This window comes from Buteo buteo, chromosome 8 (assembly GCF_964188355.1).
Source record: "Buteo buteo chromosome 8, bButBut1.hap1.1, whole genome shotgun sequence".
NCBI lineage: Eukaryota > Metazoa > Chordata > Aves > Accipitriformes > Accipitridae > Buteo > Buteo buteo.
This window is the reverse complement of record NC_134178.1, coordinates 14,528,522-14,662,594: the sequence shown is the minus strand read 5'-3', so window position 1 is coordinate 14,662,594 and position 134,073 is coordinate 14,528,522. Positions and strand designations below refer to the sequence as shown.

The following is a 134,073-nucleotide window of genomic DNA, read 5'->3' as shown; positions in this document are numbered from 1 at the left end:
CGACTGGGACAGCTGCTACCTACAAAGGCATATCACTGAGCAGAGGGAGAGGATTAGCTTAGAAAGCAAGAGAAGATAGAAAGAGCACATGGTGGAAGAAAGGCTACCTCCTTGTAGGAGAAGAGACCACCTCAGAATACTTCTCAAAAAAGAAGAGGAAAATCTCCATGAATTGTCCAAAACATTTTGTTTTTTCAGGTGGCTACTGCCATTGTGAGAAACAGAAAAGACAAGAGTGCAAATGTGGGAGGCAGTAATGAAAGAGGGAGCATGACTGTCAGATGAGAAGAAGAAAACGTAATTTCCTCCCTTTGCATTTGTATACTTCTCTCGTTTTAGATGTACGGTAGAACATGGCATAATACTTCAGTGCAGCCTGAATTAAAAACCTTTTTATTCATTTGCATAAAGGTAATCTGAAAACAGACTGTATCAAGGATGCTCGTCTTATCTCAGCTGTTTGCACATTCACCACATTATAATGCTTACTGCATTGAACTATATTAGCTAAGGTTGTAGTTGAGTATCCTTTCTAATCTCCCTTTTTCATCATTTAAAAAATCCTTTTGCACTGGAGCTTTGTGTGCTTTGTTTCAACTCAAGAGTTATTGGGAAGCTTAAACAAAATCAGTTATTTTTTACTTACATAGCATGAATAAAAATACATTTTCCATTAGTCACCAGTTGAAATGTCACATAATCATAATGCAAAAGATGAAATTTGGCTTGTGGGGCCATTAAGGAAAGGAAAACAATCTAAGTCTGAAGAAAATCAAATCATTATTTTGATGCTGCAAATATTTAAAACTGAAATACCTCTATTGATGCAGTAAGAAACACTACTCATTCTAGGTGATATATAGCTAAAATTGTTTATAGTGCTATATGAATATCAAGCTGCTGTAGCACTGATTATTCTTATCACAAAGTTACCTTACAACCTTAGTAATGGCCTTACAGGATTATTTGGTTCTAACTATTCATAACCTAGTCTTCTGCCATTGACATTTCTGTTGCAAAGGCTGTGCCATTTTGGGGGTGGTAGGTGCAGGCCCCCATGTCTCTCCTACACAAGCAGGGGACTGGAAAGGTGACAGTATTTAGAAGATTAGGCAGCTAGGAAGGTCTGATGGCTCCATCAGTAGTACATAAATTCTAGAACTTAAGTGGGATCTGTGTACCACAGGTATGTAAAATCTGTGTCAGACAACAAACCTTGACACTTGACTAGGATTATGATTAAATTATGAATAGCTTAATTTTATTTAAATAAATATGTTTATTCTTCCTATAACCATAAAATGAAACATGTAGGAGATGATGTACTTTGGGAGTCATATCAAAGCTATAAGGTGATTCTGGCAGCTCTGAAAAAGCAGTGACTTAACACCTTTTCTCTCAGAACTAACTGCAGCAAAGTCACTGTCAGAATTTTGTGATACAACTGGAATTGTTTTTGTAGTTTATGATACTCTGTTGGGAAGAAGAACAACAAATGCTTGGAAAACTTCCCTAATTCAGAAGTCAACTTTTAAGCAATTTTTTTTTCTTCTATGGAACACATACAGCAACACTTGTCTGTTGCCTGTAACAAAATTGTATATTGTTGTCTCTTTGGCTAAGAAGTAGATGATGCTTAGGGCCATCTGGGGTTTGGGTAAAAATTAATGACACAGTGTTGGGATATTTACCATAATTTATTATACACTGATTTCACTGCCCTCAAAAGCAACATGAAAAAGACAATGAAAAGTTCTTTCTTGTGAAAATCTAAGCTAGAAATATTTTTGCCGCTGTTTTCAGCTTTTTGAAATTGCATTTGGTTTGCAGTTCCTTATAAATTTCCCGAACTGAAATACTACCCTTTCCAAAATAAGCCCAAATTCTCCTTATTCCTTCCCCTTTAAAAAAAAAGGGGGGGTGGGGTGGGGTGTGGGGGGGAAATCAGCCTGAAGCAACACCCAGGACAGAAAAATTCTTCCAAGTAGTTAAAGCTTGGCAAATCTATAAACAATGGAAAACAAACAAACAGACAAACAAGGATTAGTTGGATGTTTGCCTCAGCCTGAATGTTCTGGACACACACACACAAAAACCCAAACCACCCCAAAAAACAAGGCCAGAAAGGTTTCAGCTCTTTCTCAGAAGGAAGTTAGGAGGAAATACGTTCTTTTACACAGACTTTTAACTGAAAACTCAGTCCTCTGGAACCAGGTTTTAGTAATCAATATAGGTGCTGCCATGGTGTCAGAGTTTTTCTGTTCCTTTCAGGTTTACCCCAAATCTCCTATTATGAGTGCTCAAGGCTCTGACCACCATGCACGCACATACAGCATGTCCAGGACACCCTATGTATTCCACATGTGTGGAATATAGCTCTGCATCACACAAACAAGAGAGTCTGGTCTCAGTAACTACATACCAAGTATGTAAATTGATTATACTCAATAAGCCAGGCTTATTGAACACTGGCTTTGGGATCTATCTAAAACTGGGACTTGGTTCTTGCCTCAGGGCTTAAGAAAACAATCCTTCTTATTATCGTCCCCAAGCAAAATTATGAATGTCTAAAGAACCACCGTTGCCCATGCACAGTAGGAACTTTGCTAAATTCCCCAAAGTTCCTGCTTCTCCAATTAATACAGCAGCAGGCTAATTGAAATTGCTTGCTCCAGCATGTGGTGGTATCTGAGTTCTGGGCACCGCATCTCCAGTGGGAAGAACGTCTCTTCTGTCTTTTCAGCATTGCTGCTGCTGAGGTTCAGAGGAGACAGGTATCTCGCCAAATGTGAGAGGACAAGGAGCAGGGTTACTGTGGGCGTGGGGATAGGTACAAATGGGGGAAAAAAGATTTCTGGGGTATAGGAGATGATAGGATCAGATGGTACAGACAGGAGTTTAAGCCTCAGCAAAAGAAGGGTCTGTAAGACAAGCCTTGGGTCTCAGGCTTCTCTCAATAAATACTGCTCTTGCTGTACTTTCTTGGGTTAGTACTATCAGCCCTTGCTTTTGATCTTTGATACATCCTATGATGTTTTGTAGTATTAGGACTCTGCCTAATCTAATAAAAAGTGAGTAACTTCCCATAGCACAACTCAAATATGACACCTTATTTCATCTAGTTGAGCATTTGATGAGGGTACCTGGCTTTTCAACATATTGGGGAGGTACGTGCTCTTTTCAGTGGCCACTGGCATTACCTAGCAATTAAGAGTAGTATTTAGAGTAGTTAAGTACCAGGAAGGGAGAGTTAGTAATTGTAAAACAGAAGAGCTAAGTAACACAGTGTTCTGTACAGTGTTTCATGTAGGAAAGAAAACTGTACACTCTGTTGACTCCAGATAAAAAGTACTTGTGTAAATTTGAGCACTGTCCTTTTATTAGTCTCCCATGTATATAATTGGCAGTGTAATTAGTATTTTATTAAATGAATATAGTCTAGTTCTTCAGAAAATGTAGTAATTCAGACTTCTAGGTGTCAAATATGATACTTACATTCAATACTGATAAACTTTAAAAGTCAGAGTAGGTATGTTACATTAATTATTCTATATACTTAGACGCATCTTGGCTACAGCAAAGATAGGGTTGTATTAAAAAAAACAGCTTAAAAATTTACATGTTTGGGATTTTCTCTGAAGTTAGTGGGATTTTGATATAAGTGTTCACAGTTTAGTTTTTAGGCACTTTGAATTTTCTATATGCTTTTCATTTAGCTTTCTTACAATTTTTAACTGGAAGTCTTCAAAATTATGTTCTGCCTGAACCTGGCTACAGTAGTGCAATTTCACATAACTGAGGCATTATCTTTAAAAAACTCCTCTGTCAATACATACAAAATTCAGTTGAGGCTTATTGTGAAAAGACCTGCTATGATGTATAGGTTGGAAGGGTGAAAAAAAATGGTTTGAAGTAATTTTTCAACTTTTGTTTTTCATAACTGAGTTTTATATACCAAGAGATAAACTTTATGTGCTGTGAGCATAACTGTTATGTGCTCTGCTTATAAACTCGATGATGTGTGCACTCATAAGCATGATAGTCTGTGCATTCATAAACTTGATAGGCTCTACACATAAAAATATTAGCTATCTGGAGTTATGTTAATTTTATTCTCCAGAAGGGAAAGAATTTATGGGCAATGCACTTAACAGAGAACAGAGAAGTGGTTTTGTGCAACCACTGGCATAGTGAGTTTCATGCGCAGCTGCTGCTGAATGTAATCTTTCACATCTCTACTGACTTGCCACCTTTACCCCGTCCATTCTACAATTTAAAGAATGACAGATTTCTTGTGAATGACAGATTTCTTGTGAAACAGTTTAAAATACTATTTATGAAATACCACCAATGCAAATGTACAAAACCCAGCAACAAATGAAACAGCAGAAGTCCTTTTTCTCCTCCACTCACAGTCAGGTTTCACAGCACTTATGCAAAACAACACACTTCATCTTCAATTATGCTATCAATGCTTGCCAATATTCCATCGTCCCAATATAAAACACTTTTTTCCATACATCATATAACTGTATCCACTTTCCACAATTAGTACTGGTGCAGATAAAGGTGAGCTGAAGGAGGTCTATACTATTTACATACACATAGCAGAAGTAATGCGATGGCCAGTAGTAGTGGATAAAATCAAACGTAGTTCAACATGCTTAGCATCTTGAAAGCCAAACCACCACCCTTTAAGAGCCAAAACACAGATTTAGACATTTATATTTAAACTGTACTTACATCTCACAGATGTAAGAGTTTATTCAGAAATGCACTCCAAACATACTGACACTGATAACACTTGACCACAAGTTTAGGCGATCTGTAGTTTTGACTTTTGGCGGTGTGTAAACATGTCCTAAACAAATCAGTGTGACTGCAGGAGTTTCAGACAGCTGTAGCACACTAGTGTACTTGCCGTACATCTTGTCTTGTCATGGATTTACTCAATGTACAAAGTCTGGAACTGACCTTAATAAAACAACATGTGACAGTACACACTCCTGCAGAGGGAAAACCACTAATGAAGAACAGTCCAACAACATATTCTGTAATGCTTATGGGCCAATTCTTGCCCAGCAAGTGTTGCCAAAGTGCAAGCATCTGGCCCTGCTCAGGATTTCCTGAACTGATTTGAAGATGGTTCAAGCCATTTTTGCTAAAGTCTTTTCACAAACATATCTGTGCTGAATAAATGAACCATCAGACTTCCTGACTGCAGCCAAGGAATAAAAAGGATGCATTACCCCAGATTCTTTTTTTGAGGGGCTGGATCCCTTGCAAGGTTTTCCAACTTCCTGAGACCTGAAAGTCATCACTTCTCCGACCTTTTTTTTTTTTAAACTCATCCTGACACTTCAGCAGGCAGGTAGTTTACTATTAGAGTCTCAGCACAAGGGACTTTGGGGTGGAAATCACTGACACCAGGAGATAGATAGCCCTGTAGCCTCTTTAAAAAGAATGGGGATGGAGAACTGTAAGGTCCAACACAGTCAAGCCAGGCTAACTCATTGCAAACCATCCAGTGACCTTGTGGACTCATCCCTGCCTATTACACCTCTAAGGGGAACTGGGACCTGACTTAACCACAGGAAGAGCAGGCTGGCCAATATGCTAGCACCAAATTGTTTGTATGACATTATTCTTCCCATGCTGGTTTCAGATTTGTGTCCACACGCGTGCTTCCCCCACAGGTGCTTGTGGCATTCTGCCCACCCCAGACTGTTACAGACAGCCTGGGGAATCTACAACAGGAATACTTAAGGGATATCCTCACAGTAGCAGAAAAACCCTGCCCAGCAGCCCATGAACTATTTTAGTAGCTCTGTTCTGGCAGGACTAGCCCTGTGGGACTTGACACCACAGGCCTGGCTGACCATACCGCTGGCATGCAGTAGTGATCGTGATGAGGTGGGCAGGGGCATTCACAGCGTAAGGTCAGCACCAACCTTGCCTGCCTTGCCAGTTCCCTGGAATAGCTCGTGGAGGTGAAAACTGCAGGCCCCTAAAAAGCATGCCCTACAAAAAAGGAGTGCTGGCCCACATAGCAATTAGCCTACATTAGTTATGCCACAGAATATGCTTGAGGGCCACAACAGTGTGGATAGCCAGGGAACGGAGTCTGAAATATACATTATAGGAAGGTAATATACACAGAGCTGATTTGTTTTACATGCATATTGGAAGGAGACAAACTCTTTTTTTCTGGTTTCATAAGGCTCCATGGACTGCCTCTTGATCAGACCCTCAGTCCATCTCTCGTAATAGTTTTTTAACTCCTAGTAATGATCGGTCACCTCATGATTTGACAGACCTGTCTTGGGCAGAGATCTTAAATAAAAGAGGTTCAAAGAAGTTCTGTGAAAATTGGTGGCTGTCAAGGATTGATCCTGGTTAATTAGTTAACCATTTCCCACTGTGGGAAAAGCTGAACTGTAAGCTGAACCGTTAATGCTTCAGTTTGGTCGGCTAACTGTCAAAGCTGCACATGTGTAACCCAAAATAAGTCACGGTTCATAGTCCTCTTTCCTCAACAGGTAGTGCAGGGTCACGTGCTGGAGCGTTGGGGTAGTTCAGTGTTTGAGGTACAAAGGGAAACTGAAAACCTGAAATAATATATTGGACTGGGAGGGGATAGAGGATCTGGGAGGAAAAAGGGATAGACAACCAAACATTTTTTCTTCTACTGCTTGAGGAACAATTTCTTAATATGGTGAAAAGCCATAAGTGGCAAGTTTAGAGAAATGTAATTTAAAACTCATCACAATTTGTTTTTCTTAGCTAGCAGGAGGTTTTATGGTCATGTAGGCACCTAGCAGAACATACTTTCTTGAACAGATTTGTGAAGTCAGGATACTGCAAATATCATGTGTTGGAACTTCATAGACAATACCCCTCCAGGCGGAGCACATACAGCTTTCTCCTGACATCAAGAACAAAGTTTTCATTTTAGCCAGCAAAGACATACATTCTGCTGCACAACTACAGAATAAGGAAATTGTATTTAGTATCACTGGATAAGCTTCAAAAGAAGCTGCCAATGAAAGACTTAATTGTAACAGGATTGAGGACAGTTTTTGACTTCCAGGAATTCCTACAGAGAAGCAAAAGCTTTACACTGAACAGGTGTAGGTAGACTCAGCTATGTTACAATTAGCAGAACCAAACACAAATTTTTAAAGAGACATGAATTGTGTTGTACTAGTCCTTTTGGATGTGAGTGAAACTTTAGGATTAAATTAACATAATCTCTTTTTCATCTTTTCAAACACAGGGAAACCAGATCCCTCTAGAAGTTGGAAATTGAGGATGTAGAGAAGTTCCCAGATGGGAAATAGTTGACATTGTAGCACTTGATTTGCAAAAGTTTTAAAGAATCATAATTCTTCAGTATGCCTGATTTTAACAGAACACTGTTCTGCACTTCTATAAATGTATTCATCATGGAAAGTGGTTTCAGGAGGACTTCTATGATACAACTTTAAAGTATAAGTTTCCCCTAAAATAAGTAACACAGCCTCTTTCCCAGAGGCTTCTTCCCCCCACCAAATCCATTGTTTTGGGGAAGGACTTTTAAACTGGAGTGACAAACTTGTCATACTTAGGAGTGTGATCTTCAACCTGCTTCTTTATAGAGTGAGAACACCAAGGAATACATGATTGCCATTCAAGAGAATATCAGAGAAAACTTAGGGAGCCACATTTTTTTTTTTCATAGCAAGCCTCATCCGGCAGCAACAGCAGCAATTCCAGGACCTTCTGGTCCAGAGGCGTGCCAACCTACACAATATGCAGTACTGGCTGTCAATCCAAACCCTGTACTATCAAAGCCGGGCTCTGATGATGACTCAAAAGCCTATCTATCTACATGCGAATAGGTTACCATGGCAACCTCTCTGGCCTAAAAAGAGATGGACCACATTAGTTACTTAGCAGCACCTTTTTGACAGGCGAAACACAAGCTGCTCACTCCAGATGATGGTTTGATTTAGAATTAAGTCTGTCTGAGAGCTGCCATGGCGTTCTCTGAAGTGTTAATGATGTAACCCAGAGAGAAGAACTTCTTTTGGGACTGAACTTCAGATTGTGGCCTAGTACCAAAGGGATTGAGCTATATGGTGGCTTTGCCTGAGAAACACAAGTTAACAGAACATTTGACATCATAATCTTTTTTCTATATTATGAGGAAATCCTTTCTGAAGATGTTCTATGCTGGGTCTGCTGGCCTAAGAAGGCCACTCTTGCAGAGGACATACAGGATACCAAGGATTATTTGAATTGCTACTGGCACAACACATCATCTGGATTGAAACACCTATTCAAAGTACAAATATTAAGCCCTGGAAAAGTCAGAGTGCCCGTGACTGGTGTGAAGGAAGCCTGGAGTTCAGACAAGAAATGCACATACTGCAAAAGAAAAACTGCATAGCTACAAGGGCTTTTTAGGGTTTGGATCACAGAATGAAGACTTCCAGAACACACGGTGAAGAGGCAAATGGACCCCTCTACTCAGTGTAGGAAGGAAGGCTGAAAAGGTAAAAACTGGGACCTATTACCCATAATCACACTCCACTAACAGGCAACTGTGTGGCTGAAACAACAAAATGAGTCTCTATAGTTTGAAGCAGGAAGAGATGGATACTGAGCAGCTTCCATAGACTTGGGAAGCACTTAGCCCTTGAATTAGGAAAACATCTTCATCCCCAAAATGATAGGGATGGTCTTACTGATATAATGTGTACTCAGAAGGCCACAAAAATTACTATTGACATAACTATACTGCTTTAATTCTATAGCAGAACTGTGGGTTGAATAAGTAAGAGGCTATTTTAAAATACTAGTTATGTGAGTAGACATTCCTAACTCAGAAGTTATGAAGTCCTGGTAATCTTCCACAGGAAGTGAGGAAGGTTCTGAAATTACCTATTGCTTCCAACATCTGGGAACCCAGGTAAGTAAATCTGGCATTATATGCAGACTTGTAGACTATGCCCATAATCAGAGGCAAACAAATAAAACAACAAATAAATGAGCACAACTGCCCACTGTGGATGTAAGAAATGCCATGTTAAGCACAGCAGTAGTCCATCCTTCCACTACTAGAAATTTTAAAAACAATTATAAAACAAGCAGACCTAACAAGTAATTCCTTTCTAATCTTTACTAGGTAGAAGCCTCAAAGGATGAAAGTAACGTTACATAATTTTCAGCTTTCCCCTCTGATTTATTGATCTCCTTAATCTATTTCTTTTATCAAAGAGAAATAGGAACACACAAATATTTATTTCTGACTTTATATTCATCTGTTGTGCTGTACCCTATTGTTCTTCACTTAGATGACAAAGTGTGTGGGTTTTTCCCCCTAATACAAATAATAATAATAATAGCCATCAGTCTGGGAAACATGTTGTTTCTACAGCATACTTTCTGTGGTAGTCCTGCACCTTACAAACACTTGAATTAAGTTCCAATTACAACCATTTCTGCACTGGTCCCAAGTCTACTTCATTAACAGCATAGATGTAAATGCACACCAAAAAATATAGGAAAACAGGAAGGATTATATTTCTCAGCATAATCATATCAAAAGACAGGAGAGGCAGAAGAGTCAACCAAGGTTGACTGTAAGGTAAATTTCTGCCCCATTAAGATACTGTAATTTCATGTTTTGAATGTTGTGCATCATGTCATCTTGTACCCACTGAACTAAGAAAACTTTTATACTGCTTTGTTGTTTCTTTTACATCTGTTCCATTTCTCTAGACTGTTGTATATTATTTTCTCTCTCAGCTCTTATTTCTCCATACTGTGTTCTTCCCTTCTCATTTTTATGTACATTTCCTCCCTTTGTTTTCTCAAGTTTTCTGCTTATTGTTGTTCTTTTTAGCCCCAAATATTCAGCTTTCTGAGGGGTTAGTCTCTTAGGAAAACCAAGTATTTCTTAGGAGCCTGTGCACTAATTCATAAAGAATGTATGCAAACTCCTATTTTCAAGTGTGATACTGAAATACCATCAACCTACTCTAGGTGGTTTTTGATGAAGAGTTAAAAAAAAAGAACTCTCAGTCTTTCCTGTCTTGACAGTCCCTTCCTTCCTAAAGAAAAAAAAAGTAAGATATGACAACTCATTATTATATTGAACAAAGTAGAAGAAATTAGCAAGTATTTGGATCCCCTTCTTCCAGATCAAAAACTATTTCGCATTGGTCCATCTTCAGCCTCTATTATCTCAGCTACTTCTCTCCAAAGCTGATCTCTTAGAAGGTATTGTCTCTTGCTGCCATATTTATTTTTGGCCTGTTGTATGGAGTTCACTAGCAAAACCAGTTAAAGTGTACCTTCATCTTCTACCCCTTACTCCCACCCCACATCTATGCAATACTGACTTCTTGGTTACTCCAGTACAACCATTTATGGGATGCGTTACACAATGGATCAGGAAGGTGACCTGTTTTTAAAATCAAGACGAAACATCTCTGGATGGAGCAAGATTCTGGCTGAGTCCCAACTTGGAAGACCCTCACTTCCCAAAAGCCAGATCCAACCTTTACCCTAGCCATATCTGCAGCACAGAAGAGGACTCCTAGCTCCCAGTGCTAAGACAAGGCTCTGTCCTGCTCCCACCTGGTGTGCTAGGTTTCCTGGTGAGGTGGGATTCTGGCAGAGTCCCAGCCTGCAAGACACTAAGACCCCTAACCCTAGCCCTAAACCTACTGGCAGCAGAGGACACAAGTCCTCCTCCCAACGCATACAGACAAGCAAGTCGATCCTGACATTAGCTCTAATCCCAGATTCTGTGGCTGGAGCAGGATTCTGGTAGAACTGCAGTTCGCAACGGCCTTGTTCCTTAATTTTAATGACTACCAACTTCAACACTTTAGCTGTCGAGGACCTAAACAGAAAATGTTGCGGACCATCTGTAGTGTGTATACATGCTTTTAATGAAATGGACATTTAAGAGAACACTGTTGTATAAGAGAAGAACTATACAGGTTATTCATTATCAAGGTAATATTAACAAGACAAAAATATTTAGTTGTTTGTGCTGGAAAGTAAAATTTGAAAAAAGGCCATCACCTTTTAAAGGACATTTTATCTCGGCCCAGGTTGCCATATACCATAAGCTTGGGTATAGCCAGCAAAATAAAAGTAGAGGACTACTGAGCAAGTGCAAAAACTCATGAAAACTCTGTAATATTTTTAAGTGTTAGCAACCCCCGCCCCAACTCCCCCACCCCAAGCCCCAACAAGTGACATGCTGTAACAGACTCTAATACAGTAAACGGTCTGACAACTTTCTATGAGCTTTGTAGTTACCTACATCGAACAGCAGAGAAGTTATTCCACCACAGCACGTCACCATTCACACAGAATGGCAAAGAGATTTTAGCAAGGTTTACAAAATCCTTATGGGGACGGACCCCACTGTCCCCAGGAAAAGAGCTGCCCTTCCTTACTGATGAATTGGGCAGAGCATATGCAAGACAGCCAATGCTTTTCTGTTTGTTCTGGATTTCCCGTACAATACACTCCGCGCGCAGGTACCTTAGGCCAAAATATGATGATACTAACTTGGGAGTCCCTGGGTAGAAGCAGGCAATCCTGTGGGCCTTCATTACGCTGCAGAACATGTGTGTTGGCTTTCCTTATCCTGGGATAAGAACTTTATTCTGGTCATACTTGAAGGCAAACAGAGAAGTGTCAAAAGCAGCTCAAAATGACCTCTCAATCTTTCTGGGGCTGAGGGGAATGAGAAATGACTACTTAAATCATGGTGCTCCCAGACACCTACCACCACTTCAAGGTGCAATTTCATGGACGATTTAATCTAACCTAACACCGTGCTGCTACTCAATGGGGTGGTCCCACAATTCCCCCTGCCACTTGTTCCTGCTGTCTCCTGTGCATCACTATTTCTCCTAGCCATACAGAGAACTTTTTCATTTGGATGGGTGTTTCGGTTAGTTTGATCGTGCTAGCATTCCTGCTGAAGTAGAAAAAAGAGGCAGAGGGACTGCATGGCTGAAGGCAGAGGGACTCAGGACTGCTATTTTCAGCTGCAACAAAATTTTAGCTTGGTTAAACTGCGTGTGATACTGCATTTGTAAAGCAATGCTTAGATGATTTAGGGGACCTACAGCTTTGGCTGTACCTGTCTCCCTCTCCTTGGCTGCTTATTTCCACCTTTTAAGCTGAGATAAAAAAAATACTAAACCAGGAAGAAAAAGCAAATGGAACAAGTGTTAGTAATATGTCCTAATTTCTTCAAGGAGGCTGGCTGTGAACTAAAATGACTAGATTAAAGTATCACATATTAGAATTAAAGTATTAGATAAAGGCCATACTCTACTTTTTGGTCTTTGTGGGTATTCCAGAAAAAAAAGATATTAAAAAAATCCCTGTCGCAGATTTAGGCTAGCTGCACCAACGCCGCAACTCCGCTCCGCAATTCCGGGTGGAAAGGAGCCTTTCCTCAGCAACCCGAGGCTCCCTTCACAGAGCACACCCACACCGCGCCTGCCAGACGAGGCAACTTCCTAGTCGGGTTTTCATCGGTTTTGGGGAATATATTTATTTATTTATTGGGGGTGGGGAGATGAGGAGGAGGACCACCGCCGCCGGCCTCCCCCCGGACACACCACACCGCTCCTCCCGCGTGGGAGGGCGGCCTCCAACAACCCCGCAGCCCTCCCGGGGCCTCTCCACACCGCGGGCGGCGCGGGAAGCCCGGCCTGCTCGGCCTCGCCTCGCCTCGGGCGGCCGCAGGGCCCCGCTCCCCCCCCCCCCGCCTCCAGCGCCGCCCGGCCCGGCCGCCGCGGTGCCGGCGCCCCCTGCGGGCCGGGGAAGGCGCCGCGGCAGCCCCGTGGGGCGGCGGTGAGGGCGGGCCGCCCCCTCCCGGGCGCCCACCGTGCGGCAGGGGCGAGGGCGGCCGCTCCCCTCCCCTCCCCCCCAGCGCCGTTACCGGCCTCGCGCCCCGCCCCGGCGTCTCCCCCTCCCCCACGCCCCGGCGCGCCGGGGCCACCCCGGCCCGCAGCGGCGCGGCCGCACCGATACCGTCACACGCCGGAGGGCGGGGGGGGGACAACGGGGGGGGGGGGGGCAGCGGTTACCCAGGCAACCAGGGCCCGCCCTTCACCCGTCGCTCTCTGCCCCGCCCTCCCCACGTCAGCGCCGTCTCCCGCCCGGCCGGGGTGGGGCAGCCGGGCTGCGTGATTGACAGTTGCCATAGAAACAGGCTCGCCCCGTCGCCATTTTGTCAGTTAGCTTTTTTTTTTTTTTTTAAAAAAAACCCCTCTTCCCGCCTGAATCGCGGCTTTTTTTTTTTTTTTTCCCTTCCTCCTCCTCCTTCCCACCTCCGCCCCGAAAGACATTATCGCAGGAGAAAACGAAAGAACACCCTCAAAAAAAAAAACAACCCAAACTGTCCCCCGAGGGTCCGGCGGGGACACGCGAGAAGTTCGTCCCGCGCGGGCGAGGACAGGCGTGAGGCGGCGGCGGCAGCAGCAGCAGCAGCAGCGGAGCGGCGCGGTGCGGGAGGGGAGCGGGGCGGCGCAGCGCCCTGCCGAAGCCGGTTCGTGAGGGAGGGGGAAGGAGGAGCGGGCGGGGAGGGAGGGAGGGGGAGGAGGTAGAGGCTGGCAGGCGGGGGAGGGAGGGAGGGAGCGAGGAGTTCCCGGGGGCTCGGTACGGCGCTGCGCTTCCCCCCCACCCCCTCCTCCTCCTCCTCCTCCTCCTCCTCCTCCTCCTCCTCCCCCCGCCCGCTCGCGCCCGCCCGCCGCTGTCCCCGCGCTGCCTGGCCGGGGCTCAGGCCGCCGCCACCGCCGCCGAGCCGAGCCGAGGTGAGGCCGGGCCCTGCCGTTGCCGCCGCCGGGCGCTGCGCAGGTTTGGAACGCGCGCCATTTTGTGAGCGATAGAAAATCCAGCCCGGCCAGGAAGCGCCGCGGATCCGCCCGCCGGGCCGGGCCGGGCCTCCCCCCCCCCCTCCTCTTCTCTTCGCCGCCCAGAGAGGAAGGCGCGCAGCGGACGGACCCCGCGGCCGGTGCCCCCCGCGCCCCGAGCGGCACCGGCACCGCCGCCAGCCGTGCGGGCCCGAGCGCGGCGGGGCGGCCGGACTGCGGAGCGCACAAGAGGGAGGCGCTGCCGCGCCGGGCCCCTGGCCGAGGCCGGGGGAAGCGCTCTCTCCTCGCCCTGCCTGCGCCCGCCGCCCGAGGGAGGAGGCCTCGACCGGGAGAAGCCGGGCCCGACCGGAGCGGACCGCAGGGCCCGCCGCCGCCCCCGGCACGGGTAAGTGAGACGCCTCGGCCGGTGGCGGGGAGCTGCGCAGCGGGACGAGCTGGTGCCACCTCCCGGCCCGGCGCGGTCGAGGGGGGCGCAGCGCAGGGGGCAGCTCCGCTGCCATCTTAGAGAGAGGAGGTGGGGAGAGCGCAGGGGCCCGCCGAGCCCCGCGCCGGCAGGACCGGGACCCGTACCGGGCTTTGGACCTGGCCTCCTTCCCCGCCCTCCCTACCGCCGCCCCCTTCTGGGGCAGGCCGGGCATGGCCGGGGGGCAGCGGCGGCCGCGGCCTCTGCGGCCCTTTTCCCCTCGGCGGCCGGGAGAGGCTGTCGCTGCCGGGTCGGGAAGCGGAGCGGCGAGGAGGGCCGCCGGACCGGCGATGGAGGAAGGGAGCTCGTCTGGATCCTCTCGCTCTTATGCGCAACGCCCTGCGGTGGGCGGGTGCGAGGTCTCGCCCCGGTCTGGGAGCGGGGAGAGGGAGGCGAGGAGGGCGTCAGGAGCGGAACCGTCAGCAGAGCGGGCACCTGTTGTGGTGGAGGCTTGAGGTGCCCCCACCTGCACCCGTGCGAGGGACTTGTGTGGTAGGTGGGGAAGTTGGAGGCCGATGTCGAAGGAGTACCAGTGCGAGATGACTGTCATCTGGGCGGGGGCTGGGGTGGGGAAGAGGAGAGAGGAGCAGTTGCGAATAGGCGCAGGGAGACACGGGCACCTCTATATTCTAATAACTGGCAGCAGTCTTTTAGGAATTTAGCTTTGTGTCGCTGGAGAAACTGGAGACCTCATCCGATACATAGGGCGCTCCTTCTCCGGAGCGGCATTCCCTTCTGCCGCCACAAAATCAGAAAACGCAATTAAAAGTACTGTAATTTGAAATTTCGAAATTGGTGCATTTTTGAATCTCAGTCAGCTTTGAAGTTTTCAGTTTAGTCTGTCCAAAGACTACGTAGGGGTTCTTTGATCATGTGTCTAGATTGGTGCTGTTACTTAGTTCTCCTATTACTCCACAGTCATCGGGGGAAATAAACATTCATTGTTCTTTAAAATTAACAAAGACAGAATATCTGACTACAAAATAAATCAACAAGCATGTTTTTGACAACCTACTGTTTTAATCTGAATGAGAGTGTGCTGTTAACTTTTGCCAGTAGGTATATGTAGTCACACTGACATGGATATAGTATCATAGGGGGGTCTAGATTAGTAGAAGTTGACTTGTTTTATTATCGTGTTGGTATTTCGTTCTCCTTTCCTTAAGAAAAGGTGTGCGAAGCTGAAGAATACATCGATGATAATCTGGTGATAAATAAGCAAACATTTTGTTTGTAGTAGTATTTAATTATCTGCCTGTAACCAAGCAGAATTTAACTTACCTCATTGGAATAGTCTGTAGCCCTAAAAAGTTTTGGTAAACTTGTTTCTCTTTTTCTCCCCCCCCCCCCCCCCAACCTCTCTAGGTTGGATATTTTTGGAAAATTAATTATACTTTATAGAATTAGAATAATAACACTGAAAATAACTCTGAGTATGAGCTAGTATTTGTTAACTATTATCTACATATATTTGGTGAACTTGGTGTATGTATATATATATAGACTACTTTTGTAGGGAACTCTTCATGTTTTTGGCTTATATGAATTATTTAGAACTAGACTTTTTATTTGCAGTCTGAAGTAGAATATGTGTGTGATGTGTTAAATTTACATTTTCTGCTGTGAATTTAAAATTCTGTCAAAGTTTATGAAGCTTATCGAGTTTAATTAATGGTTTTTGAATATTCTTTGAGTAAAGCAAGTATATTTTGTTCAAAAATGAATAAAGAGCATGGCCTTCTTAAATCAGGGAAAGAGGGCAATTCCTTCTGTTATATAATTGTGTATGCATTTACATATGACAATAGTTTAATATTGTTTCCAGGCAAATAGGTAAGAAAGACAGTTTGTTACATGAGCAGCAATGTTACAGTTCCTGAATCAATACTTGGGTAGATTTAGAACTTGTCATTGGAATCCCCTCCCCCATGTTGGACAGTGACTGCGAAGCCGCAACAAGGATAATTTTACCTAATAGCAGCCAAGAGTTCTCTATTTCAGTGTCAATTTATGGGTAGTATTCTCTTACTTGTGTAAAATAATGAGGTACTCATCAGGAATTTATCAATTTTTCAAGTATGTGGGTTTTGCGTAGACTGGGAATTAACACGTGATGACCATAAATGACTTCTAACAAACTGATTGATAGTTTAAACAAAGTTGAAAAACGTGACTGGTATCTAGTAAAAACTGTATGCCTTGTCTAAGCTTTTAAAGTTACATTTAATTAGGATGTATTTGCGAACATGTATACCACATTTTAAAATCTTATTCTGATAGGGCCTTGTGAAGGAACGTGTCTGGGTTAACTGTGTTATTAGGCTTTGCCTTAAAGGACTTACTGTGATATTTTTGTCATTTTAGTTCAAATTAGTTGGTCAACAACATAAAAAGTCCCTTTTAGTCTATGCTAACATGTTTGAAACTGCACCACCAGGTCCTATGGTAGTATGCGAAAAGACTAGTTAAACGCATGAAAAACTACCTTTATTTGCTATGATAGCATTTTACAGTTTCATCTGAACCGATATGGGTGGTGATTTGAAGACTAAATGTACTCTTACCCAAGAAGCAATTTTGCTGCTATATTTAGATTCTCTTTTCAGCATTCCTCTTAAAACCTCTTTATTTCAGGTGTCTTTAACCCTGGCTGCGGGACTGTAGATTGAAAGTTGTTACAGCTTATGTTTTTGAGTAAGAATTGAAGACCGGTATACGCTTAGTCTTTCCATGGTACTTTTTAATGCCATTTGGAGAACTATTCTCCAAAGTGAAGTAAAAAACTTTCTGATATCTTTGTTTTATGGGAGCATGGGAGACTTGTATAACTTCTGAAATCCTTTTGTAAATAGATCTGTTGTTGTAGAGTAGGATTATTTACAGAGAACTGCTGCTTTTGTCTTTATAACAGAATACAATAGATTGGTTGTTAAGTTTACAGTTTTATCTCTTTTATTTTTAGTATGAGTTTGGTAAGAAACATCCTTTTTTTAAATTTATGTAATAACTTTTTTGCTAATCAGACTTCAAGAAGTCTAAAAGACTTGATATGTTTATGCAGTGAGACTTCTTTTTTGCTCTAAGACTATTTGAAATAATATAAAAAACCCTTCTGAGCAAATGTGCCTTTCTTGTAAGCTTAAGAATGGAGGAAAAAAAGTAAACATTCTGAGAAGGGGAATACTCTCCTTTTCCTTCCACACCTCCATGGGTCCTTCAAGATGAGACTTATGGGAACTGTAGTCTATTGATGGTTTAAAAACACTGGAGAAACTTTTGATAATTAGAAGCAATTGTAACTTCGAGAAAAACATATTCTGTATGTACAGTTATCTAGTACTCTCTCTTTGAGGTGACATAATATACCAATAGAATTGCGGTGATCTAATCGTTCGTTGCGTGGAACAATTAATATAAAAGTTTGTAATTGATATCCACTGGTTATCTTTTTCCTTTATGGGGAGGGAAGGTAAAATTCTGTGTTTGATTCTGTTTTATCCAAGTGTGACTGCAAAAATAACTCAACTGCTTTTGCTAATACAAATGTATTTCATTACCTTAGAATAGGTCTCAAGTTCACACTTACGCCAGCTTTATCTGCAGTTTAGCTCCATTTCCCCTAATACATACATGAGTCTTGTCCAGTGTCTGTGGGTGCTTAATTATGGTTTACTTGTCTGAGAGCACAGATAAAAAAGGGGCTTCTCTCTGACTAGAAAGCACATAGTGATGAGACAGGCTAAATCCCATTGTCTTCATAAAGTTTCCTTTCCCCTCTCTCGCTTCCCCCCCCTTTTTTTCCCCTTCCCCTCCCCAATCTCTAAAGGATAGGTGAGTTTTTCCACAGTTGAAAAGGTTGGAGATAGGGTGGCTTCACATGAAGGGTAGTGACGTTATCATATCCTCATTCATTCCAAAATGTCCTGTCCATAGGATTTGCAAGGAGCATACCCACTGAAGGGGTAGGGAAATGTGGAAGATAGTTCCCACTCAGCTCTGCTTACATCCCTACAGTGTGAATTCTCTGGAGCCTCTGAAGTCTAGATGGTTGCTATTTCAGTTACCCTGTATGAAGACATAATCAGTTTAATTTCAGCTCTGAATATAGCATTGCTTAAAAGCAGTGAAAATGTTTCTGTAATTAAAATGCCATAAGCTAGCACTTATTTGTAAACATACTCCTTGCAAAGTTTCCAGGGTCTTAGTAGCACTAAATACCTGAAAGTGAAACTGCGTAAATGAAAGTGAAATTAACTCCATTAAGTGTCAGTTTTGTTCCAGCTGTGAGAAACCAAGCTTTCAATTTATGTGTTACGTAAAGCTCCAAACCCTCCTATTCCCCCCCCTCCCCTTTTTCTTTTCCTCCAGAGGCAAATAAAAATGTGTTTTGAGTCAGTTAAAGGAATAGTTAATAACATACTAATACATCTATGTGTTGAAAAGTTTCCTCTTTCTTTTTAATAACAGTTTGGATGGTGAAATGAGAGGAGTGGAAGTGTACAGGTTGATTTCTGATGGCAGAGTTATTCTTTCAAAACATGATTGAAAAAATTTGGAGTGAATTTCAATGAGTTACTGAAAAAAATCAGACTAGTAGAATGAGTAGTTGGCACAGTCGTAGTTAAATACATTTTAATGTTTCACTGACAAGTTCAATTTAATCTTTTAAACCCTAGTGTCCTGAAAACCTTTTGTTCATTGGGTTTTGGCTTCCTGGCTTCAAACGCAGGTAGTTAATGTTTTTGTTCATTCAAAATCCTGTTTACCTATATGTGGTCAAATCTTAATTTGTGTTCCTGTGAACTATGTAAATTGCTAGTAACTTCTCATTTACTTTGCCAGTGGACCTGTCGCTGAGGAGCCAATTGGAGCATAGCGCATCGCCTTCCTTTGTAGAGGAAATAGTTTTGTGTCCATGCTATCGGTTTAGTGTTTAAACTGAAGGAAGGGGTAAAAAGAGGAAAAAAATATTGTCAGGTAGGGAAGTTAATGTGTTAGTACTTACTAAGTTCTGTATTTTCCTGAACGCTATGAATTTCCTTACGATGATCTCTGGTCTGTCCAGTTGTAACTACAGCTTTTTTTCCTACTTACAGATGTATAACCATATATATTCTTGGTTTTTAAACACAGTTTTAACAGGACTTATATGTGAAATACATACAGGGTGTGGGTGTGATTACAGACAAATCAGTTTCTAATACACTCTTTCAAAATCTGACTGATAGTGGAAGCTCGGTAACTTTCCTGGATCGTGTCTGATTCTGGCTTCTTTGTCGTTATTCTTTCTAACTTGTGCCTAAGTAGGCATTAATTTAATGGTATGCCAAAAATTGCAAGTTAGTGTTTGAAATATATTGATGTCTTTGTTCATGTTACAAGAAGTGATTGTTGCATGAAGATCTTGGCAGTTTCTCTTTCTGTAGAAGTTACTCATAAATACTAAAAATACTGGGTCATAGTTGTGAAATAACACAGCTGAATGTATATTTTTCACCACAATCTGATGTTCATAAACTTAGAATTCTGTGTTCTTGTATTTAGGGTGACTTTCCTGTCAGTGTCATAGTATGCCTTCAGAAGTTAAGATTTTTATGGCAGGCCCTGTGTAGGAAAATGAGCATTACTGCAAATGCTGAACGTGTACATGATTGCACATATCTGTCTATGTCTTCCCACTGAAATCAGATTTTTGCTGAAGTCAAGTTCTATATATGCTATGGCTACAAACTTATATTACACTTTCCTCCCAAATCAGAAGCACTAGTAGGTGCAGTTCTGGGGAGAGGTCAGTTAACTATGCAGTTACTACAGCTTCATTTTGAATGTCGCTTGTATCTTCTCAAACTTTTCCTGATGGTTTATTATTTTTAATACACACAGTGTTTTACAAACTTAGTTTCTAAGTGAATTAATGTCTTCTGTGAACTATGTCTACTAGAGACAGCATCATAAATGATTCATTTATGTTGAAGGCTGAGTGGAAAGAGTATATATGATACTGTGTTATAAACCATAGTTGAAGTTTGCATTATAAGGGCATAGTTAAAAATTGCTTGGTTTTGCATTGCTATACTACTTGGAGACCTTAGCTGGGATCTAATTTCCATTTTGTTTTGTACTGTACAACATGAAGTATTATTTCTTTCTCTGTTTAATCAGGATTTCATGACTTTGAGATGCATACTCATTCATTCCTAATGTTCTTCTATGTAGCATTTTTGTTACAGCATTGTGTAAACGCATATGTGTGCTTTGTTTTTTCTTCTGGTAAATAAAAAGGGTTGTAAGTTACTGTAATTTGATAGTCTGTTGTACAAAAGCTTAATGGTAGAAGGTCTAAAAACTAATAATCTGGAGGTGTGAGTGGAAATCATTAATGATATCTGATGTGGTCCTTACAAGAGGGTTTATCTTCTGTATTTGTAAGATTTGTTTGGGGATATTTTCACCTGTGTATACTACACAGGGTGCAATCATGATTTGCAATTCAGAGTGTCCATATGAGTCTAGTTTTAGTCTTTTTACCCATCAAAACATTCATTTACGTATCTCTATGGAGTTAAATTAACCAGAGTCATGTTCACAGCATGGACATTTTAAAACTTTATGAGCTTAGTTTTGAAACCTTCAGAAACCCAGTTGCACATGTGGAAACAGATTGTTGGAATACAAGTACTTGGCTACCTTACCTTAGTGGTTAAGGATAACACTGACAACTTTTGTTGTCATTGTTAAATTGGGGTTGGCTTTGCTTCATGTGATGGGGACTAGAAACTTACATAATACTTTTCTCATGTAAGGAACCATTAGAATTGGAGACAGTTTCTAAATGTGGATTTGAAGGTAATACCTAGTGCCCCTTTACTTAATTTGCATACTGCCACACAATTGCAGTAAACCAAAATACAAGTTTTTGCTCAAATATTTCTGTCTCCTTTCTTACAGAAGTTAATAAAGGAAGGAAAACATGTTGGCCAAGTCATTTGTTGTATCTCGAGTTCTCTGTTTGAAAGTATAGTTTAAAAAAAAATAGGTTTTTTTTCCTCTTCTTATAATGCAAAGAAATGTTTCTATACCTGCATAAAGCAGGTATATCATCCTGGTTTTCTGCTAGATGTTCTTAACCAGCATCCAGTTATTTCAAGAAATGAGAAAACAAGTTCTGCCTATAGTTCACAAGGTTCAAGTATCACCTTTTGAAATCATTCTCTCTTCTGCACAATTTATAAAAATGCTGCTTCTCTAATTGAACGGAGATATTTTAAAACATGTTTGTTTCAGTTTAGCTACTGTTCTAATGAAAGTGAAATAGTAAAATATATACAGTGATACACAGGGACCTTCAGCTCAGTGTTTTGCATGTGAAAGAAAAGAATGTACGTATGTGACAAACTGACATTTTTAAGAGGTCTTCTGAAGCTCTGCTGGTGTATGCATGTGGTGCTTTGAATTTGGAAACATTACAGATGATGAGTGACCTATGATCAGTCTGTACCCATGATTTGTGTGCCTATAGACTACCAATATTTCTAAATGTTTATTAAACAACTTTCTAAAAGTTTATTAAAAAACATTTTGAGATAAAGGAAACACCAAATTGGAGTAGTTCATGTCATTAAATATTTTCCTAGTTCTGAGAAGTTCATGGCAGACTTACATTCTGAAGCATAGGAGTTTGTGTTCTGTTTGTTTGTTTTTTCTCTTTCCTCTCACCCTTTCCCCCCCTTCTGTCCAATGTAATAATTTCTAGCTCCTAATAAAAATTTTTTTCTCCCCCCCCCCCCCCCCCCCATCAGGGACATGTTGTGATTGAGATCAGTAAATAATTTTTTGTGTGTGTGAGAAAGATTTCCTTGGCCTTAGTTTAAATTTGTTGCCCTTTAGTGTTTATTTCCAAAGTCTGTTAAGAGAGAAGGGGGACTTAATTGACCTTCCTGATCTCATTGATCATTTTGTATGTCTTTATCACTAATTTTTTTTTTTTTTTACTTCAAAACTGTCATCTTAGGCCTACATAGCTAAAACAGTATTTTGTCATACTATTGGCATCACTCTTTTGTAAAGATTTTGAGTCTTGTAGTTCCTATCTAATTTTATTGAAATGTGAGAATATACAATTATTGCTATACAAGAGTTTGAATATGGGATGAAGAGTTTAATTTTTAGACTTCCATATTTGAAAAATTTTCCTTTGGTATTTTCTGATCTAGGATTCTTTATATGCTTTGCTTTCATTGTCTTTCTCTGGACTACTGCTACTTTAAAAAAAAAAATCTTAATTTTAATCTCTGTATGTAAAAGCAAAGTTTTGTTTGCATAAAACAAAACAATCTGAGATCTGTGGTTTGAGGTGAGGTGGAAGCTCAAGATACATTTTTAGCAAGGCTACAGTGGGCCCGGAATACTATCGAAGTTATGTGTTAGTCATTATGTATATTCTGAAACCTGTGAGCTCCGAACTTGACAGTGCAAGTTTATTTATGTATTTGAGGAAACAGGTATGCATTATATTCCATATGTTGTAAGCATGGTCTGTTGCCTTTTATTTTAATCTTGAGAACCTTTGTAGAGTTGCATTTGACTTCATTAGTTAGTTCCATAAAAATTCCCAAACTAAGTCAAACACTGACAAAATGGGAAAATTATCTCTCATTTTTTTGGTGGTCTGAACTATCTTTCATCATGCAGTAAATATTTTTATTTTTTTTTTTAGATACAGGTTCTTAATAATTGCACACTGTCTAGACCTTGCACTTGGTCTCGGGTTTGTGACTTTCTCATAGGCTCATGCACAGATGTACCACTTTAGTTTCTTAATCTAGCAAAAGCTAACATCCTCTTCCAGCATCTTGTGGAAGAGAAATGTTTTTCAGTGATTAGGATCTAATGTACAGAAAAAACCCTCCACCAAACCTAGAAATGTTTATGTATCTTGCTTATTAGCAGCCTAACCTAAGGCACTAAGTTCCTGGTTTTTTGGGGTGGGGAGAGGAGTTTCAGAGATTTTAGGCATTTTGTATAGCACTTAACTTCATGTTGCTTTCCATACAGCAGTTTTTGCTTTGCTAACAACAGAAAAATACGTGTTACTAAGCTGCTTTTTAGCAAGAGGAATGAAAGCAAAAAGGTAAAGTGACTTGCTCAAAGTTACACAGTGATGAAATGGGTGGAGCTGAGGTTAAGGGGTTTTGTGTCTTATGTCTTCATAGCAGGATGCTATGTATTTGCAGTTGCATTTGACTTGAGTTTATTTTCCTTGTGCTTTGTAACTCAGAGAAGCAGTCTCTTAAGGTTGGAGAGTGACTCAGCATATCCAGATAGAGGTCTGCTCAAGGATTTTAGGATTTGGTTAGAAATTTGGGGGAATTAGGGTTTGAACTCATTTTTCCCAAAGGGAATTTGCTTGCCTTTAAAAAAAATGAATTTGTTTTTTACTTGCAGTCTCTTTCTCCATTTGATACGCATACCTCAATTTTGGGAAGAACTGATGGAGTATTTCAGTAAAAAGTATCATTTATGGTATAGTTGGTATTTACTGTATAGCTTTGTTTTCTATGTGCTATCCTTCTGATGTATGTGATAAGCATCTGTTCAATGAATAAAATAACATTTGACTGTGTAAGTAAAGATTGTGTTGCAAAATACATAAAAGAGACAGAATTGCGTATCAGGCTTGCCTTAAACATTTCTTAACTTAGTCTGTGATTTTATGACATTTATAAAAGTTTTTTTCACATGGAAGGAGAAGGAGTCATGTGTGGTATTTGCCCAGTTCGTATGATTGAAACATCTCCATCTTATTAGTACAGAAGCTCCCAGCTCTCCTACCTGATCTGGCAGGGCCGAGTTCTCAATCTTATGGGTCAGCCACTTGAGAGTGAACAGGTCAGGGAACAATGGGTTACCTGTGCAAGTGTAGACTGGGTGCGTAAACCACACTTTGTATGCTTGGGTTTGGTTGGCTTTCATGAGGGAAAATTGTCTAAAGGTCTTAAACGTGACTCTTCTACAATAATAATCTGTGTTCTGGTTTCAGCTGATCGAACTTGTCACAGAGTGTTTAGACACTGGTGGGTAGTAGTGGCAGCGAAGGCAAGCAAAGGGACAGAAGCTGATGAGTAAAGACTGAAACTATTGGTCTTCTACTACTATACCTTCTTAAATTTGGGGGAAATTTGAGAAGACTTCATTACCTTTTTTTCATCCAGATCAATTCCATCTTCTAGCATGAGATAAGACCGTAGGCTGGTACATAGTTTCAGTCCTGAAAGAATGCTGAAGGGTGGCACAGCAAAGAACAGTATATTCAGAGAAAAACAGAAGCAAGTTTGATTTTCTACCCGCTTTTCTTCTACCGTAAACCATTTTCTCCTTCCACACACCCAAATCTGTATATGTTTTCCTGGGGCCAGTGAAAATTACCTTGCTCTCCCCAAAACTGTACCTATGCCAAATTTGAAATGATCAATAAAAATGAAGCAAAAAGATGCAAAGCAACAACTCTTTGTTTTCACGTCTCATCTACCAGGGGTGTGGGACATGCACAGTATTTAATCTGATGATGTTATATGTGTTTGTTTTACAGCGCAAGTATTAGCAAACTGATGTGAAGTTCATGCTGCAAGATGTAGAGGCACTGAAGCACTTTGAGGGAAATTGTTGAAAGAGTTGTTTTAAGGCAAAATGTGCAACAAGGAGTTCTTTGAAGGCAATTACCGCTTAAGCAGCTCCCCTTCTCTCCAGATTCTGGCTGCTTGTTCCCACCTGCTTTGTGTTGGCACAGCTGTTTGTAAGACCAACCAGTGAATCAGACTTGGAAACTGAGTTGGCTGAAATATATAATTTTATATATATAACATTTGGGTGTGTGGGGGGGTGGAGAATCGGGTTACTTTTCGGTCAGATCGGTTCCCAGACCCGGTACACTGTGTTGCTGCTCTGACATTTGACAAGATAATGGAATGGTTTGTGTGGGTGGACAGGAGCAGGGTGCCTAGAAGAGGCAGGGGTTGGTTAACTGGCTCTGATAGCACTGTTACTTAATGGAGAACATAATTCTGAGGAATTTTTGCCACCCCTCCTGTAGTAAATCACTCTCCTGTCAGTCTCTCTCTTTCTGTATGCCCCCCCCCCCCGCCTCTGTCAGACATCTGCTTGCTATCTCAAACTTCCATGCTTATTCCCTCTCTAATGTTCCCACTCTGATGCTGTCCTGCTTGTGTGCACTCTTAACACGTGCTACCATAGTCTTACGTGATAGTAAGTTCTCTCTCTAACTCTCGTGCTTGCTGTCTAACTCTTCTAATTCTGATGCATCTGTTTTCTTGCACTCTTTTCACTTCTGGTCTTCCTCTAGTTATTCCTCACTCTCGCTCACTCCTTTTTACAATTTTCTAACTTCTGCTCATGCCCTTTTTCTCCCATGTCCTTTCTAGTCTAGTGCTCAGTCTCTCAAGTGCCTCTTTTTTGTCATTTGCTGTCTCTTGCTTGCTCAGTGTTTTGTCCTGCTTGTTTTTTCTCACTTGTTCTTGCTTTCTCTTCCCCCCATAAGAACAGGGCTTTTGAGGAGAAAAAAAAGTAAATCCATGTTTTAAAGACTAAAACCTCTTAAGAAACCCAGAGTTTTTAATTTTCTGTTTTTTTTCCCCAAACATTACCACAAAAGAATACAATATATAGATTTCGTTAATCTCATGTACTTCTGAAACTTTTACTTGAATTCTGTATTGCCTTAAGATAGATATGCGCACACAAAATATATATTGTTCCAGTTTTGACAAACTGCAAGGTGAAGTTTCTAAAGTTAATGTTCTAATGAAAGGTATTTTTCAGCTGTCTTTATATATAAGATGTGAGCATAGGTTATTGATACTAGAAGCTAAATTGCAGAGTAAAGATGCTTAGTTTTCTTCTTCCTGCTATACAAAGGAGACATGAAAAAATGTTTCTCTTGATAGCCTTGTTTTAACATAACCACCAGCTGGCCTGGTTATGTTAAAAAACAAACAACTCTTTTGGAAATTCCATGCTTGCTCGTCCTCTTAAATAAGTGACCAGAGCTGCTGGGATTATGCTGTTGTTTCACTTCCACGTATTCAGATACCTAATATTTTTGTTCAAGTTACTTAAATTTGGTTGATAATTATTTAACTGTTAGTTGGAAAAGTAGACAGGAGTGCTTATTCTTTAATATCTGAATCCCTCCATGTTTTAATATCCATCCACATTTTAATAATCCAAAATGACTTGAAATAAAAATGTGGAAGATTGGACAATATACTTGCTCTTTGTAGCAGGAGAAAAGCAACGGAATTTTTCTGCCCATCTCCTTTGCTTATCTGAGCCTTTGGATAGACTGTGGGCAGGAGCACCTTAAGTACCTTGCAAGGCTTGCTTTCTCCATGCAAAATGTGATGGACAACATCTTACTTTTGCATTTTTATATGAGAGTGCACTTAAATATATCACTCTCTGAGCCTGCAGGTTTGTTTTTTTTTTTTTTTTAGGCCAGCTGTTCTAGGTCATGTTATGAAGCAGCCTGCTATCAGGATGTACATGCTAGTAGGGCAAACACTATTCTAAATTACAACAGTTGTCTTTGGAGGTGTTCAGTTGGTTCCTTCTTGGTTAGTAAATAAAAGTATTAACTCATAAATGCTGTATCCCTTCAGTGGCTTGTCTCATTTTTTAAAATTTTTTGTTTTAAATCCCATCCATCTACTCTTGTGCTTTGGGTCTTGTTCCAGTCCACTCTTCAGTAAACTTTGTTCATCATGCTTGTTTTATGCATGTTTTTTTTCATGGCTAAGGACTTTTGGCTTGTGATAAACAATGTGGCGTTGCACAGTTTCTAGGAGTAGTTGAGGTTCCTTAGTCAAATAATGGTTTAGCTGCTTTGATGTTTAGTGCCTGTCTTTCCCCCTTCCCATCCCCTTCTTCAGCAATCCACTGCAATTTTCATAAAGCCTTGTTTCTCTTTTTCTCTAACTTGCTTTGGGTTGACTATTTTGCATTTCAGAACTTCCCGCTTTGGCTGTCTTTGTTGCCCTTCAGGTTGTCATCCATCTCCTTGACACCTTCAGGAAAGGGAGGAAGACTGCTCAGTGTTTTCAGGCAGTGTCTGTGGCAGATATAATCTGTACAGGTTAGCATGTCTCTTGCTCTTTTCTAAACACAGAGGCACCATGAAGAACGTCTTCATGCTTTCTAGTAATTCCTGTAAATCCAGTATGAAGCTAACTTGAAATATTTTGAATAAAAATCTCACTGAGCAAAAAAGGGAGAGTAGGCCTTGGCTGCTAGATCCATGTGAGGATCCATCTTCCCTCAGATAGATTCAGTGTAGCACCACTGAACTCCACAGAGGTCTCTTTCTCTTGAGCTCTGAAGCTAGTAAGTCTCCTTTATGTTCAGTTCAAGTAAAGTGTCAAATTAGCAGTGTGGATGGAGTTCTGGCTTACTTCCAAAGGTGGTGCTTTCTTATTTAAAAAAAAAAAGTGTTGGGAAGAGGGAAGTTCCCATTTTGAAGCTATTAAATGTGATTTTGCTTCTTCTAACTTATATGGTGAAGGAAGGTGTCAGTGTAGTGTATGGTGTTATGAATTGGGACAGAGTTCTCTGTTGTGACCATCTTGATGACTACATTGTCATGTTCAGTGTTTCCTTTTTGCCTTGCGCCGGAAGCTGGTTGTCTGAAGGGCTATAGAGATGAGTCTGTTAGACTGTAGTCGGTCCATTTGCTGCACCTGGTATGAGCTCTGAATCTTGCTTTTCTTACCTTTTTTGCTATGCCCCTGTGATTTCATACATTGCTCTGCTCTTTCAGATGTCCCTAGAAAAATTGTATTCTTCTAAGGATACCTCTGCTGGCATCATCCACAGAGCGTGTCAGATCACACTCATGACCTTCTTGTTGAGCTCTTTCACAACATGGGGAAAAGAGCAGGTCTATGTCAAAAGTTACCTTCTTAAAAGCACAGCACATCATTACATGAAATACACCAGTTCAGTAATATTAATAGAAAATTAAAGAAAAAATCTGCTGGAAAAGTGGCTTTGTTTTTAGAGTCTTTCCATCTAGTGAGCTGTTGTTGGTAGTCTGCGAGGACTTCAGTGGGACACTAAAGATTTTCTTTCCTTTTTGTTTCCTGTATACCTCAGATGTGTTGATCCTAAGTACTGTTTGGAGGTCTGTAAGGTCAGGATTTAAAAGCCTCTTTTTTTTTTATTTGTCCTCATTTCCTTCCTGCAACCTGCCTTATTAAAATCATTTTAGGAATTTTTATCAGCAAAAAAAATGCTGCAGGAAACCAAACTCCTCTGGTCAGAAGCCTAGCAACTTCTGATGCTGGCAGAGATACTATTAAATAATCAGAAAGTTGTATAATCGTAGCATGTCCTAGAACTACTTTAATGGATAATTTTGCCAAAGTTTTAGTGCAATGTCGTCGTCTTGAAAAATTACAAGTAACTCAGCATTAGATTGATCAGTTTATACCCAATATTCGGATGCTGGACTTGGTGAAGTTCATATAAACTATCTCAAAGGTTCAACTTTTTCTATTTGGCCTCATAAAAGTCTAGTTAGACAAAATTAATCTGAAAGGCCTCTGTTAGAATTTTCCTGGGCTTTTATCTCGAGAGATGTCTTTTAGACTTTTGTCTTATGACTACCATCAGAGAATATTCAAAAATGAATCCCATACATCTCCATAGTGACTGTAGTCAAAAAGGGATTCAAAACAACACTATCCCAAGTTGACAGACTAAGCTTGAACTGCACATTCAGGACCATAATATAACACAGTTATTTAAAAAAAAAATTGTCCTGAGTTCTTTAAAATCTTCAGTACATCAAAAAAAAAAGACATATTTATTCAAATAATTTGGCATCATCTGTGCGTGTGAGAAAGCCAGTAAGCAAACCTGAAAAAAGTTGGTTTTCTTTTGGGTCAATTAGTGCTAGAGCAGTGAGGATTGGGAAGGGGAGGAATGTGGGCAGAACAGTCTCCCCCCTCCTTGGCCATTGTTTTTTTTTGTTTTTTTTGTTTTTTTTTTTAGCAGCAAATTGTTAGATTGGCTTAGCAATCATGTGCTACTTCATCCTTCGCCTTAACCTTCTTTTTCTGTTCCCTGAAAGCAAACTCTCATATTTGTTGTAGGCTAAAAGGGTATGTGTGTGTAGGTAGGCATATATGTGGTCAGTTACTGAGGATAAGCTGACAGAAGGTAACTTGTAAAGGTGGTTGTGAATTTGAACTCGTAGCTGTCAAATTCGGATTGAGTTACATTATGGCAAGGTATCTGCAACCTCTTGTCAGATTCATAAAATCTTTTCCACACCATAAATTCATTGTCTTCTGTATTGATAAGCAGGAGATAATGCAGTTTTAATGGTGATTGACAATCCATTCCACTTGATGAAAATGTTACGGTTTCTTGGTCTTTGAAGGCTTTCAAATACTTAGAAGTTTTTGTGGGGTATTCCATACATTGATGAAGGCTTGATGAGGAATTACTGGATGAAATTCTAAAGTTATGTAGAAGGTCATATTAGATTATGATGAGTACGTTCTGGGCTTAATGGTGTGGGTTTTTTGGTCTAGTGTTGTGTAGTGTTTTTTGTTTTTTTTTTTTTAACTTACAGCAGAAAAAGCAATGATTTTAGCTGGCAGAACAAGTGTTCTAGAGTCTCCAGTGAGCTATCTGTAACCATATTTTATAGAGGTATAGAGCTGTCATGAATGTTTGATGAAATCTCTATTAAATGTGATAATAAATATACCCCAGTAAAGCTTTTGTTGGTTGATGTGTACCCACTGTCTGTATTGGCTCTTCTCCCTGTGTGTGCATGCATCTACATGCATATATGACTTGAATAGGGTGTTTGAATTCTTCTTAATGGATTATAATACCATTTAAAACTCAGCAAAATTTTGCAGCCTACTACCTCTGCAGTAGTATCTTGGTACATCTTGGGCTATACCAAGATTTGCTTCAATATTATGCTTAACAGCAGGGATGGCGGCTAACAAGATAATAAAACAAGACCTCAGAGTTTTAAATCTGAAAAAGAAGGTATTTTGACTTCATTACTAGATTATATGAAAATTTACTGAAGTTCATTAATTTATCTCCTTCTTCAATGAGAGTTTTCTAGGTCAGTGGTTCCTTAACTGGGGAATAAGGCCATGATAAATAAACTACAGGTGGAACTTAAAAACCTGTTGAATTATGTTAAGTTAAAAAATATTACGTTAGGATGATTCATGTTTTGTTAAAAACTTTTGGAGCTGACAGTGATGTATATTTTGAGAAATGTTAGGGCTGTAGTTCTGGAGCGAGTGATGTGAGGAAAATGTGGAATCTTTATTCATGTATTTATTTACTACATTGAAAGAACAAAGAAGGGGAAAACCCATTTGTGCATTTTTTTGTTGATCTACTTTGGAGACTTTATCATAGTATTGGAGAGCCTTGTGTTGTTATATGCATTGGAGATTACCTCATGAGCACGATACAAGAGTTACAGTAGTTTCCTCCTTCAAAGATGATTTATGAGACAGAGAAGAATTAAGCTATGGCCCCAGAGGGACTTGTAGCCGTTATCATTGCAACCCCTACCTCTTTGGTGCCTGGATGTTGCAGGGGAGTGTGACATGGCTGTTTGATAGTAGCCTGAATTGGATCACAAGAGACTGTCTCTGTCTACTTTCTCCCTTGGTTAGGCATACTTACAAGTTCTCTTTGTTGGCATTTTTGCTTTACTTTTCTACGTTGGGCCATCTTAAGAAGGTAAGCACAAAACCATAATGATTTAAGTAAAGGTAGAAACTTTACTGCCAATTTAGCTACCTAAACTGTTCCATCATGAGGTGGAAGAGTGCTAGGAAGATAAGCCTTGTCTGTGACTTGCTCTTTTTTTTATAAGTAGTAGCCCTGAGTTTGGTCAGCTTGTGAAGGCATACGCTTGGTGGAAAGTTATGTTATGTGGCATAAACTGAGCTAACATCTTTTTTGGCACAAAAAGGCCCGTTAGCCTGTTAGCCTTTTTGTTCTAGCTTTAAGTTTTTCTTACCATTTGCTGAGCCAGTTCAGTTTACTAAACTGGAAGAAAGTGAATGTGACAAAGATGTGAATGGTTTTTAAGTGGGTCATAGAGTTGGTTTCTTTTACTGTATATTCAGTGTGAACGCTGAAGCTTTCCAAGGAAGGGGGCACAACTGTGCACCTGAGAGTTGGGAAAGAGGGAGGGGGACTGCTGCCCTTCCTGGCAGTCTAGTGTGTTCCTCAGATGGAGAGAATCCGAACTGGAGTTCAACTCCAATGAGAATACCTAGATCACCTGGCTTTCAGATGTTCTTGGCAACTGTCCTCGAGTCCCATGTAACCAAAAAATCATGGGACAGAGGGAGAGAAAAGGAAACATGACTTTCCAATCCAGTGATTAGTGTGCTTACCTTAAGGGAAGAGGAAAAAGAAACTTTCTGGGATTTAATCAGTGCTTACCCATTTTACAGGAAATGGCTTCTGGATAATGTTCTATTTTCTCAGTGGAAAGATATTATGTGAATTATGGAAATGCAGCACAACCACCAAGTTAGGAAGATAGGTGAATAAAATGAAGAGGGTGTGGGAGAATATAGATGGAACATAGAATACTTTGTATCAGTGGGATTATATTCTACTCCCTCTTCAGTTATTTGTTAAGGGGCTTTAACACTGATTTTTTTTTTAATAGTGAAATTAGGTTAACTTTCTGAAGACTTAATCTGTTAAATTGTGTGTCTTTGCATTTGTTAATTCATACGTTGAAATACAAATACTCTGTGATATTTTTGAAATGTTTTTGTGTGTATGTAGTAAGTGCAGTTCATAAGAGATGGTATTGTGCTTATGCTGGAGGTGTCTTGAATTTTGAAAACAGTGCATTTCTGTAGCTCCTCTAAATTGGGATCCTAAGATAATAGAAATAATGTTCCCTATGTGATTGCTGCAGTAATCCAAAATAGAATTAGTTTTGCTTTAGAATTCAAGTTTCTCTGCTACTGTTACGTTAGTCAACCTGAGCCTGAATTAGGACTTAAACCGTATCGTGGAAGTCTGTAGATAGACTGGGACATTGAAAGCTGAATGGTAAGGATGCTGGATTTTACTGTGGTGAAAAGTTTGGTTTTGTTTATTTTGCTTTCCAGCATCAGAGAAGTTTGTAGTTGGCACATCTGATTAAATTGATTTCTTCACATTTGTTTATGTAGACTATTATGAGACACACAAGCTTTATAGAGAAAAGCCTGTACACATTTCACTTGGGTTCTTGAAGTAGGGGTGGGGTCTTATTGCTATGGGTATCAAACCAGATGTTAGCTGTGGTCTTCAAGGTGCTCTGTAGCAGTTTGGCAAGAACTATTAGAAATACTTTAGCTAGGTTGCTCTTAATTATACTGTATTCTTAGCCTATCCAGCAAACCTTATTATAGATAGCTAAAATTTGTGAGCTCTCTACTTCTGTCTTTCTGTGGACAAATGTGGTCTTTTTAGATAGTGAACTTTTTAGGTGAGGTTCACCATTTTACTGTGTCACACAATGCGTAATGCAAGGAGGTTCTCCCTCTGTGAGCAGAATGCCCTATTCATTATCCCAGCACAGTCCTAGAGCATGGCTGCCTCACTTCCAGTATCAGTATTTGCACTCCTGGCCCTGACCTAGGAACTGACAGTTTCAAAGGTCCAGAACATCAAAGACTGCACAAAAATGCAAATGAAGTTCTCTGTGATCAGTAGTATTATGCAGAATATAGATGTGTTAGCTGTGTGCATGTGCTAGAAAGAACAATTAGGTTCTTATTTATGTGTAGATTTTTAAGCTGAAAGTCAGACTCGGGCTCTGGAGCTGTGCAGAGTCAGCAGAAAACTGATCAAAAAAAGGTGAATATTTCACATCATGCTAAATTGCAGAACTGACTCAGCGAGACTGGGGCAGGTGCCAGCCGTGGTGCAAGAGATGGGCCTGCGCTGAGTGGTTGAGGGCACGGAGGGGTGTGGGTGGAAACACAGCAGCCAAATCTAAATCAGCTTTGGCTTTTGGGGAACCGCAGCCTGAGAATTCTTATTTTAATTAAATAACTCAGTTTATTCACCATCAATGTTGAATGCATCTGGTTGTCATGGAGCCTGAACTTGACCACTGTCAATTTTCAGAGCTATTGAACTTCATATGAACTGCTATCTGAAAGCATGTTGAACAAGATTTTTAAACATGGTGTTTCTGTACTGACATGTCTGGCAAAAGCTGGACCTTTTGGGTTCCAAATTAAAAAGAGCTGGAAGAGTAGTTATGGTATATGTAATTTTGGAAATAAGGGATTCCTCCTCTTTTTCTTTAAAAAACTTTTTACTTCTCTTTCCCATAAGTGAGCTTAGGATCCCAGTTACTTTGTCAGTATCCTGAAATCCTAGAAGTAATCCTAAAATTCCCTTGAAGTGCCTTTTAACATTGATAGATCTAATTAAAAGGCAAATCTGAGTTCTGTAACCAAACTTAAATTGTGGTTATGTCCCCATTTACTACAATTGCATGGCTATTCCATATTCCATTTTAGTACTGTGCTTGGGACGTGTAGAAAAAGAGGAATAATGCACTGGGACTTTGAGTTGGGCAAACAGAGAAAAAGGATATCCTTCCACTTTGAAGAGTGTGTTTAGAGTTACTTTTCGGAATAGGCATTTGTGAGCCAAAACTGCTTTGGTTGCTGCTGTCAACCCGCTAAATCAGTCTCTTCCCTTGCCTTTCTGGAGAGGCAGTGTGTACCCTATTTCTGGAGTACTGAGTTTTGACTATTTTAATATAAATGTGAAGCCTGTGAACTTGTCCTGCATAAAAATCATCACCTGATGATAGGACAGACTGTCTCTTGCCCATTTCCCTCAGAGAAGAAGAAAAAAAGGAGAAAGCTTAAAGCTGAGGCCATCCTCCATGGCAGGCTTCTTAAATGATTGCACTCTAGATACAGTAATTTTAATATTTTTTCCTAGTGACTGGTGAATTTACCATCAGAATGATGTTGTGGCTGAAGTCTTGTTGGAAAGACTTATGATTTGGCTAGCTTGTTGATTGATTTTTAAGGGCTAGAGATTTTTTTTTAGAGAAGGTTTATATTGAGTTCTGCAGGATTTCTGGGATGATGATGTATTTGTAACTGAAGAAATTTCTTCCTTTTTCTGCTCCTTTTAGATGCAGTGGCTCAGAAACATCTCTGAACAAGTGTCCTGAGAAAAACCCATCTAAGTGGGTGAATTCTGATAGATGCATTAAGGAAAATTCTGATGTTTGAGAACTAAATATTTTCATTAAGTTCCTTTGGATACAAACTGGAAGTAGACAAGCTTCACTTTTTCAGCCTAAACTGAAGCTTGGGCAGTTACATCTGATTTATCACGTTAAAGTGGAAAGGATATCAGCAGTACTTATCCATTATCACTTTTCATATCAGAAGTATACCTGCTTTAGCAGAAGGTATGGGGATTTATGGGGTGAAGTCTGGTTTAAGACCCAGGCATATGGTTAACATGACCAGAGAGTACCTAGCTATGTGTATGCCTATCCAGTCTAAGTCTCCTGAATAATGAAAAGCAAAGGTAGATTGTGGCATTGCACTTGTCAATGGGAGCTGTCATACGGGAATCAGTTGAACAGCAGTTAGTCCATGGTGTGTTTGAAAAGGTTAAAAAGTATTTAAAAAGGCAGACAAACCAATGTATGGCTTAAGCAAGCCACTTACCCGAAGTCTTACAGGTAAGCACCATCTATTTATAGAGCTACCCAGCGGTTTACAGTTGTGTGTGGTTAGTTGTTTGTTTGTTCTTTCTTTTTTTTTCTTTTTTTTTTTTTTTTTTAATTTGGAAGACTATAGATGTGCATATCTCCATGTATTAAAATATTTTGGAAGCCTTCAAGATTAAAGGTGCTACTGTTTCAGGGCAATGAACATCTAGATTGTTATAAAAGTACTTGAAATATGTAACTTTAGATCATCTTTGAAAGTAACATTGGAACTATCTGCTGCCAAAGCTGAAATGGAGAAGTAGTCTTATTTCATTTAGACATATGATAGCAGCTCTGCAGATCATTTCCTAGGAATCTGTACAAGTATTGGAGTGTGTTGTGGTCTGAATAAGATTTTACATTCTTTCTGGTTTTGATCAATTCTGTTACAGTAATGTTTACTGAAACATGATGATAACCTATTAATTTATTAATTTCTTGTTCCTGTTACATGTACGTTGCAGCATGATGGAGTTTGTCATGCTTCAGAGAAGAATTAAAAGGGGCAAAGAAAAAGCAAACAGTTAAGGAAATAGTAATGATGTCAAAACCCAGTAACATCTGAATTTGATATGGGTGGGTCACTTAGAAAGCTGAAGTCTCTTAAATGTGTCATAATATTTTGTTTAAAACCCTGGTAGCTGTGAAAATACTATACCATTCAGATGCCCATTTTATTTTCTTCCTTTGCTTGGAATTCCTTTTTCTTTTTTTTTTTAATAGCTGTTTCAGCAAACTTTTGGGCAGGAACTCTTGTTTTCCCCTGTTGAAAAATAAGATTTTATGTTTTCATCAGTATAAAGGCATTGCAGTTAAGGTAGTCTGTATTTGCAGGGAAGAAAAAACGTCCTACCTCCCATATGTATGTAGTGTGCATGTGCATGTGTATCTATACTTAAGTATAATGTGCATCTAAGCTCTCACAGTTCTTGAGAGGTGAAAGCATTACAGTATACATTGCTTGTCGGGAACGCACTACAAGTGCTGTCCCAACTCTAGTCTAGGATTAAAAAGTTGAAGTACCTGCATTTGAGTACCCTCGCTTGCCAGGTCTCTGAGAAGTAGAGTCTGTTTTGTAAATAAAGGGTACAACAAAGAATGGAAATAGTAGTCAGTGACCACTAAATTGGAAGAATAGTAAGCTGGAGTAGGATCAAGATTGTAGTAAAGATCTGTAAATTGAGTGATGTTTGGACATGTTCTGTGGAAGTTTTAGGCGTTCCTTTAATTCTTTGTTTGCTTGCTTGCTTTATGGCTGAAAAAATCAACGAGATGTAGGAAGGTTATACTCTCTTGAGACTTTGTAGGTCTAAAGTTCTAAACTGATGAATGCAAACATATAGTGGCATGTGTTTTGCTTTGCATTTTTAAAGTTCTTTTCCCAACCACAAGGAACAGGAACAGTTTCTGTAAATGAAATGATCAATCTTTTTGAGGACACCTATAGAAGAATCTCAGCTCTGAAAAGCATTTCACAACTGTGAGAGCACATTACTCTGGGTAAACTAGTTTACAGCCCTCATGGATGTTCTACTTTAAATATGACTTTACTCACACACTACTTTTTAGTTCATGTTTAATATATTAACTAAAATGGCTCTATTTCTAAAAAAAAATTTAAATCCTTGCTTATCAGATGTCACCTTTTAAGGAAATCATAGGTAGTATGTGTGTGTTAACATCAAAAAAATAGATTGTTCAATACATCTATTTTTGTAAGATGACATAGAAATAATTAAAAAATACCTAGATTTCATAAATATCCTTCCTTTTCCTGGAATGCTGTTGTCTTCATGCTTATGTAAATTTGAGGTAGAATTATTTTCAAGAATCATGTAAATTGGACTTTAGTAATCGCATTTGTACTCAGTGAGGCCATTAAACAGTACAGAAGCAAGTACTTTGTTATAAGAGTTCAGTGCCATCCAACAGCTGTGAATGTTTTAGCTGATATTTCAGAGGATGAGCAACTCCTGCTGTAGCATCCCTTTGCTTCTTTTGGTTGAGGGTTGGAATGTAAATACAGTGGCATGACTTTGCTGTTCCAAAGCAGTTGAAACGTAACCACATCTGTTTTGCTTCACACTATTAAGTGGGTGGAAAAAAGAACAACTCCCCCCTCTAATTTGTGGTTCCTTATATGGTCAGTATACTGAAAAATATTTTAAGTTTGTGCTTCTAAAATTAATGTTTTTAGTCAATGAGTAAGAAAAGAAACATATGCAAATTATCTAACAAATCTCAAGTATTTGAACTTTTATATTAGCATAAGTGTGGGTTTTTTTCCTCTCTCTTTCTCCACCACCCCTCCCCAGTTGTGTCAGTTTAATTCCTCCTAAAACCATAGACTTTATTCTGGGGTTCACATGAACGAATATTTAGAAAACAAATCCTGAGTTGTCTGGCTGTATGGGTCAAGTGTAAGTTTTACACTGTTTAGTTCCTTCATATACAAGGAAAGAAGTATATTTTTTAGAAGTTATGCATTTCTTTTCATAAAAAGGAAATGTTTAAAAAATTATATGTTATAAATCAGATATTTCAGAGATTCAGATTGCACTTTGAAGTCTTACTGAATTAATACTGGTTTGACACCATTGTAGGTCCTTCTATGATAAAATTAGGTGCACTTCAATGTTTAGTATTGTGACACCAATACCAGTCTAAGAAGCCCCTTTTTGTCCCAGCTGTATGTTCCTGCTTTTTTCCACCTGGGTCAGTTCCCGAAGCCCCTTTTTGTCCCAGCTGTATGTTCCTGCTTTTTTCCACCTGGGTCAGTTCCCCAGTGCAGTTTGAGTGATCCTGTAATAGTAGCACTGTCTCAGCCAAGCAGGTAGCAGTGGAAAAGGTACAGGATGCTTAAGCGGTACTGCTGCTGAAAAGAAATTATTGCTCTACTGCAACTGTAGTTCTGCCTTTGCCAGGTTTGAATTTGGGTGAGAAACTTTGTCGTTTCAGTAAAACTGCTTTTACATGGTTTCACACTTAAAGGATGGGTTCTTGCATCACGTGTTATAAATTTAGCGTAAGAGTGAAACTAGTCATTCACAGTATAGTCTTTTTAGAGGAACTAGTGCTTTTAGGAACACTGAAAATAATTTTACAATATACAAGAAAAATGATGGTAGAGTGTGTTTTGGTTTAGATGCAGTTGTTTCATAAGTATCTCGCACATACTGACCTGGAAACTAGCATAGTCTTCTAGTTTAGCAATGTGCATTTAAAACTCGTTGGGAGTACAAAGTATAATACAAGCTCTGAGGATGAATGGCGTATCAGTGAAGTGTTGTATAAACTCAGTTTTAATTGTTGTTGTCTTTTCACTCTAACTTGGAAACCAGTCATGTACAAAAATGCCGTCTTCCCAAAATTTTAAGATTCTCTTTCTTAAGCATGGGGTAAACTGACAGATGAAAGTGACTGTGCTCATGGTTCCATTGAATATGCAAAGTAAACTGAAGAGATGTATATTATTTTTTCTTATTGAATTATGAATTTTAAAACCTAAAGATAGTGGTAATGTAGCTGCTAGACTATTTCAGTGAAAACATTCAGGTAGTAAGTTTTCCATAACACCAAAGCACTTAAATGTGGAGACAGGGATCTGTGACTTATTTGGGAACATGCTAAATGTGATGCTGGTTGCTAATTACTTGTATTTTGCTTAGTACTCAGTATATTGGCTATCAGGTATAGAAACATGCAGGTGACCAAGTGGAGAGATATTTTGGGTTTTCATGCTGAAACCATATTGGCTTTTAATTTTATGTATGTGATTTTGTGGGAGAACCCGAGATGATGTACTGAGTTTCTACTTTGTACATTGGATATATGAAGTAGTCTGATTTTTATTTTTTTTTTTTCTTTCCCCTTTTCATTCTTGTGAATTATTTCTTGGGACCAACAGATGTGATGTTATATATAAGTAGAACAGAAACAGTAAATACGCGTATGTATGTGTGTGTTTGGCTTTCAGATGTATGTTAATTTGTACATCTAAACATATGGGATTTTACCTAGTAACAGAACACACTGTATGTGCTAGGTACCATAAAAACAATGATTTGGAATTCCTCGACTGTGTCTCTCTGGGAACTAGTCCCGGAAGTTGAGAATCACTAACACCCTGTGAGATTTATTTACTTACTTATTTTAAATTTCAGTAGTATTGGTTGTACTTCAGATTTTGGTGTATTATTTAAAATACTGCATAATAAATCTGATGTATTTGGTGAATCTTTTGCCCTGTATGTCTTACGTGAAGCAACGTCATTGGTTGTCCGTGTGTAGTTTCAAGAATAGGCTGCTGAGATGCAGAATAACGGCAGCTTAAGAAATTGCTATTGTATAGATTTATATATGTCTAGATCCCTTATATTCCAGTATGTTAATAATATCAATTTAATGGTGTATACCTCAGGATAATTTTCCTAGTAAATAAATACTTTTGCTTCTAAGTAAGTATTTATATTTTATGTTGCTAGCAACAGGCCTGCCTGCGTTTACCGAAGGTCAGTGACCTGAATTATGTTCATCTCTCACAGCAGTTTGTGTAGTCATGAGGTACATAAAGATTTCTCTGGTGCTTCATGAGTATGACTTTAGAAATTACAAATAACCTTTTCACAGAGGAAGAACGTCAAGAAGCTTGTTGTCATTAGTTTGCAAAAGGTGCCATGTTGAATCTTACAATACAGTGATACTGAATAAGGAAAATAAATCTACATACAAAGTGTTTTAATCAGTAAAATGTAAAAAGTAAAACCCTCCCCAGCAGACTTCTCTTTTAATTCAAGCTCTTGGGTGTGCTATTGTTGATATTCTGAAAACTTCTTTAAATTTGTAATGGAAAGAATTCTTCATATATGCTTAAAATTAAAGCAAAATTGTAGTGAAAATGTAGCTTTTCTTTAAAGGTGTTTATGATAGTTGCCTTTAGCACTTTGCAAACTTGCATTGGATAGAATTGGATAGAATCTTTTAACTCTAGATGCTTTAAATTAAGATCTATTACAGAAAGTAAATATGCAACATATTGTATGACTTACGTACATTCTTAAGTTTATGAAATAATATAGTTTAAAAAAAATAGTCTTACTGCTCTGCTGCATCTAGATTCAGCTGAGCTGGCTTCCTACTGTGCTTATATGTAATAAAATTGTCCCCATTTGCAAAAACTCACGATCTGATTGATATCCAGGCAAACACAAAAAAGAGAAGAAATGGGGGAGGAGGATGAAACTTCTTCAGAGGTATGTTAGTAATGGTTTTTGCACTTTAACTTTTAGGTTTTTAGAAGTATGATTGTTCTGAAACTGACTTTGATTTACAGTGAACCTATTGACATAAGTTGGGTATTGAGTGTTTTGAAGGAAGGAGTGGATGCTCTTAAGAATACACTGGAATAAAACATTAGTCCTCAGAGAGGCTAATAGGTGAACTAGGTTTATGGTGTAAGGAAAAGTCAGAGACTCATGAAAGCTTTGTTTTTTCACAGTCACCATCTTTATAATATGGTGGAGTATAACCTGAGGTAAAATGTGCTCAGCAATAAAGCTGAACTCTACACTTGAAATTATTCATGAATGTGGAGTGGCTTTGGATAGGTAATCCCATTATCTGTATTTTGAGTAGATCAGAGGAGCATTGTGTGGGTAGGAAAGTTGAAGAGTAGAAAGCAACATTAATTAAAATAGGAAATAAAAGCATGAAGTAAAGTTTTAGCATGGTAGCTTCATACACGGTTTCTAAGAACTGCTCTCTGTTTAAATGAAAGACTTCAGCTTTTATTCTTTTTGTTTGCTATATCACTTTCAATAATTTGCTTTTCAACACCTTTCTTGTCATCTCTTCCTCCCTCTACTCCTTTATTTCCAATTCACTTCTGTTCTATACCAGTAAGTAGATCAAACTGGGTTCTTGAAGCCCAGTATATGTTATTACTAAGGGGATTCTTCTAGTAATGATCTTACAGACTGTGTGATGAGTGCGATTTGTTCTTGCCTCCTCTTATCATCAGTTTATTATCTAAACCAAGAAGCCCTTGTACAGGCTGTGTAAAAGGTCTTTTGGTTTTAAGAACTTGGCAATGCAGAGGCACAACAGAAGACACTCAGTTACTGAGTTTAATGTGTTGCCCCTGCAGCTATTATATGTGATTTGGTTGTTTCTATTAAAAAAAAAAAGTTTAAAATGTTACCCTTTTATGTTGTGTGTCTGTGATACTGTTACCATCACAGTATCTCATTGTCTTTTTTCTCCACTAATGTTTTAAAATTACTTTTTATGTTGTGGGTCCCTTCTTAGAATACAGTGCTACAACAGACACCTGCTTTTCCACTCTGGTTCTTAATTCCATGCTAGTTGTCCAGTTCTTCAGAATGTGATAATTGTTGGAGAGCTGTATTGGTTTGTGATGGATATATTTTGCTGGTTAGCTGTGAAGTGGGCAGATGTATTGATTCCTTGTTAATAAACTGTTAATGATTTTATAGTTACATCAGCAACTCTTCCTTATTGTCAGTAGCTCTAATGTCATCTTCTAAGTTCTGAAATAATTCAAGTCTGTGTGCGTTACCTTTCCCGTGTGGTTTCTCCTTTCTTACACCTTTGTGAATTCTTTGCAAGATAAATACCTTTTCAGAGTTAGTATTACAAGTGATTTTAAAATATTCTAGATTTCGTATCAGCAAAAAGCATAGCTTCCCATATGTATGAAGTTGCTTTACTGCTTTGACAAAAGCAGCTGTGTGATTTCAAGTTCTGTAGCTATAGGTTGGTAGTCTCTGTGTTTATTGGATAGTATGTTCTTATCAACTGATTTCCTCTTATGGTTTGGAATAGAGTTGGCAGTCTGTTGCCCATGACAGTGCTGTATGTTGCTAGCGTTGCAGTCAGTTTGATACAACATTAGGCTGTTGTAAAGCTCCGGAGATGTGCTAATGTGCTGCTTTTGGAGCTTACCATTCCCATTGTGGAACTGGCAGAAGACAATGTATGAACGCTCTACAGTCTATTTTGGCTGAAAATCAGCTAGCTTTGCTCAAACTATATTTGTTGATAGTTTGAACTAAGCTGGCTTAGTATTGAAACTAGCCTTGTACTGATGCAAATGAGAGGTGATTCTTGCTGTATTTGAGCTACAAGGTGGTGAAGACAAGAGAGTGATGCCTTCAGTCCTTGCAGCTACTACTGGAAGAGGCTTTCTATAATCCTGGTGTACATAGATACTGCAGGTAAAAAAAAAAAAAAAAGAGGTATCTTGGCCAGAGAGCTTTCAAAAATGGAACTGTAGCTCTGTAGCCTAAAGACACCCATGTAGGCTGGACATACAGGACTTCTGTTGTTTGTTTGTTTAAATCCAGAGACTATTTAGTGTAAAGAAGAGAAGAATTTTCTCTCCCCTTTTTTTTTTTTCTTGTTCTTGAATACAAGTGACTGCCTCTGCTAAGTTTAGTGGGACTAAGCTCAGTGGAAGACACTGTGTCTGTCTGTGTGGTGTTTACACTTAGCATACATACCAGACCGAATCTTTTATCCAAATTGAAGTGATTTAGGCATGAGAGTGCCTAGTTTGTGGGATCTTGGGTAGCCTTAGGCAGTACCCATCGGCCTTGCCAAGTTTATGGCTACTGGGGATGTGGCAGTGATGTTCTAGGTCTCTCTGGAACTTCAGCAGTAAAAAACTAAGGCTGTTGATTCATGGTGTACGATGGCCAGTTTTTGTTAGCCTCCTCCATCTTTTGGAGGCACGACAGCAAGAACTCACCTGCTTGTAAAATAAGAATAGAACCGCAGCAACATATGCTCCTATGTGTATTAAAAAAGTAATTCTTCCTTGTTGTCCTGCCACCCCCTTTTGTGTGTGCATGTCACTTTTCTGTGGCACAAGGAAGAAGCCAGTGTGGTGGAAGAAAAGCTGGCTGGGTTTAGGGTATATGCAGGACTTAAACAGTCATTGTTAATGAAGAAATGGAGTGAACTGCAACGTTTTCTGCTTACATTGCAGTATCTAAGCGCATTTTAGGCTAGACACATTTTCTTGGAGTTACATAAATCAGGAGGTGTTTAAATAATAATCTAAACTCTACAATTTGAGCAGTTAGGTAATTTGCAGAGGTTCTCTAAAATTCTCATTAATTTCTAAGTGGTTTTGATGTTTTCCTAGGTTGTAGACCACCAATGATGTTTTGTTGGAGAACAGGTGAAAAGCAAATACTTGAAGAATACTTTGACGCAGGGGTTGGTTAGTTGTTGGGTATTTGTTTGTTTGTTTTTTCTTTTCATAATACCACCATTTTTTTAAACTTTTGTTAGAGACTTCTTCCTAGAAACTCATGCCTTTATATCTCTTTGTCTTGTAGAAAGTTATAATTTTATTTTTATGATCATACTAATTTGGTGTAAGGTGAACCTAATGCAATTTCATGTGAGATATGAGGAAGAAATGGACTTGTACATTTATGGATTTACGTGCACTTATAGTTCTACAGTTAGTTGATTTGGTAAAATCCTACAGAAGTTGTCATGTTTTATGAATATTGTCCTGTGTTTCTGTAAAAATCCATACATTTAAGGGCTTTGCACAGATGGGTAACTACCAATAATTTCACTTTTGTAGGTCTGAGAAGAACTTTTTTTGGAAGACCTTAATTTTCAGAACTGTTCAATGACCAGTTAAAATTTAAGTTAATCCCTGAAATTTTGATACTTAGATAATTTTTTTTCTTCTAACAATCGATGTCAGTGGAAGATAGTCTTTCTAATGTCTGTCTCTACTTTTACTGTCGGAAAACTTCATTTTCTGTTGGAACTTCCTTGGTTTAGCTCTGTGGTTATACCTGAGAGCTAGGGTTGAACTAAGCACTACGTGGATCTAGTAGAATGGAGGTTTTATGGGGTTTTTTTAGGTATCTTACTAGTTTGTATTTACATTTACTTCTTTTTTCTTCATTTTGCAGTGTTGTTTGCTGCTGGACTCCCCTGTCCCCCACACCCCTGCAGGATGATATGAGACTTGAAAGAAGACGATGCATACAGGTAATCTTATTTTCAAGGGTGTTTAGAAGGGAAATCTTTGATGTTCTTGATCTACTTTTTGTTTCTATTCCATTCTCTGCACCCCCAGAATTATGTTGTTCCAACCTCAGTAGAATATTTAAGAATCTGCAGAATTTCAAAATCTTTCTTTGCCCTTTGAAACTCTTCTGCAACTGTCCAGGAAGAAGATGGTTTCCCTGAATGGAAATATTGTTTCCAAAGTTTTATGCAAAAAAAAATTTGCCTTTAAAGATGCTAACTAAATGTACTGCTTTCAGTCTTGTCTTATTTGTTATTACTCCCTTTTAATGCCCTCCACTTGCCAACAGATGCATGTCACCTGTTTAGTGACACACTATTTCAACCATTCATTAACTTTCTTTTAAAGAAATGTTACCGATTCGTCTGAAAAACAGCATTTCATTCAAGTTAATATCTAAGAGTTCACTATGCCTTATCACATGTTTATGTCCAGTTACTGTAAGATTTCTAAGGAACTGATGATCTTTGCACATCTTTGAAAGTCACTAGTCATTCTTCAAATTGGTGTTTTGGGAAGTTCTTCCATTTTTTGTTATCAAAATACTGTATGTACCAAGTGTATTTGCAGATTAAATAGCTTATTCTTAGTGATACTGTTTTGCTGGAAATATGGTTATCATTTTGACATGAAAAATCATGATCAGCAGAAGTAGAATAAAATTTAGGTTGTACAGGAGGATTGATGTAGTTCTTCGCACCCAAATGCCCTTACTTAAGCAATGAACAGTTCTGTGACTTACATTTTGAGGCCTATAACAATGAAGTACACAAGACAGATCTTTTATTTGCTTGTTTGGCTTTAAAACCCATGAATCCTTGGGGCTGGAGAAAAAAGCTAGATAGATTTACGTATGCATCCAGATCATCTCCTGATTGACAGTTTTCAGTTGCATCAGCTGTTCATGCATAACCAGCTTTAGAGGGTATATTTACATGGAGCATGTTGGATTATGACCAAGATGCTGTAAGTGCATATTTCATTCTGTGAAAACTAAATATTCATTCATTTCAGTTGAATGTTTGTAAGTTGTATGTTGATAGCTCAAGTAAAACTGGGTCTAAAGAATTCTAAAATTAGGTGGGGCAAAGAAGAGGAGAAAGAAAAAAATATTCTGAAGGGATATTTCATTTATTTTAAATATATAAATCTGGAGGAATACATTTAAAGTCTCAAAATTGAATCTTTTGATGTCCTGTCAAATTTGTGGAGTTCTGTCTAGCAGGCAGTCATTGCAATTGATAACATTGTAGGTCATTTGCGTGTTGCAGTGTAGATTAAAATATAGCCCAACTTAAATATTAAGAAAATGGCTTGAAAGCTTTAAAAGTATTGATCCCAGAACTGAAAGGAAAGATAGTATTGTGAAATAGTACCTTATGTATCTTACACTGTTTGAGAGAATTAAGTTTCATATTGGAATACGTTAATCTGATTTAAAACTTAGGCACTTTCAGTTTTGGTCGGGATTTCTGATGATGGTGAGCTTGTAGAATTACGAGCTTCAAGAATAGAAATGTATACAAGATTTTAAATTTTAAGTAGTAATTCTGTCTTCTAAAGCCCAAATTATTTAGAAGTCCCGTGATAAATACAGAGAAACAGTCGTACCTTGACAAAGACTTGCAGGCTTCTGATGTGTCAGATAAGTTGGAAGTTAGACAAGTAAGATTTATTTGCAGTTTTCTGTTTATTAGGAGAGCCAATATTAGTATGCTGAGGTTCTGAGAATAAACTTGATTTGCATGCCTTAAAATGAAAAAATGTACTGTAATTATTTTGTAATGCAGTAACAGCAAGAATCATATGATGACTCTGCTGATATCTTTCTCCAGTTCAAAGTAGCTGAGGAGAGGTCAGGCCAGAAATTGAAAGGTTTTGTGGTTATAGAGGACAGGTCTTTTGCATTTTCAACAAGGCTTGGCTTCTGAGGGTGACTGATATGGGGGACTGATCAGAGATGCCTAGTACTGTCTAAGGTACCTTTGGCTAAAGGATGAAAGCTTCTATAGGCTAAGTAAATTGTTTCTTATAATGGGCATCTCTTCATTTCACTGGAAACTGACCTACTCTAAAACCCTAAAATTAACCACAGCGTAACTGGGGGAAACAATCCTCTTGAGGAAGAGGATTTTTTCACTTTTTTTATCTTGGAATACTTGAATTTTAGATCACCACTTAAGCTGAAAACACAGAAATGTATTAATGTCCACTGCTTTAAAAAAAAAGTGAAAATATTAAGAAATGGTGATATTGAGTCTTATTTTCTAATTTGACTAACCAGGAAAACAAATTTGCAGCCTGACTTCTGGTTTTGCCCTTTCTTAGCACCTATGATATGTAGGACACATGTAGAGAAGGGCACTTTAAGATACTGTTTGGAGAACTGAAAGATTTTCAATAATTGCTTTTTGTCAATCTTGTTAACTTGTAGATTTTATAGGATCTATACTGCTTTTTAGTGAAATGCTGCAAAAAGGAAAGCTGGGGGTTCAGCTCATTATAGGAAAAGCTAAATTTCTATTCCAGACATGCTTGTTCACTACAAATGCATGTTGTGATAACAAAGTTAATGCCTTAGAATGTGGTTTGTGATTAAAAAGATATTTTCAGAATGTGAATTTTTCTTTTTACCTCTTTGTAGTTTGAAAGTCAGTCTCTTCAGGATGTTTTGTGAAAGGAAGGAACCATAAGTGCCAATGCTATTACTACCATTATGGTTGTAGTTATTATGCTGATAATCACAATAGCAAGTGTTTTTTATGGTGTGGTAGCATCAAATATGGGATTGTGCTCTGTACTTACAAGCAAGAATTCATCCTGTGTTTAAAAGTTCATGTTTTCAAAGTGATTGCTACATCTTGTCCTGCACCTGTTAAGCAGAGTATAACTGTATGGTTGGTTGTTACTTTTTTCCCTCCTCTTTGTGGAGGCTACCTTATGAAAATGGATTGGTTCTGTAACAAAGAACTTTCTGGTTTTGGCTTTGATTTTTCTAGTTAGCTGCAGCCTAGGAATATGTAACTAAAAATAATTAGTTGTCTGATCTTTAAGCTTTTGAAGAGCTTAAAGCTTCTTGTCTTGTCTTAACCTTCATAAGAAAAGGACTGATATGTCAGTTGAGAGTATAAGGGACCAGTATAGATCTACTAAACCAAAAGTACAAGTTCCAGAAGCATCCATTCCTTGACACCACATGCTGATAACTCTCAGAGGAGATTAACTGGTAACAGTTAATGCTGAAGTATTGTTCTTGAAAGCAGAAGGGAAGGAAAAAGAGTCTGCATGTTCTGAACTGCTTCTTGATGATGATGCACTTTATATTAAAACACAACAGGTATCTCTTCCTGATTTAGATCTGTCACAGGACCATTGAACAACATTGTTTGGGACATTTCTGCATACTAAGGGCAGCATGGAAACAGGGTAACTGTTACCAGTTATGTCTTAAATAGACATATGTAGTATATGAATATTACAGTATTTTTGCCCAATTCTTATGCCTGTATAAACTGATCCAGAGGTTTGATCATATAAATTCATTAAAAAGAAGTGTAGGGTGCTTATTTTACCTTTAATTGTGCAGTAGAATTTATCATGTATTAACTTTATTTTTTTTAACACATTCACACTTTCATGGGTAGATTTGAATGTAGAAGACAGATCAAAATAATAGTTATATCAAGTTCTTCTCATCATCATGAAAATATATTGAATGCACTAGAGATGTTGAGAACCAAGCAAATGATATAAAAGGTGAAAATTATATATTCAAGTTTGATAAAACACTGGAAGTGATCATATTACTTTTAGCTTCAGGAAAATATTGATCATGTTTGGAAAAGAAAAAAAAAAGCCATTCCAGTAGTACTCAATAAGAATAGTGCAAGAACAATGAAGTAGTAAATACTTGCCTAGATACTTGCCCCCCCCCTTTCTCCCCCAAGCTGCATTGCTTATTAAAATGTAGCAAATGTGGAGTAAAGACTTCTGGGAAGTTCTTGGATTGGGTTGAGTTTATAGTCTTGAAAGTGTTCAGGTGTTAGTTTTGTGTAAGAGTAGAAAGAAAATTTACAATTGGGCCATGTCTCTCACATCTCATATTCCTAATATTTTAGCTACTGATTTCATTGAGCCTTGTAGCTATTTTGAATAATGTTTTTGTATCTGTCAGTAGTAAAAAAACAAACCAAAGCAAAAAAATGCCACTGTTATTCTGTAGTAAAAAAAAATTGTGTCCAATACTTCTGCTCTGTATTTTGAAGTTCATCTGTGTTATGTTATACCAGGTCTGCTGGTATGCCTTTGAACTAGTTTGTACTACTAAGTTTTACCAGGGAATTCCAAAACCTTACTGGGGCATCACCTTTTTACTACTTACCTGTATCTTCTTGCGGAGATGATGACAGTACTATCTATGTTTCCACTTAAGTAATTGTCTACCTGGAGTGTCTTTTGCGAGATGTATGTTGCTGGCATAAAACCACAATTGGGTTGTAAAGGAGCAAACGTTTGGCTTGTGTGCTAATTCCATACTGAAGCACGGTGTGGGCTGGTTCTGGTTTTGTTTCTGTTTGGTGACTTCCATTCCAATTAGACTGATTCTATCTGTCAGTAACTTGTTCACATATTTGATTGTGTCATTGCAGGAAGTTTTTGTTGGATATACAGGTCTTGGCTGGGCAGATAAACAGAAGTTTAACATAAACAGAAGATAGTAAGAAAATAACATAAGAGATGGAGTTGCTCATTAGTAGTGGAAGTTTTAAATATAGATAGCTAATGAGCACTTCGAATGAATACGAATGCTTTTAGGGTTAACCCCTGTTTTTACATAGATAATTCCCTTTGCAGGAGTTATTCATGCTGTCTTTCTGCCTGCTAGTTTTTTGTCAGCAGTTGTGAGAAAGCAGTCAGGAATGAGTTGAACATGGTTGTTTACTGAAGGGCAACAGTTATCATACTGAAAGTGGATGTTCTGCTTTTCAGAGATGGAGTCATTGACCTCAATGAATGATAACCTTGAAGTCAAGAGACTAGATTAATGCTCTACTTTCTGTATTTGAGATCAGAAATGTGAAAACCTGGACAGCTAAAGTTAGATTCATGCATCCATATTTAAAAAGAAGTTGCCTATTTAAAAGAAAAAGGGATTATTTTCCCCCCCTCCTCCAAAATTGCTTAGTACCCATGATACTGAAGATGTAAGTTTTCAGCCCTCATCTAAGAGGAAACAACTGACAAAAATCCTGTTCCAGGGTTATGGCATGGAAGTATCACCTGGTGGAGAATGCTACTTTTCTTATTCCGGAACAGACTGAAGCATCTGAACCAGAAAATCTTGAGAGGCCTCTGTTTTTATTTAATTTGCTTCCTCTTAGGAGAGAGCAACTCTTTTAAGAGAGATAGGTGTGAATTCTTGTAGAAAGCCCTGTTAGTAGTTGTCTAGGGTTTTTTTCATGTCTGGAAGTTTCATTTGTGTTTTGCAGCAAAATTGAAATATTCTTTCTTAGGCTGCTCATAAGAGTGCTCAGTGGGGCTCACAGGGGCATTCAGTGGCAGTAGTCAACAGCATCTCGTTTCTTCAGGAGGGCAGGGAGAGGGGAGGATGCAGAGAGCTCCAGCCATTGCAGCCAAGTCTACCTCTCCTGTGTTGGCAGAGTTGAGATATTCTCAGCTCCAGGGACCATTGAGATAGGGATTCAGAAGAGCTTTGCACTTTCAGAAGCATTACGTTGCTGCATAATGCTTGAAATAAAAGTATCTTAAAGATACACACCTCTAGTTTTAATAATTTGGAAAAGTAATTTCTATTCGTTTTGTATCCTGATTTATGTGGTCTTCTTTTCAAAACTTTTTTTTTGAGATAACTTTCAACAAAGTATTAAGTGATGAAGGTGTTTCTTTTTGATGAACGGTAATGCTCCAGCAGCTATATTGTGAGGCTGAAATTTATTTGTTACCTATTTCTAAGAGCAAAGACTCATTTAGACTTGAGAAAAATTTGATTTTGAACAAAAAAATTCAAATTCATATTAGGAATTACTATCTTAATTATTATAAAAAATGTTACACATTTCCAGAATTATTGGTTGGTCGGTCCACTGAGAATGCCTGAGGTCTACAATGAACAAAACACTACAAATATAGAGTCTTTCTTATAGCCCTTAAAGTCACCAAATGAGCAGCTGTAATGAAAAAGCCCCTGTGGTGTCAGAGTGTTCAGTCTGTGAATGAAAAGTAAAGGTTCTCTTGGGTAACGCAGTAATAGGATGGCTAGACTGCATTTAGAGCTGCTAATATAGTCTCAGCATTGTGCTATATCATGTTGACTTACTGGCTCAGGTGTTTGCTTGTGTGAGTGTTCCTGTCTTAGGCATCATATTGCAGACAGCTTTCTTTGTCCTGTTTTCGTATGCTTTCCGTAGCAAACTGCATTCACGGAGTGATACTGTTTGCCTGGGTTGGGAGGTTTTTGAATGAAGTTAGGAGTGGAGATGGCCTTTGAAGTGAATCTTAGCCCTGTGCTTCTTGGGGTAAGGCCATTGGTTTGTATCCAGAGGAAGCTTCTTCCCTTGAATTCAGCAATGGGCAACACTAGTTCAGGAGCTTGCCCTTTACAGCTTTCTAAGAATCACATCTGAAGTCTTTCATTCCTAAAGTACATCCTAGGGTGCAAATCTTTCATTGCACACAGCAATAGCTTTATTTGGATTTGCTGTCTGTGGAGAAAGAATACCTTAAATTCATCAGTTTTGACCAGCCCTGGCACTAAACAAGCTTAATAGTGGCTTAACTTAAACATGCACCACTTTGGTTCCTTAGCATACCCTATGTAGAATCCATAAGCAGGGGAATAAATGTTTGTAGGAGGCATCCTATTTTATAAATCATGCAGTCAGATATAAGTGACCTCTCCCTCCCTCCATGAACAGTTATATTCTTTTGAGGTTAGGTTTTAAGTTAGAGAAGCCGTAGGACGGCTCTCTTAACAGCCAGTCCCGAGTACTTCATAGTTCTTGGTAGGAATTCCGTTGATAGTACTTTATCGGGTAGGTGAGGTGCAAGAACTATGCAAACATTGTTCATAAATCTTGCTGAAATTGGACATTATGACTTCTTAAAAACTGTTATTTTTCTGTTTCTATCAGTCAGCTGTTTCCTATTCCCTTGATATATGGTTTTTAATATGTTTATATTAAATGCTATTCCATACGGTGGCGACCACACGTTCTGTTAGCTTGAAGCCTAACTGGTATGCCAAGCCGGTGTATTACCAGCTTGTCAAAGCAACATAACGATACGCTAAGACTTGATGATGGAGTTTTTTGCCTAGTTACATGTAGGGCAGTAAGTGTTCCTCTCACCAGGTTTTATGATAGTTTCCATGTCTTAATATGCAATCAACTATCCATGCTTATTAGCTTGGATATTTCCATAAGACAACTTAAGGACGTACTTGTCAGCTGTTGTATGTCACTAGATGCAGTTCAGACATAGTCTAAGTGGGTCTAGTTAAAACCTCCTGTACTAAGGAACATAATTAAGCTTGGAAAATGTCGTAAAACTGGGAATGTTTCAGTTCTCATATTTTCGTCTTGACACTCTATTCTCAAAAATACACATTTGTTGATAAGCTGTTATGGACAATGATTAGATTAGAGAGCAAGAAACAATCATTTGTTTTTATAAGTGGTGGTGAGACATTAAATTTGCAGTTTTGACCTTTCAGTTATCCTGGCAACAGTGGGTAAATGCAGCACAACATAAATTGATCAACCAAAGTGGTATTCTGAAGCCTTGTTTCTGGGGCCCAGCACTTTATTGATACTTACATCTAACTCCGTTGACATTTTGCTAAGTTAGGTACCTAAGTATCTTTGAAGATCTAAATTTTAGTATATTGCAGATAGAGACAACTGTTGAATGTATTTGCAATAAAGGTGGAACAGGTGGCAGCAGTTTTGTTCCAGACATAGGAGAGAGATTTGTTCTTGATTTCCTACTCCCCCATGGAAATCTATTGGTGCCTGGATTTTTCTAACAAATTGATTATTAAGGGTCCCTTAAAAAACTGAGGGTGCAAGCATAGTATTAAGTTCTACTTGTACTGGTTATTTCTGGTTCTTCTAACTGGTTTCTTTTTTGCATACTCCTGATTTCTATTTCACTGTCTTACTGAATCCACTTTATGTGTGAACAGAGAATCCAACCTAAAGTTTGATATACCACCCAACACTGTTACCTTGTCTCACAGTGTCTTTACTAACATCACAGAGAATTTTCATATTTGTGCATCTTGCCTATTTGAGGTCAGTATCTTGGAGTGAACTTGCTGCTTGTTTGCCTACCTCTGAAATGTAATGTAGAAGGATTGATAGATGTGCTCTGCCAGGAAATGAAATAGAAGGATCATGTTTGCAAAGGTGGGTGAAGTCAATTTCATTCTTGCCTGGTTTGTGGACACAAGCGATGTTTTACGTGGTTATGTAGGCAGTAAGGCATTTGAATAGAGGAGAAGTGTTGTAGTACTGTGATTATAGTCCACAGTTCCTCGGGTCTGTCTCACCATTCCAGAGGAATAAATAACTGTTTCTGGCAATACATGAAGATCCCTGTACAGACAGCAGCGATTATAGAAGCCCAAGAAGTGGGATGAATACAACCATATTTTGATGGATTCTTTTTTAAATGCTAGCTTATCTGTACTAGGACTTTCATCCATCTTCATGCTCCTCCAAGGTCACTGAATGTGCCTAGATGGTATGAACTGAGACTGCAAGTTTTTCTATATTAGTAAAAGTATATATGATTTCACCTGTCACATTCATATGAGTTCTACTTGCTAGTAATGTCTCTCAGAAGTAGATGAGATCCTTCTCCGTGAGTTGGATTGAATATAAAATGGGTAAGTGCTATCTTCATGTAGGTATGGAATATTGGCTTACATGTCTTAGATCAGCTTATTAAAAAATATTAAAGAAAAAAACTGTTTACCAAGTTTTGTACCTTTCAGTATATGGAGGCTTTGTGCTACCTTGAAATGAAAGGGGGAGCTTGCCCTTTGAAATATTTCACTTGCTAAAGTTTATCAAAATATCTGTGAAAAGCAACGGATGTCCATCATACCTTCATTTACAACTCTGTTTTAGGTAGTGCTCCATATTTTTATGTTAAGATGATGCTTTAAGTGGGCTATGTGTTAACTCCTTAAAGATTGTAAAAAAGAAGTAATCTATTAATTGGTTTACTCTTGTTTCTTAATATTAAGTTATACATTTCTAAAATTTTTTGCTGTAAAATTAAGTAATCATTTTACAGTGCTGAGCAATTCTTGGAGACCTACCTGAGTAAAATGATGTATCCATAGCATATAGTTTAAGTGTATTTCTGGTGCTTAGTCTCAGGTGGTGGTGTACAAAAGCTAGTGTTTCTTTTAAGCTACATGTTCACATCTCTGGATTCTTCTCCGAAATTCAGTTTTTCAAAATTGGCATGTTGAGATGCTGAAGGAAAACTTTGATTCTAGCATTAAGATGATTCTGATAAATAACTGAAAAAATACAAGGTGGTCTTGTGTACTTCAATTTAGACTAGTTTGTGAAGATCTTTGCATGTATATGTTTTGTACTTGGTGATCCTCAATATCAACTAATTGTTCTTGTCCTTTGATCTCAATAGCTTCTTTTAAACTAAGCACCTTGCAAAGAAACAGATTCACCAGGCCAAAATCTTCAAGCAAGCAGTGCAGTTTTCAGACTATAGCTTTTGACATGCCTTCCTTCTTCTTTCTTTGCACCCCAGTATTTTACAAAAAATGTGTTCACAATTGAACCTTTTCTGTTTTGCCATTTTCACTGTTTGGAAGGAGATTTTTCTCAAGATGGGTAGAAGACACTGTTTGTAAAGTATGCCAAAAAAGAGTTGCAAGAGCAGATGTAGTCAGAAAAGATTTAAGAATAAAATTTCACAGACAAAAAGGCCCACTTCTCTGTTAGTAAATTGAATGTTCCCAGCCACTGAAGCCGATCACATGGAACAGCACACATCTGTGCTAGTTAACTGTCCTAGCCTGTAAAACTGGGTGGCTGCCTGAAAGCTGCCTATTGGGAAGGATTCCTGGAACATGCTGACTGCCACACATTCCCAGGAGTTACTGGGGAAGAGTGCTAGTTGGAACGGATGCTGTGAATGCTCTAACGTTTTATGAACACAGTGGATCATAGTTCTGTGTTTAGGAACCTTCCTCGGCCCACCTGAATCTGTTAGTATAGATGTACACAGCTGCTAGTTCTATGTTTACTGAACTGGTAGAATCCTTTTTCCTTTCCCTTTGTACTTACTGTTGTCTTGGAAGAAGACTTTTTTTTCTTCCTGGTCAAAACAAAGAAAACACTGTTATTTTACCTTTTGTTATGTATACATAATATATATAAATATATATAACTTTTTTCCTGACCTGGAGCTGCAGGAATATTGCTTTGCTTCCTTCTCACATACAAAGCCCGAGATAATTTTGTCTTGCTTTCCTGTAGGATTTCTTCAAAAGTTCTCTTCTCTTCCATCTTCTGACAAATTGTATCTGTAAAGTTGTTCTTGTCCTCTGGCTTAGGTCGAGTTTATGGACTTTATGGGTCTTCATGACTTCTCATCTGAAAAAAAGAGATTTTCCTCAGAAAAAGAGGCTGTTTCACACCCAAATCAATTGGTCAATTTTCAAGTGAGGATTCTGCAACTTCAATTTAGAATGCTGTGTTCAGCTTTGTATTCCTACAAAGATACTGGTAGCAAAAGGCCCCAGGCAACAACTGTTTGAATCTTGAGAAAGGCAAAAAGTAGTTGTTGTGTTTTTTGTTTGTTTGGTGTTTCCTTATATGTCTGGAGGCATGTGGAGCTCCAGGGGAAGGCAAGAAGTGAAACTTCGTTTTTTCTTGGGAGGAATCCAGACTCTATAGGCTGCCATCCAAATGCAAAAATTCTGACACTCTCTGTTCAGAAAAAATGCCACCAAAATGTAGCTAGCTGAATACTCCACTTTTTCAATAGAAGGCAGTTTCCTTAAATAGAATTTGGGAGCTAACTTTGTCTAGAGCAATGATTTGGGTTAAAAACACTGCCAGCTCTCTAGTGACGTCTTTTTACTTGAAGTCTTTCACTCTCGCTACAGGTATTCAACTCAGATGCATGTAAACACTCAATGTATATTGAGACAGCTGAGGAATAATTTGTGTGCTGTAACTCTGTGATCTATAGCCTATATAATATGAATGAAAAATCTGCTTCACCATTTTTTTGGGAAGGAAGGGAATGGCTTGGTAGAGAAGAGAATGGAATTCTTGCTTTGCACAAAGACACTTGCTCATGATTTACAGCTTGGTTATAGTTTAAAAGTATTTTAATACGGTATTTTATTGGTTTATTTTGTATCACACTTTCTTCAAAGATCTGAGTTTATTAGCAGTATCTTTTTGCCATCAAAAATCCACATTATCCTCAATAACAGATTAGCAGTAGCTTCATCTTTCCAACAAGCTGCAGTAAACCATTAGGAAGATTGTTAATCTCCCTCTTACCTAAGCCTTTTGATCAATTTAGAGAAAAGTGAATTGGTGTCTTATGAGCAAATCTATGTAGCAGGCTACTTACAGTGATTTGGTCTCCTCTCAGGATGAGCTTCATGGTTATTTATCTAATGAATTAGCTGAATTTCATCAAAGACCAGGTAATTAGACCGTTATTGCACCTTTTGGATTAATGGAACCTCTGACAGAGGTCTGCATTTCCTTTCTGTCTCTCCTTATTCAAAGATATGAACTATCTGCAAGAGTTGATCAGTTTTTGAAAATAAGAAATGCCTTAGAAAGTTATTAGAAGTGTGTGTTTAAGATGCTCCACGGAGAAGCATCAATATGCTCATTTTTGAAGAGTCAGGGAGTCTCTTTTCTCCAGCTCATTCTGGGGTCCTCAGTACAGTTACAGGGGAAAGGACAAGCATGTTAACTTCTAAGTATGAATCTGTATGCCTAACATGCTTCTGGCCTTCAGTAATTAAATCCTGTCTGTCTAGTTCCTCATCTGAGTAGACAGAATCTAATCTACTTGATTACAGAAGGGGGTTGTATGCGTGGGTCCACTGACTATTGATCTTTCTTCAAGTTACATTCCTTGATTCTCAACCTTATTCTTTGAGACTCTGTGATCATTCCTTCAGAATTCAGAAATAAAGTAGTAGGCATGCACGTGTGCGTGCATGCACACACACACATTTCTTCCAGGCAAATGGCCCCTTCTGCTGATGAACATAGAGAAGATAGTTTAGATTAATTGTTCCCAGTGGATGAGCTGAACTCGGATATCTGCCATTTTTGGATACACATAAACTGAAGAAGGATGGAAAGTCTTTGAGTGTTTCTTATAAAGCTTTTCTTTATTTGTTTGAACAGAGTAGAGCAGAGTGGAGTATGAAGCAGCACCATTAAGAAATATTAGCTTCTTTTATCAGGGTTGTCAAAAACTAGCTGAATTTTGCTGGGGAAAGTCAAGCTAACATATAAAATGAGAGAAGGTAGGAAGGCGTCTGTCTTTCCCCAGGTTTGCAGTTGAGTCTAGTTTTTAGGGTAGCTGTGCAAACTGTGAAGATTATATACATAGATAGCTATTAAAAATATTTTATAGTAGTAAATAGATTAACTCTTGGCAGCATATTCAGTTACACCAAAGGCAAGTAGAAACAGATTGAGACATATATGAATAAATTTGTATTCTTATTTAAGAGCTTTTCAAAAGCTTTGTTTGCACAGCTATGCATCTGTGATAACTAAATGATAAAGCTCCACATTATCTCAGTAGGAATTTTGGTCGGTGTTGAGAACTTATGCAGAAAGATGTTTGCATGGTTTCTGTAAAAATGATGATAGCTGTATTGTCCTTGATAAAGAAAGACAGGAGAATGTCCAGTGAGAGATAAAAGCACAAAGGGAAAAGTGGAAGTGTAACTATTTCTTTTCATTTGGGGGACTTTAGTTGGTCTGGTTTTTTTTTTCTATTTCCTCATAATAGTATTTAATACAAAGTTTATATTCTTACATGGCACATATTAGCCTAGACGTACTCACTTACTTTGTTATTTCTTTAACATGTCAAGGTTAGATGAGTGTTTTTCCTTTGTCATCACTAAGCCAGTATACTGAAATTTTTTGATAGTGCATTTCTGTAAGTAAAAGAATTGTAGCTTCTCATGGCAGAGTTCTTTCCTATTCATAGAATGGTTTGAGTTGGAAGGGACCTTAAAGATCATCTAATTCCAACCCCCCCTGCCATGGGCAGGGACATCTTCCACGAGACCAGGTTGCTCAAATACGATATCAGAAACTTTGAAGAGAAAATGTGAAGAAAAATGCTTCAATGTAGACTACACAAGGCTATAAGAACCTATCAGGTCACATTTTTGTGTGGAAGCGTTCTCCCCATGACAGGAAGATATGCTGCCTCATTTTGGATGATGAGCACAATCCAGCTCATTCTTCTATTTATTGGAGCTTTAAACCCTAGGCAAGACAGGAGCACCAGGAAATTTCAAGATTCTCTCCACAGATAACTTTTTTCAGTCTCAGAATTGAGCAGACAGGTGTCTTGAATCCTATGCCTTTTGAGAAGGGGTAGTTGGTTCCTGATCATTAGTTTGCAATGTGCCCAGGTGCAGACCTCCCATTTGCTTTGTGGTCAGAAGACTAATCTCCCTTTCTCCTGCAAGGTGTCTCTCAATTTTTTCAGGCCTACTGAGAATTCAGGAAATGTTCACCGTAATGTCATACGCATGAGTACGGTAGAGACGGACCATTTAGAAAGGTTGTAAGAAAAACACAGCATATGCAAACAAAACTGCCGTCTCTGCAGTTAAACTCTGTGCCAACCTTATGACAGTTTCTGTGTTTATAAAAAATACAGTGCTATGCCCCAATATAACTGTGCTTAGTTGTTCACTAATGAGGACTTCGCTTCCCTTGAAAATCTATGGAGGTTGAAGTGGAGCTGATTGGGGACTTCATTGCTACTACAAACTTGTTTCTCATGCCCACGAAGATGGTTTGGCTTGCTTTCTCTTTGATACCGTGAGCATTTCAGAGAAATCCCTCCATGGCCTTTGGGACATGCTTATGTAGGAAGACAGATCACGTTATGTTATTCTCCATCTTCTCTACAGTTGTAGAACCCACAATGAAATAATTATCAGCATATGAAGAAGGCTATCTGACTTGAGTCCTTTTGATACTGTTTGTTGATCATTAGTCTCTGTGCAGCTCTACCTTTCCATATGATTCCCATTTGTAGCATAAAGTTTTATCATTGCTGACATGTTGAAACATTGGATTATTGGCTAAAGGTGGCTAGTACCATGGCACTTTCAAGAGTCTACCATGCTTCCTTCTTGCAAATAATGGCAAAGGCCATTTTTCCATTTCTGTCTACTCCCTTTTGTTTCTAGACATGTTAGAAGTCTCCCCTTACTCTTTTGTGGGGCGGAGGAAGAGAAAAAGAGGGAAAGTCCTCTGTGGCGTCTTCTGTTTGTACATGATAGGGCTCTCTGAAGTTGCTAAGAATTGTAGGATTTCTGCAAATTCCTGTAGAAGTCTTCAAGAGCCTGTCTGAGATTGACATTTTGAAACAGTTTTGTGCTAGCTTGTACAGCAATGCCGGCGAACAACACCATGTTGCTTTCAACCCAGATGCTTTGGCAAATAGCAGCTTCATGTGTTGCCACTGCTTGGCATAATCACTGATGCTACAAAGCAGTAGCAGGTGGTTTGGATTTTTTCTGCTCATTTTGCACCAAGTCCCTATTTTTTGCAGTGGCTTTGGAGCATGATAAACAATATTGCTCTTTTTTCTGGTAAGGATTTAAGCTCTTAGATGCACTTGGTAAAAAGTTGGGCTCAATGGCAGTCTACTGGATGAGGATACTAAGCTACCCAGCTCTCATTTTCTTTTACAGATATCTTATAGGTGACAGATACTATGCTTGTTTTATACTCCCCCCCCATTAATCACTGTAGCAACAGAAAGTCCTATTACTTTGAAGGTTGTTTTATAGGTGCTCTAGTTTATGCCCTGCTGTCGGTAACATTCCTTTTGTATCCGTTTTCAAGCATCTTTTCCCACAATAACTTAACGTAGCCCTCAGTCTAATATGTCTGCTTTTTCAGTCGTGGGGAGGAGGGCACTTCAAACTTCTTCCTTCTTATCTTAGCATCTACTTGCTCGAGAAGAGTCATGCTGTTAAAATGTGCATCTTCAAGTGTGTATTTGCCAGAGTCCTTACTGTGGTAGCTGCCTGCAGTACGTGAAGCAGGATGTTTCGTAAGCGTTGGCTATATATGCCCATTCATTCCATAGAGCCAAAGAGATAATATGCCTTATTACAATAACGCTTGGATTAGAAAGTTTCCTGTTCTGTATAGTCTTTAAAAAAAAAAAAAAAGTAATGAGATATTTTGTTGTTTCTAAATCAGGTGAAATTTGTTTCATTCTCTTACTTCACTGAGAACACACTTTGAAAATTTACGCTAATGCTGAAGCTTTATAATGTATTGGTACCTAACCTTTTAAGATAAAGAGATCGTGTGTTAATTGTTTCACTTTTCTTGACTTGCAAAGCCTAAACCCATGGTAACATGACATGTTAGGAGACCGTAGTTCTTTTACATTACAGTACAGTCGTGTCTGGTGCCTATTAATGTAATGTTCAGTATGTGCTCATGAACTGGAAGTATACTCTGACCAGACCACTGGCACAGTTGTGTTTGAAACTCTGTAAGAATTAAAAGCCTGCAGGGGTTAGAACTTTGTTAGCATTTATGCTATGAACTGAACTTGTGATGATCTTTTCACAGAACACAGTTGTTAACTGAACCTTGAAGAATTGCTGGTCTGTTTAGTGTTTGGATCCCTTAATATTTTTACAGAATTCCCTTTCCTTAAAACCATTCAAGTCTCTTTCCTTAGGTGGAATATTCTTCTCCCTCTGCACCTCTGTGGAGGCAAGAAAACCCAAACCAAATCCAAAACCATGTCTAACCATCTGGTCAGATTTTACTTGTCATAGTTTATTTATCCTTCAGGGAATGGTGGAATGATTTCCCCCCCCCCCCCCCCCCCCCCCCCCCCAAGTAACCTGTCTTTTCAGCTGGCCAGAGTGTACCTTGCTATCTCTCTCAGTAGCTTGCTCTGAGAACTGGCATGTAAAACCAGAGACTGATGGAAGGAGAGGTTTAAATGTTACAGTTTAAGCATGGCAATTGGAACATGTTGTCTTTGGTTTATGCATCTTCCATAATGTCCCTAGAGGAGAGAGGTGGCACTTTTTTGAAAGGAGGAGCCCAGTCATGACAAATGTGAACCCCAGTCCCTGCTTACAGACTTTTTGTAACTTGGGAATAAAGTTTATAGATGCATGTAGCTGAAGATGTAGACAAAATTTCAAGGTTTTAAATTTGCACAACTCTGGTACTTGAATGGTGTTGCTCTCATTGTTATTATTGCTGTAAAAAAACCCCAATTTTAAGTTAGCTGTAATTTTTTAATACTTACTGCTTAGTTCATACTAGAAACAGTAAAGCCTTTGAAGGAAATGTGTGAGTTACTCTTCAAAAATAATTTTCTCAGATTATAGTATTATCTTAAAGGAATAGCGATACATTGCTTTGTTTTGTGGGTGGTTTTGTTGTTGTTGTTTTGGTTTTGTTTTGTTTAAAATTTTTCTGTTCTTAAATTTGTGCTACTTGAGAGAAATGAATGCAGTTTACAGTGAGCCCGCTTTGGGGTCGTATTGTTGTTTGGATTAATGAAACCTGGCATCACTGTCTTTTGGTGGTTGCTAGCTGTAAGTACTTATTCAACCATACTTAAGTTTTTTCTCATTGAAAGCTAGCACTTCAAAATGAGACAAATCAAAAGAAGTAATTACTTAAACTTAAAAGTGTGTATACTAAATACAGAAGTTATTACAAAGGCAGGAAATTGGTCTTTCAAATAAGTGCTTTGGAATTGTGAGGTTTCACTGTACTTGTGAAAGCTTGGTTTTATTTCTGATTTTAGTTGGAGTTCTCTGGGATTAGCAGTAGCTAGATATGGAAATGTTGTAACTTTTTACTGGGGAATGATTTGTCATTTAATGACTTAAGAAGTCTGAATGCAGTTTGTCAGGAAGTAAGGACTGGTTTGAGACCTCTATTGTAAAATACTGGTGTCAGAATATCAAGTTATCAAATCGTTGAGAGCACAGCAGAAAAATGATTTAGTTACAATTTACAGCTTGTGAATATTTTATAGAAGAAAATAGTTCTGGTGCTTCCAGTCTACTGTGGAGTGAGGAATAAAACCTTTTTGAATGTTAGTATTTTTATGAACTGTAATATGGATTAATAAGGACAGCATGCCTAGGAGTTTCTAAGTATTCTGTTTTTTAGAAACTATATCAGAATTTCTGTTATTAATACAGAGTATAAGAAGTGTACTGTCTCAAAAGGCAACATAACTGCTGTTTGTTGCCAAAACTAAGTATGTGCTATAAACTTCTGTTTGAGTGAAATTAACTATTTTAAAGTCATATATGAAATCAGCCATTGAAGGCATTCCCTGGAATCATTACACCAGCAGATTCCCCATAATCGAGGTGTAATTTATAATGGCATGGGTTTTTTTGTTTTTTTTCAATTTGTCACTTAAAAAGCCTTCTATCTGTTTATCTAAGTCTATAAAAGGCTTCTGTTTGACATGAATTAAGTGTATCATATGTTCATTTTTTGCCAGCATGACAATCCCAGATGAAGTGTTGTATAGCCAGTTTGAAATCAGTAAAGCAAAAAGACTTGCAATATCAATAGGGTTATGCATATCCAAATCCTGCAAGTGGAAGGAGGGGACATAGCATAAATTCTGAAAATGCATGCTTGCCTATGTACCAAGTAATTTCATTTTTACAGCTGGTTTTATTTTAAAATTTTCAGCACTGTATCAGATGAAAGCTACCTTTATGGTAAACATCAGAATGCAAGTTGGATCGATGTAACGTGGTGAAATAGTTTGAAAATACATGTGATTATTTAACTGTGGTGTAGAGTTAGAAAGATTTTGCATCAATTCATAATACTGTATTTATTCAAACTACAAAAGTACTTTGAGATCCTCCCCCTCTCTTCTGAAAGCTGTTTCCTTTGGTCAGGTATTGAATAATTTATATCATGTGAGACTATTTGCACATGATGTATTCATCCCTTGTTTAGCTCTTACATTAATGGTTTGGCATGCTAGCTGTACATTGATATGGTAGATGCTTTCCATTTTTTCTGTACCAACTGTTTAAATATATCTTGTGCCTCAGTAACTACAAATGGGAAATGACTTGAATTATTCTATTTCCCTTGATGGTTTTTATGCATAGGAAAAGATTCCTTTTTTAATATATATGTATTTGTACAATAGATTAAAGGAGAGCCTTAAAAATGATTCAGACATTTATGCTAACCTTACCTTATGTTCAGCTGGAAATGCATGTGGAATCTGAAAAGTGAAGTTTAGACGTCAGGCTAGCTGTTAGCCACAGGTATTGATTAGGTACAAAATATTTGGTGTTTTTCACCTCTTGTACGGATCATGTGGTTTGATGTGTTGCCATGTAGCAGGTAATTTGTATTCAGTCTTTAATTAGCTTTGCACTGGAAACTGAAAATTGTAAGTAATGTTATTTATATTTTCTCTGGAGGTGGGTGGGAGAAAGAGAAGGCACTGCACCAATACAAGAAACTCTTACTTAACTGCTGATAAAAGTATTACTTTGAGAGGACAGTTGAGCAGACTAGGAGAAGGATTAGTGCTGCAAAGTACTGGCCCAGGCTGGATTGCTTGGAAAATCTTGTAAGCCTATGGTCAGATAACACTCTGCTGCTGCTTACTGCTGTTGGTGCTGCGCTGTTACGGGGTTTGCTAGATGAGCATAAATCAAAAAGCAGTAATTTAGTTTAAAAAGCTAATGTGAGATAAAGAATAGAGGGAATTGATTTTTGTATGTGTCAGGGGGGTTAGTGCACATACTAAGATAATTGTATGTGGTTTAGGACATATAAGGGAGTATTTTAGTAGTTTTACTATTGATAAAATTTCTAAAATGAAGTTGTTAAATGTTCTAAACGAGGTTGCCAGTAAAACTTTAGTTTCTGTTAGCATCAGGCTGTGGAACTGACATTTTGGGCATTCAAAAAAGCAGATTCTGCGATTCAGATCTGAAAAGTTTTGAGTGTCATAGGGATTGATAAAGAAGAAATACAGATCCTCTCTCCTCTTTAGCATTGACCCAGGTTAGTGGCTGACAGAAAGTCATCGCCCTCCTTCAGCCGATCGGCAGGCAGAGAGTAGTGTCATGATCCCTTGAAGGTTTGAGACATAGAGGCTGCCGCTGCTGCTGTTGCTTTATATCCTGTACCTGGTGTGTACCTGGACAGGAGATGTCGGTTGCCAGTGTCAGGCACCTTCCACAAGCACTCGAGAACAGGGAACACTCAAACACCAATCTCCCAGGTGAGTGAATTGCAGTAGCACTTTCACATCACTGTCGGGCTGTGGAAAGTGCAGTAAAACATGCACGGGATCACTTGTGTCTGCCACGGTGTAGAGGGAAGCTGTGCAGCTGCGTTCTGCATTTGAAGAGAGAGGCAGTTGCTTCCAGAGTAAGTCTGTCGGTCTTTGCATTTAGAGACTTCATTTGAAGGGGGCTGAGCGATGCTGGTTTTCAAAATACACATCTGTGTGCGTGGGAATGGAACCTCCTGAGGAGTGTTGGGAGTGGTGATGGTCAGTAGCTGCTGTATTCCCCTATGTATTCATACTGTCACAGGCAGAGACGCTTAATGACAAATATTCTTTCAGATAATCTTAATTTTTTAAATTGGTGGGAAAAAATTGCCTGTTTCTCGTACGATACTTCCGTTTCTTGTGTTCAGCCTTTACTGGCAGTTCAGTTTGGTCAAAGGAACTGAAATTCATTTACTTAAAATCTGTCAGTGGGGTAAATAATAAAGGATGTTCTGTCTTTAGTGGTTTTTTCCTCCTCCTTAAAAACCAACAAACAGAAATTTAGTACCTGTGAAAAAGGGAATGATATACAAGTAGCACATACTACCGCCCGATACAGTATAGCAGCCCATATAATTTTATAAGGTGATCTAGTTAGGGGATCCGGGGAACTTTCCTGCTCTTAACTGTTGTGTAAAACCCTCTGAGGAATCCTAGCAGAGAGGTGTCAGGCTGGAGAGTGTTTGAATACGATCTTCTTCGGCTATTTTAGCATCGCAGCCCTTCAAAATGCATTCTTCAGGCCGTCCCGGAGCAGAGCTATTTTGCGGGAAGGGAAGTTTAAATCCTAATGCAGCGCTTAGCAGTAATCCCCGTGTATCATTACTGCATCGCCCTGCCCTTGCTGTGGGGGTGAAATGTAGAACATGAGTCTAATCCTCGGTAGATGGAGCTAATTTTGCTTTAAACTTGAAAGTGTTAACAACAACTTGAAAATGTGACAAAGCTCAATCGCATTTCTTGTTTATTGCTTGTTTTCCGATTGGACAATAGGCAGCAGCTCTACCCTGGCAACTGAGGGCTGCGATTTGCATAGCCCCCTTTGATTGGCCGCTTGGCTGACGAACTCGCCCAATCAGGCGGCGGGGTTTTAGTGGTAGGCTATGCTAATTACCCGCTGTTGCTGGGGTTCGGGGTGGTTTCCGCGCGCCGTTCTGCTGCATTGTGTTGCCTGGTGAGCGGCGTTGATAAATGAGCAGTTAATGATCTGCAGCAGCGCCCGCGTACTGCGGGCAGGCACAGATTTTAGAACAGAAGCGAAAGGAGGATTTAATTGCTGTTCAATCTCGCCCTCGCTCTGCATTGGCCGCGTGAATGTATGTGTGTGTGTACGTGTGCGTGTGTATGTGCATTAAAAAATCTGTGTATATCTACACCGCGTTAATTAAAAATAATCTTCACTGGAATAGCTTGAAACCAGGAAAGAGTGCTGCATAGATGGAAGAGGGCTGTTCTCGCTCTTTCTCCACTTTTTTTTTATTAAAGTGGCTTGTATGGAAGTAACCAGATTTATGCAGAAAGCATGGCTATGTGGAACGTTAATAAAGTCAGCTTTAATATCAGTACTTCCTAAAATGCAATAACCTCATATCTGAGATACGTATCTGTAGCTGGTGTGAATATAGAATAATCTATTTCTAGAACACACACTTGCCTTTTAAAAATGGTGTATTCACATGTCTCCCCCCCCCCCCCAAAAAAAAAACCCCAACCCCACCAAAAACCCCACCAAACCAAACCCCAGCAAAACCAAAAAGCAAACCCCACCTCAGCTGTAACAGTTGAGTCTGGATTTTCTTCTGTCCTTTTTATCATTCCTGCCTAAGAATATTGGGAAATCTCATCTTAAAACGTTTCTGTTGCTTGATCTGTGTCTGTTTCTTTCTTTTTTTTTCCTGCTTTCCAAACCTACTTTTTCTCCTGTTAGTTAAATCATGGATTAATTTACCTTTTTCAGTCTTCCTCTTCCCCAGCCCCTCCCTCTATCTTCCTTAGCTGTCCAAATTGTGGGCTTTCTTTGCATAAGTACTCAAATTCTTTCGGTCCAAGTCAGTAAAGCTGACTGTAGGGTTAATGAATTATTTAACTGAGTAAATCCATCTACACGGGTTCTGTGTTCTTCCCCTGTCCCTTTCTCCTTAGCATAGGTACCAGTATATGTCTGGGGTTTGATACCACCTAGCATTTACTAGTAATGGTGGAAATTACCTTCACTGGCATATTTTTGACCAGGTATAACCCTGGTGTCAGCAAATTTGGTTTCCTTTGAGTTCAGTTGGAATTGAAATTTTGGTAAAAGAGGTTCTATGACAACGGGTTTTTTTGCGAAATATTTTTTGAAAACATCTGTGCACAAAATATTGTTTTCATTTTAAAAAATCTTGATTAATTGGTACTTTAATACCAAGAGAACAGACAGCATTCTCATGATTTAATGCTTATATTTTTGGACTAAACAAGTTTTGGTTTTTGAACTAAACATTGGAGCGCATTAGTTCAGATGAGCAATATTCGGCAGCTGTTTACAAGTCGCTCTCACCATGAAGACCAAAGCTTACTGTTACAGAGCAGCCTATGATTAAATCTGATTTTTACTTTGGTGGAATTTTAATTTTTTGACTGTTTTGTAAACCTTCAGAAAACTGGCAGCAGAGGTAAATTTTAATTGCTCTTGAGTAAAGCAAACATTGCCTCTTAATAGGGAAACTTTATGATTTCTAGTGCATTTTAGAAGCTAAAAAACTAAGGTGAAATATAATTTGTGTGCACTTGAAGTGGAGTTTGCTTGAAGCCTTCCGAAAAGTAAGCGTAGAGATTCTTTTATAGCATGTTTAATGGAATAACTTCTGTAAAATCACATCAATTTAAACTTCATGTCACTACGTTTCTGTTGTCTGTATTATGAAGTTACCATGACTTTTAAACAGAACGTATTTTTTTCCCTTATGTTTTTTTCACTTACTGAATTTGACAGAACTTTCTCTATAAACAGTGTTTTTGTATTTGCATTTGTGTTTTTCACAGGTTGCACTGGGAGCTGAAGGACAGGTGTGGGCCTTTCACCTAGATTAAATATGCTTACATAGTTGGAATTAAGTAGTTGTTTTTAAACCTTTGTTTGGAATAATATTCACACTTCATCCTTTGTTTCTATTTTAAGAGCTGTTACGAACTTTCACCATGATCATAAGAAAAGTACATCTCCCATTTTCCGCTGTCTTTCTGTTCCCTCTTTTTAAATGGCACTAAATTAGAAAACTTATAAACCGTATAAGCCTAGACATAATCGCATAAAATCATAAAATAAACATAAATTTTTAGGGGGAGAGGAAAAAGAAGTATCAGAACCCTAGTCTAGGCACACTTTCACCAGCATTGGTTCCCTCTGAAAAATGAGTGTTTTATTCTTTTGAGTGTTTTAATAATTTTTTTTTTCCAGTTTTAAAGCAAATGTTAGTTCTCTTCTTTAAATATGGTTTATTAAATATTCAGTAAGTATTGATTGCTCAGCTATTCGGTTTTACTTACTCATTTGGCATAATATAAATACCATGTTGGACTGAATCATCAACCAGAGTACTTGAATTGTACCAGTGTTTCTCAAGCAACAGGTTTATGATGAAGAGTTGGACAGAGCTACAATGTGGTAGAAAAACTTCTGAAGAAGGTGATTGTGTATTACGAAAAGATAAAACCTTCAGTAATAAGTATGTTGGCATGTATACAATTGCACAGTTGAGAATGTTTCTTTTTCTCTAAATACTAGAATGTCCTCTCCTAGAGGATAACATGAAGGCAGTGTGTCAAGAGGGAGGTTAAAAAAAAACAAACCCCAAACCAACCCCCAACGGTAGAATAAACAAAGTTGCTGATGTGAAGCCTCTCATTCATTTCTTCATGTCAGTATCATTGCCTCTTTGCAGGAGGGCAGCCTTAATTTTTGTTACTATTCAGCAGAGGCCATCAGATGAAAACTGCAAGTTCACAACAAACAAAAGGGGGTGGTGCTTAATGCAGCCTGTGAGTAAGCTGCGGAGTCTTTTGCTATGCGATCTGGATGCTAAAAGATGAAATGCAAAAAGTGGTTCAGCAGGTCTATGGAAGAAGAGAATGCGTGATACATATGTATATATACACATTATTCACATGGACTATGCGTCATGTAATTCCTGGACTGGAGACTAGATGAATAGGCCTGGCACCTACTGCTATATGCTTGCCCTGTTCTCTTCCAAGATGACTGCTGTTGGCTACTTTCAGAGGCAGGACACTGTTTCGAATGGCTCTTTGGTTTGATAAATAAGTAATTCCTATGTTAGTGCTCCGTTGCTTGAAAGAACTGTGCTACTTTTCAGTACTTGGTCCAACATGAATCAAGTTACCCCTTCTTCTTTGGTTTGTTTGTGAGCAGAAATGAACATCCATTTCAGACGTCTTTCATTTATTTGGTTTACTTTTCCCAAATTATTGAAACCTAACTTCCTGCTCCTCTGTGGACCTCTGTAAAACAGAGATTTGCCTACTACTGTGTGTTCCTTGTCTTTGCAAAGTCTTTCAAATTCTATATGTACAAAATTAGAAATTTAAAATCATGGTACTCTCTTGTGTTTAACCTGTGTCTCCCTGTTTTTCTGCAGGATAGAATAAAATCCGTTCTTGTAAGAATATTGCAGAAGAAAATTGTTGTTTGTGAACTCCATGGGTACAAAACCAATGCCTGCTCTATAGAATATATATGCAGACAGTAATAATTTTATTTGGAGCACAGTCTGAGGAGTGTCAAGGGATATTATTTTAAATACAATGAAAATAAAAAGGTCTATTGTATGGCAACCTATTCAGTGAGCACTACTTCCATTCTGTTCCTTAAAATAAATAGGGTATTCATGTAACTAAATGGTATCATAATTTATTTACACGGAGGCACTAAATTAAAACTGTGGAAGTATTCTGGTGTTTCCTAACTTCTGTGCACAGTACTCTTCAATTTTAATGTTCTTTCAGTCCGGTGTATACCTACCTAGGTGGAGGCTTCTGGTCTATGAAGGCCTGTGCATAGGTTCAGTTCTCACTGTTCACTTGTGAGGTTGTAGATTTTTTTTCAGATTAGCTCTTAGGCAGCCTGCTTCTCAGTAATAGAAATGTGAAAGTAGAGTTCTTGTAGAGCTTAAGGTTTTGGTTTTGAAAGCTAGAGTACTTGTGTTTCCTGTAGGTTTTAGCAGAATTTTGACAATCTTGACCTTTATTTGTAAAAAAAGTAGTTTCACTTTCACAAAATTTTCTTAATTATAAAATTCTCTAGAGTATACTCAAAGTAATGTTTTTATGTTAATGAAATATAGGTTTACATAGTGTTGCCAGTGGATTAAATCATAAGTTGCTCATGAGTTTTAGTATTTTCCTTCTTTTGTTGGGGGGAGGGGGGTTATAGTGAATGGTGGCATTTAGTCTTTCTGGTACCAGATTTTTGAAGTGGCTAGGGAGAGATACATACTACAGTCTCTCCCCATCACAGGTTTTGACCACTGTATTTCTACAGCAGAGGGAACTAGTGTCCCCTGCATACAGGCCTTACTGCACAAAAGCAATAAAGCACATGCGTGCAAGTCCCGTCCAAAGTCCACCTCCTGCTACAGCTCATCCAGGGAAGAGGATAGCCAAGGTAGGTGCAACACTGTCAGAACAGTTAGTGAAGCCTACTCTTGGCCTGTCTTTGCTCCAGGTTTCTTGCTCCATCTCAGCCATATGACCAGACACATGACAGACAAGTCATGTCAAAGGTCTGCAAACTGTTGGGAAAGATAGCACCCAGAAGTAATGTTATGTCACCTCGTAAGCACTTCGTCTTCTCCTCAGCTTACTCCACTAAGAAGGAGCACAAGCAGGAGGATTCTGTGGGCTGGGTGTATCAGCCTGGTGAGCAGAACTTAAGAGTGTGGTTGTTTCTAAGTTTAGGGCTTAATTTTGTGTTGAGAGAAAGTAGTGTTTAGCATTTCTGTACAGGGAAGTTGACTGAATAGTTATTGTAGATTAGCTTCTGAAGTAGCCATTCTTAATAATATAATTCCTCTACAATAATATAGTTCCTCCAGAGGAGGAACTAGTGTGGGATATTTATAACAGAGTTGTTTGTTCTACAGTAGCTGCTGCAGGTAATTTCCCTTTGTTCCCTGGATTCTCTCACAGCTTTCCTCATTCCAGAGCAAGCTGAGTGAAGTCCATGTACCTTCACATTCTCATGCAGTCATTTTAAATGCAGTGCATGAGGACAATAGGCAAAGCAGTGTTTCAGTAGAGCAGTAGTTCACTTAGAGTTCAGGTTGGCATTTGCTTATTGCTTAAAAGATGATTGTTCTAAACTCTACAATCCCGAGTGTTTGACATTTATTATGCTTAGGCAGAACTCGTGTAGGTCTAACTTGTCTTAAATGTGGGTTTATTTGAACAGAGAGTTCTCGAGATACAAGTGTTTGTCTCTATTGCTAATTGCTCACTGTCTGTTTTAGGATGTGCTAATACAATGCAGAGGTGGTTGGATATTAAAGCAATGCAGAGATCAGTCTTCTCACTTTTCCAGACTCGTTTCTTAGAGGTACAGTCAACATAGTAGCTGAGGTATCATAATGCTTATTGGTACTGAGAACTTTTCCAAGCATGGATTTGGAAAAACAAGGTTGACCAGAACTCTGCAGAACTATTAACTTTGCAAAAAAAGGTGGATCTTACGTGAAGGAAGAGGGCTGTACAGTTCCTCAACTAATACAGGATTTTCTTTGAGTAGGCATTTGGTTGTTTTCACATTCAATAATTTGAATACAGGAAAAAAACCCACAAAAAACCAAGAAGGTGGATGCCTACATTTGTGGTGGCATAGCAGGGATCAGAAATAAAAAGATTCAAAGTCTGAACCAGTCATGTGCAATACTAGGAACTACCATACTTGGGATGTGGTATAGGCCCACAAGCTCTTGAACTCTGAGTGTTGAAATGAGAATACCCATTGTGGTGAATGATACAGTTCACACTTTTATTCTCTGGTCGTGTTTTCTGGCAGGTTCTCATTCAGCTGCAAACGTATCGCTGAGATGGAATACCTCTGCATGTTGCTGAATGACCCAAATAGTAGATAGCAGCGATGGAATAGGGAAAGGGAGGATGGGGCAGGAGGGAGAGGAGGTGAAAGGAAGCTCAAAACAGTTAAGGTTAAAGCAATGATCTTTATAGGGGAGAAAAGTTCTAGCAGTGCAAAGAGAATGAAAGAAGATGAGTTGTGCAGAGGAGAAAGTTTCATACTTCAAAGTGAGATGACCCCACACTGCAAGATAAACCCCCAAGGAATATTGCCACTGATTCCAGTTTAGTTCTGCATTATTTCTGCCAGTTAAATGCTATTGTACCATACTTCACAGGTCTTTAATTTATGGATCCGATAAGAAATTCTGCCTCTTCTTTGAGCTGAGTTGAACAAAGAGGTGGGAAAATGGGGACAGTGACATTATTAGGAAACAGCCAAAGCATTCTGCAGAAGTAGTAATCACTACTTGGAAGTCAGATGCAGAGGACTTAGGTACAGAAGGGACTATGAAGTTGTTATAATTTTAGAAGAAATCAGCTACCCACATAGCAGGTTAGTGGTGAGTTCTCAAACATGGGGAATAACTACATTTGAACTTTTAAAAGTATGAAGTAGAATGCTGGTGTGACTTTCACTGCTTATACATACTTCACCTTGCACAACAGTCAATAGACAGTGAAATATTTTTAAGGCTGTTGCATAGATTATGTTATCAAGTAGAGAACTCTTTATGTCCCAGTGTCGTGAAATCAAGATCAGCTGCTGCACTGGAAGGTGCTTTTGTTAGTCTTGAAGGCAAGCTTGTATAACTCACAGGGTCAGAAGTGTTACAATGGTCCTTTTTGGTTTTAAGTTTTTAAGTGTGAAGTAAGTGGGTGTGAAGAAATATTAAGGAAATGTCACTTCTTTTAATGTTCTAATGATTTTAATATCTGAGTTTGTCTCCTTTTTTATCCTTCAATATGGGTATACCTAAATAGAATACTTTGGTAAACTGTGACAGAGGGACAGAGAGTGTTGCATGCATACCCTAAGAAGCAGAGTATATATTTAATGAGTTGGGTGACAGAAGTGCAAAATAACTATCTAAGTGCTATGGGGATTTTCAGATGCAGTTCCACGTGACAGAGGAACTGACCTAACAACTCCCTGATTCAAAGAGAGAAATCCTGTCACTTACTTTGTGCTGACGTTTGTGGCACAGGATCACAGAATGTTGGAAGCTGGCAGAGACCTCTGGAGGTCTCCTGGTCTAACCTCCCCCTGCTCAAGCAGGGCCACCTAGAGCCAGTTGCCTGGTACTGTGACCAGTTGAGTTTTGAGTATCTCCCATGATGTGCTATCCACAGCTTCTCTGGGCAAGCTGTGCCAGTGCTCAGTCAGTGACTCTGGGAAAGGCTGTAGCATGGTTTCCAGTTTCCATCAATCAGTCTTGTCCAGAGAAGAGACTACAGCGGCCCAGCTGTAGGGAAAATTTCAGTTGAAATTCTTGTATTCTTAGATATAAATTTAAATGACCATGATACACAGATTTTTTTCAGAAACAACGATCCACTCTTGGGGTGGCACACAGTCACCTGCAACTCTTTATATTCAATCGGTGAATATTTGTGCCTTGCTTTACGTTGAAAGGAGGAGGCCAGCAATGCATTGCACCATTTGGTTACCTTATGATACTTTTTTTGGCAGGAGCTAATGACTAAATAGTTATGTAGACTGATGTCAAAATGGGAATAACAGAATCTAAAATGGATGAGGTAGGAAATTGAATTTTGAAACTGCATTCAGTTTCTAATTATCTATGCAAAATCATACCAAAAATTTTCCAATATTAAACCAACTGTAGTTCATTTATAGACTGTTCAATAGCTACCATCTCAAGTATTTTTCTACTTTGAGATACTAATTTCTTTGATACTTGGAGAAGTAATTAAAAAAAAAAACTATTTTGAATAAGGGAAGTATTTCCCATCCTCACCAAATAAAGAAATAATTCATGAACTTACGCTCTTCCACTGTATTAAGATCATGCTTTAAAGAAGTAAACCCTACCTTCTTCCATATGATAGGACGATCCATTTTTGCAGTATCTGTATTTTCAGATAGTTCTGAGTTATGAACTTTTTTTGAGGTTATAATTTAAGTTTTCTCTATTATCATATTCATGCTATTGGTCCCCTTTTAAACATTTTCTTCTGGTTATAGTTACCAGTGCTTTGTTCATACAGTAGTGTAGCATTTTATTAATGCTCACTTCTTCCGCGCTTGTTACTTTCCAGAGACAGTAAATTTACAAAAGTCAAGAAGTTACTATTGTTACCATTTATATTTTGCTTATTATGATGTATGGAATGTCACTAACAAATACAGAATTCTAGCTTCACTTCGAAAGAGCTGTTACATTCATGACTGTAGGATAAAAGGGACATACACTTTCAAGGCTGAAATAAGGGATACCTTCTGTAGCTGGACCTTCTTCATGACAAGTTCTGATTTAGCCTTATCACAGGCAAATAAATGTTTGTTGTAACCTGTAACAACTTAAACTGCAAATATACACAAAGGTGTATGTTTTTATGCGATTCCTCGAACTAATACATTAGGTAAGGCCCATTTGTAAGATAATTCTACCCACTCCCAATCTGTGATCTCTTCCTTTAATGTACTTCATGCATAGAGATCTTGGCATACTTTTGTTTTCTGTCACTTTGTTTCCTTCCCAAGGTGCTTCACAACATGTAATCCTTTGAATTTACAGTGGTTAGAAAGAAAGATTGATGATTAACTAGACCTTGTTCCTTAGTTTTTTGGTTTTTTTTGTTTTGTTTTGTTTGTTTTTTTTTTTTTCTGTTCTGTAGAAGTTACAGATGTGGATTTTAGTACTCCCATGGTGGTCAGTAGATCACTTACTTTTTTGAACGTCTAGAGCTTTCAAAATGAACTTCGGCTACCAGGGGTTCTGTGAACCTCAATTAATGGATGTACACAAATGTTCTTATTTCTATAGCTGACTGACTCCTCGGCCTAAAACTAAAGGAGGTCAAGATTGCTATTCTAGCCAATTCTTCTTTCTCCCCTCATTTCTGTGTAACGTGTCATTAGGTGTTTCTTGGCTCATAATAGTAAGTTATGAGTGTTCTCTTGGGATTAGATGTACCAGGGTAGGATTGCACATATCATGGAACAAAGTCTGAAATGTGGCAAGGGCAGGTATTTCATCACGGACTGTATCCTGAACACTACTTGTTTTTGTTGATAGCTAAGACTGCTTTCAGCAACAGATGTCTGTGAACTCCTGTGTCTCCATTTCAGTGACAGTAAGAAATCGTAAAGATGAAATTACTTGGCTACTGATCTTTCAGACCCTTGTAGTTACAGTTCTTAAACTTTTGACCCAGGTAGTTCCTGCTCATTGCTAACATGGTTAAGGGTTGATACCACCATCTTCACAGAGACTATTAAAATGCTTTTCTGTTTGGTGTAAGAACATGCTGTATGAGCTAGCCAATTTCTATCCATCTACTTGTAACAGACTTCACATCATGAGACTCTAGTCTGGCTCTTGTGTTTAATAATGTCCCTTTTTCTGAGATTCAGTGCTGCTCTGTGAAACTGGTTTACATTTCTACCAAAGAACAGTGGTTTATAAAAAGTTTCTTGTTGGATGCAGTTTTGATTCACGTGTGTTGACATCATAGGCTGTGTATGACTTCCCTCCAAGCAAATAGGTAACTGCTTGTTAATCACAAACATTGAATCTCCCAAAAATTTTAAATTGAATTAATAAAATAAGTTAGTTGTCAAACTGTGGTTCTTAGAGGAGTTTTCTTTGTGATTCTGTAGTCCAGTTGCCTTGTTATAAATCATGAAGCTCTGTTTTCTGGGGCATTGCTGTTGAATTAACTGAGTTGGTCCAGCTGACCATTGTCAATTTGGAAAACCAGGAAAGCTACAGCCTTATTGTCCTGCTAGTGGACTCAGGAGAGGAAGGGTGTGCAAGTGTGGAAAGTTTAAAACTGAACTGAAACATCGGTATTAACAACTGTTCTTTTGTGGGTTAATTATACTTCTAGTACTTCTAATCCTTTTCTACTTCCTTTCTTCCTTTTTTTTTTTTAAAGTGTGTGTAGTGCATTCTTCAGTTTATCCTCAGATTTGTTGTGATCTTTTGAGTGTCAGAAGATACTATGAAGTCAAGTTGTAAATGAGAACTGCATGCTACTGGGTTTTTTGTGTGTATATATGCGAGCTTTCTGCTTTTTTAGGTAGATGTGCAAGTGCAGAATTTTTTTAAAATAAAATTTGTTTTTATTAATTTACCTAATTTGCTAGATATTTAGTATGCTATTGGGAAACTGGCCTGGGGTAAAAAAAAATACAAGAAATAAAACTTTTAAAGTAATTGGCTCTACAAATTAGAATTAATGGTATTTTTTGACTATCTGATGTAAATATTGTTTTCACTTTTAATTCGGTCACCATGATGTTGCTAAGGGGTTCCCCAGGTTAAGCAGAAAATCAGCAGAAATTAAAAGAGCAGAAAGTAGACACACCAGATAATGTCTTACATGTGTTCACCCATTCTTACAAGAGTGTTCAGTGTATCTTGAAAAGTAAATGTACACTAAATTTACCAAGTTGTATAGATGGAAGATTAACTATGATTCTCTAGTAAAAATGCAGTTTAGATATTGAGAAAATACAGTAGTGAGGAAAAAAAATTATATCCAGTGTTTACATGATCCAAGTGATAGATGTATTAATATATAAAGGAACCATGGTATCTTTCAGAGAGATCAGCTGATGCATTATAATCTTTGCACATATTTTCCCCTGTATTTAAATGTGAACTTGTGAAGTTCATAATACATAATTTTAAATTTAAAAAAGAAGGCAACCATCTGTTGCCCAATTCATAGGTGAACATGAGATGCTACTTGAAAACAGAAAAAGATGCAAGTATTTTAAAATGTTTACACTTGGATATTTAGCACAAATTTTCACTGTATCTTTAAGTGCTGGAGGACAATTTCAGAGCTTACTAGCTTACACTGTATTTGTGTTAACAGTCACAAAGCAGTTTTTAATGGACATTTTGCAGAAGAGTTAGAGTAATTTTCTGTGCAATGTTAAGTTGACTTAGCTTATAATGATTTTAGGTCAGGAATTTCTTTATTTTATTTCCATTTGTAAGGTCATCCTGATACTTTATCACGTTACCAGAGGCACCAGAATGCACATGAAAAAAGGATATTAGTTATTTCATGAAGGTTTGAGTGTTTTGGGTTTTTGTTTGTTTGGTTTTGTTTGGTTTTTTTTGTGTGGGGTTTTTGTTTGTTTGTTTTTGTTTTTGTTTTTTTTTTAAGTAAAATGTTTGAAGATCTAATGAAACATAGTGAAAATATGTGGGTGCTTGTGGACAACCAGTTCATTTTCTGGAGCAGTTTGTTCTGTTAGTCTTTTAGTAGTACTGAATTGTTAACACTGGAGAAAAATACCAGTGATCTGTCAGTGAGTACTTCACTGTACAATTTTACTTCACCCCTTTTAAAGTACTAGTGATTATACTATATATAGGCTTTCTTATAGTTTGAATAGTTTGAATTATTTTGACTTTTTAAATTGAATATGTTTTTCTAAAATGATCTTAATGTAAAATGGTGTTTAATTTCATCCCGTGTGGCTCTTCTACTGCTCTGCTAGGTGCTGAATCAATGATGCAGTATCATTTTCAATATTTTATTTTTTCTTAACTTAGAATAGATGGCAAATTGAGCAGACAGTTATTCTTAAGAAAGTTAAATTGATGGGTGGTGTTCATCTACTGTTTTCTACTGATTATATTTTCTTGCAAGGTTTTTATTGTAAAGGAAATGGAGATTTCCCTTACTGGGTTGGGTGCTTAATTATTTCACATCTTGCTTCTAAATTTAATCTTTACCAATAATTTTGCTTCCAGATTTCAGCTTCTGATTCCACACTTATTCCTTCTGTGGCAATGTTGGCTTCAGTGTGCCTGGCTACTTGTGCCATCCTGCTCTGTCTCTTATGTTGTGCCAATACGGCAACCATTTAGAGAATTTCCCCCCTCTGGCATAGTCAGCAAAATGCAAAAGGATGGGTGTTAAATATGGAACTTGCTAAACTTTCATTAGCAAACAAAGAAAACCAAGCGGTACTTTAATCTGTCCTCCACTGTTAGAGCACAGTGAAGATACAAGTGGACTATGCACCAATTAAATACCATCTGACATTTGTCTGAAACCAGAGTTGAGAGGTACAGGATCTGTCCCGGTTAGAGGGAATTTGTGGAATTTGGCATTTTTCAGGATGTCTAGTAATTTGGCCATACTGTTTGCCATTCTCCTGCAACTTGACACCAAGCGTTCTGTTTGTCTCTTGCTTTGCAGTTGCTTCTTGCAGTCTGATTTCACCTTCCCAAAAAGGAATTAATTCAGGTTACAGTGCTTGCTACCTACAGCTTGATGAAACTCAGCTGTAGGAGTTAGGAAGCTGAGTTGAAGTACATTGTGCTTTGGAAGAAGGGTGGAAGTTAAAAATGTAGGCTAGTGAGCTAAGCAGTTTGTAGGAAGGCATAAACATTGAGGCCAGGGAAGATGAGGTGCTGAGGCTGGGCACTAGCTTTTCTTTTGTTTTGGTACAGTCTGTCCAGAAAGTTGCTGTGAGCAACCTTGAAGGGCAGAAATTGTGTGTTTTTCTGGCTTTCATGGAATCCGTACACAAAATTCATATCTTTGAAAATAAACCCTGTCAAATTCAGATTGAGTTATGACAAATAGGTGAAGATGTTAGAAAAGGCATGTTAAGTGTAAATAGGAATGAACGATTAATGAATAATTTGTCACAATGAAATGGGAAGAAGCAGTTCAGCTAGGTAATCTTTATGTGAGGATGATTTCTGATTTCATTGTGTATGAAAACTCTTGTGTATGTTAAAACGGTGAAACTATTAGTGTTTATAAGCTCTGTAAGGAGATGGAGGCTGAGGTGAATATTTTCAAGCCATTAACTGCCTTAAAAACTCCCATTGTCTTTGCAGGAGGAGAGACTTCAGCATGCAAACCTTCATCTGTTCGGCTTGCACCATCGTTTTCATTCCATGCTGCTGGCCTTCAGATGGCTGGACAGATGTCCCATTCGCATCAGCAGTACAGTGATCGTCGGCAGCAGAACATAAATGACCAACAGGTTTCTGCCTTATCTTATGCTGACCAGATTCAGCAACCTTTAACATTAACAAACCAGGTAAGTGATAACAAAAAAGTCATTTTAGATACAATAGTTCTTTCTCTAAGTATATTATATACCCATAAATTACAGGATCAGGGCATATGCTTTTGTGGTTTGTTGGGGTTTTTGTTTGTTTGGTTTGGTTTGGGTTTTTCTGTGGGTTTTGGGTTTTTTGGGGTTTTTTTTGGAACTAATTAACTCTTGACTCTTCAAGGATGGGTGGACGAGTAAGTTTCTGGAAGTTGTTTTTAAACATCTGGTACATATTTATTGTGATTATTCTACTTCTAACATTTTTGCAGTGAGAGGGGAGAAAGATTGTCCAAGTGGAGAGTTGGAAAGAGAGTTTAATAGTAGCTTTTTTTTTAGGGCTGTTTGATGTTAGAATGCGATTGCTTTATTACTTGTTCTCTTGGACAGTGTTTTAATGCAGAGTCACTGGTTAGTGTATTTGGAATAGAGAGGTTTGCACAACAGACATTTTATTAAGGAAGACACTTTTTTAAAAAAGAAAAGCAAAATCTAAAGCTATGCTATCATTGGGGTTTTGCTACTGCTAATTTACTACTTACTATTGCAAGAAGGTGAAATGAACACAGGGATTATGATGATTATGGATGCTTTTGAGCTTTCAAGATCAGTGTTTCTTCCATACTGCTTTTGAGTTGCTAGAACTGCTGAAGTAGCTTCCTAACTAATAGTGCAAGGTTGCTAGCCCCAAGAGCTAGTACTGCTCTGTTTAAGAGGGAATTCTGTTGCTTTCTTAAAAATGGCACAGCCCAGCTGTGGAGACGTGAACACAGATAGGTTTCAAAGCTTAAAATCCAGAAGTCTGTAAGTCAGAGCTTCAAAATTGGTGCAGGCTGATGAAGCATGTTCCACTTAAAGAGGATGGAGAGTGAAGTCTTTTGCTGCTACCAGATTCAGGTCTGTTCTTGTGTTCAAAATAGCTTTGGTAGAAAAATCTACATTTCCATCAAGAGATGCTCTGTTGGTATTGCTCTGTAGGAAGGCACTTACGCAGAAAGAGGGAAGGATTAGGGAGGATGAGAATGGTCAAACTGAAGTGCCAGGATGTTTGATACTAGGATTTGGAGATCTGTAATGACTAGGGCTCTATGAAGAACGGCAAAGTGAATGGAGCTGGCAAAGGATGTTTTTACTTCCATGAGAGCCACTCAGTAGGAAGAGTAAATCTGCTCATATATATAATAGTATTTAGCTTGAGAAATCTACTCAGGTATTTTATGTGACTTTTTTTAGGTTAAAGGTCCCCCAAAACCTCCACAATGAGGTTAGTGAATCAGTCTGCCAATTAAGAAAAGTTGCTGTGTTCCTTAAACCTTTCAAGGTACTTAGCTAAGCATTACAATCTGGCATCACATTTGTGAGCTTTAGTGTACATTAGTGCTTAGTTTTTCATGTTTTTAACCCAAAAAGTAAAATCAAGGAACTTTAGGATGTATCGCCATTCATTGCTGTTTGTGGTCACAATGGCTTTAAAATGGTAGCTGAATAATAGAAAGCTGAAGAATACTTTTTGGAGAATAGCCAAGAATTGTTGACCAAAGAATGCAGCCCACTGAGAGGAGGATGTAAATGTAGGGAAAAAGCTGTGGTTGGCTCCTGGAAGTTACCCATATGAAGAAATGATCAGCTGGCCACCTTGATAATGGCAATCAAGCTGTCTTTGCACCACTAACACTATTTTATAGAATCAGTGTTTTTCTTTTTCCAGTTCCATCTTGTTTTTTCTGCATTGTAGCTTCTATCTTCCTATTTTACTGTAATTGTGTTGTTGAAGTCTTTATAGTCTTCTGCCTAAGCAGCTCAAAATTGTTACTCCTTTATCCTTTGTGAGCTGCTTCCAGCGCCCTTGACCTTGATGGTGGGAAACTTTTTGAAGTCTTCTGACTACTTGCCTTTTGTGACTCTTTCCTCCTTTGAGTTCTTGTGCTTCTCCCATTAAGTCCCATAAAGAGTTCTCACCAGGTCCCAGGTTGGTATGGAGGTTCTATATGAGCCCGTGTTGGGGAGTCTCAATGGCTTTTTGCCTTTGCACTGCATTTCTGGTTAATCTGCAAAACCAAATCCAGCTAGTATTCTTTATGCTAGTGAGTCGCATCATCTGCTCTAGACCTTGCTTCTGTGCAAAAAAATGTTCTTGTTCTTTCTCGTTGAATAGCCCTTTTGTCAGCTCTAGTTTATCTTGATTAAAACAACTCTTTCTTCTTCTTATGAAAGCTATGACCCTCTATTGTTGAAGGCTTTGTGCTGTCTTACATTTCTCCATTGCTGTGGACTACCATCTTGCCTTTCACTCCAGATGTGATCTAGGTTTTCATGTCTAAATGATGCATACATCTTAGAGATTCTTTCTTTATGACATTTCTACAGGAATCCTTTTTATTCAAGGTATTGCCTTGAATACGCTGCAACTTCTCTCTGTCCTTGATAAAAGCAGTTCTGTCCTGTATATGTCAATTCTGAAAAACTCGTGGGAGAGATCATTTTCTGAACCGTCCTTGTGTGGTTGTTTCATTCCTCTGTTGGAATCCCACCACTAGTTCTGTTGTTATGTGCTTGTCTGTTGTTAAGCTTCTGACACCAGACTAACCTTTCAGTAATGGCAAACTCTCTTCAGTCATGTAAGGTGACATACTTCTATGTTTTCAAGTACATATGGTTGAGAAGATCATGTTTTTAACTTGGGCAGCAAAAGGAATAGGCTGAATGTCTGTTGTAGAAGGCTTGATAGATTGATCTAATATAGCCACAAAAAATAGGACGAACAAAAAGGTGACTTTTGGCAGATACAGGAGGTATAATTCTTAAAGGGTAGATCCTTTTAATCCAATGTCTCGCATCCAGTCAAACAGATGAGAAGTTAGGTCTCTGAGCTTCAGTTTCCCAGAATTTCCTAGTGCCACAGCAGTCAGCAGCAGCCTGACGATGGGGTCAGCTTTGGTGCTACCGGTTTCCGCAGCCTAAAAGTAGCCCGTTTGGGTGCAGGCGTCCAACAGTTGATTAATAGCGATTTGCCAGCCCCGCTGCTTCTGAGAGTGCTCCGCTATCTCGTTGACTCAGTAGCCAGATGGGTCGGTGAAGCGGGACTCTCCCAGGGTCTGCGATGGTTGTGCCGGGACCGCCCGGCAAAATTCTTTCCCGAGCTCCAGCCACCATCTGCTGGCCAGAGTGCCGCACTGCATTGCCTGCCTCACTGCAAGGCGAATGGCCTTTTGCGAGGAAGGTCTGCTCTCTCCTCTCCGAAATGCTCTGTCGTTTGAATAAACTCGCTTCTCTTAAATAACTTGCGGAGCAGCTTAGCATATCTCTGAGTGAATCTTCCACTGAAGGAATCGAGAATACAAACGTTAAAAAAGTTTCTTTCTTGATTGCTACATTTGCTGAACTTTGTAAACAGAGTATTTTGTCCAAATCCAGACAAAATTGACTTGCTTGAAAATAAAACCCAGGAGGAAGTGTCAGCTTTTGGGATGCTGAAGTTTCATTTGGAAATAATAGACAGCAAATAGTTCCTCTCAGAAAGTAAATTTCTTCAGGCTGCAGCAAGATACATAAGGGTACTGCTTGTCAGTTGCTAAGAGTAGCTGTTAAGTTTTAGCATGTAGAACAGCAGCATTTTCTGTAAACGATGTCATTTTGATTAATAGCAAAGAGGATCTGCCTTATTAGGGTTTTTTCAGGTTATTTTTGTGTCTTTCTTTTTACTGAGGACTGACTCCTTTTTTGGAGGAGTATTGTCTTGTTCAAGTTCCTGTAATGATTTTCATTCATAACCAAATAATGGGGAAGCGAGGCCTTGAATGTTAATTTATTGTTTTTATTCCTGCTTTGTCCTGCTTGTTTTTTGATTTGTAATAGCTTGCAGACCATATTCTGGTATTTTATGAATCATTCACAGTTGCAGATGAAAGGTTAGGAAACAGTAATGACAATTTATATTAAAGTTATGTGTATTTATATTATATGTTACCCTTAAAATATTATTTATATAATCTTCTCTTGCACCTACTGCTTTATGGCTATGGTCACCAAAACCTACTCATCTTATCATTGGCAAGGAACAATTAATAGGAAGATACTTCAAAACCAGCCAGATTGCTTTGCTTTGTTTTTCACTTACTTAGGAGGTTTTAAATTACAGTTAAAACTTCCAGCTCTGTCCTTTTTTATTTTTTTTCTTCAGTAGTTAAGTTTAAAGGCTCTTGTTTCCCGAAAACTGCTGGATTGTAAGGGTTTACTTTAAATCTGTGATTCACCAAGTGCCTGGCCTGCTGGCAGGATGGGGTCCTGCTCTTGGCTGTGTGGTCTTACCTCTCTGATGAGTGCCAGAGCCAGCTTCAGGAAAGCAGTAAGAGCGTGTGGCCTAGAGTGAATAGAAAAGATGAGATCTGTGAGACCTTTCTCCTTTAGCAGTAACAAACAGTAATATTTCTTTGTCCAGTTTCAATTGGTTGCATCTTGAGAGTTCAACATAGCCTGATGTGAATATAAGATAAGAGCTTAAAAGTTTTCACAACTTCAAACAAGCATTTCTTTTGTGCTGTGCTAGTGTTTATCTTCATTATGGATACTGAGATTGCCTGAAACTTTTTTCAGTTAAGTGCAAAAGATTAGAAAATTGATTTAACTGATAAAGAAGTTGAGTTGAGATTCCTGGGCAGATCTTGGTAACAAACTGCAACAGTTTAGCTTTCACAAAGCACCTGGAATTCAAAGGTCAGGCTGACCGCTAAACATCTTTCTCTCTGTATGTATCTGAGATCACTTACCACCTACAAAATTCTAGGTTTTACTGACCAGATGTTGGCCAGCGATTTTATTGATTACATCTAGATCATTGCAAAGTTAATGTGTTCTAGCAGGCAGTAGCAAATCCTTAGTTCAGTTAATTCAGTTTCCTAATCAGCAACATTATTATTAGCGATGGTCAGACTTCACCAGACTCTGTCATGAATGTGAGCATGGAATTCATTTCAGATGGAAAGCGAGAGAAATGCTTTTACTATCTTGGATATTTGTTAGAAACATGTGTTTATGCTCTGGCAACAAGAATTTCAGAGTGGGGTTTTTCATTCCCTTTCACTTACTCTTCCTGCTCTCTACTGGTTTTTGTTTGGTTTTTTTTTTTTTTTTTTCCTAAATGGTTGGGCTGAATCAGGCAGGATGAAATCTTGGCAGATGACCCTTCTTTCCTTGCTGGTTTTACTTACTTAATTAGCTTCAAACTTAGCGGTTTCTTAATATCACTTTTATTCAGCAACCTTATGTATTTGGGGAAGGAAGCCCGAATGGTAGGGAAATACTCACAGAGCAGAAGTCAATGATTAAAGTAATTGGACTGAAATTCTGTCCCTACCTGCATTCAGTTCTGGCTCTGAGTACAGTCAGCTTGAAGAATAGTCTTGGATTTCTCTTGGTTTGTTATGTGGCATATACGCTTTTTTCCTCTTTGGTCATTTTTCTAAAAGTCTGAAGTTTGTTGTATATTATGGGAAAGTGTTACTGTGGCTTGTGGTTATAGCAATTAAACATCTGTTTTGTTGACTCTCTGGAGACACCATCTATTATGTGGCTGCCCACCACAATATGGGATTAGCGTTGCCTTCCTATCCTATATTATTGTGATACAAGAAGGGTTTTGAATAGCAAGTGGTGTAGATGAGACTGGTTCATTCAATTCTTTAATATGGCATTCTATTAAGTAGGTCATTACAATTGGAATTCTTGCTAAAAGTTACCCTTGTAAAATCTTCATTATTTATTTTGTTCATAAAATGGAGCATACTATATGAAAGCAGAATCTCTCTCTCTTTTTTTTTTTCCTTTCCTTTTTTAATGAATGTGGATGGTCATGGATCTTTGTTTTTTTAAAAAATCTGAATTAAAGCATTCCATTAACAGAATATATGTATCTGCTCAGAATTTCCTGTAATCAAGATAAAATGCATTTAGTAAGGCACAGTGCCATCTATTTTTTAGATATCAAAGAGAGAAATATGTTGTCTGTTCCTTCATTCATTAAACCTCAAAGATTATGCTAGTTAAAATAACATACATGAATTAAAAACCATAGTTTCCTTAAAACATGGTTTGTCTCAGATGTGTTGAGTATGCGTAAGTGGGGCTCTTGGTTGCCTTTTTTTGTGTTTATTTGATTCTTCTTTGTTTAGACTAGTTACAGGTTGCTTCTCAGCATTGTCATGTGTGTTTGGTTAATAGGTAAGAAAATCAAATTTCAGTTCCTTACTTGTAATGTGATTTTCATCATGGGACCATCCCAGGTAGCTGTACTGTTTCCATTGAGGCATAAGTGTGGACCAGTCAGAATGTGATGGGCATTTACTGACATATAATTGTAATGAAAGTAGTTTCTTGTCTCTCGGTCTTGAAATACAAGCATATCTTTTGATTTGTGTTCTATCTTTAGGAAGATCTGAGGTTGCAGTGTTGCTGTCTGGCCACCAGATAGAGACTGAAGCTTGTGCCATAGGATTTTTCTTTTTCTTTTCTTTCCTTTCCTTTTTTTGTTTTTTTGTTTTTTTTTTTTTAGTTTCTTTTGTGGTTGAGCATTCTTTCAAGCCAAGAGGGAAATCAGTATTACCCTAATGATAAAGAATTTGAGAGTGTTACTGTATAAAATGGATAATGACCACTTTGTTCCATAGTCTTCCATCATCAGGAGGAAGGGAGCAAGAGTCTCCAAAAGGATCTTGGAAAAAAGAAGAGAATGTTACAAATTTTGCACTATAACAGGGGGAGGAAAAAAGGTCAATTCTTTCTCCTCTCCCACCCAAAACTTTATGAACCCAGGACAGCAAAATAGTACCTGTTAAAAAGTTCATACAGGTTAAAGTGTCTCCTCAGAAATGTGTGACTGTCTAAATGCACAATTAAAAGCACAATTTTCAAATAAGGTACTGGCTGCAAGCAACATAGGTGTAGCCTGCAGAATTTAATTATTTATGATTAGGGAACAGCAACAAATAAGATTTTTTTTTTTTTTTTTTCTTCCTATCAGGCTGCTTATTTCAGAGCTGAAATTAGAAGATTTTTTTTTTTAAGTAAGCAAGCAAATTTGACTTATAAATTAGAAAATAAGCATGAATACTTGTCCTACAAATTCCATTCCCAAATTAGAGCAACGTTACGTCTGAAGAGTTGATCTGAACTGTGGAGTTCTTCCACACTAAGAGTCTTTCCTCAAAGCTCGTAACCTGTGTAATGCAGACCCTGTGCTGGTCATGTCAGCCTAGGACAGAGACTGGTCCCTGCCAGTAGTCATGCACTGCAGCATGGTTTCTTTTACCAGCAAAGTCTACCAGCGTTCCCATGTTCCAATAATCTCTTTAAGTCCAATTAAGAAACTTAAAGGAAATACTTGCATTTGAAAAGCCTGTAACAGTGACAGTTTGGATTAGGACTAGATGCCTAGTTTAGTTGTTTAACAGTGCCATGGGAGAGAACTGAAAGAGATCATATTTAGGTGTGATTTGTTTGATGGTTCACATTTGTTTGACAGATGAAAGGAAGAAACAAAAATGTTTTAGGAAACAGTCTTCCCTGATGTTTACAAAATGCTGGTGCTTATAATAAAAAAGAATGAAGGAATTAATTTGGTAAACCTGCTTAAGGGAAATTGATGGTAGTGGGCATATCCAAAAGTGAATTGAATGGAACAAACATCTAGGGTGTGACTTGGGTTAAAATTACCTGAGGGAAATTTGTATTGCATCATCTCTGAGAAACATTCCATAATCAAAAAAGACCACAAGTCAGCAGTCTTGCAGGGATGTAAAAATGTTATGTGGGCGTATTTGGAGCGGTGTGCATTGAAGCTTTCAATTGCCTTTTCTTGGGAGCCTTCAGCTCCACTGAGTTTTGTACCTGTTGGGAATCCCAGCCTCACGCAGAGGCAGTAAGCTTACTGGAAGTGTCTTGCCTTTCCCCCCTCTCTTTAACTCTCTGCTTTGTTCATGCTCTGTCTTGCTCTCTCACTGCTGCTCGTGCTCTCTTCCCCCCCTACCCCTGCGGTGTGTGCATCCACTGGAGGAGCGCGTGAGCTTAGCTTTCTAGTATGGTTGCTTGGGTACCTGAGTTCAGGTCCAATTTCAGAAGCACAAACTCTCATCATCACTTCTGTTTCTGAGAATTTTTCGGGTCACTTCAATGTGATTATTTTTTTTTAATTTGGTCCTTGAGCAAAAAGAGAGGTATTTGCACAGTCACCATTAAAAGTTTTAAGTAATATCATAAAAGATAGAGGAGCAGTTACGCTTTTCCAGTTCATTTATTAGTTCAGCAATAATGATACAAAAATCAGTTTCATCATTTTCGTTGATGGCTTGTGCTCTTCCCTCAGCACTGCAGGAGGCTGCTTATCAGTTTAGCTGTAATAGGAGGCAGCAGATGAGATTAAGCACTTGGAAGTGAAGAGAGTTAGGAGCGTGAGCATATTTGATGGCATGAGATGAGATAATGGGAGATCAGAGTTGTAAGGCTGAGTGTGGTAGCGCTTGGTCACCTAACCCTCTTAATAATGAATAAGGGAGTAGAAGCAGCTTTAACATACATGAAGCAAGCTTTTCTTCAATGGAGTTGATTAAACTTGTCCTGTGGTTTTCTGTCATTGGGAAGAGAGGGAATAGAGAGAGACAGGCTAGGGGACCAGTCACACTAACCTCACTAGCCTCTCTTCTAGCTCCCCATCTGACACTGTCACTGGGTGAGACAGAGAAGTTGCCAGAGCTTGTCTGGTGGCACGGTTGCGCTCTCAAGTGTCTGTTGATCAGGTAGTCAGCTTTAGCCAAATGAAATGGTTTGTGACTTAAGTTTTTTCTGCCTTCTCTTTACTGGGGATACTGCTCATCTCCAGCTTGCCACTTGGAAATTCTATCTTTCCAGGAACTTTACCTTCTGAGATTTCAAATAAATCTTAAGGAGGAATAGAAGTTGACTGGTAGATCCAGAATTTACATGGTGTATGTGTGCAAAGAAAAAAAAAAAAAGGCACACAAATAATTTTATCACATATAAGTCTTGTTTCTTCAGGAAAGCAATAAAAAAATGGCCTGCTGTGGGAGATGTTCTTGTTTTAAATGTAGTCAATTTTAGGAAACACAAATGAGGAACATAACTACTTTTTCAGGGACATTGTTTTAAAACTTTTAAAGTAGGTATGATGTCCATGTGCATGCTTTAGATTTCTTTTGGTTTTCTTCAGGTTTTAGGTTTAGATTTAGGCTTGGATATTGTAAAGCATGGTAGACCTGAGGGGGTTTTATTTGGAATTTAATACAGTTTAAATGTGGCAAACTGCCACAGTTTTCCAGTAGTTATTAATGTTAACATCCATTTGTGGTTTTAATGCAGCTATACATTAAATACGGTTACAGTTAATGTATCAGTCATGAAGAAGAGGAGTAATGTCAGCAAGAATCTCTGTCGTCAAAGGAGCTGTATTTTTAACTGAGAGAAAAACTGTTTATTGGTATTAATCCTGTTAGGCATAATGAGAGGAGAGGGAAGAATCTTGGGATTATATTTTTAAGTTATTAATTAAATGTATTAAAAAGTACCTTAACTAAACTGTTAATTTCTTTTGATTCCTATATATGTTTTTCTTTTTTTTAATGTCAGCTTAAAGAAAACAATGTTGCAATGAAATAACTCATTTCTGTGAGGAATGTCGTGATCTGGTGTAATAATTACATCATTAAAGTCCTAGCTTTTTTTCTAAGTTATGATGTGGTCATATTACAGAGGCGGATGCCCCAAACTTTCCGTGATCCAGCCACTGCTCCGTTGAGGAAACTCTCCGTAGATTTGATCAAAACATACAAGCATATTAATGAGGTAAAGGCACCAGTTATCTTTGTAATGTGTATTGATGTGAAGTTTTTGTTTACAGTACATTATTAAGTATGTTTTCTATGAATAATCTTGTGAAGAGATAAGAAGAATCAAGCTTTCTCTCTGTTGCTCACATCTCATTTGAGATCATTGATGTCATGGTCCTGCTTTCTGTCCAGCACATAGGAAAATTTTTATCCTGGAATTTATTTTCTGTTGTTTTATAAACAAATGTTGAGCTTTTCTGTTGCATGATAAGGAAATATGAGTGGCACAAACACTCTTTTAGCTCATGCTATAAACCTTTATAAATGTGTCTAAGGACTTCTAAGAAAAATAGTAAAGTGTTTTCCCTAAATTATTTAATTAAATTTTATTGGCAAATGTAAAATATAAAAATTATGTGGTTAATATAGGAAAGCATCAGTTTCTAACTCTCTGGCAATTGTAGGGAATGTGAAGGGATTTCTGCAGTGATTACTGACTTCCTTGGAATTCTTCATTTCCAGTCTTGTGGAAAGAGCAACTAATAACTCTCATTTCCAGGCTACTTACCATTTTTAATTTTGCTGTGTGTATAGCATACTCTGATGTATCTTTTCTTTTTGTACCTATGAACTCTAGGGATCAGTGTTAGTACATTTCTTTAGATCTGCTTTCTGAGTTTTTAAATTATTCATCAAGACTTTGCTGTGGTATAATGACTTGACTTCAAATAGAGTGATAACAGGAGAGGATTGTTTGTTTTTCCAGTAGTAGAAGTTGCATTTCAAAATCACAGGATTAGGTATGATGGTTATAAAAGCTGATTCTATTCTTTATTGAGCTGATGATGTAAGAAGTGCTCTTAAGCAGTATACTTCTCACGTTTAGGTTTACTATGCAAAAAAAAAACGGCGGCATCAGCAGGGCCAAGGAGATGATTCCAGTCACAAAAAGGAGAGAAAAGTTTACAATGATGGCTATGATGATGACAACTATGACTATATTGTAAAAAATGGGGAGAAGTGGATGGATCGTTATGAAATTGACTCTTTAATAGGCAAAGGATCCTTTGGACAGGTAATGTGTATCAGCTGAGCAACCTGTAATTCATGTGAATCATAATATGCATTTCATTTGAAGTGGTATTCCTGTTTCATTTTGAAATTAAACTCTTTTTTTCTTAATCCTATTACACTGAGTGCCTACTCAAGACATTCATATTTTGTGCCTTTTCTTGTTACTACAGATAACATTTGAATATATTTCAGTATGTAGATCTGGTAAAGCATTTGGCAATGAGCAAATCCTCAGCCTTTTGCTATCAGTTCACGTTTTTAGCTGTTTGGCTTGGGTTTTTAAATTAAAACAGTAGTCTAGTGCTAGGGTTTACCTATTACAAATGTTACTTAGTAACATTTGTTTTGACTGTAGCTGTAGCCAAGGCTTGAGAAAAAGACTGGAAGAAGGGTGGAGCTTTTCTTTTGTTGTTTTGTTGTTTTTCTCGGATTTTGCCAGTTGTTTTACAGTGTTGGTTTTGATGATTTGATAATTGCACTTGGATATAATGCTTGCCTTAGTGAAGCTCAGTGGAGCCTCAGTTGTATTTTGTGACATCACTGCAATAAACATTGTGATCTGTTGTGGCTTTACTGTAGTATCAAGTAAGAGAAGAAATTTAAAAAAAGAAATTTAACTGGAAAAAACAAAAGTTCTAAAAATGTTTTCTCTGAATTCAGACAGTGAAGAAAGTTTAGAAAGTGAGTTTTGCTGTCTTTTGAAAACTTGAGAGATTTTGTTGATGTATTTGACTTTTCTCTTTCAGGTTGTAAAGGCTTATGATCGAGTGGAACAGGAGTGGGTGGCTATCAAAATAATAAAAAACAAGAAGGCTTTCCTAAACCAAGCCCAGATTGAAGTGCGACTGCTTGAGCTTATGAACAAACATGACACTGAGATGAAGTACTATATAGGTATTTGAATAGTTATTCTTCATTTTTATTTAATCATGTTATGAATATTTTAGATCTTGCTATATAGCGTAGGGTGCTTCTGGTGCTAAAGAGATGAAAAGAATAATACAACTTTTAAAGTTATTAATATTATTTAATGCAGATTTTCCAGTTTGCTTTGCAACAGGACCAGATCCAGAAGAATATATGAAATTATTTGGGATAACAGATTTGTTACTTCGTAGCATTGAGATCTTTTGTAGAATTTGCTTTTTCCAGTTAATGATATGGACAGCTGAAGAAGTTGCCATGGACCAGCTTTTCCACAGAAGCTGCGATCTGTGGTAGTTTGCATCTCTTTCACTACTTTGAATATATCTTAAACTATCTCAGAACTGTCATGGATAAGAGCATGCATATTTAATGTAAACCAGCATCATACAGGATTTTCGTGGCTAGCTTAAACTTTTTTTTGATCGTGTGTGTTTAAAAAGCTCAAAATTTTGTATAACAAAACTGAGATAAGACTTGTGTAAATGTTAAGACTTGCCCATTTATAGCTCAGGAAATATTTTAAAGCTTATAATTTTGACGGATCCTGTAGATGGGAATGCTGTTCCCTTGACTTATTATTGTAATGCTACTTGAACTTCATAATAATGAAATTAAGTCAGCTGGTATAAAAAGTTTATTAAATGTTGTCTATCCTCTGGAATAGAGGGCAAAAGATGATGGAAGGAAAGCAACAGCATGTTGTAAAGAGAGATGGAAAAGTATGAAAAAGAGTGATTAAGGAAAATGAAACTGGTTTTAAGCATCCTTTAGTTCATAGAAGCTGAAATACTAGCAGTTATGCTTTCCTGATTTGCATGTATATATTGGATTACTAGTTTTTCTCTCTGTAGTTTAGAAAGAAAACTTTGAAATAATGTTAATATACATTGATAATTTTTACCTGATGAGTATTCAGTTACATTTTAACTTGTTGTATAGAATATTATCTTTATAATACATTTTATGTATTGAATGCAAAAGTTCTTAAGGTAGTTTTAACTTAAATTTATTAATAACACACTTACATAAAACGAAAACTAAACTTGACAGCGTACTATGTCAAAAAGATGTTTCAGGAACATTAAAGACATGGCCAGTTTCAAATTAATACGCAGTAAATGAAGATGTTACAGGCATCATCAGATAAGCTCTTGGAATTTAAAATTTTTAGAGCGTCTGTTTGTAACATCAGGTAAAATGAAATGGACCGAAACATCATATAATCTCCATCTGTGAGTTAAGGCAGGATGGCTTTATGTAGAGAGCAGTGCTGAAACAAAAAAAAGGAAAAGCAAGTTCTGATAATTTTGAACAGCGGAGAAATAATATATACTGCCTTTGCTTAAGCAGGTGATTGTAGGCTTGTATCAAGCTGATTTCCAAATCTGTTAGGGTGTATTTGAATAGTTCCACTTTTATTTAACACAGTGTTTAGTGAACATGACAGCATCAGTAAAGATAAAAAAATCACAAAGAGATGATGTTTTGAATCAATAGCTTGTATTGCGTGCTGTGCAAAAACTGATCATGGAAAACTGAGATCTCTAGGCACTTCACTGGAAAATATTTATGAGTATAGGAACAGTTGCTTATGAACGTACTTCTGCAACAAGACTTAATTGAAGCATTCAGCATATTAGCGTAAAAAATAAGTTGTCTGTAGGACATGTGGACAATTCACCCTCGCATGGGCTTTCAGATAAATGATGCTGAGAATAGCTGAATAAGGCTGAAAGCATTGCAAGTATTACAATATACTGTGTGATGTAAAATGTAGACTTCAGGAAGAACATGGCTAAATACACTGTAGCCTGATTTTTAAGGACATAAATTTTAACTGCTTACGCTTCTGTCAGATCTCCTCTAGTACCTTCAAACCTTCTGATTGGTCTCCTTCAGATCTAACACAAGTGTAAGAGTGCATTAAAGTCTTCAAGTTTTGTGAAAACGGATTGCAGAGTGGAGGAGAAATGTTCAAATGTCATGTCTTCACTGAAGGAAAGATGTGGCAAGTTCAGCTCTTATCCAAACTATTTGAGCTGTGTGGCTGTTGCAGGTGGTACTAGCTGGCCACTAGCATACTGGAAGTTACAAATCAGTTGGCGTAGATGGTGATTCTTGCCACGTTGGCAGGTCCAGCAAGCTTATATGGTGTAGAGAGGAATTGGAATAAGTTTAGGAAGGCCACAAGGACATGAAAAGGTGCTGGTGCGTTCATGGTGGGAGGATAGTGGAAATATGGCAAAGATAAGAAAATACGAAAGGTCTAGACAATGATGTATTGCAGGAACTGGCATCAGGGTGGAAGCAAATGGTATTATCACCGGTAAGTTGTAAGGGACACAGGAAGAACTGGCTTACGATAATGGAGAAAAAAAAAGTCCATAGGACACCAAGTAATGACCTTAATTGAAAGTCTGAATTCTCGTTGTGCTAATATTGGTTCAAGATTTTATTATGACAGAAAGAGCATGTTGCTTTTTATCTGAGGGCTGAAGTATTTTTCCTATTTCAGTTTTGTTTTATTTGTGGCAACCAGCCTGAATGATTGACAGACTGGTAAACACTGCTTGCCTCTAAACAGATTAATGTGATGAATTTTTCACCTATTTCATGAGAAAAATTGATTGGATTTGGCCTGGATTGGTTGCTTTCATAAATTGAGATTATGCCTGATTGAAATGAATATAATGCCTTTAGGATATTGATCAGTTTTATTAACTGAAGTAATCAATTGAAGTCACAGCTTATAAATTGCATATATTTTAAATGAATCTGACAGTCAAATATTTTCTCTGTAAATGTAAGGGGAATTCCTAATAAATAATTCAGTCTAAAGTGCGGTATCTGTTTTGCTGTTGAGAATGCCGCTGTATGTGCACTTTTTTCCAATCTGCTTGGACTTGAATACAGTTTTAGCTTTAGGAGGGTGGAGAAATGAACTCTCCCCTGAAAAAGATCAGAAGTGTTGTGACAAAGGTTGTGTTACACGCAGTTTGCACTTCCTGTCTTTTTTGCTGATGTTTTTATTTATCCACAAATGTGTTTGCCTTTGCTAATAGGGGATTGATAGCTTATTTTGAAAAAATATCCCTTCTATCTTTTAAATAATTTTTTGGTTAATATAGCTTTACTGAGGTACACTTGAGGACACTTCAGATGTGTAAAATGTCTCCCTGTACCCTAGGCATGGCAGCAATATTCCATAAATAACCATAGATCTAGGAAAAAAAAACCAACCACCACTGTATTATCTTACTCCCAGGTCAGCTTCCTACAAATTGATTAAAATATTTAAGCATTGTGTTGTAATTATTTAATACTTACCACACAGGATACATGTTAATTCTTTTCTTCCCCTTTTTAAAGTGCATTTGAAGCGCCACTTCATGTTCCGAAACCATCTCTGCTTAGTCTTTGAAATGCTGTCCTACAATCTGTATGATCTGTTGCGGAACACCAACTTCAGAGGTGTCTCATTGAACCTGACACGAAAATTTGCACAGCAAATGTGCACTGCACTGCTTTTTCTGGCGACTCCTGAACTTAGTATCATTCACTGTGACCTAAAACCTGAGAATATCCTGCTCTGTAACCCCAAACGAAGCGCTATCAAGATTGTTGATTTTGGCAGTTCGTGTCAACTTGGACAAAGGGTGAGTATTAGTGAAAATTCTCTTTATGCTTCTGTTGGATACATATGAAAAATTTAATATTTTAAGTCATAATACCTAGATAGCTAATTTAAAATTTATTAATGATGACTTGCATGAAATAGTATCTACTTTTTACATAGGTTGTTAAAGATCAACAGCCCTTAGGAGCTATAAATACGAATTTTAGTGCCATAGTAGATAAAACTTTCCATCTTTCTTTTCTCCTTGGTTATGTTTTTATGCTATGTTAATGCAGAACGCATCAGGACTTGATTGTAGAAGTCTGCAGTGCTAATAAATAAAATATTCTTTTACTGTTTTCTTATTCCATATGTATGACTCCTTCCACTTTAGCATGTCCTCTATTTAGTGTGCCATGAAGATAGGATATTTGGGGGTTGAGACAGTGCAGTAGATGGCTTTTAAAGATACTGGTTATAACTAACACATTTTTACAAACACTTTAGCAACCGTGGAAAGACTAAATTGAGTTTAGTGGTGGTATTACTTTGAGTAAAGATGCATACGTGCAAAGCGTTTCCAGGGCAAAGGGCTGAATTGCTTTCTGTTGGCAGTTCTTCAGATTAGGATAGATCTGTACTATTAAATAGTTGTCAAAAAATTTGTAATTGTGTCCTGTTGTTCAGGTACTTTGAAGATGAGTCCATTTTTTTATTTGAGCTGTTAGAATCTGTGGACCATAGTCTGTTCAGCATAGCCAATTAGCTCTATATTTGCTTTAAGAAATGTTAGAATAGATACAATAACTATTAAGTTCATAAATAATTCTGCCTGGATGCCAAAGCCTCTGTTTCCTTTAGGAAGAGCTTTGAATCGTATTCCTCAAGTGTTTGATTTGTACTGACAATTTGCTCACCAAGAAGTTTATCAGGATGTCCTGTTCAGCTTGCACCTTATAGTCCTGGTACAAATAGACTCTTTCCTGGTTGAAAGAATTACATTTGGCTGAACAATCGACCGCTTGTATTCAGGATGCCTGTGCTTTAGTTGTTTGTACTGAAAAAAAAAAAATTGTTAGCTAGAGAGGTAAGGAAGACTTCTATAGATAGAAGCTGGACATAGTTTCTTTGAAAAAAGGATTTTGAGCCTTCCCAGGTCCATTGTGTACCTTTGGCAATTTTACCTATAAATTTGTGAATGATATCTTTTTGCTTTGAGAAAGCTGGATGTTAAAAAAAAAAACAACCAAAAAACCTCCCCAAAATAAGCAACATTTGCGAAAGAGGTGAGGTTTCAGAAGTATGCCTAGTAATACTGCAGATGGGAAGAATTAAGAAACTTCATGGACTAACTTTAACAGAAGTCCCCCAATCCTCTGTTGAGGAGTTGGGACTGGCCAGTAGCATCCCGTTGCTTTTTCCCATAATAAGTTTGGGAAGAGCAGGTCAGAATATTGAATATTGTATTGAAAGCAGTGGTGGGACATATATTTAGATTTATAAAAGGACCTTTTGCTGTAAACTAGAAACTTTTCAGCCTGCGATGAAGGAAGACACCAGGAGGTGAAATGAGATCTAGATTGTTTAGGTCAATAATAAGATAGTTTTGAGATGTTAAGAAGCACAAATACAAAAACCTAGTGTAATTACTCATTAAATTTAAGTTAAAAAGTGGTAACGAAATATCAATACCTTTGTGGAAAGTGCTGCATAAAATTGCATGTTACTTGGAATATAAAGTATGGTTCTGTTTGAGATATTTTTTTTGTTTGGTTGTTTTTTGTTAAGGGTTTTAGAGGTTTGGGGTTTTGGGGGCGGGGGAGGAGTTTGTTTTGTTTTTTTAATATGCCTATGTTTAAGCCAGTCTCCAGTTTAGAATCAAGACAGAATTATCTGTCTTGTGAAATGAGCAGGATAGTTGGGGGTGGAAGGAGGTTGCTTTCTCCTTTGTGTTGTTTTCCAGTTCCTGGAATCACCTGATAATTTCATCTCATTTCATCACATCGTAATTGTGGCTTTCGATCTTTTACTATTGGTTTTGTCTGAAGTGTTATGTGATTCTGATGTGGCTTGTGGAATATTTTTTCTTAGGGTGATATCAGACTAAAATTTTGTTGTATGATTACCTGTAATTGCATGAGATTACACTCATCAACCCTAAAGTGTAAAATACTGACATCATAAGTGAATCTGCACTTTTTTGTTCTCCCTCGAGAGACTGTGAATGCTAGAATTTTCTTAAGAATTAACATTTACAAAATTTTATTATGTAATGTATAGATACTTTTTAGTACCACCAATACCTTGGCTTTCCCTATACCAAAAATGTATTTCATGATAGTTCTGTTTTGTAATACCGAATCATAATAGTGCTCTTTGGATGCTGTGTATTACCTTTAGATGCTTTTATTTCAGATATACCAATATATCCAGAGTCGTTTTTATCGATCACCAGAGGTGCTACTGGGAATGCCTTATGATCTTGCAATTGATATGTGGTCCCTTGGGTGTATTTTAGTTGAGATGCACACTGGAGAGCCTCTTTTTAGTGGGGCAAATGAGGTATGCAGCTATATTACGGTACAAGTAATTTGATTTTTTTTGTTTGTTTGGTTGTTGTTGTTCATTCTCATCATGACTTTCATCTGTTTAATTGTAATGCATAAGTTAGGGAGGTCTAGTAATTATAAAATGAATAAACATCAATGACAGCAATGACTTTTGTCAGAACTCTAAATTGCCTGTTAGTAATTTTCTGTTTCTGGGTCTTCCCTCTTACTCCTTATTTACTAATTTGTTTTGTACATACTGGATTTTTCTTAAACTCACAATTAATTTAGAACTAGTCTGAGTTCTTAACATTTGCTTCCCATGTGACTAGAATCTGTCACACTGCTCAGCTGTCTGCCACATGTTCTTCACAAATATTCTTTGTTTGGAACAGGTGGATCAAATGAATAAAATAGTGGAAGTTTTGGGGATACCACCTACCCACATCCTTGACCAAGCACCAAAAGCAAGAAAGTTCTTTGAGAAGTTGCCAGACGGCACTTGGAACTTGAAGAAGACCAAAGATGGAAAAAGGGTAGGTTACATAACTAGGATGATAATATGGACTGTTTCTTTAAATAAAAAAAAAAAAAAGTGAGGTGTTACTTTGTTTTACATCTCTGTTACTGAAAATGTAGCTTTAGTGTTGTTTATTATTGTTCCATGTTGTAAGACAGGTTCATTAAACAGCACTTTTTGTAGTGCTGAATAGTTTCTTACTTTTATTTGACTTACTTCCTTTTATGGCATGTTTAAACTGTGCACATCCAAGGCTTAATATGTAACACGATTTCAAGCAATTTCTAACTTCCCAACAGGAATACAAACCACCTGGAACTCGTAAACTTCACAATATACTGGGAGTTGAAACAGGAGGACCAGGTGGACGTCGTGCTGGGGAATCGGGTCATACTGTAGCTGACTACTTGAAGTTCAAAGACCTCATCTTAAGGATGCTTGATTATGACCCTAAGACACGAATTCAACCTTATTATGCCCTACAGCATAGTTTCTTTAAGAAAACAGCAGACGAAGGTACAAACACAAGTAACAGTGTGTCTACGAGTCCTGCCATGGAGCAGTCACAGTCTTCAGGAACCACCTCTAGTACATCTTCAAGCTCAGGTAAGTTTTTCTCATTAACAGATAACAATATTGTATTTCCTAATCACATCAAAGGAGTCTTTCCCAGATAAATGCTCGCGCTCTCTCTCTCTCTCTCCCCCCCCCACCACTCATGCTCATCAAAACAATTATTTTAATCAGCTGCAACAGGTAACTGCCCCAACAAAAAATAAAAAGTAGATGAGCAAAAATGTGAGTGATTATCATAGGTCTTGTATTATTACCTTGAAGCATTTTAAATATCTTCATGTTGTCATTGTTTTACAGCTTACTTTAAATTTTGTGTCTCTTTATTTATTGTGCATGTTATGATTTTATAGGTGGATCTTCTGGAACGAGCAACAGTGGAAGGGCACGGTCAGACCCCACACACCAGCATCGACATAGTGGTGGACACTTCACTGCTGCTGTTCAAGCTATGGACTGTGAAACACACAGCCCACAGGTATGCTTAAGTAGAGCTTTTGTCTGTATGATTTATATGAATTTTCTGAGAATATTAAATCCCTAAAACTAATTAAGACTTTCATGTCTAGATTGAAGTGGTTTAGACATGGAACTAGCCATCAGATTTGTTTTTTTTTTACCCTCAGCTCTTGTATAGTCCTTTGGACATTAGGTTAGTCACTTAGGCATAAATACTGCAGGCAGCTGTAAAAATTTTCATAGATTCTGCAGAGGTGAAGGTTTTGTATTAGTAGCAGTAAGTCAGGTGGAGGTGTCAATGCTTCACCTTACACAGGGCGTAAGCGTACACAGAACTATGCATCTTCCAACCCAGTGAAGAACTAGCTTGTACTTCAGTGGACTCTGCTGGAGTTCTTACTTCTATTTTATGGTGTTCAGGTACTTGACCAACATTATCTTTGATGAATTGGTGTTTATTCAGTAATTCTTGGAAGAAGCAACTCATTTATTAACTACAAATAATTCAGTAATATTTTTATTTTAGTACAGAACAGATAAAAATATAAGTTCTTCCAAGTAGACAATTTTTTATGCAACAAATTGGTGTGTAGCTAGATCTTGCTATTTTAGTAATCTTTAATCAGCTGTGTTCTTTAGAGGTGTGAGTAGTACTCCTCTAATGCTGTTGACACCATTCAAGATGTGAACTACAACATATTAATTTAGCCTCGTATGCTTATTGTATTCAGAGGCCTGAGTCAGAGATCAGGGCCTTATCGTTCTAGGTGTTGTACAAATAGCATGTTGTTTATTAGTACTGTTATGTAAAGCTGCGTCTATAATTTTGACAGTAAGGTCACATATTGGACCTCCCTAAACTGTTTGTTTGAAAAAAGCATGCAGAATGTGAAGTCATTTTTCTTAAGGTATATTTAGAAAAGGGTATTAGAAATTCTGCTTAACTACATGCTTACATTTCTAGACTAATTTTGCAACTGCAAGGTTTGGTTAACTCTTTTAAAATTTAGCATAAACATTAATAACTTAATCTCTCTCATATATTGCAAATGGATAGATTTGAGTAAGCATTTTAATTTTTATTTTGCTTATTAACATAGGTTCGACAACAGTTTCCTCCTCCAATTGGTTGGACAGCCACTGAAGCTCCTACACAGGTCACTGTTGAAAACCATCCAGTTCAAGAAACCACCTTCCATGTAACCCCTCAACAACAGAATGCATTACATCATCATCACGGAAATAGCTCTCACCACCACCACCACCATCACCACCACCACCACCATCATGGACAGCAAGCCTTGGGTAGCCGGACCAGGCCGAGAGTCTACAATTCTCCAACAAACAGCTCCTCCACCCAGGATTCTATGGAGGTGGGCCACAGTCACCACTCCATGACATCCCTGTCTTCCTCAACTACTTCTTCCTCTACATCTTCCTCCTCTACTGGTAACCAAGGCAATCAGGCCTATCAGAACCGCCCAGTGGCTGCTAATACCTTGGACTTTGGACAAAATGGAGCTATGGACATGAATTTAACAGTCTACTCTAATCCGCGCCAAGAAACTGGCATAGCTGGACATCCAACATACCAGTTTTCTGCTAATACAGGTCCTGCTCATTACATGACTGAAGGACACCTTGCAATGAGGCAAGGAATTGATAGAGAAGAGTCTCCCATGACAGGAGTTTGTGTTCAGCAAAGTCCTGTGGCTAGCTCGTGACTAAACTGAAACTAAGTTTGTTTCTTGTGTGTTTTTATAGAAGTGGTGTTTTTCCAAAAACAAAGTGCAAAGCTGCTTGAATCAGAAGGAGATAAACTCACTGAACCGCTACAGGAGGGCAAAGCTGACTATTTTTTTAAACTTGAAAAGATTGCAAAGGGACAATGAAGTTTTTTTTGTTGTTTTTTGGGGTTTTTTTTTTTTGGTTGGTTTTTTTTTTTTTTTTTTTTTTTAAAAGAGCCATGTCTGGACCCACCTTAACGGATAGCTTAGTGGTGTTCACCTTTTGCTTCCCCCATTTTAACTTGCCACAACCTAGTCATAGTTTGGTTTTGGGGGAGGGTGGTTTTTTTTGGTCTCATTCAACAGGGGTTATTGTTCAAATGTTAGTTGTAGTTGCAAACTAGTTTCTTTTTAAAGGCATTGCACATGATTTATAAAAAGGCCCTTTGAAGTTTTTTGGTGGGAGGGGAGTGAGTAATATATATATATATATTTTTTTTAGTTCCCCAAACAAACATGGGCACAGAAATGCAGTACTGTAAGAAAGAGGGACCTTCAGATTACACAAATATATATTCTTCAGCTGTAAAAAGGGACGGTTGTAATGGAGTTTGTAAGGCACATTAAGCATGCTAAGTGGCGGTGATCAGAACTCTCCTTTTCTGAATCTACTGAGGATCAAAGCAGCAATTGTAATGGGATTCTGTGGGTCTCATATTTTGGAGACCACAGTCAGTTAGTATTGAAATATGACTGGTTTCATAACTGAGGTGCACTGAGAAGCAATCAACGGGTCGGTCCTGGCCAGTCCTGGGGAGGTCTAAGTGGTGGTCTTTGGGATAACCTTTGGCCTTATGGATTTGGACTCTTAAGTTAGAAGAGCCTACCATTTCAGATGCAATCACTTTTGGACATGCTTTTGCAGACAGTCCTTAATGCTGAAAACACAGAGAATGGGTAATTCAAGAGGCCTTTCTTTTAAAATAGACTTTTGTGACCCACTTATTGTAAGGTATTGCAAGGTCACTTTGCGTGTGTCATAAAGTTGACTTCCTTATTGGTTGAAGGTCACAGGAGTAGTGGTTTGCGTTTGATGGAAATAGCTACAACTGTGTCCCTTCCTGCTTTTTACTTTTTTCTTTTGCTTTTTCTCGGCACGTGGTTTCTCCACCATTACTTCTGCACAAAGACGTCTTCTGTTCATCCTGAACATTTTTAAAAATGCAGAATTTTATGTGACTGCTTTTTTGCCTCACAATTATGCTGTGAATTTTACAAAAATTTATTTTCTTTTTTGATAATTTATTGTACCAAAGCTGTTTTTATAGCACATAGATGTCTGTAACCAATAATGTAGCAGTTCTGCACTTTGACACAAGGTGTAACTAGACCATTTTTAAATGTCAGTTGAAAATTATGGCTGTACTATTGCTTAAACAAAACTGGAACTGTTGTTGAATTCATAGCCAATACATTTACAGCAATCTGTGTACTGAACATAATAGATTGACATCTACTTCGAGACTATAACATCTGTTACATTATAAATGTGTTCAGGCTTCTGAAGGTAAAAGGGACACTAGATCCAGAAGCTATGAAACCAGCAGTTGACTCTTGTATTCCTTATTAACATAATTGTAAACTTGAAGGCAAGACCTTGATTGCATGAACAGGTCCAAAAATAGTCTGAGTAAAGCAAAACACTCACATGAGACCTGAGGTTAGCAGGCTGTATTTAACAGGTGCCTAATTTTTGGGTAATGCTGCCTTAATATAACACAGTCAGCTTGGCAGTTGCAAAATTTACGGGCCCATTCAGAGATTTATTTGTATGAAAAGTAAAAGCTCCTTGAAGAACATTTGAAAGAAGAAGGGTAATTCGTTGGTTGCCCATCCCAGATTAACATTGTTTGCCCATTATATATTACAGAAGCAGTGATCTACCTCTGCCAGTAAGCCCTTTTAAAAGTTAATTTAGCAGAAAATTTGGAGTTCATACTGGTCAATTCCATGCGGCTAAGTCATTTTTTCAGACTAAAAGGTGGAATTTTTTATACTTACAGTGGCAACGCAGCAGCTGACTACCAGGTAATTGGGAATGAATACTTGGGATTACCATTTTTTTGTAAATCATGATTTTTTTAATCAAGCAATCCATATTTCTTTTGTATTGACACGTCAACCCTGTGGATGAAAGTGGGGGGTTTTTTTCTGTTTTCTTTTTGGTTTTATTTTTAAACTCAGTAATTCAGAGAATTTTACAGGATTTGGAAGGCTGTCACCTTAGAAACAGGATGCTGAGTTTACCAATATGAAAAGGAATCCAGTACTTACTGCTGTCTAGGAATATAAGGGTAATATGAAATCTGGGTAATTTTTGTGTGCGCAGGTTGCCACACCTTAGCAAGCGCCAAAAAATAAAGCAGTTTAAAAAAAAAATCTACATGAAGAAGAAATCATAAAATCCAGTGCTTCTGCATACTGTGTTATGTTACAGTCCAGTTTTGTGTGCTTTACTACACAGTTTGGTTACAGGACTTCTGTGCATTGTAAACATAAACAGCATGGAAAAGGTTAAATACCTGTGTTCAGATTGTAAGATCTAGTCCGGACTTGCTGTGTATATTGTAACGTTAAATGAAAAGACAAGCCCTTTGTATTATAGTCATGCAGTCTTATGTATGATAAACAGTTGAATAATTTGTCCTCAGACTCTTTACTGTGCTTTTTAAAAAAAAAGAGTAATTTAAGAAAAAATGTAAACATAGTAAATCTTCCTATGCAATTAACCTACTCCAAGCCATGGTATGGTAGGTATAATTATACTATAATATGTAAATATCAGATACATTGAAACAGACTTAAAAATATGAAAGTAAAAGTTGGAGGCATAACAGATAATTTTGAGTTTTTAATTGAAACAGCAAGGTATACTAATCATTGATGTATGAACACAGCTCTGCTTGATTCTGATGGACTGTACTTGTAGTTTGAGTTCTTTATATTATCATCTGTTAGTTTGAATGTTCTTATATGCACTGCAGCTTTCTACCTATTACAGGCTAGCTGATTTTAAGGCCAGAAGTGACCATGGTAATGAAATAATCTGACTGGCATGCCATTATCCCTAGAATTCAATCTAGTTATTTCTGCATCATGAAGTCCATATCATTTGGGTGCAGTAGAACAAACTTTTGAAAAAGATAGCTGATTTTCATATAGATTCTTCAAGTGTGAGGATTTTTCGGTGTCTCTTGAGTGATTCAGCTAGTTTATTTTCCATACTCTTAGTCCTCCTTCAGTTTTAGGGCTGTTTAGTTACAGCTGCTGGCCATCAGATAGCTAGCTGCCTATTAGAATAACGAATAACTACTCTAGTTTTAAACTATTTCACTTTATTCACGTAAAAATATGTTAACTTTAATAACCTATATAGATGGAGTTCCTTAAATCTCTAACTGTAAAGCTTTTATGGCTCTTCTGAAACTTCAGATGTTTTAAAATCCATTCTGAAGTGTGGACATAAGAACTGCATACAGCATCTGGTAGTGATCTCAGTATTGCTGTGTGCGTGTAGTATGTGCAGGTACATTCTTGAACCTTTCAGTTTATATCTTTGCTTGTTTGTTTATACCTCCAAGGATTGCATTTTTAAATCTTTCAGTCTCAGTTATTTGCATTAAAAGATTGTAAATTTAGATGATTATCATCATGATTCCTAAGTCCTTTTCAGAACTGCTGCTCTTCCAGGATGTAGTCTTCCATCCTGTAAGTATAATGATGTCTGAATGGGACTGGTTTACAGAAGGGTTGGATTCACCTATAGATGTGACTTGTCTTCATTGTTTATCACTCTACCATCGTTATTTTCATTAAACCATCAATGCGCTTATATTTTATTCTTGGTAACTGGGAAATCTTAAATACCTGTGAAGATAATTCCTGTTGAAACCCATCAGAAACATCCTTTTTTGATAAGGAAGTAATCTAAAACTCTGACTTTCTGACACAGTGGTGAATATGTTGTGTTGATTTATAGAACAAATATATTTCGATAAGATCATTAAATGGAACTTCTGAATAGTATGGAAGTTATCTTTCTAGTGAAAATTACACAAGTAACTGACTACAAAGTAGAGTTATTGCCAAGTGTTGATCTCATGAGGATAGTTTGTATGTGATCCAGCATGACTTTGGCAAGTGATTTATTTTACTTAGAATGGATATTAGAATTGCACAATACCTTACATCTCTCAAGCAAAGAAAGACACCTTGCCAAATTGCAGTTTTCTGTTATATATCCCTGGTTTTATGGGGTTCTACAGAAGCAACCTCATGTTGAAAAGTTTGCAATTGGTATTTATTTCTCCATCTCATGATAGTTGAACTATTTTTTCCTTATTGATTAAGATGCCTTGTTTTTATTTCAACAGTTCTCCATACTAGCCTTATCAAATATATATGATCTGCCTAGACCTGAGAAGATCTGTAGTTTCTGTTGTTTATTATGTTTTGTGCTAGATGTTACAGAGCATCACAGAGTTCAGTCACAAGATGGTCACTGACTATCCTTGAGGACCTGAATGATATGAGAATGTGATACACTTCATAAGCCAGACAAAGGTGGTAGTTAAACTTTTAACCTCAGGCTCCTCTGCTGAATGGCAGAGAGAAAATTTAATTCACTTTAAGCAATGCTGATGGATTCTAGAGGGAAAGTGAGGATAGAAGATTTAGAAGAGGACAAGGGTTGGAATTGAAAGGATATTCTGTGTGGGAGGGAGTCTAACCAATGTGAATAATAGCATAGGAAGGGGAGAGAAATACCCTTAGCAGGAGTGGAATTGTGCAGACCGTAAGTGAAAGTGAGACTGAGAAATTTTTTTTATGTGGCGCTGGCCCTAGGAAAGCATGTGAGGGAAGCTAAATGAAAAACTTCATCGCCATGTTGAATGAGGCTTAATGGTTCTGCTTTGAGTGGAAAATATGTTTCTCACAGAAGGTTGGATTCCTGTAATTAACGTGAGAGATGTCTAGAATACAGCTGTGTGTTTTGTTTCAAGGTAGATCTGAATCCAGACTGTTTATCAAGTGGCAAGACTTGGGTCAAATCTGAAAGTTTGCAAGAAAGCAGAAATGAAAGTTGGGATTTTATTGCAATTTAGAAAGACTTAAGTTGAAGAAGGAGGATTTGATTTCTGACAGCAGACCAAATGAGCCTATGCTGGAGAGATCAGACTGGCAGAAGCAGCAGTAACGAATAGAGTGGATTGTCAGCATGTAGGCAACTGGAAGGATTTTCATGTATTTACTAACTAGGGCTGAGATGTATAAGTTAAAATGGGCTGAAAGCAGAGCCTAGTGAGACCTTAAAAGAGGCAAACCACAGGAGATGTTATAAATGGAGGTTTAGAACTGTAGGAATAAAAACCCCCAAAACCCAAGCAGTGTAAGTTATTGAGTGATTATCTATTAAAACTTGTGTGTTTAGTAGGATGAGAATGGAAGTGAGACTGACAAAAGACATCCTTAAAAAAACCTGTTGCCATGGAGTAGAAAGGGCACAGAATTTATATATCCTGAAAGATGTTTTATTGTGGATCCACCTTAGGTCCTCATTCCTAAGGCAGGACCTCCTCTGTTTCAGAACAAGCAATTTTTCCTCAGTGAGCAACAGTGAAAAGTATCCCAGCTAAATAATGGTAACAGTGTCACAGTGAAAAGCTGCTAAACCTCAAACAGCCCCAGTATTTTCAGTCTACAAAAAGCATCAGCTGTTTCTTGAAAATTAGGGCTAGTGATATTCTTACTGGTAAGACAGAACTACCATTATTGTAATCCTCTCAGGACAAGTGTATGGGCCAGATTTGGCTTTCTAAATCAAATTCTAATACTCCTTAAGAGCAGATGCATCCTGGGCTGGGGCAAGTTGGTCTAAATTTCGGTAGAGCCGGTACTGAGAAGCCTGCATATAGATCATGCTTTTCAGACAACAGAATGTAATGTGGCTTTAGGTGAGCAAGGCAATGCAATTAAACTTGTGTAGTACACTGGAATTTTCTTCTATTTCTCTTCCCTATACGTCTTCACAAGAGGCATTTTTCATCTCTGGTAAGTTGTGCAGTGCAGCTCTTGGTCTCCAAGTACTCCGTAGGAACAGCTTCAACAGGAATTTCTACTTCCACTGCTGCAAACTCCAGCGTCCTGGAATACAGTTGTTGTGATGTCTTGGCATATGTTTTGGTTATAAGGGCATTATAGTTTCTAGAACGCTGCATCTTGCATGTCAAATTTAGTTTAAAGCTGTTCATTTAACAAAGGAAGTACAAAAATGTTTTGATGTTTTGCATCCATCATTGTTTTGCATGCAGACAGACAAATCTCATGCAATTGTGTACCGTAAGGCAGTGTTGCAGCGTCTCTGAGAAACACATTGGTCTCCAGTATGGATGCTTTTATAATATATGCAATGTTCTCTTGAATACATTAGCCATTTGGATTCTTCGTTGTTGCAGCCTCCTGGTAGAATCTGTCATGAAAACTTTCTGGGAAGACATTGTTTTGCCAGTGGAGCAACAGATGAGCAGTTTTATTCCATCTAGAAAAAACAGTTTGAGTGTAAAGGATTGCTTAATTCTTTTTTAATCATGTATGCATTGCTGTTTATGATTTGTACACATACCAACATTTTAATTGAAAGCATTTATTTGTTAAAGAGTGTTGAAAGTTGGTATGTTTGATGGAAGGACATGCTTGTTGTCTTAACATGGTTTGCACTGCATTTTCCCATTAACTTTTGTGCATAGTGTCAGCCAGTCCTCACTGCTTAAGGCAATGGTATGGCAGTAGTTTATAATTTTGAAGATCTGGCTTGGTAGCTTTCTTCTGGGTTTTTGAAAAGAACTCTGGCTTTCCTACTGCTGTGCTGACTTTCTGCAGCATGTATATAAAGAAATTGGACTTGATTTTCAAGACAATCCACAAATTGGTCCCTAAAAAAAATAACTAAAAGATGAGGAAAAGGTTAGACATGTTTCTTCTCAAATCCAGTTTTGAGTGATCATCACAGAGGTGAGTCCTGCTGAGCACTAGCATATGAATTGCTTGCAAAATCCCATGGATTTTAAGAATTTCTTGAAACTTCAGATCTTGCGGGTATTCCATATAGTCTTGAGTAATAAAAAGAACAGTAGCATAGATAAGATAACAGAAATTAATAACCAAATCCACCTCCTGTAGGTCTCCCCATGAAAAGTGGGAGGAAAGGAGATTAATTTGACAGATGTTGACTGTCACAAGACAGTTAGTTGGTTAGTGATTGGAAAGTGATATATGAAGAAATGAAAACTGATTTTGTTCTAAATAAACCAATTGATGATGCCAAGCAGAAAACCTCTCTATTCAGACTGCCTTCTTTAGGATCTCTCTTCCCCCTCACCAGTAGAAGAGTTCTTTTCTGTACCACTTGCTGTGGTGTTCCAAAGTGTCTCTTCTCAGATTTTCCTGCCAACCTGTAGTTTGCTCAGGACTTCCTTCATGACTCCTCAGCATCAAATGTCAACAGTTTGTAGATTAAGCTAATCATTTTGAGACTGCAGGATGATGATGAAGAGGAGTTCTCTTTCAGGAAGAAAGGCTAGCCCTGAATGGAGCACATTCTGAGCTCTACTGCATTTTTAGTGCAACAAACCCTTTCAGAAATTGCACTCTAAGGAAGCCCCATTTGGAGACCTTGGAGTCAAGAATAAGCTGAGGGAATTTAGTTTTCAAAGCTTCAGTCTCACTTGGCTTCTTTCTCAATGCAGTGCTAGTGCAGTTTAGTACCAGTGGGATTCCTCCTCTTTGCTGTAACATGCCAGAGCACTCGTGCATTTTTATTTTCATCTGAATTGGTCTCCTGCCCCTACAAAATGTTTGCCTTGTGTGTGAGGAAATTTTATCACTTTTTTGTGCGCTAGCTAATTTAGTATTTCTTCCAAGAAAAATGCTGTACATAAGTTTATTCTGTACTGGAATAACCCTCTTTATTGTTGTACTGTATGTATGCAATCTCACATCAGTCTGGTAACTTCAGTACACAGAGCTAGTACTATTCTGTGTAAAGGGGCATTTGCTCTGTAAACAAAACATGCTAAAAGTCGAAACGTTACAGTGGCAGTGCCTTGAAATCAGGTGTGTCCGTAAAGGTCACTTTGATACAGTGACGGTATGAAGGTTTGTGTCATGACATAACCTCAGTGACCTGGGAAGACGAATCCAGGAATCTCAGGAGCCAGAGCTTTGAAAATCAGAAATGTCATATTCAGAGTTCTTTAATGGGGACAATGAGAGCTTTTTGTCTGAAGAAAAAAAGTCAAACATAGTAACTTAAGCTAAAATAATACCTTTTTCATTTTTCTTCTCACTAGAAACTGCAGTTCATTTCCCTCTTCAGAAACAATAAGATCACATAGCCTTTTCTCCCTCCTCCAAGTTCCTGTCCTTTGTCACTGCTTCTCGCTCCCCTTCCCTACTTTCCATTCCAACCATTCTCCCTGCTTCCCTACTCTTTCCACCTTTTGCTTTTCTCTCCTTTTCCCATCTTTCAGCTTTCTATTTTTTCCCTGCTTTTTCCGTCTCTTTTCCCCCACTGTTCCCACTGTTTTTCCCTGCTTTCCTCTCTTGCTTTTCTAGTCTTTCTGCTTTTTCTTTTCACTGTATTTCTTTCCTTTTCCTGCTTGTCCTCTTCCTGTCTTTTCACAGCTTTTCCTGTCTTGTCCATGCTTGTCTTCTCTGCTTTTGTTTCCCTGCCTGTTCTTCCTGCTGTGCTTTCCCCATTTGCCTTGCTCCCCTTGCCCCCTTCTTTTCAATAATTTTCAGGTCTTTTCACCCCCTTCCCCTGCTTTTCCCTTCTTCTCCCTGCTTGTTGCTCTTGGCTTCCTTTTGAGTTTTTCAGGTGTCCCGTCCCCCCCCCCCCCCCTTCTCTTCCTTTTTTTCCCTGCTTTGACTTTTCCCCCTTGCTTTGACTTCTTTTCCATTCTTTTTTCCTGGTTTTTCAGGTTCAGGTTGTTTCTCCCCCTGCCTGTTACTGCTTTTCACTGTTGACTTCTTTTCACTTCCTATCCTTCCTGCTTGTTTCTTCCTGCCTGTCTTTCCCACCTGCTTTTCCACCATTGCTTTGCGTTGCTTTGCATTGCTTTCCCCCCTTTGCTTTCCCTTCACTGACTTTCACTGCTTTTGCCTTCTTTCTAATGCGTTTCAGGTCTTTTACCCCTTCTTTTCAGTGCTTTCTGTGTCTTCCCCTTCTTTTTTCCCATTATTTTCAATGCTTTTCAGGTGTTTTCCTTACTTCATTTCCTCACTTCAGTGCTTTTCAGGTTTCTTCCCCCTTCATTCTCCACTTCTTCAAATGTATTTCAGGTGTATTCTTCTTCCCCTTGCTCATTTTCCTATCACCTCCCTGCTTTGACTTCTCTTTCCCATTCTTTTCCCATCTCTTCCATGCTTTTGGGGTCATTTAATTTCCCCTCCACTTCTCTGTTCCCTGTTTTTGACTGCTTAGAGTTCTTTTCCCTGTTTGTTTCTGCACACATCCCCCATCCCCCTTATGTTGTTTTCATTGCTTTTCACTGCTCTGACTTCTTTTCACTGCTTTTCATGTCTCTTCTTTTTTTCCACCTTCTCTTGGTTTTTCCTGCTTTGACATCCTCTCCCATCTTTTCCCTCTTTTGGCTTGTTTTCACTGCTTTTGTGGTCTTCTCTGGCCTTTCCCCTGCTTTTCAGGTCTCTTCTTTTCCTTGCTTGGCACTGCTTTGTCTTACCTGCTTCTCTCTTTTCATCTTTTCCCCACTTCTCACCTTTCCCCTGCCTTTCCCACCTTTCCCCCTGCCTTTCCCTCCTTGTCTTTTCCCTGCTTTTCAAGGATTTTAATCTCCCCCCTGCCGCCCTTTTCCTTTCTCTTCACTCTTTTGATACTTTTTTCACTACTTTGATTTCCTTTCCCCTGCTTTTCAGATACTTTCCCTGCTTTTCATTAACTTGACTTTTTTCCTCTCCTTCTCTTTTCCTCTGCCTTCTCCTTGCTTTTCTATCCTCATCTTTTCCTTCCTTTTCATGCTGTTATTCCCACTCCCTCCCTGCTTCTCAGTACTTAGAGACTTTCCTCTGTTTTTCAGGTCTCTTCCTTGCTGTTCCCTTCTTTTACATACTTTTCCCTTCCTTCCTCACTGCCCCTGCTTGCCACTGCTTTGACTTCCTTTTCACTGATTTTCAGGTCTTTTCTTTCTTTTTCCCCTCCTCCCTGGTTATTGCTTCTTGGTCTTTCCCTGCTTTTCTTGCTTTTACTTCTTTTCCCCCTCTCTTCTTTTCAGTGCTTGTCACTGTTCCGACTTACTCTCACTACTTTAGAGGTCTCCCCCCCATCTTCCTTTTCCTCCTTTTCACTGCTTTGACTTTTTTCCTGCTTTTCAGGTCTCTTCTTTTTCTCTCTTCTCCCTGCTCCCTCCTTCCCCCTCTCTTCTTTGCCCTGTTTTTCCCTTCTCTTCTGTTGTCTGACTATTTTTCATTGCTTTTCATTGCTTTGAGTATTTTTCACTGCCTTTCAGATCTTTTAAGTTCTTTTCCTTTCCTTTCCCTGCTACTCACTGCTTTGACTTCTATTCCCTGCTCTTCTGATCTTTTATCCCCTCCCTGCTCCTTCTTTCCCCTGCTTTTCATTGCTTTGACATTTTTCCCAGCTTTTTCCTTCTCTTCCCTGCTTTCCACTGGCTTTATTTCTTTTTCCTGCTTTTTCATGTTTTGATGTCTTTTACCTGTTTTACTTTTTCCCCTTCTCCCAGCTTTACACTGCTTTGACATCTCTGCTTTTCAGGTCTTTTCCCTTCTCTTCCCTTCTTTCCCTGCTTGTCACTGCTTTGACTTGTTTTTGCTGCTTGTCAGTGCTTTGACACTTTTTCACTGCTTTTCAGTGCTTTCACAACTTGTGGCTGCTTTTCAGGTCTTTTCCTGCTTCCCACCCCACTGCCCGCCTGGCTTTTGCCTTCCCATTCCCTGCTGTTCACTGCTTTGACTTTTTCCCTGCTAGTAACTGCTTTGATTTCTTTTCATTGCTTTTCAAGTCTCTCCCCTCCCCTTCTTTTCCCTGTTTATCACTGCTTTGACTTCCTGTCACTGCTTTTCTGGTCTTCTCGCTGCTTTTTTCCTTCTTTTCCCTGCTTCCCACTGCTTTTTAGTTTGGGGTTTGTTCCCTGCCCCCTGTTTTCCCTCTTCTTCTTTCCCCTGCTTTTCAGCCTCTTCACTGCTTTGACTTTTTTCAACTGCTTGTCTGGTCTTTTCCTTTCTTTTCATTACTTGTTACTGCTTTGACTTCTTTCCACTGCTTTTCAGGCCATTCCCTTCTCCCCCCCACCCCCACCCCCCGCTTCTCCATTTGCTTCACTTCTTTGACCTTTTTGCTGCTTTTTAGATCCCGTTTCTCCACCCCCCCCCCATTTGCTTCCCTTCCCTGCTTGTCATTGCGCCCTGCTTTTGGCTGCCTTTGGCTGCTTTTTCCTACTTTCACTTTATGCACTCCTTTTTGCTACTTTTCAGGTGGTTTTTGTTTTGTTTTGTTTCCCCGCTCCCTTCTCTGCTTTTCCCTTTCCTGTTTTTCACTGCTTTAACTTACTTAGGCTGCTTTTCTGGTCTCTGGTTTCCCCTGCTCGTCACTGCTTTGGCTGCTTGTCCTTGCTTTTCATGTCCTGTGAGGTTTTTTTCCCCCCACCTCACTTCTTTTCTCTGTTTTCCCCTTCTTTGCTTTTTCTTCTTACATGCTTTACACTACTTTGAATGCGTTTTGCTGCTTTTCACTGCTATGCTGCTTTTCAGGTCTTCCCCTCTCCTTTCCTTTTCCTCCTGTTCTCTTCCCTTCCCTTTCTCTCTTTTTCCATGCTTTGGCTTCTTATCACTGCTTTTCAGGTCATTTATTCCACCCCCCCACCCCCCTCCGCTTCCCTTCTTTTCTCTTCCCTGTTTTTCTTCTTTCCCTCTTCCCCTGTTCCCCTTCCCCATTCTTTTTAGTCTTTCTCTATCTCCCTCTTCCTCCTCCTTCCGCTTCCCCTCTCCCTCCTTGCTTTTTGCTGCTTTTCCCTGCTTTGATCTCATGTTGCCAATTCTCACACCTTGTCTTCCCCCCCTAATTTTCCTTTCCATGCTGCTTCTGCTGTCCCCTGCTTTTCATGGCTTTGACTTCTTTTCACTGCTCCTTGACTTCTTTCACCTCTTCTTTTCCTTTCCTGCTTTTCCCATCCCTTCTGCTCCCCACTTCTCCCAGCCTTTTTGCTGCTTTCCTCATGTTTTTGATGCTTGTCCAAGATACGCACCGCTGTGATTTCTTTTCACTGCCTTTCAGGTTTTTCCTGTCCTGTCCTGTCACTGCTTTGACTTCTCACTCCTTTCTTGCTTTGCTTCTTTCAATTTTTGTTTCTCTTTTTTTCTCTTCAGTTCTATTTTTTCATTGCTTTCTTCACTTTTCCTTTGGCAGTTCTTTCTTCTTTCACCCCTTATCCCTTCTTTTTCTTTTCATGTCTTTTCTTTGTTTTCACTTCTCTTTTCAAATGTTTGCATCTTTCAGGTTTTTCTTTTTCATTCTCTTATCTCATGTCTCAATATCTTAGTTTGACTTCTGTATCTTCTTTTCACATTTTTCTTTTCACCACTTTTCACTATTTTTAATGTTTGTAACTTCTTTTCACATTTTTCACTACTTCTCTTTTCACGTCTCTTCCTTTCTTTTCTTTTCCTTCCCCTCTCTTTCCCCTTATCACCTTCGTCCCGCTTCCTTTTCTTCCTTCTTCTTTCCCCCTTTTCACATCTCTCCCATCCTCATCAGCATTCCTGTCAACCTTTTGTTGGCTTCTGTACATGGAAAAGGAAATAAAATACTCACATCAAGTATATAGGCAAAAATAAAGGGCTGATAATCGTGAAAACTTCTAATCCTACTTTGTCTCTTTGATACCTCAAAGCTATTGCCATGTTTTTCTCTTCAGTTAAATCCATTCCGATCACTTGACTGTAGTAAGGAGTTGATCCTTTCAGGAGTTGGAATGCATACTGTAGTTTGCTGATACAATATAATGGCAATGTTTATACTTACAGACTTGCAAACAAGCGCAGCGGGAGAAGAGGTCTAGTGGTAATGACTGAACATTTCATCCTTGAATAAAGTATTCAGCTGAGTTTTGATAGATGTGGGATTCTAATCTTGCCTGCCCATAGGGGTTCAAAGAGATATTCCTGTACCACCATAGGGGTATCACTTCTTTCATGTGATTTCAGAAGAGAAGGTGAAAGAAAAGGAAGAAGAGACACTGTGCACCCCACCTCTTAAAATTACCTTATTGAGCACTAAGGGTTTAAGATTCATTCGGGCAGGCAGAGACTTGAAAAGGAGAAGTGTGTAGCCTTGTGGCTTTGAAGCATTTCCTAGAAAGGAAGGGGGATTAGGATTAAGACCATTTGTACGAAAGAGTGACGTGAAATGGGTGTCAACTATGTTCTATTAAGCAGAAAACAACAGAAGGGTAGTACAAGGGCAGGGAAGGACATAAAAACTTAAGTGGGGAGTTAATGCAGGGGTCTAGGTCATTGTGAAGGGAGGGGAAAATGACCAGGTAGGTTGAAATTTGGTTTTTCTACGCTGCTGAAAGTACTGGGAACTGGAGCAAAGCATGATAGGAAATAGTAACAATGAAAACCTAAATTCGGGACCCGGTCACCGTGATTTTTGGAATGTGAGATGGAAAAACATGAGATGAATTTGAGAACTCAAACTTTAATTCTTGAAATAAAATAATTTGTTGATTAAGTTTCATTATATTGGGTTTAATTGGAAGTGAGCACTGCTAAGTGGTGGTTGAATTATTACACTAGCTTTCTGCCCTTGAAGTTTGGATTTATAAATGGAATTACCAGTAAATTATGCTGGAGGACACTGTTGTATTTCCAGTCAACATTTATCTATATTGCAACACTAGCCTGCATTTTTTTTCTTGTAGGGTGTCTACCAAAGAAGCGTAGAGACCCTGAGAAAATCCATTATTTAGGTAGACTTGTAAGATTATTTTAAAGGTAGTTTTCATGTGTATATTATAAGTTGACAATGCAAGACAGTATTTGTTCAAATTGTAGTATATGGTATGCATCTGATTAGTACTCTGCCTTCCAGCATCCTCCCTTGGTACCAGTCTTTCAATGGCAAGTGCAGCTTCTAGTAAAACATGTGAGGGAGATACAGAGATCCTGTAGAATTTTATGGCCCATAACCAGTGTAGAGAAGTCACCACAACTTACTTAACCTTGAAGACCTGTGGCAGTCTATGAATTACTGGGATTTAAAACAGAGTCAGTCCTCCCCCTGCCCATGCCTTTCTTTTCTACCCCTGCGATGCAGCACAGAATTTCAGTCTTTGTCTGCATTTGAAGTGCTTGAAGACTTCAGTCCTGCCTCTGCAACAATATCTCATCCCTGCGGAGGATGAGATGTTTTCCATGATAGAGTAGTCACACAAGTTGTTGAAACAGTTGAGCGTATGTCCATAAAACTTGCTTTCCAGGAGCACATTTGGAATAAAGTTTGGTTGCTTGGATGTTCAAGAAGAGCAGGACACAAACTCAACTGAAACAAATTTTCTGCTCTGATCTAACAAGTCATTGTTGAAAAGGCTCTTTGGCATTTACACAGTTCTAATTATTCTGATATTTTGTATGTGCTGTGTCTCATCGAGGGCTTTTGGCATCTATGGTAAATCTATTTTATCTTTCTCTCATTTTTCTGTCCCCTCAGGTGAACATATCTACTTTTTGTCTTTCTGAAAACGAACCTGCCTGTTCACTATTTCTTCCTCTTGATGTTTTTAATAAAAAATTTCAGTAGTTTTTCTTTGTAATGGTGAAAGGCTTTTTGTGCCAAGGTTCTTAGTCTAGCCACTTCATACCATGTGGAAATCAGCTGTAAACCCAAAGTATCCAGTAATGAAATCATCCAGTTTTAGAGATTAAGCTCTGGAAGACATACTACTCTCATCTAAGTACCAGTTGCGTGGGCCATGGCTGTAGTGAGTTTAATATTGTCCCCCCCTTTCTGGGCAGATTTTGCTTGTAGTTTTGACCTCTAGAAGGTAAATCAGCCTTCTGTTTGCTCAGATCTCTGCCAGTTTGACATGAGTTTCCCTTGATAAGAGAACTGATGTTGTGATTTTTATGCTTTGCTCTTCATTGCCTCTTTCACAAAGTACAGCATGGGCATTTTAATGTCAGTGAAGGCTTTTCCTGGTTCAAATGTTCAGAAGTTTTTTGGCTCTAGATTTTTGGTTGTATGGGTGTTTTAAAAATGATGCAAAGTATGTGCTTAAAGAGAATATTTTTCTTATAGTAGAAAACATTGGGATTTTATTTGAGTGGTTTAGTTGCTAAATGTAGTAGTTATCAATAATTTGAATAAATGACTGAAAATAGGAACTCAGGATAGAGGTAATTTATGTAGCCTTATCTATAATTATTCATCTTGCCATAAAATGAAATAATCTTTATGGCATCTTGTTTTCTGTTTTGTTTAGTCACTTTTTCTCTGATCAAATATTACAATTAAATTCAGAAAGATACAAAAATATTTCTGTAAACAGAAGTCATTGACTTAGAAGAACGTGACTAAGAACGATCTGGGTTTTAGCACATATTGATAATACAACTGCAACTTGTAACTGTATGTTCACAATATACTTAACTCTTGAAAAGATTTTTATTTAAACAAGCTTACTTTTCTGATAGCTGTTCCAGTATTCTCATATGTGCCATCTAGAGGTTGTTTTGGTGGAACAGTCTAGAATACCTTGAGAAGGTAATGTAATAATTTCCATGAACAGTAGTAGTAATTTGATTCTTACCTTCTTTGAACTGTACAATGAAAAACATGGTTGAGAAACAAGAAAATACATATATTTTTTGCTTTATGATGCAAAATCTATGCCCTCATGTGGCTGCTTGTGATCACTTATGCTTCTCATAGATTAAGAATGGTAACACAGAGAAGAAACACAGAGAAGAAAATGTAATTAACTGTATCATGATCACCCTCAGAAAAAATTATGGTCTACTTGGATTGTATTTCTGCATTCACATCTTCCTCAATACTATAATACAGAAGTCTTTCTGCACTGTCTGCCCACTGCTTTGTTCCCATTCCACAAAGGATTCCTCTTCTCAAGAGTTTCTAGTTCTGGCAGAAGACAAGAAATGGGGGGACAGAATGAATCTACTTACCAGAGTGCTCCACTTTCGTTTTCAAGAAGGAGTCATCACAGAACCCACATTCTGAGGAGCTAAAGAGGAAAGCAGGAGCAGAGGAAAGGAAGAGGAAACCAAGCGGCTTTTCATTAATTACCTTAAATTTTATCCATTTATCTGCCTACTGTGATACTGTGTTTGTGTCACACCATCTGTGTCCAAGATTATGAACTCATGGTAGAAATTGTGAAGAGACTGACCGATGCACCTGCAGATGATCATTGCAGAAGGGGAAAAGGTAGGTCAGGTAGATATTAGTGGTCCTCAGGGTAATTTAGGAAGCCCTCCGAACCAGCCAACACCTCTGAGAATCTCTGCAGTCTCCTGGACTGTAACTCTACCCATTTTATTGCTAAAAGGTCCCTCCTCACCCCATTCATCTTGTGAAAGGTTTCCAGAAAACTTTTGCATGGCTCCTGTCCGGGTGGTCTGCTTTTGGGAAACCCTCCTCCCTGGAAATAGAGTATTCGGCAACTTTCAATCTGGGGTGCAAGGGCCATCTCGAGGTAAGGCTCTCTTGAGACTCTCTCCTGGGTTTCTTACAGCACTAAGCACTCCTTTGGCAGATTAGTAGACAGGTTTCTTCAGCCTGTGGAAGTAAATGTTACACAGTGTGCGGATGAGCAGTGTGTGAACACCTCAGAGCTCTGATGAAAGTCTGCTAGTGAGTCTCGTAGCAGTATTTATACCGTCTTTAGACGGTACCTCCCCAGGATGTGTTAGATGTTGGTCGTTCCTGGACCAGAACAGGGCAAAGGGGAGATTTCTTCTGGAGCGAACCTTGGACCTGTGCTCACACCACTAATGCAGTCATGTTTTACTGAAGATGCTGGGCAGTAAACTGTGACAGAGGTGTAGGCACGTTTGGCAGCACTATGACAGACAGCTGCAACAAAGGTGCTTAATTGCTGCTGTGAGATTCTCCAGGTATTATCCATCAAAGGTAATAGGTCTATATGGGAGCAGCATTTCCAGAGGAGCTTTATAGTATAGTTTCCTTTTTTTTTTTTTTGCCAAATTTTTAGTGAGCTATTTAGAAATATGTTAGGAATGACTCTAAATGAAGAAACAGCTTCTAAGCTAGCATTTCTGGCTTTACAACTGTGAAGTCTGAAACGCTCACTGTGTTGCTGTGACCATACTTAGATGGGAATCTCAAATAAGGAGTAATAACATAGTTTTTCTCCTGCTGTAAGATACGTGTGACAGTTCGAGCCATTCAGTATCTTTGTAAAGCCACTTATCTTGACGAGTAGAAGACCTCTTCAAGTTTTAAAATCTTTGTTGCAAGTAAGAAATTAATTTACATTTCTTAAAATGGTCTTTCTTATGGATGACGTCACCAGCAACTTTGCTTTTTTACAAGATCATTACCAGCAACTGTAATAAAATAAGAATTCTGGAATAAATGTTGAATCTTACAAATGGTACAAAATACTTCCAGCCAATCAGTCTTTAGAAAAATTGGATTATTGAGTAAAAAACATGGTTTCTTTTTAAACTTGTTGATAACTTCCAAGCATAAGTACAACCACTGAACTGTCTTTGAAGACTTTAAAAAATAGGGGGAGAGGACAAGATGAGAAATAGAACAAAAGGGACAAGTATATAATTAATCAGTGTTTAAAGTTAGAAAAATAGACAAGAATGTAATGCAAAATATCATTTGTTACCACTTCTGCTGAGGTAACATTTTATTTTGCGAAGTAAAGAAGAATTCATGGTGGCAATTGTCTTATGAGGTACATGATTTCCTTTTTTGTTATGATAGTCACAAGCAGATGTGGCTAGTACACAGGGGAGTCTGGCTGGGAAGTCTTGCTCAGCTTATGTTTTCCTGGCTGTTTCTTTTCTGAATGTTCCTTCTGAATGTTTCTGAAAAAGAAACTCAAGCCTCCAGGCTGCAGTTTGGATAAACGTGTATATTAAAACTATATGCCTTGTGATTTGGTACAAAAAGTTGCCCAAGTAGCCTGGAAAGAGTCAGTGAGGTTCCAACACGTGTCTTCAGCCTGTTGCACATGCTTCTGCACATCAGTTTTGCTGCACTTGTACAGGTTGATATGCTTTTGTGTGCTGTGCTGTTATTTCTGCATGCACAGAAAACTGGGGGCATCCAGAACGGCTCAGACTGGCAAAGAGTAACTTAAGCAAAGACTGACTATATTGCATGCACGGTGTGTTATTGCAGTTGTGCACTGGGCTTCCCTGTGCATACACAACTCATTGTATGCATGTGCCGTTTCTGTAAGCCTTCTAGAAATTCTGTAGATTACTATTGAAATTGGTTATCTGTCACTCAGAGCTGTTGACTTAGAAGATAAGCAAAGGCACAAGTAACTTCTGGAAGGTAATGTCCGGATTGATAACAATCACCCCATTTCATCATGGTCAGAAATAAAAAAATTATTAATAGCTTACATACTAATCTTTTATCATGAAACTTTGAAGATTACTACACTAAAAATCTTGTTTCTAAGGAAATTGTAATTACCAAAAAAAAAAAAAGACATCTATCCAAACCCTCTTTCCTTAATTCTCACTTCTTCTGAGGAAGAAGAGAACATTCTCTTTTGTGGGTGACTGCTTATGCTGCCCTGAGCTCATCCCTCTTCTTGGACGTGTCTATTTTCTGCTCTGAAAATAAACACTTTCAGGAGTATGAACAAGTAGCTTATGACCTCTGTAGCTGGCTGTCATTTGAACAAGGACAACTAATGGAGTAAGTATTGGAAGACCAAAAGAACCCAGTTTCCTTCCTCTGAGGGAGGAACGGTTAAACAGTCAGGCAGCATCCGAAGGTCTGAGGTACTGGGCTTACGTTACAACAAATTTTCCACGCCCTTGTTTCCCCTGTGAAGTGGAGGTAGTTGCACTTTCCTGTCTGACAGGGTGTTACATGAAAGCAGATCTGGTAAAGATGTCTTAGCTAGAGAAGAACCTAATTCTACTGCTGGGTGGACGAGAGTGGTGAGACTCCGGTCCTGCACGTTTTGTTAATTTTGCCAGTGCAGGCACATTTCAGGTCCACTTTGGAGCACTGTAAATGCGTCATTCATGCTTTTTAGTTCTCTTTCAAATATTTCCCTGTTTTCTGTTTAGTTTTGTCTTTATAGCATTTTGTTTTACAGGTGTGAAAAAGACTGAGAGAACCTTGTTACTAGAGCACTGATATGAATCTTCCCTGAGCAAAAAGCCCATGTTGCCCAGGGCAAAACTTGGGAGACACAATCCGTTGTGGTCCAAAGTACAGCTGTCTGTAATTGTCTAACCTAGGAAGTGCTGAAGTCCAGACTTCTCTCATTTTTCTCTGACTCTTCTCAGTTGAAATATATTTATGTCCAAGGCAAAAAGAATATGGTATGTCCTTAGCGCTGATGGCTGGTCTTGTAATTACTGACTTGAACCCAACATATTTCTGTTGTAAGCTGACCAATTTTCACCTGCGGTGTAAGAAGGTTTTGAGCCTCTTGCTTAAAAATGTTCTCTGTTCCTACCTTCAGGTAATAAGTGGTACCTTCTCTGTGACATGATGCAAATGCTTGGTGAAGATTAAGCTAAGCCCGTTTAAGCTCATTTTGGATGTGGCGCAATCAGTGTGTACCATGGAAAAGGAAAGGAAGATTAATGCCATAAATCATTTTACCAGACATTTGCTTCATTGCTGTGTAAATTCAGACCAGAAACCCTGAGCCCTTGATTGTTTGGGTCAGCTTGCTTCAAGAGCTATCAAAAGCTTGACATGTCCTCTTGACTTCCTCAGTAAAGGTGCAGTTGGTTGGCGAAAGAAACCAGTGTGGTACAAGTAAAAAAAAAAAAACATCCTCCCAAAGTGATGGTGAGGAGATAAATGGCAAACAAAATTGTAGTGTCTGATAATAGAACAAATAATAATGAAAGCACACTATATTTTTTATTTAAATGAAAAGCAAGCAAACATTATTATTGACAGAGAAGTGTAGATCTTTTACTCTGCTCCATCATCTGGAAAGCAAAGGGAACAGGATAATTCCTGCCCTGACTGCGTAGCTCTGGCTGTGTACAGAAGGCTCGAAGCCACCTGCATAAATGGTTTCTGCTCTTGAGGAGGTGCTCCATGGGAGCCTGGGGGCAGGGAGGGACAGCAGGACGCTGTTTTAGAGGACAGAAGTTACCACAATGCAAACAAAAGCAATAACAGTATTTCAAGTGACAAGGAAAAGGTCCTAGATTAGGACCTGTATCCTTACTAGACATTTGGAAAGAGGGTGAGGAACACAATGGCAAATCCCATAAATGACACGGGGCGGTAAACTTGGGCAAAGTTCATGAAAGCTGTGAGAAACTTGAGAGGCACCTCACCAGGCTGGGGAATTCACTGAACGGCACGCTGCCTGCAGTTGGATATCTGCAGCTCGGTGAAAAAGTCCAGGGGGAAGGACTCAAGCACGGAGTGAGAAGAAAGGATGAAGGGAATGGAAGAGCTCTCATGGAGGGAGACTGGAAAGACTCAGGCTGTTTATTTAATAAGAAGGGACAAAGAGCATGTAGAGGAACTTAAAAGTATATGCTGATATAGAGTAGTGAAACCTTCTACTCACCTTTTTATTCTTGAGGTGAAATATTGTGAAATGTTTTGCTTGAAAAATTGAAATTGAATTGAAGTTGAAACTGACAAAGTCAAAGCTTTTCTATGCTTTGCACTACTAAGCTGATGTATCTTGTTCCCGTAACTCTCATTGGAACCAAAGACTGAAAAGAAAGCCTTAGAGAACGTATGGATAATGCTTAATCAAAATGCATAACAGATACTGAAGAGAACAAGCACCCTCAATCTTAGGGGCATTAATCAGTTCTAACTATTGAAAGTTAGGAGAAAACTTTCTGGCTACTTCTTGGTACAAAAAGCTGCCTGTGCTGCTTTCTGCTGTAGCTGTTGCCTTTGAAACTTGGGTGCTTGCTGTAGTTGGGGAGAAGATACTGAAGATCTTTTCTATGACCATGTAAGGGCTTTATCAAAGCCTGCCTGTCCTGCAACTGTCTCCTTCATCACCAAATCTGCATTCGGCTTCAGCTGTATTACATAAAAAGCTCCTTGTCCCTTTTTTTGAATGTTGGCCAAACTCACACAGCTGTGAGTTCAAGAAGGCATGCTTTAAAAGCCGAACAAGAGAGAGAAGGATTTAGGAGGGGTAATAGGAGAACCAGGAAAAAGTAGCTCTAAGCATGCACATTTCTACTGACTTGTTTTAACTCTGGTTTGGAAAGAAATCCCTGACAAGGTACCTCTTCATCACTATCTGAAATAGTTTTCAGTCCAACTCAGTAGAAAGTGCATACTTGAAAAACCTTAAGAAATATCTGAATTAAAGTGGGTTCTTAACACATCTGACATGGTTTGTTCAAGTCTAATTATAGCTACCGCTCTGTGTGTGCGTTTGATTTTTGCAGCGCGGCTGGAGTAGCTGTTTCGCTTGGCAGCGTGTGTGCTGGCCTGCCACCCCTCTCTTCATTCACTGAATTCTGACACTATGTTTAGAAGCAGCAGCCATCCAAATTATAATGGGCCTCATACTTTGCATTTAGACTGCAGAAGTTAAAGCCAATTAAAACAAGTGCCTCAGCATTTGATTATTTCTTTTTTTTTTTTTTAAACTTTATTTTAAGATTTTCTCTTAAGGGAAATTTTTAATGAAATCTATTTTGGTATGGTACACTGAAGATGCATTTATTAAACAAGCCTGTTTTTTTAAATCCAGTACACTTGTGCATTTGATGTGATTTCCCCTCAAGTATTAATTTAGAAGAAGGAGGGAATATTTCTTAAACATGGGTTTGAAGAGGAGGGAAGGAAATGTCTTCAGACACGTACCCTCTTCATTCTCCCAATAACAGTGGCTAGAGCAGTACCTGCCTCTGGGCACGAGAGGGGAGAGTAAATTCATGTGTGTGCAGCCCCCTTCCCATCTGCACTGAAGCGATGTTGACCCCTGGTTATTTTTTGTGTGTGTGGGATGAGGGTTAAGGCACTAAGCTGATTCTTGAAAATTACCTCTATACCCAGCTCTGTGCCAGATTTTCAGCGTAGATTTAGACAAGCTGCTTCACTACTTCTGTCTGTGTGTAACACACCCTGTAAACACCTGTAATAATGGAGCCTTTTATAAAAGATTGTTTCAGTCTTGTATCTTTTTGGTTATGATTTCTTCCATGAAGTTTGAATAATTTCTCTTTTGGGCACAAACTGACATAGCAAATAAGGCAAAATATTGTACATCTCCTGAACGGGTATCTCTGCTCATTCACTCTGGAAATGGAGGAAAAGCACTGTGTTGTTTGTGACTAGTCTCAAGTAAAGAGACAAAGTAAAAGCTTACAATACTCTTGTCTGCTGAAGAAATGAGAAAACCAGTGAAAGTACACTTGAGTCCAGTAGTTCTGGACTTTGTCTAGGTATACCATGACCAAAAAAAACTCACAAGGCTGAATTCTTCGGCTTGAGAAAACTGAAAGGATATTTTGACATTCATTATGGAATTTAAAAAGCCATTTGCTACAAAGTAGTGAAGGTGAAATTTGTGCTGTATTTCTGGAGGAAGAAAGACAAAACTGCTAACTCAGTCTATGATGCTTCAGGAGAGTGTAATTCAAGAAAGGGAAGACATCCGCGGTAGATTAGATAAAGTGCAGAGGCTGCAACTGTCAACACAGAAATAACTGAAAGTGAATTTGAGGTAAGAGATATGAAGGATGAACAGCTATTAATAATAATGAGACATTGAAAAAATCCCACAGCCGCCAATGGAAGAAATCTGAGAATGTAATGCTATTAGAAGGATTTGTAAAAATAGTAAGATATGTTTGCAGGGGATGTTTCTCAGTCATGTCGGTGGAGTAATGGAATATAAAATGCAAGTTTCTAGAGCTGGCGCATTGGAGGTCCATAAGCAAGTTAGATTTCTGGAGCTAACCAAAATCCATGCCAGAGAAAAACCTCACAGAAATAGCTGAACTGCTGTATCAGATGACCGCAGTGAGACTGCATTTGATACAGCATGGAAAGCAGAAACACTTGTACACGTCAGTCAAGAGTGGAACGTGACAGGAAGAAAGCAGAGTGAATAAAGCTCAAAGAAAGTAAAGAATTTAAGCTAAGGCAAAAAAAAAAAAAAAGAAAAGTAAAGAAATTAAACCTCTATGAAATCCATCTACTCTTCCGATGCAGTTATAATTTTCAATATGCAGGAACCATTTCTTTCTAGACATTGAGTAAGTCTGGACAAGAATATGGTGGGGAAAAAAAAAATACAGTGCAGGCTCAATGGAAAAGGTACTGTGCCGGCTGGCTTGAGTGATAACAGGGTTTTTTTTCCCATGAAGTACAACTGAAGGAAGAGCTGTCTGGCTGATAGCTCCCCCTTTTCTTCACAGTGAAAGTTAAAGAAATCTGTTTGCATGCATTTGAGCAGCTCTGACCTGATCTGCAGTTTTATAGGAGGAATATTTACCAAAAAAAGAAAATCAATCCTTTCCGTTTCAGCATTAATATAAAAATACAGGATGTCATTATGGTAAATTGTTAACCAGCAACAGCATGACCATTTGGCATAGAGTACCAAATGGTACAGAGGCCTTCCTGCGTGTGCCTTTGACCTTTAGTTTCCAAATAACCTGAGTCTTAAGAAATTTAAAGGAAAGCATCAATTTTCATAGATCACAACAAGACCAAGGCAAAATAAAAAATCCCCCTATGAAATGGGTTATTTCACGTAAATAGTCCTTGTATTTGCTTCTGTTCACTGAGAACCAGGAGAGCCTTACCATACCAGCAAGATTTTTTTTTTCCCCCTTTCAGTTCCAAATGAAGCAAATTTGCCTAGAAAGATTTCAGCCAGCTCTGCTGATGGCTACTGGTCGTTGCATAAGAGCGTCCCTCCCTTGGAGGGAGATGTGGTTCCCCCCGCTCTTCTCTTGGGCAGCAAACAGCTACACGCAGGCAGCAGGTTGAGCGTGTCTCTGGAATTAGACTGGTAGCTTGCACGCCCTGGTTATTATTGTTCAATGAGGAGTAAATATAGCGGCTTTGCAGCCCACTGTGTTAAATGGAATTCAACGATGTGTCATTTACAAAACCAAATGGTTTTAAGATGATCGTGCAATGTGCTGAGTAGCTCTTATAATGCTCATAGACTCTAATTTGGGAAAGGTATTTGTGCACACCCATGACCTTAAGCACGCAGCTCCGTTCCTGTGCTTAAAGACAAAATTTCCTAAATTGGTATCACAATGCATTCAATTCTTGTTGCAAAATTCACAGAATTAAAAAGAAAATGTTGATGAAAATGTGACTGTCTTGCTCTTCTTCCACCACTTTTCAGCAAAATTCAAACAGCGTTATTGCTGCATTACGCTAATAAAATATGCATGTTGTTTGGAGGGTGTAGGCTTGTGGTTAGTTTGTGTAACAGCAACTTTTCTTGGGTTTGTGTAACATAATTTTCTCTGAAGAGTTAGCTAATGTTTTTGCTATCCTCGGTCCTTTTACAGAAATTATCTAACATGATGTAAAATTTGGTATGAAGGGAGCAATAATCTATCAACATCTTATAAAATTGTATCTGAGTAGACGCAGTGTTTTAATACCGGCAGGGAACTGAATCATGGTTAATGCTGTTTCTTCCCTTCTTTGTTTCCATAACAAAATAAAATAATAGAAACTGATTTTCACTGACTTACCAATTTAAGAAAAAATGTATATTAGAAGTCAGGTGTGGGAGGTGGTATGTGTTTTAATGATTTGTTTTCTCAGGATTGTTAGTTTTGGGCTTTTTTTTTATTTTGTTTGGGGGGGTTGTGGGATTTTTTTGTTTGGTTGGTTTTCTTCTCCGTTCATTTTGGTATTTGCTTAAATAATTTGCTCCATTGAATTTGCTTAAATTCTTACCTACTTTTAATGATTTTTATAAAAAATACTTTGAATCCAATAACTTAATCTGAATATTCAGTTTAGAAGGGTTATGATGCTATCAAGTAATTTGAAGTTCACTCCCCTGCCATATGGAAGGCAAACGTGAACCAAGTATTTGCAAAAAGGTGAAAACCAGCTGGAACTCTGGGGAACAGAAGAAACAGCTTATGGAAAAGTAGAAAGACCTTTGCTTTTGTTCTCTTCCTTCCCTTGCCCCTAAAAGGGCTCCTGTCTCTGATCTCTCAGACGGGTTTTTATTCCAGCTTCCCCTTTTTCTTCCCAGCTGTATTTTTTTCTGACATTTTATCACAGCACGAGTGCTCTTGCCCATCTTCCTCCTCCTGTTCATCTCTCGACTCGCTGAGTGCGCTGTTAGCGGTCACGGTTGTCTTTCTCTTTCCGTGCTGTCCCGCGTCCCACCCTCTCCCTCGGGCAGAAGCACCCTCGCGGGGATGTGGGGAGGTGGCTCTGGAAGCAAATCTCCGAAGGGTGCTCCATCTGCCTCCAGCCTTCACACTGGAGGCACGTTGTGGCCTTTGAACCACCAAACCGCTGTCGCCTTGAATTCTCCCTCCTCCTGGCTGCCTTCTGTGGGGTCTCCTAGAGATCAGCTCTCTACAGTTGCTTCTTCAGCATTTCTGCAAAGGTATACCTCAGTCCCTCCAGAACGTGCTATAGGAGTTTACAGGGTCTCTTGGACCCCTTCTCTTCTCCCTACCCGTTCCCATTTCTGTCCCATCCCATCCTTTGACAAAAAAATCAGCCATCTCTGTGGGAAACTCTGTAATCTACCTCTCTGCTCCAGTCCTGCCTTGTCTGTCCCTGGGGTCAATTTCACTAAAACTCAGATTTATGGCCCTAAAATTTAAATCAAATTTATATTTAAATGCATATTTCTATATTATAAATTTAAGCGTAAATTATCAAAAGTCTTCTCGTCTCCCTTGTGTTTGTCTTTTGCATTTGAGAATAACTCTCCATTAATACTAACACAATAACTTAATGTATAACTTTAATTTTCCTCCTTGTGGCTTCTATTTTTTTTTGGTGACAGTTACAAAAACCTTTCTAGTGGTTAGTCCACGTGTTCACTGATATTGAAGCCTTACCCAACCTAACAATAATGCTGCATTGCTTCCTTTTCTCTTCATATTTATCTGTTATCTTTAGCTTTATAGCTGAGACTTGTCTACTTTGGAAGCTAATCTAAATTAGCTAATGGTATAATTTGAAGTGGATTAGTTTGATTGCACAGAATCATTTTATGGCACTTAACTCAAAATTTAAATGGCTTTAATTTGATTCAGTTTATTCCAATCTCCAAATAAAGATCAAACAAGGTTGAGTTAGAGTTAATTCTTATGGGCATTTCAGAAGAAGCAAATTCTAAAGAACCTGAGCAATCAGAAACAGAGATTTGCCTTGGGATGTGGCGCAATGGGTGGCCAAGATTTAGTACAGCAAAATGACTGATGAGGCAAGGGACAGGGTACAGAATAGAAAGCTAAGTTCTCACTGAGAAAACTGAATTCTGGTAAATTAAAATTTGCTTAAGTATAAAGCACATTTAAAGAAGTACCTGTTCATTTGAAATCTGATTATAGTACGTTACATAATAACCTAGTGTTGTAACATTCAGAGCAAGTATAAAGGATAATATACTTTGATACATTGTGAGAAAATGCTACCTGAAACTGTTGAAAAGCAGTTTCAAAATGTCTCAGAGGCCGAGATCATTACCCACCAAAACTCATTATTTAAAATTTTGCATTTACAGTTTATTAGCTGTTTTTCCCATATAAATCAAAGCAGAACTTCACAGACATATGGGCTGTAGAAAATATCTTCATCCTACTGTCCTATAACCTAATGAAGCATTAGATTTCAAGTATCCTAGTAGAAATAATGAAGCTCTTACTCAAACAGTGCTTGGAGGCTGATCTTGCCATCTTACCAATTTAGGAGCACAAGATCTATTGAAAAGTATCTTACCATTTTAAATATTATGTCTGTTAAGATAATCTTACAATTTTTTACCTTTTTGAACACTGGAGTTTGTAATGTTGGATAACTGAAAAAGCACTAACCAAAAGAGGTTATATTTCATCTACTAGAAGGTTATGTAAGCATTAGAGGGAGAATAACACTTTTTTTTCTGCCTTTCTTGCTTGTTTCTCTTCTTTCAGCAAATTATCAGTGTTTATGTGAAACCATACAACCCCCCAATGGCTACCAATGAAGAGCTGTGTTTATGGAAGAAACGCCACCTGGAAGCACAACACAAAAACCTCACTAGTTTTGACCACGTGTAGATTCCTGACAGATAATTTCTGTGACAGTGTATCCTCCGTTTTCAGGCTGATGTCGGTGAATATACCTGTCGTGCCATAAAAGCAGTGCCTGATGTACGCCTACACGTGTTGCCTCAGTTTTGACCTGGCTAGTTCAAGTCCCAGCAAGGTGCCCACAGGACAGACCCTCGGACACCTGGAGCCACGCAGCCTGTGTTCAAGCCGTACGTGCTGTGAGCATTTGTGGGCCAGGTGAAAGCGAGTTTGCAGGCAAACGGGACGCGTTAGCTCAGATAGATAGCATTTTGCTAATTTTTTGATTAGCTGCCAAATCAACCAAGAGTGAAACGTGATGTACTGATTAGGAACGTAGCTTGCCTTTTCGGCTAAGATGGGTAGAATGTAAGTCAATGAAAGATGTGGCCCAGTTCCAGACCTGAGGCTGCAACGAGGTCCTTGTTCACCCACAGCTGCTGCAACATCCATCATTTCTCAAAACGGGGAGCCTTGTAGGTACGCAACCTGCAGGTGAATGCAGGCTCGCAGTCACTGGTTGGTCTGTGATATGGGAAGAAACCCAGCTCTGGTTGTACTCATGCTGAGTTTAATTAATACTGCAATGAATCAAAGTCCAGTGAAAAATTGTATTCAAAATACGTGTGTGAATTTTTCCCCTGGGTCCTGGAATTGTGTAAGAAATACTCTGGAAAACCAAAGATGCAAAAAAGGAAGCCTGAACTCTAGGCTATGAACTAAAGAAAGCAGATCTTCCTTCTCAGCTCTCGCCTATAGCTGTCCCCTCTGTTAATGGCACACTGGTATTTCAGTGGATTAAACATAAGCAAATTAACTCAAGACAGTGTCCAAAGCCATTTATTGTTCCAGAGGGAATAATTTATTTATTAGTTTCGCCCTTTTTAAAGTGGGTAAACAATTTTCCTAGAACAGCAGTTTCATATATATTTTATTTAAAATTTTAATTAGTTGTCTAAATACATGATTTTATTGTGCTGTCTTAATAAATATGCTTTCATCATTACCCATTCACAGGTGTATTGAAATTGTTCCTGGGGAAAGGCAAAAGGATGCAAAGGTAGGTTAATAGCAAAACGATTACTTTTGCATACCTACCATATGTTCTCTTATCTGAGAGAATAATGGTATAGACACTACTATGACAGCAAGTAGGTAACTGCACCTTCCACAGATTTTTTTTTCTGATTCCTCCTTATTTATTCACTAAGATGATTTGTGCATGTGCATGTGCAGTTTTATTAATTTATTCATAAACTTCTATGTAAGTATTTTAGGGTAGATACAACTTCCTAATTTGCTAACCTAATTGTGTTAACGTTCAACTTCTGAGATTTATGCAGAAATGAAGACAAAATGTACTTGATATTTGAATAAAATGAAAGGGGACTGTGCCTTGAGGTGGTTTAGAAAAAAAGGTCTTTACCTGTATGTTTTGCTTATCAGTAAAAAGCTTCTAAAGGTTACAAACATGTCTCAAAATGAAGAGGTGTTGGAAAGGTTTCACTTTTACCTGAATAAAATTTCCACCAACACCATAAAACTGAAGTTCTGATTACATCATTATTTCTTACTCTACTGGGAATGATATAGCAGACTTCAGGGTTTGAAAAGTTTTGAATTTGTGGCTATGGATAAAGTGGTTTCTAAACTAAAGTCAAAATCTTTATTTCTGTTTATCTAAAGTAGTTGCTTGAATTTCTATTTGTCCATTTGTTGGATTAAATGGAAGAAAAGATGGTAGTAATTGCTTTTCAGGCTCTGATTCTAGCCATTGGTCATATTAAAGTGCAATGTTACTTGCAGGAAACTTTAAAATACTGTCACAGACCTTTAAAATACTGTCATTTGGTGGTTCAATCAGCAGTTTAATTACTTACCATTTTGATATCCAAAATTAACTTTCATAGTTAATTTTTTTGTAAAATGACCATACTAAGCAACAGAGGAAAGATTTTTGGTGGGTTTGTGTATCAAGTGAACGTTGCTGATCCATACCATGAAGATTTTGGGGCACATCATTTTGACGATGTTTGCCTCTACCCATGTGAGGTTCATCCTGTGCCACACAGAAAATGTGAGAGGAAGGCAACGTCGAGGGCTTGTTACCAGCTGGCTGCCTGCAGCGCAGATTACTGAAGGGCCAGCAAACCGAGACGAATATGTTCCCCGTTTTGAGGGTTCTACCCAGGGCTTCCAATAAAAGTGTCAATTATTTGCTACTACTTACTTGAATTGTCAAGAAAAATCCTTTATAACAAGTTTCAATTTATTACTGCTGAAGGTACTCTAAGGTCACAGCGTTCACCATCAGACAGGTGCTGGTTCCTTAGGAAAAGTCGGCTTCTCTTCTCACGGCATTTATCAAGAGCAACATCAAGAACACAGTTATCAGACTGAGGTGGTAAAAAAAAAAAAACCAAACCAAAAACCAACCCACTCCCCACCCCAACAAGCAAAATCCAAAGTATACAAGTTAGTGAGATATTCAGAGGATCTTTTGGAGGAGTGGGAGCAAGCACTTTTTTCCTTTTCCTTTTTTTCCCTTTTCCCTTTTTTCTTTTTCTCCTTTTCTCTCTTCTCTCTTTCTTCTCTATTTTCTCTTCTTTTTTTCTTTTCTCTCCTCCCCCTCTGCCTTTTTTTTTCTCTCTCCTTTTTTTTCCTTTTATTTTGCCTTTTTTTGTCCTGCAATGGAATCTTTCCATCGTGGGACAGCCACAATCCAGAAAAAAAGCAGTCAGTGCTTCCTCAGTGTTTTTGATGCGACTCGGAGGGCCGTTCCTGGAACACTCTGGCATTTCCGTCCCTGTGCTTGTGTAACCCTTCCCCTTTCTCCTGCTGCTCACAGGCTGTCAGCTATGATCATTTTTTAATCATTCATTTCTTAGGTGGCTATCCACTTGTTCCAGGTAGACTTTCAGCCTTTAGAGGCACAGCTCCAGTTTCAGCCAGGGACTAGAGAAAGTCTTTGTATCTCATTGTGAATTTTATGGTAGATCTGCTCAGAATTTTTCAACTTAGCCACAATTTTTTTTTTCTCTTTTTTTCCTGGATAGCTCTTCAGAGATTGCAACAGATTGACTGATAATTTGTAACCTGATGGGTAGAAACTGCCAGGGGAGGAAGGAGGTCTGGCTTGAGCTTCTGCAACTCCATATTTAAGACGATCTAAGATTAAAAATTTCTGTCTGAGTCAGTTACAGCAGGAAGTTGAGCCTACACTTCCCAAATCCCAGGTGGGTCCTTGACATTTTGGTCCAAACCCTTCGCAAGTCCATTTTTGTGAAAATGTACAGAACGTTGTATTGGGAATAGTTTAATTTTAGCTGTAATCAGAGTCATGGCAATGACTGACTCATATTGTAAGGGTGAGCTTGCTGACAGATTTCTTCACTGCTAGATATCTCCAGCAGTGTATTTTATTTAAAAAAAAATAATTAATACCTATTCATTTTTACAGTTGGTAAACTGACATTAATTCGATGGTGTGGATTTGTTCTTTATCTGCAAAGATGAGCAAAAATGGATTTTTCAACCTATTTCAAGAAAGTCTCTATCTGAACAAAACATTTTGTTCTAATATCAAAATGCTTCATTACTTTATTTTGGAAATGTGAGGGGAAAAGCTGTGAATGGAATATTCCCTTCTGATTTGTAAAGTAATGTATTTTAATTTTTGTGAGTTTTTTCTCTGAAGCATTTCACTTTATCGATCTTGTTCTCATTATTAGTACTAATCCACAGATTACGCAATAATTAATAATTAAAGACCCCAAATAAATTATTTCTTTACAAAACTAGAATTACTTTTGAAAGGTCATGTTTTTATGGCCATGCAGATCTTTAGCAAATCTATCAGAGTGTTAACAGAAGAGAGAACAAACACTGTCATTAAAAAAAAGAAAGGAAATTGTTATTTAAATGTATGAAATAGAGCCGCATTTTTCTCTGCCATTTTTCAGGAAAACTTCTATGTAGTTTTCTTTTTCTGTTTCTGTTCTGCTGTTCCTTCTCCAGGAAGTGAGGCTAAGCAGACACTTAAGTCCTTTTATATATATTACTTATCATATTAGGTGATCTTGCTGTGATTTTTCTTCAAGTTCATTTTGAATTTGTGCTTCGCAAGGGATAAAAGCTTTTCTACAATCAGTACTGTAGGTACTAATAAGCATACAGCTAATTTCTTCCTTGTCATGTAGATGGTGGCAAAAGACCCTAAAGATGGGTCTTGAAAAGGCAGAATGGTTTTTGTGCACTGAACATTTTCCCCCTTTCTTTTGAATTCAGTAAGTTTAAAACCAATGCCATTTCTTTTTGGTATTACTTTAATGCATTTCACAGGGTGGGGATGGGGAAAAGTGCTGAATGTGTTTTAAGTGATGAATTCTCTCCATTGTCTCTTCTCATTACACAGATTTCATTCTGATGATTTGGCTAGCCAACTTTTTTAAGCAATAGTTTTGCTGATGCTTTACTATATTTATTAATAGTAATTTTGTGCATGTGAAAGAAATTATACTTGTGTGTAAAAAGTGAAAAATGGCCAGTAGCATGGCTTAGCTTTGAACTCTTGATGGCAGTTGCCCTGCCCTTTGACCAAGACTTTTGTTGGGTTTCATCTGTAGACTTTGCACTTATTTGTATTCCTTCCTTTCTAGGAATCTTTTATATTTGCTATGAACCATTTTATCTTTTGATTAGAAAGTGCATTATCTTGTTTTCATGTGTTTTAAGTATTGAGCTTATTAGAAATGAAGATTGCTGGTTTCTCTGCTAAGTGATGGCTTCCATTTTTTCCTACAGAAGCTACAGCACAAGTGCAAGCTATGAAGATGCTTCTTCTTGCCCCACTGCCATGCCCTAACCTGATTTCAGTAAAATGCCTTTAAGAGAGTCAAGTCATTCTTCGCTTTTGTTTGGCAGTGTCTTTAGCACATCTGACAGTGCCTTTAGTGATCCATAGGGTGCCTAAAAATGTGTGCCTAAAACCAGCTGCAACATGTGTAGGTTCTTTAGGACTTTGGCATGTATTTGATGTGGATGGCATTTCAGTGAGGTGGAGACCTCTCCTGACTCCATCATCTCTAAGGGGGCCTAAAAGTGGGAGCAAAAGGTAGCACCAAGTTCTTACGCCATCATCTGAGCAGATGGTCTCTCTTCACAGAAATGCCTCTTAATTCCTACTGATCTCAGTAAGAGCTGGTAAATGTTCAACATTTCTGAAAATCACAAGCAGAGATTTAGGAGGTTAGCTCTAGCATTCCATCCATCTAAACCAAAACCAATGCTGTGAAAAGGAAATAACCTCTATCGCTCTCTGAACAAGATTCATTATGATGACTTCAAAGTACAACAGTTTGAGTTCCCCACCCCCAATCTCAGTGATATTTTCAGATTAGAGATTTCTCATTAAGATAGCATAATCTTTTTTAGAAAAGGTCCTTTTTACTTTAATTTGATTAGAGTTATGTTCTTGGGAAGATTTCTTAGGTGCTCAAAGAGGCCTGCTAGCGGTGTGAAGCTCCATCTCCATCTCCTCAGCTCGGCAGAAGGCTGCGTACGATGTGCTGCGTGCGTGAAGTGGATCGAACACTGTACGTTGCATTGCCATCCTTTCTGAACCAGAACAGGGCCATCTTAAGCACCACGTCACGTGTCCTTTAGAACGGATGTTTCAGTGAGGAATTTGGGTCCTCCTGGTCACGGTGATGGGGAAGTGGCCAGGGAGGGTGGCTGCGAGGATTTGTGCTTGTGTGTCAGGCATCCTCCTTTCCTGAGCTGGAAGAAGTCCAGAGGACTCCAGTCCAACAGACTGTGAAAAGCATGTGGAGGAAAGTGTGGTGGAGTAACTGTTCCCTACAAGTTCTTCCAGTTTAAACCTTCCAGAAAAGTTAATGCAAGTGACTGCCTATCATCATTTGAGGGAGAACTGCTCTATGGCTTGGAAGAGTGGCTGATCCAGATTTCAAAGCAAGGTGGTAGCAAGACGGTGCCTGTAGCTTCCAGAGGACTGCCCATGAGCTGCAGCTGTGAGTTTGGAGCTGCCATCTTTGATTAAAAAAAAATAATTAGGAGTGCTCTCCTCAGTCCTGCCCTCTGAGAAAAAAACCTCAAAGCAGTTTGGTGTTATTTGAAACTTAAGCTTTTATTCCGTGTGGATGACACACAAGTTAGGGAGGATGAGGGAAGAATTGTGGTTTATACTTGTGAATTTGCTTAGAATAGAAAACAGATTTCACACTTGAGATGAAATAGCAAGATATTCAGGTCTTTTTAGAATGCTATCTTTGGATATGACGTCTGTGTACTATCTGTGTGAGACTGTATTAGAGCATCAGTATCCAGACAATAAATGGGAGAATGGCAAGTGGTAAAATAAGTATGCCATTACACTGAAGTTGCCACTAGATTATAATTTCTGGAAATCCAGGGTATATGGAAAAAATGGAAATTGGTAGAAGTAAGCTTGAACTAAATGAAGCGTGCCCTGGAATGTCTACCACCACCCCTCCCCTCCAAAAAGCCAAATCCTCCAAGTTTAAAATTCACACAGGAAGCATAAAAGAGCATCATTTAATAGGAACAATAAATAACAGCTTTCAGGTCTTGTCTTTAAGAATTATTTACAGCACAAAGCCCAAATTTATGCCTGCTTTCCAAGTGCGTGTTTCCAAACAGCATGTTTACGAGCCGAAGGAATGAGTGGAAGAGAAGCTAACTTTTGTTCTTGTTTTATTAGGCCTGATTTATAGCCTAAAAAGTGTCTAAGTGAGGTACTGTGGCTGTTGAGGAGGCTGATATTCTGAAAAGAAAGATATTTGATGGACAGAAGGTACCATAATAGTAAAAAGTTTATGTTTCACAGTCACAAGCTCTGGCAGTAGCTGCTAAGAAATGTCCTACCCGAGGTGCCCTCCCCTCCCCTTGCCATATAGACAAATAACATTTTCAGCATTGAGCCTCTAATTCACAT

At 38.5% G+C, this 134,073-nt stretch overlaps 1 protein-coding gene and 2 long non-coding RNA genes across 5 annotated transcripts in view; all 3 read left to right on the top strand.

Annotated features, from left to right (window-relative positions):
• The window catches only part of LOC142033629 (uncharacterized), a 15,827-nt gene extending 7,337 nt beyond the window's left edge, over positions 1-8,490 (top strand). The window contains exon 3 of the long non-coding RNA XR_012651276.1: positions 7,277-8,490. This is a non-coding gene — a long non-coding RNA (uncharacterized LOC142033629). The remainder of the gene's footprint in view (positions 1-7,276) is intronic.
• Positions 8,491-13,037: 4,547 nt separating this feature from the next.
• DYRK1A (dual specificity tyrosine phosphorylation regulated kinase 1A) lies at positions 13,038-99,588 on the top strand. Of its 2 annotated transcripts, none has more exons than XM_075033702.1 (12): positions 13,038-13,573; positions 44,149-44,227; positions 78,029-78,234; positions 88,006-88,098; positions 88,969-89,157; positions 89,903-90,050; positions 93,453-93,739; positions 96,115-96,261; positions 96,644-96,784; positions 97,068-97,374; positions 97,695-97,819; positions 98,901-99,588. In XM_075033702.1, exons 2-12 carry the CDS (start codon positions 44,218-44,220, stop codon positions 99,522-99,524), a joined length of 2,277 nt encoding a protein of 758 aa, XP_074889803.1. In that variant the 5' UTR covers positions 13,038-13,573; positions 44,149-44,217; the 3' UTR covers positions 99,525-99,588. The 2 variants fall into 2 exon arrangements, with proteins under 2 accessions (XP_074889803.1, XP_074889802.1); XM_075033701.1 differs by lacking the exon at positions 13,038-13,573 and adding an exon at positions 13,785-14,283.
• A 30,355-nt stretch (positions 99,589-129,943) lies between these two features.
• On the top strand, positions 129,944-131,997 carry LOC142033626 (uncharacterized). 2 transcript variants are annotated; one of them, XR_012651274.1, is made up of 4 exons: positions 129,944-130,009; positions 130,157-130,336; positions 131,300-131,386; positions 131,904-131,997. It is a non-coding gene; the product is annotated as an uncharacterized LOC142033626 (long non-coding RNA). The 2 variants fall into 2 exon arrangements; XR_012651273.1 differs by lacking the exon at positions 131,300-131,386 and having other exon boundaries at positions 131,904-131,994.
• Positions 131,998-134,073: the final 2,076 nt, after the last annotated feature.

Excerpts from the sequence above, each read along its gene's own strand:
- DYRK1A (XM_075033702.1), top strand. Across the intron at positions 88,099-88,968 it reads CATACAAGCATATTAATGAG|GTTTACTATGCAAAAAAAAA; the intron begins GTAAAGGCACCA and ends TCTCACGTTTAG. Across the intron at positions 96,785-97,067 it reads AGACCAAAGATGGAAAAAGG|GAATACAAACCACCTGGAAC; the intron begins GTAGGTTACATA and ends ACTTCCCAACAG.